General features: G+C 44.7%; 5 protein-coding genes across 6 annotated transcripts; 3 read left to right on the top strand and 2 right to left on the bottom strand.

The window, feature by feature from the left end:
- Positions 1-19187: 19187 nt before the first annotated feature.
- On the top strand, positions 19188-26507 carry LOC140126288 (ganglioside GM2 activator-like). 2 transcript variants are annotated; one of them, XM_072145553.1, is made up of 4 exons: positions 19188-19326; positions 23916-24071; positions 25163-25345; positions 26015-26507. In XM_072145553.1, the coding sequence occupies exons 1-4, from the start codon at positions 19261-19263 to the stop codon at positions 26183-26185; spliced, it is 576 nt and encodes a 191-aa protein (XP_072001654.1). In that variant the 5' UTR covers positions 19188-19260; the 3' UTR covers positions 26186-26507. The 2 variants fall into 2 exon arrangements, with proteins under 2 accessions (XP_072001654.1, XP_072001653.1); XM_072145552.1 differs by lacking the exon at positions 19188-19326 and adding an exon at positions 22494-22817.
- A 20894-nt stretch (positions 26508-47401) lies between these two features.
- Positions 47402-48814, bottom strand: LOC140128904 (germ cell nuclear acidic protein-like). Its single transcript, XM_072150599.1, has 3 exons — positions 48689-48814; positions 48392-48599; positions 47402-47794 (listed from the first exon to the last, which is right to left on the bottom strand). The coding sequence occupies exons 1-3, from the start codon at positions 48804-48806 to the stop codon at positions 47707-47709; spliced, it is 414 nt and encodes a 137-aa protein (XP_072006700.1). The 5' UTR covers positions 48807-48814; the 3' UTR covers positions 47402-47706.
- Positions 48815-57557: 8743 nt separating this feature from the next.
- Positions 57558-68902, top strand: LOC140126291 (ganglioside GM2 activator-like). Its single transcript, XM_072145557.1, has 4 exons — positions 57558-57821; positions 59422-59574; positions 66402-66584; positions 68221-68902. The coding sequence occupies exons 1-4, from the start codon at positions 57717-57719 to the stop codon at positions 68380-68382; spliced, it is 603 nt and encodes a 200-aa protein (XP_072001658.1). The 5' UTR covers positions 57558-57716; the 3' UTR covers positions 68383-68902.
- Positions 68903-72305: 3403 nt separating this feature from the next.
- LOC140126287 (proton-coupled amino acid transporter 1-like) lies at positions 72306-113529 on the top strand. Its single transcript, XM_072145551.1, has 11 exons — positions 72306-72489; positions 76232-76391; positions 77925-78015; positions 82255-82343; positions 82652-82747; positions 84062-84146; positions 85741-85959; positions 87521-87619; positions 100667-100833; positions 102502-102671; positions 113131-113529. The coding sequence occupies exons 2-11, from the start codon at positions 76237-76239 to the stop codon at positions 113403-113405; spliced, it is 1446 nt and encodes a 481-aa protein (XP_072001652.1). The 5' UTR covers positions 72306-72489; positions 76232-76236; the 3' UTR covers positions 113406-113529.
- A 10746-nt stretch (positions 113530-124275) lies between these two features.
- Positions 124276-130524, bottom strand: LOC140128903 (melatonin receptor type 1A-like). The gene is made up of 2 exons (XM_072150598.1): positions 130191-130524; positions 124276-125087 (listed from the first exon to the last, which is right to left on the bottom strand). The coding sequence occupies exons 1-2, from the start codon at positions 130414-130416 to the stop codon at positions 124315-124317; spliced, it is 999 nt and encodes a 332-aa protein (XP_072006699.1). The 5' UTR covers positions 130417-130524; the 3' UTR covers positions 124276-124314.
- Positions 130525-133348: the final 2824 nt, after the last annotated feature.

Here is a 133348-nt window from a genome sequence, read left to right as displayed (position 1 = left end):
AAAGTCTTAGGCTAGAGACACGTGATCATGGTTGGCCCGTCAATCATGGCATGTCCGTTGGCAGGATTTCATGGACTGACCACAGTCCAGAGGGTGGAACTCAGCACCATGATATATGGTACAAGGAGTCCTTTCTTTACCTCAACTATGATCCTTGAAGCACAAATGTCATGATTCATGGACCAACTACGGCCATATCAGAAGACTTAGCTTGCACAAATATATTGTGATTTTTGTATAACTACCAAGTTATTTTCAGCTACAATCGAAGCAAATTTGGTCTGTGTCAGAGCAAAAAATGGAGTTTGTAGAAACTGTTCCCTAAAGTGGGTCAAGGTGGACACCAATCATTCCCCTGGTGACACCCCAATCATTTTTTGTAAACTGTAACTATCCCATATGTGATATGTATTGGTGACCTAACCTCAGCAGAATCCCTAGGGTCCAACCCGCAGTGATTTACAGTGACAGCACGATGTATGTGATTTACAGAAATCCCGTCCACATGCTGCATAAGAAACCTGCACTATAAATCATTTTTTAGCATTCAATTCAACACATTCCGAAATGATTGAGGCCCCTGTGTCCTCCGTCAGAGGCTTTCATCACTAATTTTTATGGCAGTTTTTAAACTTGTAAAAAAAAAAAGACACCATGATTTTCCTATTAGTGAAAGGGGTTTTCCAGAAATCCCGGGGGCAACAAGATCAAAAAACAAAATGTTCACAGCGTCCTGGTTACTCTAGTTTTGAACTATACTATTCAGCAGCGCTTGTACACATCAACCTGAATCTAAGGTTGCATTGAAATTTTTTGGTTTGACAATATGATATGTGTGAGAAGTAAACTAATGAACAAATATCATCAATGTTATAATGGAAAACCCCTTTAAGTCCCACTTATTAATAATAAACTGCCTTTCTTTTCTATGCTCTCATTACCCACTTAGACAATAATACCCATAGCAGCCAATCACAGCACAGCTTTCATCTTTCAAAAGTGCTGGTTGTAAACAAAGCTGTTCTGCAATTTGTTGCTATGGACAACAGCTGTGCCCAGTATGGAGAGTATCTTTAGCAGTACTAGGCCTCACTCACATTTATAATCTAATATGTATTTCTCAGCCATTTATTTGAGACAAGTGGATGAAAAGAGGATATCTATATCCCTATATACATATAGATTATTAATATATATATATATATATATATACATATATATATATATATATATATATATATATATATATATATAAAAGCACAAATGGTATAAGGCGCACCATCAATAAATGTCTGCTAAACTGTCTAGGTTCATATATAAGGCGCACCGGATTATAAGGCGCACCTGATTATAAGGATGAATGACCAGCAGGTGGCAGACCTGTGCACAGTTCAAGGCAGCTGTTGTCTGTAAGTACGGTTCATATACACTCACCGGCCACTTTATTAGTAACGGGTTGGACCCCCTTTTGCCTTCAGAACTGCCTCAATTCTTCGTGGCATAGATTCAACAAGGTGCTGGAAGCTCCTCAGAGATTTTGGTCCATATTGACATGATGGCATCACACAGTTGCCGCAGATTTGTCGGCTGCACATCCATGATGCGAATCTCCTGTTCCACCACATCCCAAAGATGCTCTATTGGATTGAGATCTGGTGACTGTGGAGGCCATTTGAGTCCAGTGACCTCATTGTCATGTTCAAGAAACCAGTCTGAGATGATTCCAGCTTTATGACATGGTGCATTATCCTGCTGAAAGTAGCCATCAGATGTTACAGGGTACATTGTGCTCATAAAGGGATGGACATGGTCAGCAACAATACTCAGGTAGGCTGTGGCGTTGTACCAAGGGGCCCAAAGAGTGCCAAGAAAATATTCCCCACACCATGACACCACCACCACAAGCCTGAACCGTTATACAAGGCAGGATGGATCCATGCTTTCATGTTGTTGACGCCAAATTCTGACCCTACCATCCGAATGTCGCAGCAGAAATCGAGACTCATCAGACCAGGCAACGTTTTTCCAATCTTCTACTGTCCAATTTCGATGAGCTTGTGCAAATTGTAGCCTCATTTTCCTGTTCTTAGCTGAAAGGAGTGGCACCCGGTATGGTCTTCTGCTGCTGTAGCCCATCTGCCTCAAAGTTGGACGTACTGTGCGTTCAGAGATGCTCTTCTGCCTACCTTGGTTGTAACGGGTGGCGATTTGAGTCACTGTTACCTTTCTATCAGCTCGAACCAGTCTGCCCATTCTCCTCTGACCTCTGGCATCAACAAGGCATTTCCACCCACAGAACGGCATATATATTTTTGGCTTGAATGGATTTTTCAGGAATCTGTAAAACCTCTGGGGTATGTGTGAAACAGCTCTGTCACTCATGTCACTCCAGTACTTCCAGTTTTCGGCACTGCCAGAAGTTCCCATTTGGTCACAAGAACCACTTTAGTCAAAGAGTCACCTTCTCGGATCACAGGATGTAATTCCCAATCACCATAGGAGGTCACCAGTTCCCAGATCTTAGGACAACAGTAAAATTATTTGTTTTAACCAAAACGTGCATTTCAAAACGCATTCAAAATGAATTATGTGAATGTGGCCCTTAGCTAGAAGCGGTGCTGGACATCGGTATTATCTTCTTGGGCATCCACTTTAAGCCCGAACCATAATGGGAGGGCGTGCATCATGCCGTTTTTTGAATAAAAGATGAATATTTCCCTTTGTAAAAAAAAACTTTATGCAAATGGGAATTTTTTAACAGACCTCGCCACTTCCAAAAACGAGACATGGCAAGCACTTAGAATAGCTGGTGCCAATGGACTTTGCCAGAGGACATCTTCTTCACAAGAAAACTGGTATAAAGATTACCTACACCAAGCCCCTGTCAGGGCGCTTTCACACGATGCGTCGCGTCACGTTTTTGACTCATTCCAAAGGCTTCAGGCTTGACCACATGCTGAGGCTACATTGCATTTCCACTGCATCTGCTAAAACGCAAAGTAACCTCAGCATGTGATCAAGGCTGAAGCCTTTGGAATGCGTCAAAAACGCATCAAAAAACGTGACGCAACGCATCGTGTGAAAGCGCCCTCACTGTAGATGGGTGCATGGGTGTGGCTAAATGATGAGTCAAAATTTATCAGCATGGCTGTGAACTAAAACTTATATTTTTATTAGATATACCTTAAAATATACAAAGGTCACAGGTTGTGAATTCTAAAAACAACAACAACAATCCGTACTATAGACGCCGACCTAGGCGACTATACTGATCACCACAACCCCCAACGGTTGTGGATCAAACAATGGGGATACCACGTACCTGCAAATCACGTTGCCATGCACCATACCATCCAAAAAATACCTTGCAAAGAGGAAATAAAAGATGGTTCTTACCACAACTGGTAATGGTCTGTAGTTGTGTCCAGTGGTCAGCTGTGCTGTTTCCAAAGTACGTGTATTGACGGGAGCATTAAGATGGTAAAGGACATACCTGTATATGTTAGAACCAAAAACGTCACGAACTGTAACAAGGCTACAACTGTCCCTGTCCCCAGGTGTGATTAGCTCCCGCCCTAACAAGGGCAGTCCCAATAACTTGCCCTAGTTTGAAAAAAAAAAACAAAAAAACCCTGCATTCCCTGACGCGTTTCTTCCTGCTGTAGGTTCTTCAGAGGGATTGCGGTGGAATCAATAAAACATGGGGTCTCCAATGTAGAGGAGCATCCCTTGGGGTGTAGTAAATAGTCTGATAAACCCAAGTGTAGGGTCATCTACTGGGTCCCTGGTGTGGAGCCCCAGTCGTTGATCCCTATCTGATGGTATAGGGATGTACCCTATCCCTACACCATGGTATGGTGCATGGCACCGTGATTTGCAGGTACGTGGTATCCCCATTGTTTGATCCACAACCGTTGGGGGTTGTGGTGATCAGTATAGTCGCCTAGGTCGGCGTCTATAGTACGGATTGTTGTTGTTGTTTTTAGAATTCACAACCTGTGACCTTTGTATATTTTAAGGTATATCTAATAAAAATATAAGTTTTAGTTCACAGCCATGCTGATAAATTTTGAATATTGAGTGAACCAGAGGCAAAAACGTCCTTGATTTTGGGCCATAATAATACATGCTTTGTGTTCTAAATGATGAGTCATTGAAATTTCTGCGTTGAACCAGTTGTGTGTGAATTCACCTTTACGACCCTTGAGTTTCCATCTTTACAGCCTGTAGGCACACTGTCACATGTCACATCAACAGTGTCCCCAGAACTAGCTTCAGGCTAGACCAGAATACGTTTTTTTTTCACTGCAGAGCACTTCACCTACAAGAGCATACGTTTAGTTAAGAAGGGTTTTTATCCAAAATCGATCACTTTTTTCAGTTTCTTAAACCCGGACTACCCCTCTAACCCCCATTACTAAATTGATGGTTAGAATACTTTTGATGCATTGGGGCTTATTTACTAAGGGTCGTGGATCGCACTTTCGTCTGTTCACAGTCTTTGGGATTTGCGCAGCTTTGACAGGGGTTTGCGCTGGGATTGTGTCGCACGCGATCCGATTGTGGATCCATGCAACAGAAATAGGAGGGGGGGGGGGGGGTTGCCGACTGATTCAGACCAAGCGACGGATTTAACATTCAAATTGTGTTGCAAGACAATGCACTTACATACACCAGGAAGAAGATGGTGAACTCTGCCGGCCCTGAGCGGGGAAGCGACACATGCAGGATATCGGGCGCACGATCTTAGTGAATCACGGCACAGTGCGTTATCGTCGGACAATGCACTTTGGGTGAACTCAGTCAGACAGGTAGGTAAATGTGGCCCATTATTCATCTTCTCCGTTCATTGCGATTTTTTCTACATTTTAATTTACGAGATTTTGCATTTGAAAAGTTGACTCTGTTATGTTTCTGTCACTTTAAACCTCCGTCCTCCTCTTCTGTTAGGATGATTACGGTATTTGTGCGGTGTAGCTGGGATATGCTTCCTCCCATGTGAGTAAATGGGGCTGGACTGAGTGTTGTGGTTACTGATTTCTATCACAACTGTATCTGTTATAACACTCATGGCTAACTCTAATCCCATCCCCGGTGACAAAGTTTCGTTTTTTTTACATTTTGCCTAAACTTTTTTTAGGCGGCTAAAAATCTGGAAGTAAAGTAGATAATAAATGGTGATTAGATTCTGTCTCAAAGTCCGCACGGTGTGTTGTAATCGGGTTTATAGAAAAACAATACTGGGAAACACCATCGTCCGCTGATCATTTTATTACACTGCTAATACTGAGGTCAAAAAGAATGGAGATGTTAAAGGGACCGTATTCCATTATTTACATTTTGGTTCTTGTCCTTATTATGGTTACTTAAAGGAGTTGTACAAAATATATAAGTTAACTATTTAGTTTCTGGTCCTTTTGTGGCCGGCAGGTGCCTTGTAGTGTCATGATCAGGACTGCCAGCCTCAGAGTTGCTGAATGCGGATTTTTTAAAGCTACATTTACAGGGGTGTGAGTTGGTGCACAGGATAGGGGCATTATACAGAATGGGGGAGCTATGGGAGGGGGGCATTATACAATATGGGGGAGCCATGGGAAGAGGGGCATTATACAGTATGGGGGAGCTACAGGAAGAGGGGCGTTACACAGTATGGGGGATCCACAGGAAGAGGGGCGTTACACAGTATGGGGGATCCACAGGAAGAGGGGCATTATACAGTAAGGGGGAGCTACAGGAAGAGGGGCATTATACAGTAAGGGGGAGCTACAGGAAGAGGGGCATTATACAGTAAGGGGGGGGCACAGGAAGAGGGGCATTATACAGTAAGGGGGGGGCACAGGAAGAGGGGCATTATACAGTAAGGGGGGGGCACAGGAAGAGGGGCATTATACAGTATGGGGGAGCTACAGGAAGAGGCATTATACAGTATGGGGGTGCTACAGGAAGGAGGCATTATACAGTATGGGGGGAGCTACAGAAAGGGGGCATTATACAGTATGGGGGAGCTACAGGAAGGGGCATTATACAGTAAGGGGGAGCCACAGGAAGAGGGGCATTATACAGTATGGGGGAGCTACAGGAAGGGGGTATTATACAGTATGGGGAGCTACAGGAAGGGGTATTATACAGTATGGGGGAGCTACAGAAAGGGGGCATTATACAGTATGGGGGAGCTACAGGAAGGGGCATTATACAGTATGGGGGAGCTACAGGAAGGGGGCATTATACAGTATGGGGGAGCTACAGGAAGGGGGCATTATACAGTATGGGGGAGCTACAGGAAGGGGCATTATACAGTATGGGGGAGCTACAAAAAGGGGGCATTATACAGTATGGGGGAGCTACAGGAAGGGGGCATTATACAGTAAGGGGGAGCCACAGGAAGAGGGGCATTATACAGTATGGGGGAGCCACAGGAAGAGGGGCATTATACAGTAAGGGGGAGCCACAGGAAGGGGCATTATACAGTATGGGGGGAGCTACAGGAAGGGGCATTATACAGTATGGGGGAGCTACAGGAAGGGGCATTATACAGTATGGGGGGAGCTACAGGAAGGGGGCATTATACAGTATGGGGGCGCTACAGGAAGGAGGCATTATACAGTATGGGGGAGCCACAGGAAGGAGGCATTATACAGTATGGTGGAGCTACAGGAAGGGGGCATTATACAGTATGGGGGAGCTACAGGAAGGAAGCATTATACAGTATGGGGGCGCTACAGGAAGGGGCATTATACAGTATGGGGGAGCTACAGGAAGGAAGCATTATACAGTATGGGGGAGCTACAGGAAGGGGGGTTATACAGTATGGGGGAGCTACAGGAATGGGGCATTACACAGTATGGGGGAGCTACAGGAATGGGGCATTACACAGTATGGGGGAGCTACAGGAAGAGGGGCATTACACAGTATGGGGGAGCTACAGGAAGGGGGGTTATACAGTATGGGGAGCTACAGGAAGAGGGGCATTATACAGTATGGGGGAGCCACGGGAAGAGGGGCATTATACAGTATAGGGTAGCCATGGGAAGGTGGGCATTATACAGTATGGGGGAGCCACAGGAATAGGGGCATTATACAGTATGGGGGAGCCACAGGAATAGGGGCATTATACAGCATGGGGGAACTAAAGGAAAAGGGCATTATACAGTAAGGGGGAGCCACCGGAAGAGGGGCATTATACAGTATGGGGGAGCTACAGGAAGGGGGGGTTATACAGTATGGGGGTGCTACAGGAAGGGGCATTATACAGTATGGGGGAGCTACAGGAAGGAGGCATTATACAGTAAGGGGGAGCCACCGGAAGAGGGTCATTATACAATTTAGGGTAGCCATGGGAAGGTGGGCATTATACAGTATGGGGGAGCCACAGTAATAGGGGCATTATACAGGACAGGGCAACCAGAAATGGGGGCATTGTATTGTGTTGGGTGAAAGCTGAAGGTGTATGATGTGGCTTGTATAAATCTTATCTAAGGGCATCCATTATTTATTTCATTTTAGATAACCTGCTGCAGTTACCGCTTGTAATGAGCTATTCTTCCTAAACATTGGTCACATGGCCCATCCCCAAATTAAATGACGCTGTAAGTACAGGACAGTAGACATAGGTTTGGGCTGGAGACCATCATCATCACAGATAACTATGAAGCAGTAGGTTTGGTTCACTTAAACCAGATGGTCCAGGCAGAGGTATCCACATGATAGGGGATACCAATCTGAACGATGAGGGTCTGACTGCTGCAACCCCGACCAATCATGAGAAAGGAGGCACTGTTCTTACTAACTGATGTAGGCTTGACCTGGTTTTCTATTCAATATTATAGAAGAGTTGTAAATTTCGGAGCACAGTGCTCCAATATCTCCAGCACTCCCTTTCACTGTCTATGAGAGTGCAAGAGATGGGCACTGTGCGTGGCAATTTCTGACACCCTCATAGTATAGAATAGAGCAACAGGGAGCTTGGTCCAGCTTTCGCTCCATCCGTTAGTGAGAAAGGGACCCTCATTCTCATAATCAGTGGGGGTGGCAACAATAAAACCTCCACCAATCAGATTGTTATACCCTATTCTGTGTATTACAATAACAATAAACTTGGGAAAGCGCCTTTAAATGGGTCACCAATGGTGTGATTGCACCTGGGGAACCTTATGGGACCATATGATTAGACATTAAAGTTGTTGGGGTCTGGTATAAATTCTGTATTTAGGTTCTAGAAGCTTCAGGTTACGTCTTTGGGTCTAGGACGGTCAATGTACCAGCGGCAAGGACATAGGAAGATCCGAGCTGTGGAGAGGGTGCAGTGGAAAGAAGTTATTTATATCCCCCCTCTGGTCCATAAGAGGGAACTGATAAGAGTAAGCAGATGTCATACCTCGCGGGTGTGCGGGAGAGGGACTTCAAAGTGCTATTGTATATAGAGATACCCAGGAGTCACGCACTCTCCTCCGATACATAGGAGAGATACTGCCATCATTCTTACAAAATCTTGGAATAGTCGCACACATAGGGGTATTTTCACATGGCTCTGTTTTCTGAACAAATCAAAATGTAATTTAGGTAATGTCTTGGTTCTTTACATTTTGAGCTAAAATGTTATTTTTCTGGGAAGGATCCTGGCTTCATATTTCTCGGATTGGCTGTGACTTATGACAGGGCAGTCAGGGCTGGGAGCCTGTGGACCCTCTGGACCTAGACAACACCTGGGACCGGAGTCTAAGTGGCACCTGGTCTTCACCGGAGCGGCATGGTCTTGCTGTGGCAGGATGCCACCAGGTTGTTCCACAGATGCGACTAGCCCGCGGTGGTGGCCAAGGTAGCAATGCAGGAGACAGTCTGTACCCGGGCTGACAGCGGGAGAACATCCCAGGAAGGCACAGTAGGACTCACGTCAGGAACACAGGAGGTGGCACACGGATCAAGAACACAGCAACGGACTGGCACATGGATCAGGAACATAGCAACGGACTGGCACATGGACTAGGACTGGCACAGGATACACAGCAGGATACACAGGAACGCAAGATACACAGGATACACAAGAAGGGCTTTCTCTTCAGGGAATGGCTTGAAGAATGGCTGCCATCATTCCCCGCCGGATTAAATGCCCCTCCTTTTGTCTACCCTCTTCCCCACCTACCCTTCTGTAGTCTTCTGATCTATGTCCCTTTTCCTGGTACACCCCCATTTGTAATACTGTGACAGATTCCCAATTGTAGAGCGATGAGCAGATTATTGTAGTGATGAGACATACCCAAATATAAACATTATTAATCGGCGTTAAGGGGCTTTTATTTTGAAAAGGCTACAAAGAGGGGGCATTATAAATTATTGGTAGAGAAAGAGGGACTTAAGATTTAGGGCGCAGTGGCTCAGTGGTTAGCATTGCAGCCTTGCAGCGCTGGGGTCCTGGGTTCAAGTCCCATCCAGGTCAACATCTGCAAAGAGTTTGTATGTTCTCTCCGTGTTTGCGTGGGTTTCCTCCGGGTCCTCCAGTTTCCTCCCACACTCCAAAACATACTAGTAGATTGATTAGATAGTGAGCCCCATTGGGGACAGAGACTTATTTGTGTGTAGCCCTGCGCAATCTGTGTATGCTATATGAATAAAGGAATTATTAAAAGAGGATATTTTAAATGGGGGGCCTATAGAAAAGGGGACATTACAAGGAGGGGAGTACAGAAAATGAGACCTTATAAGAATGGGTTACAAAAAAGGGGCTATTACAAAGTGTGTGTTTTAGGGGACATAAGGAGGGGTCATTAGTTGGGTGTAACAGGTAGCGGTTAAAATAAAGTGTGGGGGTCTTTAAGGGGGGTATTATACTTTTAAGGCACACTAGGGGTGGGGCTGGGAGAAGATCAAGGGCGCAGCTTGTGGGGAAAAAACTTTTTATCCCTTTTTGAGCACCCCATAGATGTTAGGTACTTGTGATGAGATACTATTATGCATGAAAGACACGGCAAAAGTTGTAATCTTTTTGATGTGATTAGATTGTGAGCCCCATTATTAATATTATTAATGTGAACTGACCCTAATACATTTCCTTTTTTCTTTATAGCCATTATTGAACTACAAATCCCAGCTTGTCCTCATAGAGTATAACTTATAGAGCACAAGGGTAGGTTCTGCATGAATATACTATGCAGTCAGGGCCAGTATTTCACCCGTGTGTTTATACATATGATAGGCCAGAGCTACATTTCTGTCTTTATGTATGTACACGTACAGTAAATCCTATTGATCTTTGGGCCCAGACTGTGTTCTCAGTACATAGTTACATAACAAACTGGAAACACATGTATTACATTCTAAATCTATACACCGTGTGTGTTCCCTGGAGACATGTTACTATATACCATATCGCTGCATGCAATCGTTCAGTATTTTATGTACTGACATTGGGCCCCCTAGTGGTCACATGGGGGAATATTTTAAAATAAAACCAGGGGGGGTTCGCTCCCCTTTACCACCATGTATGAACATTCATATTAACTCCTTATTAACTACCCTGCTTTTTTTGGGATTGTAGCTAAAAGGTTCAAATAACATTTTTGAGGTTTTATTTTGTTGCTGCTATTGCATAATGAGAGATATAATTATTTATTTTTTTTACCTCAAAGTAGCTGTGTTTTTTGTGGGAGGAGTTGTAGAATGTTGTAGGGGTTGTATTTTTACAATTCCATATCTGGAGGTATGGGGAATCAATTGGTGATCGCAGGGGTTATGAATGCCAATAGCTTAGAGCCGTTCTATGATATTGGGACTTCCGGGTTTGGGCGTGTAGGTCCCATTGACTTTTATGGGATTGCTGGAGCGGCTTCCAGGATAACCGTTATCAGGAAGGCTCGTTTGTAAGGAGCAGGTGGAAGTACTTGAGGTCCCTTTTTCGGAGGATTATGGGGGTTGTTGGCTCCCCTCAATCATACATCATGACCTGGGACTGTAGGGACTTAAAAGTAAACTTAGCCCAAAATATTCAGGTTCTTGACCCGGAAATTTTAAATCCTCCAAAATTAAACCAGCCATCAATGGACACCACACCGTGTTTCTTCTTGTGGGTATGTGGGGGGGCCACAGCATTTATTTTTAGAGAAACAATTAATTAATTAAATAACAAATAGAAAAAATACAAAATAGTTGGAACAAAAATCACGTCATGTGGGCACCTTCATCTCGCCTTCGGGCATGTGAAAATCCGCCAATGCTGTGACATCTGAAAGGAAGACAGAGAACAGCCAGAAACCGGAAAACCACCTGTAAACGAAACTTAACCTGAGGGCAAGGGTGGGTGGGTGACTTCACACCGCTCAGTCCTGAGGGCAGAAGGAAAGAGGCCCCGCCACGTGCCCCCAATACTTTTTAAAACCACAGGGCGGGCCCCAATAAGCCCACCCAATCCAGCCCCTTTTTGAGACCGCTTAAGAAGGGGCCAATCGCCTTTTAAACCGCCTTCTGCACCATCACCAGAAATCCCCTACAGTCCCCAGCCCCTTCTCTATGCGATTTTGGGCTAATGAGAAACAAAGGGGGCCAGGGGATCAATGATCTTTAGACCCTATGCCTCTTAAAATGAACAAATACAGGGGAGTTCAGCGTCTATTCACTCAATTATACATATAATGTTAAGGGACCCCTGGAACTATGGTAACTGTGAAAGGGGACGCATGGGGGGACATTTATCATACACCGGTAGCACCTTTTGATGAGGTTCAGGCCCCTTTGGCGCCACTCAGGAGGCTCTGGCCTGCAAACTTTCACTCATGAAATGGCCACCCTTCATGCCCCTCATTGCCCACTTCCCGTGGAGGTGCCATAAAAAGGGAAATAATCACAATTTCTGTCAGTTTGCCAGTAATTGCGATTTTTAAAGAGCTTGTACGCCAAAAGGCCCTGTTAAATGTTCCCCATAGTGTCTAAGCCTCCCCTTATGCTTATATTTTTCTTATTTCAATATTGTTCTTTTTAAGTTACCTCAGGGTTGCGTGTATATAATTAAGCTGTCAGAGTTTTGACAACCAAGACCCCTTCGTACCCTGTATATTCTATGAGGTGATTCTGTGGAGTTTTCTTTCCGCTATATATTTTCCATGTGTCTCTTTAGGTCCTATCTCAACCAATCATAATGTCAGTTACCTCGGTCAACTGTGATTGGTTCACAAGCAGGTCTAATTAAAGTGCAATTACGGCGCAAAAATATTTAGGATTTCAGCATATTGGATCATCTGTTTGGCTATTGTCTTTTAAAGGCAACAGGAATTGAACCCATAGTCCCTGTAAGAGGGTCAGTGCCTTATTCATTACCATATTTTTCAGACTATAAGGTTCACCGGCTTGTAAGGCGCACCATCAAAAAATGCCTGCTCAGACATCTAGGTTCATATATAAGGCGCACTTGATTATAAGGATGAATGACCAGCAGGTGGCAGACCTGTGCAGCTGTTGTCTGTAAGTACAGCTCATATATAAGGCGCACCTTTGATTTCTGAGAAAATCAAAGGATTTTTCGTGCGCCTTATAGTCTGAAAAATACAGTAGGCCAATGGGGCAAGATAAAAAACAAAATCAGGTGTCAGGACTTGACAACACCAAATATATGTTTACTGTACCTGTAGCCGGGGTTCTAGCGAGCTCAAATCACCTGACCTCAAAACTGCTAAATCAGGTTCTATATGTGACAATGCCAATATAGCAATTACAGATCGCTGAACAACACAGAAGACCTTGATGCGAAAACATTGTCACATTTTCATTGCAGCCCTTGAAAAAAAATCGTAACATATTGTATATTGTGACTGCGTCCTTAATGTAACAACAAGCGGCGTGTGTTGGACAATGTCCTCGCCCGCACTTGTTATCGTTGCCGACTTTATTTAGCTTGGATCCGTCTCCACGTTTGATAGTGTGTTTACCTTATAGAAAGATTATGCGTGCGGCCGCCTGCCAGAAATTCAGAGTTTTCTGTTGTTTCTAAAGCTGTGTTAATATTTTGGGACAAAAGTTTCCAGCGCACATGAAACACAATCTTTAGAAGTCTGTGGAAAATAAAATACATTTGACCCTCAGGGTTTACGTCAGGAATATCTGGGCACCATATAGGTTTCATCCATTCTGGGGGTAGGTGGGATATTTGTAGTACAGAAACAAAATTGGCCGAGTAACTAAAACCCCTATTTCCAAAGTGGTGCCACCACAGATACCAGGACATAATACCCACTGCCCCTTGCGATGTTACCACAGGTTACAGGGTCCCCACAATCCTAAACCAACGCAAACTCTCCTTCTCATGATCACTAGGGATACGAGTAACCCTTCTAATCATGAGCAGTTGGGGTACAATCCCCAATCCTAATCATGATCAGTTTGGGCACAAGCATTGCTCAGTGAGGGTACAAGTGAGGTATCCTTCTTATGACCAGTTGGGGTATGATCCTAACTGTGATTAGTGGGAGTGCTACTGACATTGCTTCTCATGAAGGGTACAACTTGTACTAGTTGTAATGGGACTAAAAGCAATGGTCCTAATTGTGATTAGTTGGAATTTAAGTGATGCTCCTTCTCATGATCCGATGGGTACATACAAGCGATGCTTAATCTCATGATCAATAGGGGTACAAGTGGTACTCCTAGTACAGGTCAATGGGGATAGAAACAATGCTACTTCTCATGTTCAAGGGGGAATAAGTGATGCTCCTTCTAATGATCAGAGGGGTACAAGTGTTGATCCTAGTCATGATTAAAAAGTTTACAAAAGCCTTGTTCCCAGAAATCATTCCTGAGGGAATGCGGTGCTCCTAGTCATGATCAATGCAACATATGTCCTTGGGAGAGTAAATCTGGGAGAGTCCCTTGTTGAGAAGGACCTGGGTGTACAGTTGCCTCTAAATCAGCTGCCTCTAAAGCCAGCAAGATCGTGTCATGTATCAAAAGTGGTATGGACTCTAGGGATAGGGATGTACAGGCAGTCCCCTACTAAAGGACAACCGACTTACAGACGACCCATAGTTAAAGACGGACCCCTCTGCCTACCGTGACCTCTGGTGAAGCCCTCTGCAATGATCAGCTGTAAGGTGTCTGTAATTAACATTTATTGATAATTCTTGGTCCCATTACAGCAAAAAATGTTGAAACTCCAATTGTCACTGGGGCAAAAAAATTTTTTGTCTGGATCTATAATTATAAAGTATATCGTTTTGACTTACATACAAATTCAACTTAAGAACAAACCTATAGTCCCTATCTTGTATGTAACCCGGGGACTGCCTGTAATATTACCACTGTACAAGGCATTAGTTCGGCCTCACCTGGAATATGCTGTCCAGTTCTGGGCACCGGTCCATAAAAAGGAGCTGGAGAGGGTTCAACAAAGAGCCACAAAAATGATAAGGGGTATGAAGGCTCTCAGTTATGAGCAAAGATTAAAACAACTGGATTCAATTAGTCTGGAAAAGAGACGACTAAGAGGGGATTAATTTATCTAAATATATGAATGGTCCATACAAATATGGTGGAAAGGTGTTCCAGATTATATCAAATCAAAAGACGAGGGGGCACTGTCTCTGTCTGGAGAAAACAAGGGCTTTATTACTATGAGAACTGTCAATCTGTGGAATAGCCTGCCTCAGGCGCTGGTCACAGCAGGGACAGCAGAGAGCTTCAAGAAGGGTCTAGATGCCTTTATACACCTAAATAACATTGATGGTTATGTTATATAAAATTGTTTCCTCTAAATCCCTTCCTTATCCAATCCTTTCCCTTCCTTGGTTGAACTTGATGGACATGTGTCTTTTTTCAACCGTATAAACTATGATTAATGTGGCTATAAGTGGCACTCCATGTCATAATCAAAGGGGTTCAAGTGTCTCTCCAGTTCATTATCAATGGGGATAAAAGCAATGCTTCTTCTCATGATCAGTGGAAATACAAGTCCAATATACAGGAAACAGTCCGCCTCCAACATGGTGGCCATCAATTTGTAATGGAATGTTATCCTTACAGATGGATCATCTTTTTGATAAGAAAGTGGTAGAAATGATTTACTTGTACCATTATTTTCAGGGCCTGAATGTAGGATCTGTAGCAGGGTTTCTTACATACCATGTAATACTGTGGTCCTCTTTTGTGATGGACCCTAAGTGTGACTGCTATCTCTGCACCTACTTCCCTTATACTTCTTTTCCAGCTGTCAATAAGGGTCATACACTGGTTATCTGCCATGTCATGAGAATTTTGAAGTCCTGTTAATAAGGTGATGGTGGACTTGTAGAATAGACAGGGAGTGTAACGTTCAATGAGAAGACATCCCTTAACTTTTATTCTAGGAGATACATAGAGGATGTGAATTTAAACTAGGGTTAGATAGAAGCTTGCGCCCTTCATTTGACCATCCTGAATCCTGTGACCAGGCAGTGTTCCCCTAGGCAGTGAGCCCAATGATAAGAAAAAGCCAAAATAAATATGTAGCATCAAGCTGCCCTTTATGAACTAAGGCAAAATCCTGGCCTTTGTGACTTTCAAAAGACCTACAGACCATACTATATGTTTCCTTGTGACTTATTGTTTGGTCATGTAAGGGGTAATGATTAGTGAGCACTGACAGGATCGGCTTCCTTACGTACATCCTTATATGGGCCCCCCCAGCATCTTTGGGCCCCATCACATGCCCAGGCACGCCCAGTGCTGGCGCCAGCCCTGAACACTGATATTAACCCTCCACTTGCTTGATAACCACCGTATGTGGATCAAAAGTGTAGTCAGCAATCCTTGTCAAAACTGGGAGGGTACATGAGAACAAAATTGTAAACCAGAGAAAAGTCAAAAGTAGAAACCTACATCAGAAGCAGATGCCAACGCAGGTAGGCAAGGGTTGTCAGGAAAGAAAGCAGAGGGTCAGGAAACTTAAATCCAGGTCAGGCATTGTAAACAAGCCAGGGTAGCTAAACCAAATGTCAGGATTCGGGATGAGTGGATCCTCTGGACCACCACGGGAGGTGGTACTAGCCGACACCTGGGACCGGAATCTAAGTGGCACCTGGTTTTCACCAGAGCCCACCACATAGCAGGATGGTCTTGCTGCAGCAGGGTATCACCAGGTCGTTCCACAGGTGTGACTATCCCGCGGTGGTAGCTGAGGTTGAGGTACCTTAGCAGGAGACAGGCTCGTGGTCAGCTTTAGGCTCAGGGTCAGGGCAGGTGGCAGAGATGCAAGGTCAAGTCCAAATCTGAGGTCAGAAACGGGAGGTCCAGGCAGATGGGAATGGGAACACAGGAATGCAGGGACTCAGGACATGAGAACTCACTTGAACGCAGGAAAATTGCCAGAGAGTTTTCTCTAAGGTGTAGGCACAAAGATTCGCGAGACAGAAAGGGAGATGCCGGATTATCAGGAGAAGGTTTTCAGCCAGCGCGCCAATCAGCGGTGCGCTGGCCCTTTGACAACCGGCGCGCGAATGCACTAGGAGGCAGGGACGCGCGTGTACGGCAATCTGCTGGGGAGCAGGAGCCGGGACAGGTGAGTTCGGGGCTGCGGCTGTAGCGGGGGCACACACAGGGACACAAGTGTGCCTGTGACACCAAAATCAGTGGCAGAGAAATCCCGTCCCAAGAATAAGCTGTACACAACCCAAGGATTTAACCTTCACATATCTCTTGACCAGCACTGTAACTTGAGAATGTAACACTTACACTTCCCATGAATGTCCATCTAAGACCATATTTGCATCAGGTCTTCCTTTCCCCATAGGTTTCCATGCACTTATGGGTCACTTCCATCATTTATAGTGGAAGTGACGTGGGCTGCTGTGCTACTTTTTTTGTGGTACTTTTTTTGTACAATATACAGGAATGACAGGACAAACGTAAGTGTGAACTTAGGCTTTTTTTTTATCCATTTGATTCCTTTAGTGACTGTCTCATGCATGAAGAACCACCGGGATCCACGTCTATCAGTGAGAATGCAGTTCTCTAGACCAGGCAAACCTTCAACTAGTCTATAATATTTTATTGTAAAATGTAATCTTATTAAGTTATAGGATACTATTATTTTTGTATAAAATGTTAACATCCACTAATCTAGGCCCATAGCCTAGATTGTACATTTGGATATAGGGGGGAGATTTAACAGAAGTGTCTGAGAGTATAACTGTTCTAGTTGCCAATGGCAACAAATCAAAGCTCAGCTTTCATTTTTCCACATCTGTTTATAAAATAAAAGCTGAGCTGTGATTGGTTTCCGCGGGATACAAGAACAGTTCTGCCCTCAGACACTTCTGATAAATCTCCCTCTATAGTGTTTATAAGCTCGGTCATTTAAGTTTTATGTGTTAAAATGACTAATGTACTGAGCAATAAATTCAGTAATTCCAGAATTTCGGATAACACGGATGTTACAGTGCGGCCAAAATAAAAGGGAACTACACAAATATCATACAAATCTACCATCAAAATCTATCATGATAAACCTGGGACACTAATAGATCTAGACACTGTGATAATGGGGAATATTTATCATATGATAGCCCCGCCGCTGCAAATTCGCAGCCCGATACATGAAGAGGCTTCTGCCTCTTGATGTATCGGGCTGCCAGTCGCGCAGCGTTTATCCTAAGCCAGGCAGGGCCTGGCGTAGAAAAAAACGCAAACGGCGACTTTTCACGTATGAAAAGTCGCCGGCAGCAGCGAGTGCGCAGGCGCGGGGACAGTAACCCCCGCGCCGGCCCACTCCCGTCCGGCCGCGTTCCCCCCCCTTCACGCCCCACTGGCGTGAAGGTGGCGGATTGGGGAAAATAATCGTAAAAGCTAGCAATAAGCTAGCATTTGCTATTATTTCAGGGCCTCTGCGCCACTGGCGGTGCGCAGAGGTCCTGATAAATATCCCCCAATATGTTTATATTTGTTATCCATGGCCTCCTACCTTTTAAAATCAACTAATCAACTTTTAAAATTATTCTAAGGAGGCAGAAGGACTCTAGGGGGCGTAACCAGTACCCCTACTTGCTGCAGCATCACAGACCCTTAGGCCTCATGCACACAAACGTATGCCCACATAGTAATGGCTAGGCGGGCAAGCGTCCGCCGAGACGGAGAGGTGGAGGGGTGACCCCTCCCTTCTCCATTGCAATGCATTACGCACGGCCCGTCACATGTCCTATCTTTTCCCTGTGTATGGAGCGGTACGATGCCGCACATGTGTGGCACCGTATTGCTCCATGCAGCCATTGCCTTCTATGGGGGATGTATGTACTGCCACAAGCAAGAGGCCATACATATGTCCCCCTGACAGTTGTGTGCATGCGGCCTTTCACTGTGCAGGACCACTTCCCTCCTACCACTTTGTGAGATTACAAGAGGCAGAGGGGGAGGATTAGACAGTGAAACAGCCTGTGAAGGTGCAGCATAGATGGACTCTGTTTATGTCACCAGAGCCCTTCAGGCTCATTAGCATAATTTTAGCTATAGGTAAGGGTCCCTAGTTTATCATGATGGATTTTCATGGTAGATTTTCTTTAATATAATCATTACCAGCAGTTTTTGACATACAATACAGACTTTCTGCCTCTCTTAGGTATTGCCCCTGAAGACCTGTGTTATCATACCTTCGTATGTGTACCAGCAGTACTGTGAAAAATGCATATAAACTCCAAGATTGTAACTGGACTTTCTGACACTCTTGTGTGATTTCTTTACTGTACACAGCACAGTCCCTCCCCTCAGTTCTGAGTAAGAGCAGTACCAGGCTTCTGGTTAGATTTTACAGCAGGAGGGAGGGGCTTAGGAGAAGTTTTAATGCAGAGATCAAAGAACACAGAAGTGTGAGGACACCAGAAACAGAGATTCCTGGTCTAAAATAAATCCTGGAATCTTCTGTATATCCTGCACACCAGTCATTAAATTTCTAATTTTTTTACTTTTATGCCAACCCTCCTAAAGTCAAAATTTAAAATAGTTATCTGACTAGAAAGGAAGAACACACAATTTTCATTGTTCTTAGCCTAACCCCCACTTAATATCCTCATTATTTTTTTTTTTGGATATGTAGATGAATGACTGATCTATCTGTCGAGCCGTCAGTTTACAATGTGATTATGATCTCTTTGTTGATTTTAAATTTGCTCTTAATGGATTTATTTTAAGATAAGAAGCTGCGGCTTTATTTGCCTAATATATATTTGCCTGTATATAAGGAGAAGGAGATGTAGGACGGGATTACCAGTCACCTTCTCACTGCTGATTGTGACTATTAGCCCCCTCGGTGTAGCAGCCATGGTGAACCTAGCCCTCTGTGTTCTGGTTGCTTTTGCAGCGGTTGGACAACTTACTGAAGCCTTGGTAAGAGCTGAGATAATGTGATCTTGTATTTTTTTGGGGGGTGGTAAATGGATCAATGACCTCAGTTTCGGACTGGGATACCTTGGGCCCACCAGTAAAATCTTATCTGGGGCTCACAACAGCTATAAGTTTGTTACATAATCTTTTAATATAATTGTATGTATACATAGGATAGCTGAGATGCTCTATGCTAAATATATGTATAAATTACAGAGAGGGTACCTTGTCCAGCACCACTAATGTAGGGCCTGGGGGTCCACCTAACGCAGGGGCCCACCGGTGGATCCACCTGTTCACCTGTGGGCCAGTCCGAGCCTGAGTGACCTGGATATAAAATCTTTAACTTTTATTCATTTAGGTTAAAAACATGGTGCGCACAAGGATATAGAAATAGTTGACGCATTTCACATGGAGTTTGGAATGGAGTTGTAAATGGAGAACTATTGCTCCATTCCAAACACGTCACCTATTTATATATCCTTATACATCTAATAGAATTAGAATTGAAGATTTTATCCTTTTTGTATGATTATACTTACCTGGAACGGCCCAACGATTACCTTCCCTCCCTGTGCCTGATCCCACATCTGTCCCCTGTGCTTCAAGTCTGAACTTGGACTAATAGTGAGCTGTATATCTGCTTTTTTCTCTTTTTCGTCACTTAAAAGATCAGTATTGTACACACATTCCTGAATATTAGAAAGGGCTTTTGCTTCTATAATCCAAACAGGATAGCTTCTAAAATATGTTTATCTGCAGGCAGCATGTTATAGAGCAGTATCTGATCAGATTTACCTAATATCCTATCTGCAGGCAACATGTTATACTGCAGGAGGAACAGATCAGATTGTACATGGTGTCCGACCTGCAGGCAGCTTGTTATAACAAGCAGGAGGAGCTGAGCAGATTGTACATAGTGTCTTATCTGCAGGCAGCATATTATAGAGCAGCAAAAGATGATCAGAAATAACTTTTACATTATACATTTTATTTGTTTAATTTAAAGCGGCTTTGCAGGACACAGCCCATAATGACATCTCTTTTGCTGGGATAATCAATATCAGACCAGTAGGGTCTAACTCAGGGGTAGGCAACCTATGGCTCGGGAGCCAGATATGGCTCTTTTGTTGGCTGCATCTGGCTCTCAGACAGATCTTTAATAAATAGTGATGGCTGCTGTGTGTCTTAGACTGGTCACTGGACACAGGCAGCGATGTTACCGCTGCCTACGTCCTTTGTATGACCCAGGCGCCGTCGCCGCCGCCATCGTCTAAGCCTGGTTCAAAGAGAAGAGCGGGGGAGCTATGAGGTGCTGGCTGCAGGGAGCGCTGGTAAGTGAATATTCTTTTTTTTTTTTTTTTTTTTGCTGTGACTACCTATCTACTGGGGGCATGTGCTGTGGCTACCTACATACTAGGAGTATGTGCTGTGGCTACCTATATACTGGGTGACATGTGCTGTGGCTACCTATATACTGGGTGACATGTGCTGTGGCTACCTATCTAATGGGAGTATGTACTGTGGCTGTCTATCTACTGGGAGTATGTACTGTGGCTACCTATCTACTGGGAGTATGTGCTGTGGCTACCTATCTACTGGAAGTATGTGCTGTGGCTGCATATCTACTGGCAGTATGTTCTGTGGCTACCTATCTAATGGGAGTATGTGCTGTGGCTACATATCTACTGGGAGTATGTGCTGTGGCTACCTATCTAATGGGAGTATGTGCTGTGGCTACCTATCTAATGGGAGTATGTGCTGTGGCTACCTATCTACTGGGAGTATGTGCTGTGGCTACCTATCTACTGGGAGTTTGTGCTGTGGCTACCTATATACTCGGGGCATGTGCTGTGGCTACCTATCTACTGGGAGTTTGTGCTGTGGCTATCTATGTACTGGGAGTATGTGCTGTGGCTACCTATCTACTGGGAGTATGTGCTGTGGCTACCTATCTACTGGGAGTTTGTGCTGTGGCTGCATATCTACTGGCAGTATGTTCTGTGGCTACCTATCTAATGGGAGTATGTGCTGTGGCTACATATCTACTGGGAGTATGTGCTGTGGCTACCTATCTAATGGGAGTATGTGCTGTGGCTACCTATCTAATGGGAGTATGTGCTGTGGCTACCTATCTACTGGGAGTATGTGCTGTGGCTACCTATCTACTGGGAGTTTGTGCTGTGGCTACCTATATACTCGGGGCATGTGCTGTGGCTACCTATCTACTGGGAGTTTGTGCTGTGGCTATCTATGTACTGGGAGTATGTGCTGTGGCTACCTATCTACTGGGAGTATGTGCTGTGGCTACCTATCTACTGGGAGTTTGTGCTGTGGCTACCTATGTACTGGGAGTATGTGCTGTGGCTACCTATCTACTCGGAGTATGTGCTGTGGCTACCTATCTAATGGGAGTATGTGCTGTGGCTACCTAGATACTGGTGGTGTGTGCTGTGACTACCTATCTACTTGGGGGCATGTTCTGTGGCTACCTATATATTGGGAGACATGTGCTATGGCTACCTATCTGGTAGCCGCCGGTTTTTATAGGAGCCCAGGAAGTGGGCAGCGTCAATCAGTGGCGCACTGGCTCTTTAAATCCGCGAGTGCCGGCGCGCACACTGGCCAGCTGGGACGAGTGCCGGAAAGTGGTGGGTTGAGTGAGCTCGGAAAGGGGTGCCGCCAGGGAGAGAAACACGGATGTGCCTGCGATCCGAGACCTAGATCACAGGGGCACCCGTGACACTGGGACTACCTATCTACTGGGGAGCATGTGCCTATGGTACGGCTCTTACGGAATAACATTTTAAAATATGTGTCGTTCATGCCTCTCACAGCCAAAAAGGTGCCTGACCTCTGGTCTAACTTCTGGCACCTTTCTGGACCCCCAATAATCAATCTGATGAAAAGATACAGCTTATTCCAGGTTGATGATTCAACTGGGTGTTCCACTTTTTGGATACTAATCCTGCTCAGTCTCTTCCTTATAGTGGCTTGTTCCTTCTGTTATAGTGGCTTGTTCCTGACAACTTGCAAGTTTCTAGGGACAGTTGACACTTATTTACCAATTTATTAATACATTTCCAAAGAAAATGTTCTCCAGAATTCACAAATTAATACTAACAGTTACACTGTTCACCACTAGAGGGCAGCAATGTAGGACCCTGGGAAGGTGACATTTCTTTGGGAAGGAGGAAGATGCGGAACCACTGATTCCTCCAATGTGATATTTTCCTCCTATAATTGATGTATTTTCCGCCTTGTATGGCCGCTATCTGTGGATAGGCTGCCGTAGTATTTGCTGCACTCATATATTTGCAGCAGGGGTTTATATGGAGATGCAGATGTAGGATTAGACTGTGGAGATGCATTTGTCTCCTGTCTGGGGTAGTTGTCAGTATATAGCGGCAATGGCGCGGCTTGTATGTCTTCTGGTTGCCTTGGCAGCTTTATCCGAGGGTATGGTAATAATTCCATGGTGGAGGTCGGCTACGGTAAGACCTGACATAACACAACAGATGGAGGGGGGAACAATATTGTGCATCACTTACATCCCACTGGATGATTTACCATTTCATCATTGCATGTCCCATTCATTTTCACTGTTTTATTCCATTTATTTCCTTAGCACGGACAATACAGAGTCGGATTTGCATTGCCTTTAACCCTTTACTTTCGGTATTGTGCAGTAGGTTTACCTGCACTGCTTCGTAACCTGTCATAAACATGACATTGAGGGTGTCAGATACAATTAAAGATCCTACTAAAAATTGGATGTGTAAGGAAATAGGATCAGGAACATCAGGAAATCATAAATCACAGGGAATCTATCAGCAAAATCCATCATGATTTGCAAAGTGCTACAGAATATTATGGCGCTATAAAAAAAAGATTATTATTATAAATCAGGGACACTTACATATAGATCCGGCACTGTGATTGTGGTAATCAGGAGTCACAAGGGCTCTGGGGGGAGTTAACAGAGCCTCTCCTTTCTGTAGCTTCACATGCTGTTACAATGTGCAGGGGCACTCGCTCCCACTGTGTGCTTAAACATTCTCTGCTGCAGTGAGATTACATAAGACAGAGGGAGGGGGAAGTGCTCATGGACCAGGGGGGGAGACATTGTAACAACCTGTGAATCTGCAGCACAGAGTGGACCTAGTAACGCCCCCAGAACAAGTCTAGCTTCTTACCATAATTTTATGGTGTAAATGGGCCCTTATGCAGTGTAGTCCAATACACCAGGAAGTCAATATTGTCTAATTTATTCATGTATATTTCAGATTTATTGTATATGATAGTCTTGTAATTGCCCTGTATAGTGTTATATGTCACTGTCCATTGGGATTTAGTATCATAATTGCAAATAAAGGAGCTCTCCGGGCCCCAGGCAATGTTCTAACTTGGGCTCAGCTCCATGCACAATGACGGAGCAAGGAGCGATACACTGAGGACATCAATTGCTTGGTGTGAATTATGGGTAAAAAAACCATTATGTGAGGAAAAGATCCAACTATAATGTACCCAGGGTTACAAAAATTGTATAAATTATTTTTCATGTAAATGATACATTTTTTTGTTTCCCACAGGAAGTGAAGAGTATAACATGGGAAAACTGTGATTCAGGAAAACTCCCTGGAACAATCAAAAGTCTTTCAATTAGCCCCGACACAGTAACAATCCCTGGAGATGTGACTGTATCTCTCGTCCTGAACACTGAAGTGCCCTTAAGCGCTCCTGTCCAGGTGAGGTCACTGGTATATTTCTAAATCTAAAATGACCTCTATATAGATAACACTGACCCATCATTACATCACTACTGACAATAGATGATGTCACAGCTTATCTCCTCCCCCTCCCTGTACAATGACCTCTATATACATAACACTGACCCATCATTACATCACTACTGACAATAGATGATGTCACAGCTTATCTCCTCCTCCTCCCTGTACAATGACCTCTATATAGATAACACTGACCCATCATTATATCACTACTGACAATAGATGATGTCACAGCTTATCTCCTCCCCCTCCCTGTACAATGGTCTCTATATAGATAACACTGACCCATCATTACATCACTACTGACAATAGATGATGTCACAGCTTATCTCCTCCTCCTCCCTGTACAATGGTCTCTATATAGATAACACTGACCCATCATTACATCACTACTGACAATAGATGATGTCACAGCTTATCTCCTCCCCCTCCCTGTACAATGGTCTCTATATAGATAACACTGACCCATCATTACATCACTACTGACAATAGATGATGTCACAGCTTATCTCCTCCCCCTCCCTGTACAATGGTCTCTATATAGATAACACTGACCCATCATTGCATCACTACTGACAATAGATGATGTCACAGCTTATCTCCTCCCCCTCCCTGTACAATGACCTCTATGTAGAGAACACTGACCCATCATTACATCACTACTGACAATAGATGATGTCACAGCTTATCTCCTCCCCCTCCCTGTACAATGACCTCTATATAGATAACACCGACCCATCATTACATCACTACTGACAATAGATGATGTCACAGCTTATCTCCTCCCCCTCCCTGTACAATGACCTCTATATAGATAACACTGACCCATCATTACATCACTACTGACAATAGATGATGTCACAGCTCATCTCCTCCCCCTCCCTGTACAATGACCTCTATATAGATAACACTGACCCATCATTACATCACTACTGACAATAGATGATGTCACATATCATTGATCCATATGACACCACGTACGACCAATGTCGTAGATGATGCAGTTCGGAAGATGGAGTCATGTTTTTATATTTCATTCTGTATCCAAGATCAAAATCACAGCAGAGAAGGAACTGTTGGGCGAGTGGATTTCCGTTCCCTGTGTTGATAATATTGGCACCTGCACCTATAGCGATGTCTGTCATTTGTTGGACACCTTTTTCAAACCAGGACAGCAATGTCCCGCACCCCTGGCGACCAATGGCCTCCCCTGCCACTGTCCCTTCAAAGCTGTAAGTATCTTCTGTAACTTCTGCTGCCATTGTGATAGAATGTCCAAAAACTTTAAAGGAAATCTACCATTTGTGTCTATGCATTGTGCAGCAAACGTACCTTGAGAAGGCTGTAGCTACACTGATGCAGAAACATATCTTGTTTAATCAATGAACTGAGTGGTTTTGCTCAAAAACAATTATAAAACTCAGGACCTTGGGAAAGCTGGGTGCTCTGGCTGCCGTAAATTAACACATTACTTCCACATATACATGAGCTTCCTGAACTGTCCAGACAGGACTAATCAACCTGAGCTGGATTAATCATAAACAGCAGCTGGGGGACAGTGCAGTGATTGATTACTTCTGCCTGTCAGGGACAACACAGTGATTACTTATTATCGGCTTATGCTGATCAGGACAAGGCTGGAGCAGTGTATAATTAGGATAAGAGGAGAGCGTCAGGGCAGCCACAGGAGTGCCAGAGCCTCATTAACATAATTGTATAGTTTTTTTCATCAAAACCACTCGGATCAGGGATTAAACAAGATATGTTTCTGCATCAGTGTAGCTACAGCATTCTCAAGGTATGTTTGGTTCATAATGCATAAAAGCAAATGGTAAATATCCGTTAAGACTAAGAAGTGTGTAGCAATATGACATAATAATTCTACTATTCTACTTTTTCAGGGAACTTATGCCCTCCCTAGCAGCAGTGTAAAGATCCCGAACATCTCTCTTCCATCCTGGTTGGCTGACGGAGATTACAGAGCAACTGGAATTCTGACCGCCGACAATAAGGAGATCGGTTGCGCCAAATTTACTTTTACCCTGGCAACTAGCTCCTCCTGGTGGTGGTAAGAGGAAGAACCTGCAGCTCTGTGCAACAAAGGAGAATTCTACAGATTATCTACATTTACTTCCATATATCCCAATGATGCCACCAGCAGCCGCCCGCTTTATACTGGATAAATTAATATATTTTAAAGGGTTTTCCCAGGAAAGTAGTTTCTGGCCTATCCACGGGTCCCACAAGTGTGTCTAGATGAAGATGTAGCAAATCTGAGTCTGTCAAGGAACATGTCATCAATAATGCTGCTACAGAGATGAATGTGACAAACTCAGCTCTGCTACATCTAAAAGTGCATGATCGAGCTCATCCAATAAAACTCTTTCTACTTAACTACGTCTGTGTGTTTTATGTATATAAGGATTAGGAGATTGTATAAGACCGCAGTTCACTAGCGTTGTGTTAAATGCGGGAGTTGGGGGGGCTTAGCCCGATCACATATGCATTTCCAGGGAAGCATGCGATCAATAACCAGACCACGTTGTATGGTATTGTTTATATACAAAAACCAGGGTCTGGTTAACAATCTCATGCATTTTCCTGGAAACGCCTATGCGATCAGAATGCTACTGCAACACCCCTGCCAATGCATAGGCAGGCTGGTAGTTGCGAACAACGCCCTCTCCAGTTCAGGAGCTGTTAGGAAGAATGATCACCTCTCTAGGAAGTTTCTAGAATCTGGGATGTGGTGTAATTGCAGCTGCAGATACTGCCTGGCAAGGCAACAGTTAACTGGTGTATTTAATTATCCAAATATGTGCCTGTTATGTAAGCTGGAAGGTGATTGGAGAGGAGCTACTACCTGACCAGGGGAAGTATAAAAACCCCTGTGCAGGGGAAGCACATGGTCTTACCTCAAGGTCTTATCCCAAAGAGAGTGAGTAGCACACCTTCAGTGCTGCCACGGCCATTAATCCCAGGACCTTCCAGTGCCTCAGGCCCTACTGCCTGGCACCAGAGCAAGTCCAGAGACTTAACCCCAGAACTGCGGCTTCCACCACTTGGACTCAGTTCCATCTGAGCCAGCCCAGCTTGCACCTACTATCAGGCTCCGTGCACCTTTCCTGTGGACCAACTCTCCATGACCACTCCAGCATCCAAGAATCTGCTGTTACCCGTTTCTGACATTGCCTTCTGTTCAATAAAGAACTGTAAGTTGATTTGCACAACGTTGTCTCAGTCTGATCCCTGGATACGGCAAATCAATGGTACCCATGCGTTACCATTTGCGTTTTGTAACTGTAAGTGTTACCAACTCCTCAGATGTTGCAATGCATTTTGAAACGCATGCGTTAGACGCACATGTGCCGAATGAATTGGCGCACACCGCAAAGTGTCTGAACTGACTACACATTCATGAAGATGAAACAGACCAGTGTTTTGTTGGTCTAATTATTCTCCCAAAATTGCGGCAAAAAATTTGGGAATCTAGAACTGCACGAAAAGCCGGGATTCCAAAGCTGCACCCGCATTAAGCAATTAAAGGAAAAAGACTTGAGTGCTGGAAAAGCAGCAATATTATGGCATAAATGCATCATAAATACAGCGAACAAGGTAACGCAAGGGGGAAAAAAATGTGCCAAAAAACTGGAGGAAAACCATTTACACTCTAACCCCTTAAGGACGCAGGGTTTTTCCGCTCATTTCTCGCTCTCCAACTTCAAAAATCCATAACTTTTTCATTTTTACGTGTACAGACCTGTGTGAGGGCTTATTTTGTGCGTAACAAATTTTACTTTCCCGTAATGTTATTTATTTTAACATGCCATGTACTGCGAAGCTGAAAAAAAATTCAGCCCCTTGTGGGCTCAGTTTTTTCGACTTTGACTGTGCACTCAAAATAACACCTCAGCTTTATTCTTTGGTTCGGTGCGATCGCTGTGATACCAAATTTATATCACCCCATATGCGGCCGCTCGAGTACCATCACTGATGCAACTCAGCGGTCAATGGTGATGCCATTTACTTTGACCGCTGAGCACAGGCTGTGCATGCAGCCGGGAACTTTTCCCAGCGCACGTTGCACCCTGACCCCTGGTGCGCGGCAGCGGGGTGATGCACTCGCGCTGCCGCACGGCGTCTAGATCCTGTCAGTCCCAGTCCAGAGGAGAGAAGAAAAGCGGAGGACGCGGGAGCACTGCTACAGGTGAGTGAGGTTTATTATTTTATTTTAACTATTCACACTCCGGTGGAGCAGTGTATGTGAGGACTAAAAATTAGAAGGGGGTCACTACTAGACTGAATATCTATAATAAGGGGGCCCATTGTACAGTAGGATTGTATATAGAATAGTAAAGGGTCACTACAGGACTAAATATTAAGGAGATGGGGGTGGCATTGCAGTACTTTACATTATAAGAGAAGCCATTACAGGACTGTTTACAATAAGGGGTCATTAAAGGAATATATATGTAAAGTATAGGTTTAGTAGTACTGTGATGTGCCCATCTATACAGGATAGGAGTAGTAGTACTTTGCTATGCCCATATATACAGGAGAGGAGTAGCAGTACTGTGATGTGCCCATCTATACAGGATAGGAGTAGTAGTACTGTGCTGTATCCATACACACAGGATAGGAGTAGTAGTACTGTGCTGTATCCATATATACAGGATAGGATTAGTAGTACTGTGCTGTGCCCATCTATACAGGATAGGAGTAGTAGTACTGTGCTGTATCCATACACACAGGATAGGAGTAGTAGTACTGTGCTGTGCCCATATATACAGGATAGGAGTAGTAGTACTGTGCTGTGCCCATATATACAGATAGGAGTAGTAGTACTGTGCTGTACCCATATATACAGGATAGGAGTAGTAGTACTGTGCTGTACCCATATATACAGGATAGGAGTAGTAGTACTGTGCTGTACTTATATATACAGGATAGGAGTAGTAGTACTGTGCTCATATATACAGGATAAGAGTAGTAGTACTGTGCTGTGCCCATATATACAGGATAGGAGTAGTAGTACTGTGCTGTGCCCATATATACAGGATAGGAGGAGTAGTACTGTGCTGTGCCCATATATACAGGATAGGAGGAGTAGTACTGTGCTGTGCCCATATATACAGGATAGGAGGAGTAGTACTGTGCTGTGCCCATATATACAGGATAGGAGGAGTAGTACTGTGCTGTGTCCATATATACAGGATAGGAGGAGTAGTACTGTGCTGTGTCCATATATACAGGATAGGAGGAGTAGTACTGTGCTGTGCCCATATATACAGGATAGGAGGAGTAGTACTGTGCTGTGCCCATATATACAGGATAGGAGTAGTAGTACTGTGCTGTGCCCATATATACAGGATAGGAGTAGTAGTACTGTGCTGTGCCCATATATACAGGATAGGAGTAGTAGTACTGTGCTGTGCCCATATATACAGGATAGGAGTAGTAGTACTGTGCTGTACCCATATATACAGGATAGGAGTAGTAGTACTGTGCTGTACTTATATATACAGGATAGGAGTAGTAGTACTGTGCTGTGCCCATATATACAGGATAGGAGTAGTAGTACTGTGCTGTACTTATATATACAGGATAGGAGTAGTAGTACTGTGCTGTGACCATTGTGGGGAATTGCTCTGGTAGTTGACAGGTAGCAGTGCAAGAAGCAGTGACACACGCAGGTTTAAAAGTCCAACTTAAGTGTTTATTCACACTTGCAAAACAGAACACAAATTCAGCCTTGGCTTAGGCACATGCAAAAACATTATAAAAGTAATTCCTGCCCGGCTAGACGCTGTCTAATACATTTGGAGGACCCTAGCTATCCGGGTACCAGGCTGCCTGGCACACGCTCTTGGCCAGCAGCAAGACAGGAGGCTCTCAGTTACCTTTGCTGTGAGAATGCAATCTCGCTTTCAGCTCTCCAGGTAGGGCCTCACCTACTGCTTCTGGCCTGCAGACTAAATCAGGCCCTAACGAGGCCTGTGACCTGCACCTGTGGGCTATACAAAAGCCCAGGACCGAAGCCCGGGTGGAGTAGGAGTCCCACTACCAGCCTACCCCTACTCCATAATAAGCAGGCCCAGTACGGACATTACCAATGTGTCTGTGTTAGCTAGGCCAACACAGACAAAACAGACTATTCCTGCTTATCATGTCTGCATTAACCCTTGGGTTACTGCAGACAAACCCAGGGCTTTTACCACCAGCATTTCATCTGCCTGTAGGACAGATAGCGGTTTTCCCACACAACACCTCTCACTTTCTCACACCATATATACAGGATAGGAGTAGTAGTACTGTGCTGTGACCATATATCCAGGATAGGAGTAGTAGTACTGTGATGTGCCCATATATACAGGATAGGAGTAGTAGTACTTTGCTATGCCCATATACACAGGAGAGGAGTAGTAGTACTGTGCTGTGCCCATATATACAGGATAGGAGTAGTAGTACTGTGCTGTGCTCATATATACAGGATAGGAATAGTAGTATTGTGCTGTGCTCATATATACAGGATAGGAGTAGTAGTACTGTTCTCTACCCATATATACAGGATAGGGGTAGTAGTACTGTGCTGTACCCATATATACAGGATAGGAGTAGTAGTACTGTGCTGTACTTATATATACAGGATAGGAGTAGTAGTACTGTGCTGTGACCATATATACAGGATAGGAGTAGTAGTACTGTGCTGTGACCATATATACAGGATAGGAGTAGTAGTACTGTGATGTGCCCATATATACAGGATAGGAGTAGTAGTACTTTGCTATGCCCATATATACAGGAGAGGAGTAGTAGTACTGTGCTGTGCCCATATATACAGGATAGGAGTAGTAGTACTGTGCTGTGCTCATATATACAGGAGAGGAGTAGTAGTATTGTGCTGTGCTCATATATACAGGATAGGAGTAGTAGTACTGTTCTCTACCCATATATACAGGATAGGAGTAGTAGTACTGTGCTGTACCAATATATACAGGATAGGAGTAGTAGTACTGTGCTGTACCCATATATACAGGATAGGAGTAGTAGTACTGTGCTGTGCCCATATATACAGGATAGGAGTAATAGTACTGTGATGTGCCCATATATACAGGATAGGAGTAGTAGTACTTTGCTATGCCCATATATACAGGAGAGGAGTAGTAGTACTGTGCTGTGCCCATATATACAGGATATGAGTAGTAGTACTGTGCTGTGCCCATATATACAGGATAGGAGTAGTAGTACTGTGCTGTGCTCATATATACAGGATAGGAGTAGTAGTACTGTGCAGTGCCCATATATACTGGATAGTAGTAGTAGTACTGTGCTGTACTTATATATACAGGATAGGAGTAGTAGTACTGTGCTGTGACCATATATACAGGATAGGAGTAGTAGTACTGTGCTGTGACCATATATCCAGGATAGGAGTAGTAGTACTGTGATGTGCCCATATATACAGGATAGGAGTAGTAGTACTTTGCTATGCCCATATATACAGGAGAGGAGTAGTAGTACTGTGCTGTGCCCATATATACAGGATAGGAGTAGTAGTACTGTGCTGTGCTCATATATACAGGATAGGAGTAGTAGTATTGTGCTGTGCTCATATATACAGGATAGGAGTAGTAGTACTGTTCTCTACCCATATATACAGGATAGGGGTAGTAGTACTGTGCTGTACCCATATATACAGGATAGGAGTAGTAGTACTGTGCTGTACTTTTATATACAGGATAGGAGTAGTAGTACTGTGCTGTGACCATATATACAGGATAGGAGTAGTAGTACTGTGCTGTGACCATATATACAGGATAGGAGTAGTAGTACTGTGATGTGCCCATATATACAGGATAGGAGTAGTAGTACTGTGCTGTGCTCATATATACAGGAGAGGAGTAGTAGTATTGTGCTGTGCTCATATATACAGGATAGGAGTAGTAGTACTGTTCTCTACCCATATATACAGGATAGGAGTAGTAGTACTGTGCTGTACCAATATATACAGGATAGGAGTAGTAGTACTGTGCTGTACCCATATATACAGGATAGGAGTAGTAGTACTGTGCTGTGCCCATATATACAGGATAGGAGTAATAGTACTGTGATGTGCCCATATATACAGGATAGGAGTAGTAGTACTTTGCTATGCCCATATATACAGGAGAGGAGTAGTAGTACTGTGCTGTGCCCATATATACAGGATATGAGTAGTAGTACTGTGCTGTGCCCATATATACAGGATAGGAGTAGTAGTACTGTGACCATATATACAGGATAGGAGTAGTAGTACTGTGCTGTGCTCATATATACAGGATAGGAGTAGTAGTATTGTGCTGTGCTCATATATACAGGATAGGAGTAGTAGTACTGTGACCATATATACAGGATAGGAGTAGTAGTACTGTGCTGTGCCCATATATACAGAATAGGAGTAGTAGTACTGTGCTCATATATACAGGATAAGAGTAGTAGTACTGTGCTGTACCCATATATACAGGATAGGAGTAGTAGTACTGTGCTGTGCCCATATATACAGGATAGGAGTAGTAGTACTGTGCTGTGCCCATATATACAGGATAGGAGTAGTAGTACTGTGCTGTGCCCATATATACAGGATAGGAGGAGTAGTACTGTGCTGTGTCCATATATACAGGATAGGAGGAGTAGTACTGTGCTGTGCCCATATATACAGGATAGGAGTAGTAGTACTGTGCTGTGACCATATATCCAGGATAGGAGTAGTAGTACTGTGATGTGCCCATATATACAGGATAGGAGTAGTAGTACTTTGCTATGCCCATATATACAGGAGAGGAGTAGTAGTACTGTGCTGTGCCCATATATACAGGATAGGAGTAGTAGTACTGTGCTGTGCTCATATATACAGGATAGGAGTAGTAGTATTGTGCTGTGCTCATATATACAGGATAGGAGTAGTAGTACTGTTCTCTACCCATATATACAGGATAGGGGTAGTAGTACTGTGATGTGCCCATATATACAGGATAGGAGTAGTAGTACTTTGCTATGCCCATATATACAGGAGAGGAGTAGTAGTACTGTGCTGTGCCCATATATACAGGATAGGAGTAGTAGTACTGTGCTGTGCTCATATATACAGGATAGGAGTAGTACTATTGTGCTGTGCTCATATATACAGGATAGGAGTAGTAGTACTGTTCTCTACCCATATATACAGGATAGGGGTAGTAGTACTGTGCTGTACTTATATATACAGGATAGGAGTAGTAGTACTGTGCTGTGACCATATATACAGGCTAGGAGTAGTAGTACTGTGCTGTGACCATATATACAGGATAGGAGTAGTAGTACTGTGATGTGCCCATATATACAGGATAGGAGTAGTAGTACTGTGCTGTGCCCATATATACAGAATAGGAGTAGTAGTACTGTGCCCATATATACAGGATAGGAGTAGTAGTACTTTGCTATGCCCATATATACAGGAGAGGAGTAGTAGTACTGTGCTGTGCCCATATATACAGGATAGGAGTAGTAGTACTGTGCTGTGCTCATATATACAGGAGAGGAGTAGTAGTATTGTGCTGTGCTCATATATACAGGATAGGAGTAGTAGTACTGTTCTCTACCCATATATACAGGATAGGAGTAGTAGTACTGTGCTGTACCAATATATACAGGATAGGAGTAGTAGTACTGTGCTGTACCCATATATACAGGATAGGAGTATTAGTACCGTGCTGTGCCCATATATACAGGATAGGAGTAATAGTACTGTGATGTGCCCATATATACAGGATAGGAGTAGTAGTACTTTGCTATGCCCATATATACAGGAGAGGAGTAGTCGTACTGTGCTGTGCCCATATATACAGGATAGGAGTAGTAGTACTGTGCTGTGCCCATATATACAGGATACGAGTAGTAGTACTGTGACCATATATACAGGATAGGAGTAGTAGTACTGTGCTGTGCCCATATATACAGGGTAGGAGTAGTAGTACTGTGCTGTGCCCATATATACAGGGTAGGAGTAGTAGTACTGTGCTGTGCTCATATATACAGGATAGGAGTAGTAGTATTGTGCTGTGCCCATATATACAGGATAGGAGTAATAGTACTGTGCTGTCCCCATATATACAGGATAGGAGTAGTAGTACTGTGCTGTGCCCATATATACAGGATACGAGTAGTAGTACTGTGACCATATATACAGGATAGGAGTAGTAGTACTGTGCTGTGCCCATATATACAGGGTAGGAGTAGTAGTACTGTGCTGTGCCCATATATACAGGGTAGGAGTAGTAGTACTGTGCTGTGCTCATATATACAGGATAGGAGTAGTAGTATTGTGCTGTGCTCATATATACAGGATAGGAGTAGTAGTACTGTGACCATATATACAGGATAGGAGTAGTAGTATTGTGCTGTGCTCATATATACAGGATAGGAGTAGTAGTACTGTTCTCTACCCATATATACACAAAAAGAGTATAAAATTTATTAAAACCTTTATATAAAATATTTGATAAGAGGGGCACTAAATATAAGAGGAATAACTAGGGAGAGCATTATATAAAACATAATAAGTAGGAGCACTGTAAGACTTTGTAGTTAAAATGATTAATCAGAAATTATATGCTGTATAATTTAATAACTTATGGGAATGAATGATGTCCAATTTAAATTATTAGGTGTATAATGGCTATAGTGTATATTGTAATCAAGCACACATTGTTGTTTCTCCTTACTTTACCCTTTCTAGGTTGGTTTTAATTAACTTGATTATGTTTTTACTTACCTCGCGGTTCTTTTGTTGGGATGTCAATCGTCCCGATCATGTGGTCTGATCACGTGGCTGTCACGGCCTGTGCCCGTCATGTGGTCCGGTCACGTGGTCGTGACGTCACACGCCCGATAGCCCCGCGAGGTTTAAATAGAGGTAAGATCTTCTTGTAAATGTATCCATGACTAAGCTCATCTGAGCGAAACGCGTTGGATTTACCCCGTGTATCCTTGTATGTGCACACTGCCGTGACATGATTTTAAAGAGGAACGAATAAAGGAATCTTTTTATCCATATACCACTACTGTTTCCTGAAGCGCTGGTCTTTCCATATTTTTGCATCGCTGCCTTGTGTCTATGGGGATCCTCTTGTACCCGTGCGCTGGTCACAGATCATAGGATTGGTGAGCTGGATTTATTTCATTTTTTCTATTTGCTTTGTATATTGTAATATACTGAAAAGTCACAATGTAATATTTGATTTCTGGAGAGGGCGCAATATGGTTTTGTTATGGGGGTATATTTGATATTTGTGGGGGGCACAATTTGGTCAGTTGTGATGGGTAAATATTATTTAGGATTAGAGATGAGCGAGCACTAAAATGCTCGGGTACTCGTTATTCGAGACGAACTTTTCCCGATGCTCGAGTGCTCGTCTCGAATAACGAGCCCCATTGAAGTCAATGGGAGACTCGAGCATTTTTCAAGGGGACCAAGGCTCTGCACAGGGAAGCTTGGCCAAACACCTGGGAACCTCAGAAAAGGATGGAAACACCACGGAAATGGACAGGAAACAGCAGGGGCAGCATGCATGGATGCCTCTGAGGCTGCTTAATCGCACCATTATGCCAAAATTATGGGCAACAGCATGGCCATGACAGAGTGACAGAATGAAGCTAGATAGCATCTAAAACATCCAATAATTGACCCTAACACTATAGGGGACGGCATGCAGAGGCAGAGGCAGCGGCAGCAGCGGCAGGCTAGAGAGTGGCATGGCGACATACCCTAAATGGACTCAGGCTTCAAACCAATGGGTAGCAGAGAGGAACCAAAGGAGGTGAGCAAGAAGCGCTCAAATAATATCGGTACATGATAAAAGTTTGCCAGTATATTTTGTGGATTACACAGCAGGGTGGCGACAAAGTTAACATGGAAGCCATGAAAACAACCCAAAATTCTGCCTGACACAGCTCGTTTGATAAGGGGACCATGTATGGAGGCAGTGAACTAGTAGTAGATTAAAGGTGCTGCAGTTAAAACTATGTTAGTTGGATCTTGGCATGGAGCTGGCGCTCCGCTGCCAGGCGAGCTTTCGCCAATCCAAGCCCCTGTCTATAGGCTACTCCCCAAACAGCACTTCTAAGAACCTTTTGTATAAGATCAAGTGTAGTAGCGTTCTTATAAGTTTAGGATATGGCGGGTGAGGGGAATGTAAACAGATGCGCAAGAAGCGCTGAAATAATATCGGTAAATGATAAAAGTTTGCCAGTATATTTTGTGGCTTACACAGCACGGTGGCGACAAAGTTAACAAGTTTGATGTGGAATGCCCTGTAATAGCTCTTGGGCGGTGTGCCTTTTATCGCCTAGGCTCAGCAGTTTGAGCACCGCCTGCTGTCGCTTAGCGACGGCACTGCTGCTGTGCCTAGAGCTACCGACTGATGGCGCCATGGCCACGGATGGTAATTCGGAGGAGGAGGAGGTGGAGGAGGGGTGGGAGGAGGAGGAGGTATACTAGGCCTTTGAGACCTGGACCGAGGTAGGCCCCGCAATCCTCTGCGTCGGCAGTATATGACCAGCCCCAGGGTCAGACTCGGTCCCAGCCTGCACCAAGTTAAGTGTAGTAGCGTTCTTATAAGTTTGGGATATGGCGGGTGAGGGGAATGTAAACAGATGCGCAAGAAGCGCATGATGCGCATGGAGCTGGCGCTCCGCTGCCAGGCGAGCTTTCGCCAATCCAAGCCCCTGTCTCTAGGCTACTCCCCAAACAGCACTTCTAAGAGAACCTTTTGTATAAGATCAAGTGTAGTAGCGTTCTTATAAGTTTAGGATATGGCGGGTGAGGGGAATGTAAACAGATGCGCAAGAAGCGCTGAAATAATATTGGTAAATGATAAAAGTTTGCCAGTATATTTTGTGGATAACACAGCAGGTTGGCGACAAAGTTAACAACTTTGATGTGGAATCCATGAAAACAACCCAAATTTCTGCCTGACACAGCTCGTTTGATAAGGGGACGATGTATGGAGGCAGCTATATGGACGACTTTTGGAGGTAGCAATGGAGACAACGTGTGGAGGCTGCTATGGAGACAATTTAATTTGGATAGTGCCTGTATGTGGCAGTCCAAAAAAGTTTTCAAACCAGAGGAGCAGGTAGGTGGCCCTCCAGAAAAATGAAATAGATTGAGTGCCTGTATGTGGCACTCCCAAAAATTGTTTAAAACAGAGGACCGGGTAGGTGGCCCTCCAGAAAAATTAAATGCATAAAGTACTATAGCTAGAGCCAGTGGGCCCTGTCAGAAAATAGCCAGTTTCCTCTGCTTTAGTGTACAAAGAGGAGGAGAAGGAGGAAAATGAGGAGGAGGAGGAGTGGATAAATTATTCAGGTTGAGCTTCCTTCACCTGGTGGAGATTGAAAAATTATGAGAAATCCATGCTTTATTCATCTTAATAAGCGTCAGCCTGTCAGCGCTGTCAGTCGACAGGCGTGTACGCTTATCGGTGATGATGCCACCAGCTGCACTGAAAACCCGCTCGGACAACACGCTAGCGGCAGGGCAGGCAAGAACCTCCAAGGCGTACAGCGCCAGTTCGTGCCACATGTCCAGCTTTGAAACCCAGTAGTTGTAGGGAGCTGTGTGATCATTTAGGACGATGGTATGGTCAGCTACGTACTCCCTCACCATCTTTCTGTAAAGATCAGCCCTACTCTGCCGAGACTGGGGACAGGTGACAGTGTCTTGCTGGGGTGACATAAAGCTGGCAAAAGCCTTGTAAAGCGTACCCTTGCCAGTGCTGGACAAGCTGCCTGCTCACCTACTCTCCCTCGCTACTTGTCCCGCAGAACTACGCACTCTGCCGCTAGCGCTGTCAGAAGGGAAATACTGTTTCAGCTTGTGCACCAGGGCCTGCTGGTATTCATGCATTCTCACACTCCTTTCCTCTCCAGGGATGAGAGTGGAAAGATTTTGCTTGTACCGTGGGTCCAGGAGAGTGAATACCCAGTAATCGGTGCTGGAATAAATTCTTTGAACGCTAGGGTCACGGGATAGGCAGCCTAGCATGAAATCTGCCATATGCGCCAGAGTACCAACGCGTAAGAATTCACTCCCCTCACTGGCCTGACTGTCCATTTCCTCCTCCTCCAACTCCTCTTCTTCTGCCCATACACGCTGAACAGTGAAGGACTCAACAATGGTCTCCTCTTGTGTCTCGCCAACATTCTCCTCCTCTTCCTCCTCATCCTCCTCCACCTCCACCTCCTCCGATATGCGCTGAGAAACAGACCTAAGGGTGCTTTGGCTATCAACAAGGGAATCTTCTTCCCCCGTCTCTTGTGACGAGCGCAAAGCTTCCGACTTCATGCTGATCAGAGAGTTTTTCAACAGGCCAAGCAGCGGGATGGTGAGGCTGATGATGGCGGCATCGCCACTGACCATCTGTGTTGACTCCTCGAAGTTACTCAGCACCTGACAGATATCAGACATCCACGTCCACTCCTCATTGTAGACTTGAGGAAGCTGACTGACCTGACTACCAGTTCTGGTGGAAGTTGACATCTGGCAGTCTACAATCGCTCTGCGCTGCTGGTAAACTCTGGATAACATGGTTAATGTTGAATTCCACCTCGTGGGCACGTCGCACAACAGTCGGTGAGTGGGCAGTTGGAGGCGGCGCTGCGCTGCCCTGAGAGTGGCAGCATCTGTGCTGGACTTCCTGAAATGCGCACAGATGCGGCGCACCTTCGTGAGCAAATCAGACAGATTGGGGTATGTCTTGAGGAAACGCTGAACTATGAGATTTAACACATGGGCCAGGCATGGCACATGTGTCAGTCTGCCGAGTTGCAGAGCCGCCACCAGGTTACGGCCGTTGTCACACACAACCATGCCTGGCTTCAGGTTCAGCGGTGCCAGCCACAGATCAGTCTGCGCCGTGATGCCCTGTAATAGTTCTTGGGCGGTGTGCCTTTTATCGCCTAGGCTCAGCAGTTTCAGCACCGCCTGCTGTCGCTTAGCGACGGCACTGCTGCTGTGCCTAGAGCTACCGACTGATGGCGCCATGCCCACGGATGGTCATTCGGAGGAGGAGGTGGAGGAGGGGTGGGAGGAGGAGGAGGCATAGTAGGCCTGAAACACCTGGACCGAGGTAGGCCCCGCAATCCTTGGCGTCGGCAGTATATGACCAGCCGCAGGGTCAGACTCGGTCCCAGCCTCCACCAAGTTAACCCAATGTGCCGTCAGCGATATATAGTGGCCCTGCCCGGCAGCACTCATCCACGTGTCCGTGGTCAGGTGGACCTTGTCAGAAACGGCGTTGGTCAGGGCACGGATTATGTTGTCTGACACGTGCTGGTGCAGGGCTGGGACGGCACATCGGGAAAAGTAGTGGCGGCTGGGGACCGAATACCGAGGGGCGGCCGCCGCCATGAGGTTGCGAAAGGCCTCGGTCTCTACTAGCCTATAGGGCAGCATCTCCAGGCTAAGCAATCTGGAGATGTGGACATTAAGGGCTTGGGCGTGCGGGTGGGTTGCACTATATTTCCGTTTCCGCTCCAGCGTCTGGGGTATGGAGAGCTGAACGCTGGTGGATGCTGTGGAGGATCGTGGAGGCGACGATGGGGTTTTTGTGCCAGGGTCCTGGGCAGGGGGCTGACTATCAGCTGAAACAGGGGAAGGAGCAGTGGTGTGCACGGCCGGAGGTGAACGGGCTTGGTGCCACTGAGTGGGGTGTTTAGCATTCATATGCCTGCGCATACTGGTGGTAGTTAAGCTAGTAGTGGTGGAACCCCTGCTGATCCTGGTTTGGCAAAGGTTGCACACCACAGTCCGTCGGTCATCCGGTGTTTCCTTAAAGAACCTCCAGACTTCTGAAAATCTAGCCCTCGCCGCAGGAGCCCTCGCCACGGGAGCTTCACTACGTGACACATTTGGCGCTGATGCACCTGCTCTGGCCCTGCCTCTCCGTCTGGCCCCACCACTGCCTCTTCCAACCTGTTCTGGTCGAGGACTCTCCTCCGTCTCAGAAGCACTGTGTTCACCCGGCCTCTCAACCCAGCTTGGGTCTGTCACCTCATCATCCTCCGATCCCTCAGTCTGCTCCCCCCTCGGACTTCCTGCCCTGACAACAACTTCCCCACTGTCTGACAACCGTGTCTCCTCATCGTCGGACACCTCTTTACACACTTCCACTACGTCAAGAAGGTCATCATCACCCACAGACTGCGACTGGTGGAAAACCTGGGCATCGGAAAATTGCTCAGCAGCAACCGGACAAGTGGTTTGTGACTGTGGGAAGGGTCCAGAAAACAGTTCCTCAGAGTATGCCAGTTCAAATGCCAAATTTTCCTGGGAGGGGGCAGACTGGGGGGGGGGGAGGCTGAGGTGCAGGAGCTGGAGGAGTGCCGATTTCGGTGACATGGGTGGACTGCGTGGAAGACTGACTGGTGGACAAATTGCTCGAAGCATTGTCGGCAATCCACGACATCACCTGTTCGCACTGTTCTGGCCTCAACAGTGCTCTACCACGAGTCCCAGTAACTTCAGACATGAACCTAGGGAGTGTAGCTCTGCGGCGTTCCCCTGCTCCCTCATAAGCAGGTGGTGTCTCACCCCGCCCAGGACCACGGCCTCTGACCCCTGCAGTAGTTGGACGCCCTCGTCCTCTACCCCTAGCCCTCGGGTTAAACATTTTGAAAATGAAAGTTATAACTTTAATTTTTTTTTAACTTTTTTTTGTGTTTTTTTGTGTTTTTTAGTTTTTTTTTGTGTTTTTTAGTTTTTAAAACCAAACAATGCTATCCTATTGCTATGGCTATTTTCTAGCCAAGTATGAAAGCACACTGCTATGCCAGATGAGATGACGCTGAGTTATGAAAAAATAAACGTAAAATAAAAAGGAAATGGCAGACTGTGCCTAATTGAAATCCAACCCCTAATAAATTTTCCCACTTCGGTCTTTGCGATGGATATGTGCGTCACTACGCGCTAAACACAGCGGTCGCAAGTCTCACTCCAAATTCCTGACAATTGGCTAGTATATGCACTGCAGCAACTACAGCCACCAGCAGATCAACCAGAAATAAAATATATATAACGCTATTGTAGGCGTAAGTAAGCCGTTTGGATTCTCCTTTGGCTATTTTCTAGCCAAGTATTAAAGCACACTACTATGCCAGATGAGATGACACTGAGTTATGAAAAAATAAACGTAAAATAAAAAGAAACTGGCAGACTGTGCCTAATTGAAATCAAACCCCTAATAAATTTTCCCACTTTGGTGTTTGAGGTGGATATGTGTGTCACTAAGAGCTAAACACAACGGTAGCAAGTCCCCCTGCAAATTCCTCACAATATGGTACTAGCTGCACTACTAGTGCCAGCAAGCCCAGCCACAAGCAAACAAAAAAAAAAAAAGTATAACGTTATTGTAGCCCTAAGAAGGGCTGTTGGGTTCTTGTAGAATCACTCCTGCCTAACACTATTCTAATAGAACACCCTAACGCTTTCCCTGACCAGCAGCAGCTCTCTCCCTAGCGGCATCCAGACAGAGAATGATCCGAGCAGCGCGGGCAGCGGCTAGTCTATCCCAGGGTCACCTGATCTGGCCAGCCAACCACTGCTATCGACGTGTAAGGGTACCACGTCATGCTGGGTGGAGTGCAGAGTCTCCTGGCTTGTGATTGGCTCTGTTTCTGGCCGCCAAAAAGCAAAACGGCGGGAGCTGCCATTTTCTCGAGCGGGCGAAATACTCGTCCGAGCAACGAGCAGTTTCGAGTACGCTAATGCTCGAACGAGCATCAAGCTCGGACGAGTATGTTCGCTCATCTCTATTTAGGATATATTTTATATTGTTATCCAGGTGACATTGTGCTGTAGTGACAGTGATATTTTTAGTTGCACAGTGTGGAGATGTGCCACACACAGATGAAGATATCTGGAGGAAAATTCTCCAGTGATGAGTAAAAACAAGGAGAAGTCGTTGTGCAGTTCAGCACCCAAAGGAGAAGACGTGTGACATGTGAGGTACTGAATCCCACTTCTGAGTCTGGTAACTGTAATTACTGACTATCTAGACGATTTCGATAATGTCAGTTGCTAGTCTTCTTTATGTGGTGCAGTGAGAATACGCAGGAGATGAAGGGTTATTGTTCGTTATTCTTATTGGTAAGTTAGTGCCACGCACTGACGCTTACATCCCTAATATTTTTGCCCTGGTATAAAATCACCAATGATGAAATAGTGATGAAACACTGTGAATTAGGGAATATTTCTAGGTAGCGGCATGGTGGGCCCCCAGAATCAATTTCTCTGGTGGGCCCCAGGCACCCCAGTCCGACTCTGAACCTCGCCCTTTTTCATTTTAGCATTTCAATTTTCACTCCCCACCTTCAAATATCTGTGACTTTTTATTTTTCCATGTATGCTCTTTGACAGCTTATTGCAAATTGCACTTCTTAATGACGGTATTTAATATTCCATGCCGTGTACTGGGAAGCGGGAAAAAAATTCCAAATTCAGTGCCATTGGCAAAAAATGCCATGTCTACTTTATTCTTTGGATCGGTGCAGTCACGGGGATACCACATTTGTATAGGTTATCTAATGTTTTCATACATGTACAAAAATTAAAACCTTCTGTACAAAATGAAAACTCTTCATTTTGCCATGTTCTGCAGCTAATAACTTTTTAATATTTCAGTGTACGGAGCTGTGGGTGGTGTCATTTTTTTGCGATTTTTTTAATGAGGTTTTCAATGCAACCATTTTTAGGACTACATGGCCTGTTGATCACTTTTTATAAAATTTTTTATATTTTTCATAATGGTAAAAAAGTGGTATTTTCGACTATTTTCCGTTAAACGCCAGGAATAACCATTATTATATTCTGTTAGATCTGACATTTTGGGACATGTTTATGATTTTTACTGTTTATTTATATCAGTTCTAGGGAAAGGGGTGGGGGGTGATTTGAATTTTAATATACTTTTTTAAAAACTTTTTTTAAAGATTCAAATTTCTCCAGCAGACTTCCTGGAGGCATTTACAGGGTAAATACCCATGATCAGTGCCAGCACGGACCACAGAGGTTACCAGTGGGTGTTTGCTGCAATATGCAGCAAACTCCCACCTTGTATGAAGAGGGCTCAACCCGTGAGTTCTCTGCATACACCCTCAGCCGCCATAATAATACAATAATAACAATATTACATGTCAGTAAGGGGTTCATTTTTAAAAACTTTTAAAAAATGTTTTACTATTTTTTCAGACCCCCCCAGGGTACTTTAACTCTACAGTATGGCAGTATATGGGGATTTTCCACATCATCTATTACAATATGCAAATCGCACATCGTAATAGATGGGTTGAAACCCTCCAGTCTTCGTATCACCCGAGGCTGTCGTAGCAACATATCGCCGTTCCCCGATGACTATCTAAGCAAACATGGCGTCGACAACTTTTTAATCAAAGGGTTAACACCCTCGATCGATGCTAGCACCGATCGTGGTTGTTACCGGTGGGTGTTTGCTGCACTATGCAGCTCACCAGCTGTGGAAAGGGGTCAGTCCATGAACCCTCTCCAAACACCCGAAGCCGACGCGAGATGTAGTAATACATCACACGTGGTGTGGAAGAGGTTTGGGTGGTGACGTCAGAAAATGTTTTTGAACAGAATGGGGGGCATTTATTATTGGCATGGTGCCAGTCTTTTGCTGGCCACTCTTTTTTGTTTGCTACTGAATATTTGTGATGTGTTGGTGCCCCAATTTAGCTTTTTTTTCTGACTAAATATTTGCCCCAATATTCAGCCTTATTTGCACTATGAATGTTCTTCAGATGTAGCAGGGCTATGGAGCTCATTCACTAAGGGTCCGAATCGCACATTTTCGCCAGGTTTCCCCGAATATTTCCGATTTGCCCTGAATTTCCCCGGGATTTTGGCGCACGTGATCGTATTGTGGCGCATCAGCACTGGCTTTCATGCGACAGAAATCGGGGGGCGTGGCCTTTGGAAAAACCAACGGACTCAGAAAAACCGTGGAATTAAGAAAAAAATTTCTGTTGCAAGAATAGCACTCACATACACCGGAACGGAGAAGGTAAACTCCGCCGGACTTCAGCGCAGCAAAGACACCTAGTGGATATCGGGTGCACAGACCTTAGATCGCTGCTGGATCGCAACGGTAAGTAAATCTGCCCCTATGTATCTCAAATGTAGTAGTGCTGAGGCTGGTATACTACATCTGATGCCCTCTGTGGCTGCTGCATAGGATTACCACTACTTGGATCTGGAGTCTATGCTTTACGGAGGGGATGGGATGCTGGGAAGTCCTGTAAGTGGCCATTACTCAGGTCTTGTAATAAGACGGACGTGAAGATCTGATACAGACGTCTGAAGCTCTGTCCATCTTCCAACACTCTACTAAACTAATGCCCTATGGGGCACTGTTTGTTCACATTGGGGCACATTTACTTGGACACTGTCCAATCATCACTGGGGACACATCCTGTTGACAATTAGTCATAGGTTACGCATAGACTGTAACGCTACTGATTTTACACAGGTTTTAAAGAGCACCTGTCACCCACTGCTGGACATGTTATTAGTGAGGGGAGGCCGCTGCTGGACATGTTATTAGCGAAGGGAGACCATTGATGGACATTTTATTAGTGAGGGGAGGCTGCTGCTGGACATGTTATTAGTGAGGGGAGGCCACTGCTGGACATATGATTAGTGAAGGGAGTCCACTGCTGGACATGTTATTAGTGAGGGGAGGCCGCTGCTGGACATGTTATTAGTGAGGGGAGGCCGCAGCTGGACATGTTATTAGTGAAGGGAGTCCACTGCTGGACATGTTATTAGTGAGGGGAGGCTGCTGCTGGGACATGTTATAAGTGAAAGGAGGCCACTGCTGGACATGTTATTAGTGAGGGGAGGCCGCTGCTGGACATGTTATTAGTGAGTGGAGGCCGCAGCTGGACATGTTATTAGTGAAGGGAGTCCACTGCTGGACATGTTATTAGTGAGGGGAGGCTGCTGCTGGGACATGTTATAAGTTAAAGGAGGCCACTGCTGGACATGTTATTAGTGAGAGGAGGCTGCTGCTGGACATATTATTAGTGAAGGGAGGCCGCTGCTGGACATGTTATTAGTGAAGGGAGTCCACTGCTGGACATGTTATTAGTGAAGGGAGTCCACTGCTGGACATGTTATTAGTGAGGGGAGGCCACTGCTGGACATGTTATTAGTGAGGGGAGGCCGCTGCTGGACATGTTATTAGTGAGGGGAGGCTGCTGCTGTGACATGTTATTAGTGAAGGGAGGCCGCTGCTGGGACATGTTATTAGTGAAGGGAGGCCGCTGCTGGACATGTTATTAGTGAAGGGAGGCCAAGTGGATGTTTGCTGCTTCATGTGTGATAAGGGCTCATGCCTTGAGCCTTCGTAGCTTGCACCATGCTATACAGAGGTTAATAGGTAAATAAATAATTATTAATATGAGAAATAACAGCACAGAAGAGATGCTGTAGAAATTTTGAGCCCAGGGGTAATATAAGGACTTACTGTAAATCTAGTGACTCACAGATGACATATTTGATTGGAGGAGTTCTCATTCATTCTCTTCTATTATCTGGTTGCCATGTCAGCTTCTTCCAGCCTCAACTCTTCGCTGTAGATTATCCCTTGCAGTTTCTTACTGCATCATCACGCCCTTTATTTTCTTGTCCTCCTTGTTATTAGTGAGGGGAGGCTGCTGATGGCACATGTTATTAGTGAGGGGAGGCTGCTGCTGGGCATATTATTAGTGAGGATAGGCCGCTGCTGGACATGTTATTAGTGAAGGGAGACCACTGATGGACATTTTATTAGTGAGGGGAGGCTGCTGCTGGACATGTTATTAATGAGGGGAGGCCACTGCTGGACATATGATTAGTGAAGGGAGTCCACTGCTGGACATGTTATTAGTGAGGGGAGGCCGCTGCTGGACATGTTATTAGTGAGGGGAGGCCGCAGCTGGACATGTTATTAGTGAAGGGAGTCCACTGCTGGACATGTTATTAGTGAGGGGAGGCTGCTGCTGCGACATGTTATAAGTGAAAGGAGGCCACTGCTGGACATGTTATTAGTGAGAGGAGGCTGCTGCTGGACATATTATTAGTGAAGGGAGGCTGCTGCTGGACATGTTATTAGTGAAGGGAGTCCACTGCTGGACATGTTATTAGTGAAGGGAGTCCACTGCTGGACATGTTATTAGTGAGGGGAGGCCACTGCTGGACATGTTATTAGTGAGGGGAGGCCGCTGCTGGACATGTTATTAGTGAGGGGAGGCTGCTGCTGTGACATGTTATTAGTGAAGGGAGGCCGCTGCTGGGACATGTTATTAGTGAAGGGAGGCCGCTGCTGGACATGTTATTAGTGAAGGGAGGCCAAGTGGATGTTTGCTGCTTTATGTGTGATAAGGGCTCATGCCTTGAGCCTTCGTAGCGTGCACCATACTATACAGAGGTTAATAGGTAAATAAATAACTATTAATATGAGAAATAACAGCACAGAAGAGATGCTGTAGAAATTTGAGCCCAGGGGTAATATAAGGACTTACTGTAAATCTAGTGACTCACGGATGACATATTTGATTGGAGGAGTTCTCATTCATTCTCTTCTATTATCTGGTTGCCATGTCAGCTTCTTCCAGCCTCAACTCTTCGCTGTAGATTATCCCTTGCAGTTTCTTACTGCATCATCACCCCCTTTATTTTCTTGTCCTCCTATAGATCTTGCACAAGTACTTGCACATAGCCAATAGTCACAGCAAAAGTAGCCAATATGTGCCTCTATTTCCTCCTGTGCCAACCAAATGGCGTTTGTTTGTTTTTTACCGGCCCAATTTACTTCTATAATACACATGTCAGTGAAAACAGTTAAGACAAGGACTTAGTCTGCTTTTTGATGGAATGGACACCCAGTCCATTAAAAAATACTTGCTATGAACCCTAAGTGTCTGCTCTTCGAGCTCGTATATATTGTTTGTGAATGATATGCTGTAGTATGGGAGTGTGTCATATAGCAATGGGCACAAGGCCCGAAAAATATGCAGTGCCCCTCATATTGATATCCCAAGTTGCCAAGGCCCCAAGTATACACCCTAAACACTCCAGTTTTGCTGTTCTGACTTTGGATATAATACTCCTCACCTGTTATAGAATCACTTGGACTATTCCATTTTACCTCCCAATTCTACCTGAGTTATTTTGTAAAATTATTAATAACACAGTGCAAATATTTTGAGATAATTTAAGATTTTACTAAAGCCAATTAACCTATCAGTATATCTTTGTTATGTGGGAGGAAACCGGAGTACCCGGAGGAAACCCACGCAGACACGGGGAGAACATACAAACTCCATGCAGACGATGGTGAATTGAAGACCCGATGCTGCAAGGCCACAGTGCTAGTCACCGAGCCTCCGTGCTGCCCCTGATGGTAAGATGATAGATGTTACATATCACGGGTCTTCTGGATGACTTCTCTCTGCTGGGATCTTGGTTGGATCTTTATTGTGACTGATGTTGGAGTCGGAGATTTACTGACTGATGTCTTCAGGTGGAGTCTAGGAGGATGATGTCTCCTTTGCAACGGCTGCACACAAACCTCTGTGTGTCTAGAGAGGCTTTCCAGCGGCCAATCCTAGAGAGATAGAAAGAGTATATTAATGATAAAATATATAAGCAAAAAAAAGATCTAAACAATTCTAGAGCCTCCTTTATTCATCACTGTGGAAAACAGTCTCTAGATATCAGTGAAGCAAGCAGTGGTGGTAACTAACACATTGGGGCTCATTTACTTACCCGGTCCAGTCGCAATTTCGCGGCGCGTTCTCCTACGTGGATTTGGGTTCTGCCAGGATTCACTAAGGTCCGTGCGCCCGATATCCACCAGGTGCCGCTGCTGCGCCGTGGTCCGCCAGAGTTCACCTTCTTCTTCTCGGTGCATGTAAGTGCTGATCTTGCGGCATATTTTGTTTCTTAAATTCCGCGTTTTTTCCAAATCCGTCGGGTTGTCTGATGGCCACGCCCCCGATTTCTGTTGCGTGAAAGCCAAAATCCGATCGCATGCGGCAAAATCCCGGCGGCATTCGGCGCAAAACGAAAACATTTGGGAAACCCGACGAAAGTGCGGCCGCGGAGCCATTAGTAAATGAGCCCAAATGTACATGATCAAATATTAAAGAGAAGCTCACACTCCAGGACACAACCCTGGACATTATAACAGATGGCATCTTACCTGGACTGGCACCCTGTGCACTCATACGTGAACGGGTAGTGGATCTCATAGTCGTGGTATCTGGAGATCGGTGGGAGGTCAGGGTGAGCCTGTGCAGCCGTCTGGCAGAAGAACAGCCAACGCCAGCCATGTCCAGCGTTTCCATCTCCATCAATGACCCAGCAGGCAGCATGACACATTTCATGGATCAACGTGTCCCGAAGTCGTGCTGAAGATAATGTGAGAGAAACTTACGTTCAGTATGTAAAGAGCCATGGAAGAAGTCAGAGCCGCTGTAGTATATGAGTAGACACATACCTGCAGAATCACAGATCTTCTCTGATATCTCTATGATGGCACAAGGATCGCCGCTGTCCCCTAGCAATCTGGTGACACCGGCTGTTGACGTCATCCTTTTGTTCCATCTCACTTCCATGTCTGCAGGAAGCTACAAAGAAGGAAGAATAACAATATAGAAATAAGAAATATAAGCTTTATGTCTATAATTCTATGATGTATACACTCAATCTACTCATTGTATACCTCATCGTCAAAGACGGTATGGTTAAAGAAACTCGTAAAGAAGTTTTGTCAACTCTGTTTTGTTCTCATGGAAGTTGTTCACATATTTTGAATGAGGAGAAGCAAGATCTGTCAGGAGACCGTAATTGATGGGACGCTCCGGTCTCCCAAAACTGTAAGAAAACATAACAGAGGATCACAGATCAATAATCAATATATTCTAAGAACATACACAACATGCAGACTCTACAAATCTGACAATACAGGGGGTCATTTACTAAGGGTCAGAACGCCACACTTTCGTTGGGTTTCTCAAATATTTCCGATTTGCGCCGAATTGCCCCGGGATTTTGGCGCACGCAATCGGATTTTGCCGCATCGGTGCCGGCTTTCACGCAACAGAAATCAGGGGGCGTGGCCGTCGGACAACCCAATGGATTTGGAAAAAACGCAGAATTTAAAAAAGAATTTGTGTCACAAGATCAGCACTTGCATGCACCGGGACGAATCCGGTGAACTCCGGCTGACCTTGGCGTAGCAGCAACACCTGGTGGATATCGGGCGCACGGACCTTTGTGAATCCCGGCAGACCTGAATCAGCGCCGGACAGCGCACCGCGGGATCGCGACTGGACTGGGTAAGTAAATGTGTCCCATAGTGTATAAGTAATTATACTGCCACCTAGCGACCAAATAATATGAACCTGATAACATGGGGAATATATAAATACTATACCTTTCCTCCACCAACTCAATGCTCGAGGATGGAGAATTCAGATCTGGAAAATATAACAAATAATAACATCATCATCTCAGTAATAAAAGTGTCATTTATTATATCCTACTGGGGAGGTATTTGTGATCATTATAGAAGTGTCCTGTGTACCTGCTATGGGTGGCTGGTAGGGACCAGAGCCACCATCCTCCTCTTCAAGGCTCCATGGAGAACTTGGAGTAAATGGATGAGACTGGAATAAAGAAATATAAAAGAGACAGATTATTATTATATAGAAGGAAAAGAAACAGTATAAAAGTGTAATAAACCCTGTAGAGCTGCTGAGGGCCATAGAGAAGACTGTAAACAAGCGGCCACTTACCTGATGTAGAGTCTCATCATTGTCCAATGCGTTGGACTCAATCAATTTGCGGCTCTTTTTGCTGACCAGAATCTAGGAAGGAAAATATCAACAAATTGACGTAATTTTACCTGGACAAGGAGCATCACACTGACACTATCACTACTGATATATGATAGATTGTGCGGTGATTTATCATAAGGATATGTGCCCTGATACATGGCTGGGAGACAAGTATAGGGAGGGGGCAGAAAGCTCCAGAATCTGCTCCTGAGGTGACCCCTAACTTCTCCTATGGGGACCCTAGTATTAGGGATATGGAGTGACACTGCTATATACATGTAACTAGATCATGGAAAGTCAGGAACGTGGCTGTAGTCAGTTTTTATATTATATGTATGTCATTAAAATGATGCAATTTTTTGCCAAAAAAATGGAACCTACCTGGTCCTCGCTGCCGCTGTCTTCCGTATCAGAAGAAATAACAAAGCAATGTTTTCGCTTTTGCTTGGACATTTCTACACAACTGGATAGCAAATGTCTTGCAGCACTAACTCTATAACCCTCAGCGGGTCTGGACGGAATCAGAACCTTTAGAGCTCCTTCATATTGTGAAATCATAGTTTGTGTGACATCACTAATATTCCGGAACATGATGGCTTTTGTTACCATGATGCTCACACTTACATTACAGATAGATAGATAGATAGATAGATAGTATATAGACATGCACAGTGTAAAATATAAGCAAAACTATAATATAATCATCAAGCGACAATATTATTATATAATATAAAGTAGTAACAAGCAGTGCAGCCATCATGGGGGGTCTTGTGGGACTGTGTTCAAAGGTCAATCAAAAGGGGTGACCGAGTGGCTCGCAGTTCCCACAGCCCCCACAAGGCGGATCTTCATATAGACGGGCCCTATATAAAAATCTGCGATGAGTCTAAAAACAAAATAAAAATCTATACTCACCTTTCGGCATCTTCCCCCCCCGCCCCGCGGTTCCTGTCTTCTCATCTACTGGCCTAGACGCATCACTATGACTTGGTGGTGCCGCGGCCGTGTGACGTGATAGTGTATGCACCACGCGGGCCCTTACACTATGACGTCACATGGTCCCAACACCACCGCGTCATAGTATATGCGCCCGAGCCGGAATAGGGGAAGACGGAGCCCCAGGGTTGGGGAAGAAGATGCCGAAGGTGAGTATTGTTTTCTTTTTTTTTTGAGAGGCCTGCTGTGGACATAACATGAATTATAAGGGGAGGAGGGGGGAATCTCGGGTAGACATTTAATTAAAAGGGCCATCTGGGGTGGACATTTCATTAAATGGACTGGGGGGCTGTCTATAATCAGGAGGCTCAAACCACAAGACAAAGAAAGGATACATGCCAAGTGACCAAGACAATACATTCTTTATTCATATATAAAAAAAAACACAACACAAGAAGAGAATAAAAACCATTAAAAATGTGAACAATCACAGAATAATCTACCACAGGAAAACCAAACATGTGATAGTGTTAGTGATCCTGGGGCCACCAGCTCCCCCTGAAGACTAAAGCCTTATGTAACACAAAAAGATACAACAATATTATCCTATAAGGGATTACACATTGGGCTAGGGAAAATGCAGTACCAATATATAATGTAAGCAGATTGCAAAAAAGTCACAAAAAAAGGGGGTTATTTTTTGTATAGAGCATGAGAGTATACAAGCAAAAGTAAATAAATAGATGGTACCACACTGCGCACCTAAGTCAAGATATAAGCAAGTATTAACTGTGCGGCAAACATACACACAAGAGGGAGCTGGGGATGACCGCCCCACGCGTATCGCCACCTGCTGTGGCTTCCTTCCTTCCCCTGAGGAAGCCACAGCAGGTGGCGATACGCGTGGGGTCACTTTGTCTTGTGGTTTGAGCTATTTTTACATGCATTGACCTGTAGACTCTTTACCTGACCTCATTTTGTGCAGTGCTGGTCCCATTTTTTGTATTCTGTATAATCAGGAGGCTGTCTATGGACTGAGGGCGCATGTGCTCAGGGTGCTATCTATATACTGAGTGGGCACATACAGGGGCTAGCTATATACTGAGTGGGCACGTACAAGGGCTAGCTATATACTGAGTGGGCACATACAGGGGCTAGCTATATACTGAGTGGGCACGTGCAAGGGCTAGCTATATACTGAGTGGGAACATGCAGGGGCTAGCTATATATTGAGTGGGCACATGCAGGGGCTATCTATATATGGAGGGGACACATGCAGGGGCATTCTATATACTGAGTGGGCATATGCTGGGACTATCTATATACTGACTGGGCACGTGCTGGCGCTATCTATATACTGCCTGGGCACGCGCTGGGGCTATCTATATACTGAGTGGGCATGTGCAGGGGCTATCTATATACTGAGGAGACATGTGCAGGGGCTAGCTATATACTGAGTGGGCACATGCAGGGGCTATCTATATATGGAGGGGACACGTGCAGGGGCAATCTATATACTGAGTGGGCATATGGTGGGGCTATCTATATACTGACTGGGCACGTGCTGGGGCTATCTATATACTGAGTGGGCATGTGCTGTGGCTATCTATATACTGATTGGGCACATGCTGGGGGGGGGGGCTATCTATTTACTGATTGGCCAGATTCTAGGGCTGTTTGTATACTGAGTGGGCACATGCAGGGGCTATCTATATATGTAGGGGACATGTTCTGTGGTTATCTATATACTTAGGAGACATGTGTTGGGGCTATCTATTTACTGGATGGGCACATGCAGGGGCGATCTATATATGGAGGGGACATGTGCTGGGGTTATCTATATACTGAGGGGACACGTTCAGGGGCTATCTATATACTGAGTGGGCACATGCTGGGGCAATCTATATACTGACTGGGCACACACTGGGGCTATCTATATACTGAGTGGGCATGTGCTGGGGCTATCTATATACTGACTGGACATGCGCTGGGGCTATCTATATACTGAGTGGGCATGTGCAGGGGCTATCAATATACTGAGTGGGCATGTGCAGGGGCTGTCTATATACTGAGTGGGCATGTGCTGGGGCTATCTATATACTGCCTGGGCACGCGCTGGGGCTATCTATATACTGAGTGGGCATGTGCTGGGGCTATCTATATACTGAGTGGGCATGTGCAGGGGCTATCAATATACTGAGTGGGCATGTGCAGGGGCTATCTATATACTTAGTGGCACTGCATCCGCTGCTCTGACGTTTTATTGGTGCATCCTTAACATTAAATGCGACACATTTCTGTTGGACTCTGCATGAAAAATGTGGCGCATGGTCCGACTGTGCACTGGATGCCCCTTTCAGTGCAGAATTTTGTATCTGGAATAGTGCAGCCCTGACACAGATGAGGCGCTAACATTTCTTAAATACGTGTGCAAGTAGTTTGCTCATAAAAGAACATGAAAAGTCTGACAGAAAACTGGTGCATTAGTAAATCTGGGCTGATAAATTTGATGCAAGGACTCTTAGACAAATTACTCCAGAATCCGGGTGCGGGCAGCTTGATGAATCTGTAGGACAACAGGGGGAGCTGTACATGTTGGATGTAGCGTGCTGTAGCAGGACGAGCTGGGCAGATTGGACACACGATACAACGCTGGGAATAGGGGCGGGTGGGTGTATCGGACCACCCCGGCCGGCCGGGAGCTGAACTCACACACCTTCTGTGCCCCTGTAAACACCGGGATAGGGAATGCAGAGGTAAGTATTAGTTTATTGTTTTAATCAGCACCATCCCAGCCACATATCACTTTTTTTTTAGGACTCGGACAACCCCTTTAACCCCTTCGGGACTAGGCCTATTTTGGCCTTTAGGACGCGGCATCATTTTTAAAATCTGCCCTGTGTCACTCTAAGTGGTTATAGCTTTGGGACGCTATAAGATATCCAGGGGATTTTGAGATTGTTTTCTGGTGACACATTGGGGGTCATTTACTAAGGGCCCGATTCGCGTTTTCCCGACGTGTTACCCGAATATTTCCGATTTGCGCCGATTGTACCTGAATTGCCCCGGGATGCGGGTTGTGGCGCATCGGATTGTGGCGCATCGGCGCCGGCATGCGCGCGACGGAAATCGGGGGGCGTGGCCGAACGAAAACCCGACGTATTCGGAAAAACCGCCGCATTTAAAAACCGAAAAAGTGTCGCTCGGGAAGCGCTTACCTTCACCTGGTCCGAGGTGGTGCATTCCGGCGCGTTGAGATGATTTTCAGCGCAGCAGCGCCACCTGGTGGACGGCGGAGGAACTACCTTCACAAATCCCGGCCGGACCCGAATCCTGTGCAGAGAATGCGCCGCTGGATCGCGAATGGGCCGGGTAAGTAAATGTGCCCCATTGTACTTCAAATTATTTTAAAAATTTGGATGAAATCTTTTGTGTTTAGTTATGAAATAAAATGAAATTTGGAAAAATGTCAAAGTTCTAAATTCTCTACTTTTGATGCAGATAGTCATAGCACCCAAATAAATTCATAACTTACATTCTCTAAATGTCTGCTTTATGTTGGATGGTTTTTTAAGATTTCACATATTTTACCAGAATGTTATGAGGCTCAGAATTTGGGTGCCTGTATTTAGATGGACCTGCTAAACTTCTAGAGGGCTAAATAATAGCGAGACTCGTAAATTACCCCATTATGGAAACTACACCCCTCAATGTATGAAAAAGCACTTTTAAGAAGTTTGATAACCCTTTAGGTATTTTGTAGGGGTTAAAACAAAAAGGAGGTACAGTCTACAAATTGTAATATTTTTTTGACAATACATTCATTTTGGGTGGAAAACTAAACATTTGCAATGGATTAAATAAAAAAAGGCTCCACAAAGTTTGATACACGAGTGCACCGATACCCCATATGTGGTGGTCACCTGCTGTATGGGCGCACGGCCGGGCATAGAAGGGAAGGAGGCGCCATCCAGATCAGATTTGCTATGTCACATTGTACAGGCTATAATTTATTTTTCTTTTTTTAATGTGGACCTTTAGGGGCTTATTTTTTTGCCACATGAGATGCACTTTTCTGGTACGTAATTTTGGGGCATCTATAGCTAATTGGTAAGATTTTATTAACTCTGTTGGTGGAGGAAATGAAAATCATCAATTTTTAGGAAGATTTTTTTGGGTTTTTTTTTGGCCGTTTAACATACCATAAAAATAGTATATTATTTTTATTTTATGGGTTGCCACGATTACGAAAATAGCTCATTTGTATAGATTTTTTTAAATATTTTTCCATTTTTACTGAATAAAAAGTAATTTGTCGAAAATGTTGTTAATGTTAACATCACCGACTTTCATATGCATAACTTTTTTTATTTTTCGGCTGACAAATCTGGTTAAGGGCTTATTTTTTGTGAGAGGGATAGTGGTCTTATTTTAGATTACGTAACGTTTTAAATCACTTTTTAGAGAATTTTTTAAAGGGTATTAATTAATAATGATCTTTTTTTCGGAGTGTTTTTTGGGGTTGTTTTTTACGAGGTTCACTTTGTGGGTCTAATAATCATTCTGTTTTATTATGCAGATTGTCACGGACGTAACCAAAATATGTGGGGGGTTTTGTCCATTTTATAAAATTTTACTGAATAAAAACTAATTTGGAGAAAATCTTGTTCATTTAGCATCCCTAACATTTTGACATATGCCGAACTTTTTTATTTTTCAGCTGACAAATCTGGGTAAGGGCTTATTTTTTTTTCGAGAAGAGTCATCCTTTTTAGTGGTCTTATTTTAGGGTGGGTAACTTTTTGTATCCCTTTTTAGAGCATTTTTTAAAAGGTGTTAATTAAAAATGATACCTTTTCAGAACGTTTTTTTTTTGGTGTTTTTTTTCTCGGGGTTTACCGTGCATGTCCAGTAATGATTCTGTTTTATTATACAGATTGTTACGGACGTGTCAATATCAAATATGTGGGAGGTTTTTTGTGTGTTTCTGCTTTTGGCACCAGTCATTGTATCTGATGCTGGATGATTATATATTGAATTTTCTGGTGCATGGAAAACTTCCAAAAAATGACCTGAAACCCTTAGGCCCATTGCACACAAACCAAATTTGTGGCTGGATATTGGTCCTCATAGATGCCTATGGCGCCCGGTCATGGTGCGTTGAGCATACGTTGTCCCATAGCACCACCACTTCCACAGAAAAACATAGGATATGTATTATATTTTGCACACATACACACATTCATACACTGGTATATACATTTACTCACTTAAATATGTCTGTCCCAGGAGCTGATGACCACATTGGGGAAATAGACGGCAGGAATTAGAGATGATAGACACTAGTCCTGTTGTTCTGCTGTCCTCTCTCTTTCCTCCAACATTCCTTATCTGAGCTGCCTATTGATGCTGTGTACTGTGGAAGATGTGCAGTGTTATATACATATGTATAAAATGGCGCACATTCTCTATTCTTCAGTGTGTCAGGTTGGCGTTCGGGGGCCCCCTGACACTGTGGGCCCCATAGCAGCCACTATGGCTGCTAACGTTGTAGTCATACTTCCCAACTGTTTGGCGAGAGAAAAAGGGAGAAAAAGTCCCACCCCCTTTTTTCAATACCACGCCCCTTCCCAAGGGAGCATAGAATTATTTCCACCTATCCTTCACCCTCCCTCATATGTTGGGGTAAAGGCCTAGGTCTCGCTATGATGGTGGCTGTGTCTTCACTCTATGAGCCCCCACAGATGCCCCCTTTAATGAAATGTCCACCCCAGGTGCCCCCCTTTAATGAAATGTCCTGCCAGACGCCCCCTTTAATTAAAATGTCCTGCTAGATGCCCCCTTTATACTGACCTTTCGGCTTCTTCTCCCCGGCCCGCGGTTACGTCTTCTCCCCGTGTCTCCATTTTCTGCTCTTCTGGCCTGGGCCCATCACTAAGACGCGATGGTGTCACATCAGCGGGACGTCATAGTGTAAGAGCCTGCGCAGGGCATACAATATGATGTTACACGGAGTCGCTGAGCAGGGGAGAAGCCTAAAGGTGATTACAGATTTTTTTTTTCCTCATATAGGGCCAGGGCATGGGGGGTTTAGTGGGTACTGTAAGCCCCTCGGGCCCCCCCTTTTGAGAGTAAAATGGGAAGGCCCTTGAACACAGTCCCACTAGACCCCCCATGATGGCGGCCCTCATGGGGACTGTTATAGATTCACCCCTACGCGCAGCTGGGCCTTATAGTACATCCCTCCGGTAAAGTCAATCACTAGCCATTCCATAGAGTGTGTTATGGGTGTAATTTATTAAGGCTTGGGGATCATTTATCATGGCCAGGAATTACGCCACCTCCGCTATGTGCCTGCGCACGCCAGACAGGACCAAACGATAAATCTTCCCCATTGAGTTCTGCACTGAATACATATAACAGTTTGAAAAAGATCTTTATCTTTGTCCTTTCATGAATGAATCTAGTCATGTTTTTTAAAAAAACTAAATATGACAAAAAAAAATTACACAGTGCATTTTTGACCAGCAGGGGGCGGCAGAGTTCCTCCTCCTGCAGATCACTTATCATTCCCATGATGCTGCAGGTCAGCCATACATAACAAGGAAGCCCACTGAGCGGTGGTATCATGTGATAGATTGTTAGCTTCAGGGCTGGGAAGGTTACAGCAGCGGTTCCTCTTTCTGCATGCCAGGACTATATACTGTGCAGAGCAGGAAGCATCGATAGGTAACGCAGCATATCCCCAGCATGGCACAGGCGTGTATATGTCTTCTACTTGCATCCCTGGCTCTTGTGCCATACGTGACAGCCACAGGAATATACATTGACCGTCTACCATGGAGGATCACAGCGGTAAGTTATTATATACCATTACGTTATTGCGTTGTAACTTTAGTTCCTAGTGACTTTTTTTATAGATTTTGTCCATTTTTGTATATTGATAAAGTTTATTGACACAAGCACAGTGAATGGTTGTCACAGTCGTAAACAAAGATAGCCGTCCTTGAGATCTACACGAATGCTGCAAATATGACAAAATGTTATTTTAAAAAGCTTTATTTATATATAAAAACAAAAAACAGCAAAACATTATAATTACCCAACACGTTAAAGAGCTGCAATAAATTCCTTCTCAGTGTGATCTTGCTGTCATCTATGTTTTGTCTATTTCTTACCTGCCAATCGCTTCATATACTCTTTACCTAACAAGATGATTAGTGGGGGTCCGAATGCTGGGTACACAACTGATTATAAACAATCAAGAGAATGGGGGTCCCATTCTCAAGAATGAGTGGAGTTTCAAGTTGAACATGCATACTACTGGGAGTGCCTGAAATCGGCAAGCAGAGTGGTGGGTATCTTCGGCACTCCCATTCCCTGTCTATAGGATTGCTGGAGGTACCGTAGCGCTGTGCTCAGCAATTAATAACATCCCATAACTTTGAACGGAGCATCAAGAAGCATTCTAGAATTGCTGCTCCACCCATAATTGTGAACAGGACTCCTGTTTTCCGTATTGCCGGTATCCCGTTTTTGTGATCAGTGAGAGTCTCATTAGTTGGATCCTCACTTATATAAGCTTGTTATCCGTTATCCTGTGGATAGGGAATAACTTACGAACTTGGTACAACCCCTCTGGCTACAGGTAATCATAGGCTGGCTGTGTGGCTATATCACTGTACGATGCCACATTCATCAAAGCAACATACAGATGTTGGGAGCATCAGATAATTGCGGCCCAGGACAGTGGGGATATAGGGGCTCATTTACTAAGGGTATGAACGCAGCACTTTCGTCGGGATTCCCAAATATTTCCGTTTTGCGGTGAATTGCCATGGGTTTTTGTTGCATGCGATCGGATTGTGGCGCATCGGTGCCTGCTTGCACGCGACAGAAATCGGGGGGCGTGGCTGTCGAACAACCCGACTAGTTTGGAAAAAACGTGGAATTTAAAAAACGAATTGTGTCGCATGTTCAAGCACTTACATACAGCAGGAAGAAGGTGAACTCCGGCGAACCGGCAGTGACACCTGTTAGATGCTCGTCAATCTCGGCAGAACCTAAATCCTCGTCGGACAACGCACCATGGGATCGCGACCGGTCCGGGTAAGTAAATCTACCCCATAGCCACACAGCCACCATAATATCCCTTGGATGGTTATGCGCCCCAAATCCCCCTAACAGGTTCACTTTAAATAGAAGTAAGAGAGCATGACTACAAGATCAGACTACACAGGGTTTTGTTTGTAGTCTGTTACCCTGGAGACACATATGTCTGCAATATGAGCTGTGAATCTGAACAGTGTGTAATTTTTTTTATACAGAATATTTCCAAAATGATTTTATTTGTTCTAAAAGGCTACACGGTACATATACAAGCGAATATGTTAAACTCCTGACCACCGGTACGTTCTGCTGTGATGATTTCACTATCTTGTGATATCTTTAACAGGTTAATGGCTTCTCCTGGGCCAATTGTGATGCTGAGACTCTTCCTGGTAAAATACAGACTTTGACTTTACTCCCCGACCCCTTAGTGATTCCCGGGGAGATCACAGCATCCGCCATCCTGAATACAAGTGTACCCCTGGTCTCTCCAGTAAGGGTAAGTCCTCATATTTATATACGGTACATTCATTAGCACACAGGGAAAATTTGAGGTAAAAGTTGCAATAATATGTGATTTTTCCTTGTCATGCTGAATACAAGTGTACCCATGGTCTCTCCAGTAAGGGTAAGTCCTCATATTTATATACGGTAGATTCATTAGCACACAGGGAAAATTTGAGGTAAAAGTTGCAATAATATGTGATTTTTCCTTGACCATCACATGAACAACCACGGTCATAGCGACTTTCCGTCAATCCTTTCATAGTTGACAAGTTTTTTTTTTCCTACATGGAATAAATCCCAGTATTATCCTGCATGGTGGTGACATTGCTGATTCAGAGATTTCGCTGTCATAGCAGCAACAAGCAGCGCATGTGACCGTACATCGTGTATACAAAATAATCCGACTAAACAGACAGCGCGGTCACAGCGTGGTCAGGACCGGATACACCAGGTCTGGGTGTGGGCTTCAGGTTATACCTCAGAGTCAGAGGCCGTAGTAGTATGGTGTATGGAGATGACTACATACATGGTGACTACATACAGAAGGCACGTGTGGTTATCCCTTTAAGAGCCGCAGTCAAAAGCAATCGCCATATCCCAAAATACAGATTTATCAAAACCGATGATCTCTATCTGTCTATAAACAATCTCCCTGTCAGGAACTTAATCTTATATTCATGAATACTATCATAATGTCCTGGCAGGGTGATTGTTCATGGACAGATAGAGATCACATGACCCTCCATCTGCAGCCATTTTATGGACCGGAATCTCTGGTTGATGAGGTAAAAGACAGGAGGCTTCAAGAAAGATGAGCAGGACTATTAATAGATGTGTATTGGTTAATTATCTAATATCCTGCGCTACACACACATTACAAAACACAAGGTTAAATGGCCAACCCCTTTAAGGTGTGGATACATGCCACATAAACAAGTGTCTTATCATCCTATAACTGCTTACCTGAGCGAGACGTTTGGTTTGTCCTCAGTGTAGTATAGACCTTTCACCTGGAATAGTTCTACTTACAATTGATAAGGACATTCAAAACAATCTGCCTCACGGGGGAAGAAAGATTTCAAAAGTTTATTAAGAAGTGAGGTTTTAGTATATAGAAGCGTAGAGAATTCATGGGATTGGCCCGGAAATTACTAAAACTGGCCCATTACCCCATGATAGATTATCAGTAGTTGTTTGTAGGGGGCTGACACCAAGTTCTGCACTGAGCAGGTGTGGGGGGCTATGGTACAGAAGCAGAAAATCTAATGATTAGCCCTTCTTATAATTGTTATCCATGACCTCCTTCCTTCTAAATTTAACTCCCCCCCCCCCCCTCCCCCTTGGAACTCCACATCCCCCTCCCTCTTCCTGCTGTCTTCTCACACAGTGGGAGCGGAGAAGTGCTCCTGCACAGTGTAACAGCCTGTGAATCTGCAATATGGAGGGACTCTTATGGACGGGTGGTTTAGTGTCCCAGATCTCCCACTATGTGGTTGCATTTAATAAAAAAAAAATGTATACTTACCTTCGTCAGGAGCTCCGCGCACCAGCGTGTTGTGGTAAGTGAACCCTGGACATATGCAATGAAGCCATGATATTATCTCAGCTTTACTTGCCTCAACGCAAGATGAGGAACCGAAGCGGGATCTCCAGATGTGAGTCCGAAGTGCCTCATCAGACTTACATCTAGGTGATTATAAATGTTTTTTTTAATTGAGGCCTCACAAAACTAACATACAAGTCGATTTGGGACCCTAAACCACAGACCTCTAAGGACCTATAGTTGGTTTAAGGTCCCAAATTGACCTGACAGGTTCTCTTTAACAAATAACCGAACTCTTACAAGGACAAGGAGAATTCTGTGTTCCATCATAGTTAGATTCTTATCTTCTGTGTCTCTTCTCTCAAGGCCGTACGTCAGACTGGTACAAACCAAAACAACCAAATTCCAAGACAGCGGGTACAAGGTTACATAGAAATATCATTAGTATTACAGAGAGGATACACATGCGCCAGACCTGATGCCCCCTCATCCCCTTAAAGGGGATTGAGAGGGCTCTGTCTTTCCCTATACCCCCAGAGAATGAAGGTAGTACATGTTGGAGGCTATACTATAGATTTTGTATATTGGACAGGCTGTGCAGATTTGTAATTTCCTTCTTATGGCTTGTTATTATACTTCTTGTTCCTTTTCTTACTTCTGCAAAGGAAAACCACAAGGAACTGTAATGTACACAGCGGGGTGTGAGCGGGCGCTTGAGTCACCTGTAGCCACATCACAAGTCTCCTGCCACCAGTACATTGTTCTCAGGAGGTCCAAGTGTGATTGCTGCCACCAGTACATTGTTCTCAGGAGGTCCAAGTGTGATAGCTGCCACCAGTACATTGTTCTCAGGAGGTCCAAGTGTGATAGCTGCCACCAGTACATTGTTCTCAGGAGATCCTTGTGTGATAGCTGCCACCAGTACATTGTTCTCAGGAGGTCCAAGTGTGATAGCTGCCACCAGTACATTGTTCTCAGGAGGTCCAAGTGTGATAGCTGCCATCAGTACATTGTTCTCAGGAGGTCCAAGTGTGATAGCTGCCACCAGTACATTGTTCTCAGGAGGTCCAAGTGTGATAGCTGCCACCAGTACATTGTTCTCAGGAGGTCCAAGTGTGATAGCTGCCACCAGTACATTGTTCTCAGGAGATCCTTGTGTGATAGCTGCCACCAGTACATTGTTCTCAGGAGGTCCAAGTGTGATAGCTGCCACCAGTACATTGTTCTCAGGAGGTCCAAGTGTGATAGCTGCCATCAGTACATTGTTCTCAGGAGGTCCAAGTGTGATAGCTGCCACCAGTACATTGTTCTCAGGAGGTCCAAGTGTGATAGCTGCCACCAGTACATTGTTCTCAGGAGGTCCAAGTGTGATAGCTGCCATCAGTACATTGTTCTCAGGAGGTCCAAGTGTGATAGCTGCCACCAGTACATTGTTCTCAGGAGGTCCAAGTGTAATCACTGCCACCAGTACATTGTTCTCAGGAGGTCCAAGTGTGATAGCTGCCACCAGTACATTGTTCTCAGGAGGTCCAAGTGTAATCACTGCCACCAGTACATTGTTCTCAGGAGGTCCAAGTGTGATAGCTGCCATCAGTACATTGTTCTCAGGAGGTCCAAGTGTGATAGCTGCCATCAGCACATTGTTCTCAGGAGGTCCAAGTGTAATCACTGCCACCAGTACATTGTTCTCAGGAGGTCCAAGTGTGATAGCTGCCATCAGTACATTGTTCTCAGGAGGTCCAAGTGTAATCACTGCCACCAGTACATTGTTCTCAGGAGGTCCAAGTGTGATCACTGCCACCAGTACATTGTTCTCAGGAGGTCCAAGTGTAATCACTGCCACCAGTACATTGTTCTCAGGAGGTCCAAGTGTAATCACTGCCACCAGTACATTGTTCTCAGGAGGTCCAAGTGTGATCACTGCCACCAGTACATTGTTCTCAGGAGGTCCAAGTGTGATAGCTGCCACCAGTACATTGTTTTCAGGAGGTCCAAGTGTGATAGTTGCCACCAGTACATTGTTCTCAGGAGGTCCAAGTGTGATAGTTGCCACCAGTACATTGTTTTCAGGAGGTCCAAGTGTGATAGTTGCCACCAGTACATTGTTCTCAGGAGGTCCAAGTGTGATAGCTGCCACCAGTACATTGTTTTCAGGAGGTCCAAGTGTGATAGTTGCCACCAGTACATTGTTTTCAGGAGGTCCAAGTGTGATAGCTGCCACCAGTACATTGTTCTCAGGAGGTCCAAGTGTGATAGCTGCCACCAGTACATTGTTCTCAGGAGGTCCAAGTGTAATCACTGCCACCAGTACATTGTTCTCAGGAGGTCCAAGTGTAATCACTGCCACCAGTACATTGTTCTCAGGAGGTCCAAGTGTGATCACTGCCACCAGTACATTGTTCTCAGGAGGTCCAAGTGTGATAGCTGCCACCAGTACATTGTTTTCAGGAGGTCCAAGTGTGATAGTTGCCACCAGTACATTGTTCTCAGGAGGTCCAAGTGTGATAGCTGCCACCAGTACATTGTTTTCAGGAGGTCCAAGTGTGATAGTTGCCACCAGTACATTGTTCTCAGGAGGTCCAAGTGTGATAGCTGCCACCAGTACATTGTTTTCAGGAGGTCCAAGTGTGATAGTTGCCACCAGTACATTGTTTTCAGGAGGTCCAAGTGTGATAGCTGCCACCAGTACATTGTTCTCAGGAGGTCCAAGTGTGATAGCTGCCACCAGTACATTGTTCTCAGGAGGTCCAAGTGTGATAGCTGCCACCAGTACATTGTTCTCAGGAGGTCCAAGTGTGATAGCTGCCACCAGTACATTGTTCTCAGGAGGTCCAAGTGTGATAGCTGCCACCAGTACATTGTTCTCAGGAGGTCCAAGTGTGATAGCTGCCACCAGTACATTGTTCTCAGGAGGTCCAAGTGTGATAGCTGCCACCAGTACATTGTTCTCCGGAGGTCCAAGTGTGATAGCTGCCATCAGTACATTGTTCTCAGGAGGTCCAAGTGTGATAGCTGCCACCAGTACATTGTTTTCAGGAGGTCCAAGTGTGATAGCTGCCACCAGTACATAGTTTTCAGGAGGTCCAAGTGGGATCACTGCAAATTTAATACCCGGAACAGCAGCAGGGCCATACGGTCATCTGTGCCTCCTACCACAGCCAAGTCTTATTTATAGTGTACACTGGGCAGCAATGTGTAACACTGCTTTATAATTTGCTTTGCTTGCTACAGCCTCTGGCAGAATCTCTCATATAAAGAGCTCCTCCTAGTGGTGGCAGTAGTAAGGAAGAAATGTAAGCAAATATAAAAATCTCTTCTCAAAGTGAATGAATGTCAATGATCATCTTATTATTGTACATGCAGCTGCCCCCATCTATGTCCATAAGCTGTGCAAAACAAAAATTAAGATCACCAGCCCGGCAGGTCCATTGACCTGCGTATGCGCAGCAGTGCATCATCCACAGGCAGGGACGAATCTATCTTCTGCCTGAGGCGAGCTACAGAACGGCTCCACCCCACCCAGAAGTAATTATTAGGTCTCGCACCCGTACTGACATCAGGTATGAAGTGACACTATTTTAGCTGTCAGGCCCTGATTAATAGCAGGTGACTGCCCCCCTGATGCTGCCCCCCCATCTTGCTGCAGGTGGTGCTGCCTGAGGCAAGAGGATCAACTCGCCTTATGGATGATGCTCCCCTGTCCACAGGGCGTATTGAGGGGGACTATTATCCCATCTATATCCTGATCAAAGTTATCAGTCACTTCTGGTTAGAGGAGAAGAGTATTTGCAAAGAGTTTGTATGTTCTCTGCGTGTTTGCTTGGATTTCCTCCGGGTCCTCCGGTTTCCTCCCACACTTCAAAACATACTGGTAGGTTGATTAGATTGTGAGACCCATTGGGGACAGGGACTGATTTGGCAAGCTCTGTGCAGCGCTGCGTAATCTATGTGCGCTATATAAAATAAAAGAATTATTATTATTCTTAGGTTAACCCCTTTTAAATTAGTCAAAAAGATGGCTACATCTCCCCAATAGCTGTGGAATATGTGTCACTATGGAATCTGAAATCTATGATGTTGCTGTTTTTTTTCTGCTTGCAACATAAAAAATGTACTTCCCCTCTAAGCTTCACATAGAGATCATTCATGCCTTATAATGGGGGAATACAAAACGTCTTGCTCTGAGCTTGGCCTACATTTGCAGCATGCCAGCACATTGAGCTGTGTGGGCAGCATGGCACGATGCCAACTACATCCAACACTATTTATTAAAAAGAATAGACCCTTTTACACCCTTTTTGGTGATCAAACAAATTGTTATCATTTATAAAGACAGGATATTGATAGTTATAGCATTTTTACAGGTGCTTTAAGCCATGGAGGACAACAGATATCCTCCGTGGATAGTTATGGGTCATATAGGGCACACATTAAAGTGAACTGGAAACCATGTAATGAGTGACGTGTCTAGTAATCCAGGCTCTTGGGTAACCTTTCAGCTTCTCCTGATTTTATATATTTCAGCAATTCACATGAGCCATCACTGCCATGATAAAAGATAGGGAAGTTATCTGGTAGCCTGTGTATCATAAATCTCAGTGAAGGGAGCCTGGTAAGAAGGATTTATGATGCTTAAATGGCTAGATAGGACAGGATTTAAAAATGATTCTCTCACTGGTTTCAACTGAGATTGCTGTGACCCTTATATATGTACCACTGCATGAAATATGTGGATACATAAGGTCTACCTAGGAGATATCCGGTTATAACAGTTTTTACTTACGCAGAGACAGTTCCAATTTGGATCTGCCACCTATGAAACAAGGGCGTATAGAAATATACTGGGGGTTGACAATATCCAACCTAAGGTGATGATACAACCCTATAAATCTATATTTATGCGAAAATAAAGTAGGTGGGTAAGACATTATTTTTGGGCTGTATTACATCACTGCTCTTTCCAGCTCTTTTACTATTTGCTTTTCAATCTCTTGAGATAAGGTCAAGTGGCTTGTTGATACAACTCACATGATATATAAGTCATAAGTGTTCATTGTTGGATCAGGCAAGGTTACTCTGCACTATTGTATGAGAGAATTGCTTAAATGGTGACTCCCATACACTTCACTCCTGAGCTGCAGGGGTGCAGTGATGTCACTCAGCCTCATGCTCATGTATAGCCTCATGTTCTCACCCAACCTCGTGTGTCCTGGTCATCCCTGGCGCCAATAGTGCAAAAATAGTCCAAATTTTTTTTTTTGTTTTGGTTCCCATAGATAGTAATTACAGCAGAGAAGGAATTCATGGGCGAGTGGTTGAAGATCCCCTGCTTGGATAATTTGGGAAGCTGCACTTATGGAGATTTTTGTGATGTTCTGGATGAGTTAATTCCACCGGGCCTACCATGTCCAGAACCTCTGCACACCTATGGGCTACCATGTCACTGCCCGTTTAAAGAGGTAAGTGCCAGGCGCTGCTATATGCTTGTGTAATATATAATATATTATTGGTGTCAACTGTTTACAGGTTACAGGGGGAATTACACTTTTACTTCCATCTATTATCACCGGTTGTATCACAATGGTGGCTTCCTCGTCTGTATACACAGTGTTCATTTAGTGCAACCAGAATGACAGTGATGGTTGTTGACGTCAACAAATGGTACATTATACAATTTTTGCCTTCCTACAGCCACCACTAGGGGGACCTTACTGTATACAGAGTTATAAAGTTAAGTGTAAGTTCAATAGTAGTTGAAGGGCCCTTACCTATATATGTGTATGTGTATATGGAAGTAGTGCCACTGACCTCGCTGTCTTCCTCGCTTTCTTCCTCTGTCCTGGGTTCGGGTCCGTCGGCTCTCTGCGCATGCTCGGTGTCTCCGCTTTGGAGGTGGAGGTGTGGTGGCACCGTGCATGCGCGGAGTTGACACGGGGGGTTGGGCGGATACTCGGACAAAGGGCGGAGAGGAAAGTGACGACAGACGCCGAGCCACTCTGAAGCATTTATAAGGGTACTACTGTCCGATATACAATATCCCCTGAGGAAGCTGTGATGGAACAGCGATACGCGTGGGGCTAATCCTCCATCAGCCACATGGAACATATACAACTACTACTTATATATTCAATGATGATATGATGGGGGCTTATTTGCTGCTGTATTTTGCTCGATATCTGTTTATTCAGTTGCACTTTACCAGTCCATGTTTACAGATTACTTTATCAAGTAGGAGCCGATAGGAGGTTACACATTTTAATCTTAACCATTGGGTGTTTGTTTTTTATGTGTTTTTAGTGTATATCAATAAAATATGGTTTGTTTTATTAAATAGTTTACCATAGTGGTCTTTGGACACCAGCTCTGTTTACACATTTGTAGACTACCCTAACCGACCTGGCGAAGATTTTGTTGCCCTGGATACTATTTTTATTATTAGGCCCATAATTTTTTTTAATAGTCCGCATCTTAGCGGTTGTCTTAAAGTTTGTTTGTTATCCTCTACCTATATAAAGGAAATCGATTTTATCAGAGGGGGTCCGACTGCTGGGACACCCACTGATCACAAAAAGTGGCCTTTTTTTTTTTTTTTTTATAAACTAATGTCATAGTTACAGCATGTGACCTACTGTTTGATTCAATACTATAAGTGTTGGAAATTACTGAGCACAGCGCCCGGGTATACACAGTGAATAATAGTGCCGGAGATGCCATTTTTGATGCTCCCTTAGTATTGAATGGAGCAGCAAGACATATGCTTGACCTACCACTCCTGCAAGTAGGACTCTTGTGATTGTTGAGGGCCACAGCAATCAGATTTTGATGCACTATCCTGTGGATTGTGGATAATAATCATATTTAGGACAACCCTTTTGAGTAGCCCCCTAAGCCTCATCCTATAATTGCTTGTATTTTTGAGTCCTGTCCCCTGTTGTGGCAGATATTTTTCACCCTTCTCCGGGTGGTGTGGGACCAGTAATTTAGAGCGCACAATGATAAATGTTTTTTCTCTAATATGTGTAGAGGTTTTGCTACATTATAATTAGGACCTTAAATAAACATGACAGCTAATTACACCTCCTCCTTATTTTGCAGGGTGGCTACTACCTTCCTGTCACCATGTTTGAGGTACCGAGTCTGTCTCTCCCGTCTTGGTTCACCAAAGGCAATTACCGCATGAAAATAGTCGTCAGCCACCAAGACCAGGAGATCGGTTGCGCCAAACTCACTTTTTCTCTATCCGGTACTTATCTGTGAAGGAAACTGGGAACAATTTACTAGAGAAGACGCATCATGCTCTCTACTGGCCCTGCCCTGTGTTATATTAGGCGCCATGGGATGCGCCATCGGTCAAAAACAGACTTCTTCTTTTTGTATCATTTGCTCTTCTAGGCAGCGCAATGTTATATGTTCTGGATCCTTCTGTGGGAATACTCTGTAATGCTATAAGATTATCTATGGCTGATCTAGGCCGCATTGATATCTTTGGGCTGCCCATGTAATACATGGACATGGTACACCTGAAATTTTTTTTATATGGTACCAGCACATTTTGGCGCAGAACTATTAAGAAGAGATTGGTAAATGTTGTAGGAGGGTCCTGATGACCTGCCCTGACCTCTGATTTCTGGCCAGGTAACAGTCCCACATATGACGCCGTGTCTCTGGAAGACTCGCACGTGCCTTGGCTGTACAAGATGTAGATGTATTTTTGCTGTAGGAATACTAATGTGATGTACAATGAAATATTCTACTAAAATATCTTCTTATAACTCGACTGGTCAGCTTTTTTTTCGCAGAAGGTACTACGGCTATAAAGTTTCTTCTTTAAGGATCTGTAAGGGGGTGTTCTGAGAATTTTCTTGACTGATAAATCGACGTATAACAATCTAAACATAAAAGGAGATGCTAAGTCACTCCTTAGCTACCACCAGATTTTACCCCAATAAACTATCAGCCCTTCAGGTAGGGTATGAAATGCCCTTCCTAAAAATGTTTTTTTTCCAGATGTGAACGAGTCCTTTTCTACTTGAGTGCAGTTTAGTGTCATTTTCAGACGCCCTTGTCTTTTGTTCTATAGGATCTAAAAACGTGCTGCTGGAGTCCCTTTAAACGCTATAAGACTGGACATGACACTGTGATCACTTATTCCATCATTGGCCTCAATGTTTGCAAGCTATTTATCTATACATAACTTCTGAGGCCAATGAATGTCTGTGCACTCATGTGATGCATGGATATGTTGGTGACCAGACCATGGAATGGGGCTTTGGGACAGGACTGTGTTACCTGGTTATTAGTCCTAAATTGGCCATAGAACTGTCTAGCCTACAATTAGAGAGGGTAGCACGGTGGCTCAGTGTTTAGCACTGCAGCCTTGCTGCGCTGGGGTCCTGGGTTAGAGTCCCATCCAGGTCAACATCTGCAAAGAGTTTTTATGTTCTCTCCGTGTTTGCGTGGGTTTGCACCGGGTCCTCCGGTTTCCTCCCCCACTCCAAAAACTTACTGGTAGGTTGATTAGATCATGGGGACCATGAGGGACAGGGACCGATTTTGCAACCTCTGTGCAACGCTGCTTAATCTGTGTGCTATATAAATAAAGTAATTATTAATATATTATTATTATTACAACTACCAATGGGGGTCTACCATTAACCAAATACAGGGACGGGAACTAATGTGAGTGATTATATTCTGACTACATTGCTATGGGAAATGGGAATAAAGTAATCTATAAAGAGAGGCCTCCACCTTCGAATTTTGAGATGCCAATGAACCTTACTGACATCTGGTGCATAATATCTGACTGGCGCCTTATTCTCTCCTATGAGATGACGGTGATATCTGTCCTGAAAGACTCATAGTCCCAAGTGTTGGGTTGCAGCCAGGTCAGGCATGAGCACCAGAGTTTCCAACATTTTGGGGGTGTACTTTTCATAGTCCAGCTGCCTTCAGCAACTACCCTTTAACTCTTGTAATAATTCCCTACTATGAGTAAGTTTTCTGCTATTATTTTTCACACCATGTATTTCCCAATTCTGGTAAAGTACAAGCCTGAGACAAGCGGCAACAAGTAGAGGAGTCATATTTCACAAAGACGAGAGTGTAGATGTCTATAAAGGCAGATTCCCCCTGGAGGTCAGACATATATAGTATGGAGGAGGAGTCCTGATGCTACATAACTCTACAGCCTCACATTACAGCCCGGGATTACACCTATCTATAAACTATCTATCTATCCATCTACTTCTATCTATCTATCTACTTGTATAAAGCAGCACATACAATTGTGAAAAAGGTGGGTGCAGGCCTATTTGGGCCGGGCAGCAGCTCCACAACAATATATAATTGGAAATCTTTAGCCCCAAATCGCATAGAGAAGGGGCTGGGGACTGTAGGGGATTTCTAGGGATGATGGTGCAGAAGGCGGCTAAAAAGGCGATTGGCCCCTTCTTTAGGCGGTCCCAAAAAGGGGCTGGATTGGGCGGGCTTATTGAGGCCCGCCCCGAGGTTTTAAAAGCATTGGGGGCACGTGGAGGGGCCTCTTTCCTTCTGCCCTCAGGACTGAGCGGTGTGAAGTCGCCCACCCACCCTGCCCTCAGGTTACTTTTCGTTTACAGGTGTTTTTTCCGGTTTCTGGCTGTTCTCTGTCTTCCTTTCAGATGTCACAGCATTGGCAGATTTTCACATGCCCGAAGGCGAGATGAAGGTGCCCACATGACGTCTGACGTAATTCGGGTGAAAGGTTTTTGCTCAAAAAGAAGCGAAGGGTCCGGATGGGCATGAATTTTGTTCCAACTATTTTTATATTGGTTATTTAATTAATTGTTTCTCTAAAAATAAATGCTGTGCCCCCCCCCCCCACATACCCACAACAAGAAACACGGTGTGGTGTCCATTGATGGCTGGTTTAATTTTGCAAGGATTTAAAATTTCCAGGTCAAGAGCCTGAATATTTTGGGCTGAGTTTACAAGTCCCTACAGTCAAAGGCAGCACTCCAAGGTTTCAGTAAAAATCAAAAGAAAGTCCTCTTTATTACATATCTCAATACAGCAACGTTTCGGCTCGGTGTGAGCCTTTTTCAAGCCATCTATCTATCTCATTTCTACGAATGGAAAAGGCAGGCAGCACTCCAAGGTTCAAATCAAACGTGAGTGATTTTTATTGAAACGGGTAGCGACGTTTCGGTGTTGGACATCTTTTTCACGCCTTTTGTTGCTACCCGTTTCAATAAAAATCACTCACGTTTGATTTGAACCTTGGAGTGCTGCCTGCCTTTTCCATTCGTTGACTACAAACCAGGATCAAGCCGAAATCCTTGGAGGCATTGCACCCCTCCTTCTCAGGAGTCACTTTACTGTGCGGACTTGAACTTTTTCCATTTTATCATCATATCTATGTATCTATCTATCTATTATCTATCTCATATCTATCTTCTATGGGGCAGATTTATCTTCGTCTGATGCTCCTTTTTTGGTTGTATTTTAGTGACTTTCTGGGCGTATATGGGTATTTGTGAAGTGTTTTGCAACTTTTTCCAGCAGTGCGCCTGAGTTCGCCGTATAGCAGTAATTTGGCTTTGCACCTAATTTGTCTTTGTATTTCTCCCGCTCCTGATTTAACATTGATTTGCACCTAAAAGGATGGAAATAATTTCTTAAAAACACTCCAGTCCTGACCGTGCTTAGGAAAGGCAATGGTGCGAGTTCCGCAAAAATTTGCACCTAAATCTCAGAAGAAATCTGCATTTGACAAAGAGCCAAAACTACAAAGACAAATCAGGGGCAAATATAGACTCACAAAGCCACAAAAGAGGTCTCTCTCTTTCTTTGTATTTATCTCTCTCTTTCTTTATCTCTCTCGCTCTCCCTCTTTCTTTCTCTCTCTTTAGCTCTCCCTCTTTCTTTCTTTCTCTCTCTTTAGCTCTCCCTCTTTCTTTCTCTCTCTCTCTCTCTTTAGCTCTCCCTCTTTCTTTCTTTCTTTCTTTCTTTCTTTTTCTCTTGCTCTCTCTTTAGCTCTCCCTCTTTCTTTCTCTCTCTTTTTCTCGTCTGTGTGCAGCGCCACCACATGGCCATTTGGTCACATTAGACCTCGTGTATTACTCGCCATCACCTGACACTCTACATGTACTTTTCCATAGGGCACAGCGCCCCCTGGTGATTATAGATATCGGTACACAAGGAGGAGTTGTCATCATTGTAAGAATTATAAAGTTTTTTTGAAACCGACAGTTGCCATGCCGACGGTCAGCTGACCCGAACGTCACGTGACTGTAGTGTGTACTGCCGGAGGTAATGATGAGGAGCTGACAGTGCGGAGGAGCAGGAAGTGTACGAGGACTGCGGCCGGGACTGAGCTAGGATGTGAGTACCGGCTACCGGCGGGAGAGGGACAATATTATGTGTATCACAAGGACAGTAATATCAGTACGGGGGGAGGAGAAGGACAATATTATATCATATGTGTATTATCAGGGCAGTAGTGTCAGTATGGGGGGAGGAGAGGGACAATATTATATCATATGTGTATTATCAGGGTAGTAATGTCAGTACGGAGGGAGGAGAGGGACAATATTATATCATATGTGTATTATCAGGGCAGTAGTGTCAGTACGGAGGGAGGAGAGGGACAATATTATATCATATGTGTATTATCAGGGCAGTAATCTCAGTACGGGGGGAGGAGAGGGACAATATTATATCATATGTGTATTATCAGGGCAGTATTGTCAGTACGGGGGGAGGAGAAGGACAATATTATATCATATGTGTATTATCAGGGCAGTAGTGTCAGTATGGGGGGAGGAGAGGGACAATATTATATCATATGTGTATTATCAGGGCAGTAGTGTCAGTACGGAGGGAGGAGAGGGACAATATTATATCATATGTGTATTATCAGGGCAGTAGTGTCAGTACGGAGGGAGGAGAGGGACAATATTATATCATATGTGTATTATCAGGGCAGTAATCTCAGTACGGGGGGAGAAGAGGGACAATATTATATCATATGTGTATTATCAGGGCAGTAGTGTCAGTACGGGGGGAGGAGAGGGACAATATTATATCATATGTGTATTATCAGGGCAGTAATGTCAGTACGGCGGGAGGAGAGGGACAATATTATATCATGTGTGTATTATCAGGGCAGTAGTGTCAGTACGGGGGGAGGAGAGGGACAATATTATGTGTATCACAAGGACAGTAATGTCAGTACGGGGGAGGAGAGGGACAATATTATATCATATGTGAATTATCAGGGCAGTAATGTCAGTACGGGGGGAGGAGAGGGACAATATTATATCATATGTGTATTATCAGGGCAGTAGTGTCAGTATGGGGGGAGGAGAGGGACAATATTATATCATATGTGTATTATCAGGGCAGTATTGTCAGTACGGGGGGAGGAGAGGGACAATATTATATCATATGTGTATTATCAGGGCAGTAATATCAGTACAGGGGGAGGAGAGGGACAATATTATATCATATGTGTATTATCAGGGCAGTATTGTCAGTACGGGGGGAGGAGAGGGACAATATTATATCATATGTGTATTATCAGGACAGTAATATCAGTACAGGGGGAGGAGAGGGACAATATTATATCATATGTGTATTATCAGGGCAGTATTGTCAGTACGGGGGGAGGAGAGGGACAATATTATATCATATGTGTATTATCAGGGCAGTAATATCAGTACAGGGGGAGGAGAGGGACAATATTATATCATATGTGTATTATCAGGGCAGTAATATCAGTACGGGGGGAGGAGAGGGACAATATTATATCATATGTGTATTATCAGGGCAGTAATATTAGTACAGGGAGAGGAGAGGGACAATATTATATCATGTGTGTATTATCAGGGTAGTAATGTCAGTTCGGGGGGGAGGGGGAGACATAATAATGATGGCTGAGCATGTCCCAGGTTATTTATACCCCGTGCTTGTGCTGTGTCGTGTTTTATGGCCCCACCACCTGCTGACTCTGCTCTTCTTCTATGAGATAACTCTGTTTTTCTTAGTTCCTGATATTGAGTGTAAAAGTCTCGGATTGTGTAATCTCGGCTGCAGATGTGAGCGATGTTCTTGATGTATGGGATATACTGCTCATACATGTTATCCTTATATACCCCTGTTATATGGAGCCAATTACTGGAAGCATTCCCAGCAACCATTGCTTATGTATATTATCTGGACTGATGCCAGGCAAGATCCTGGATTTCTTGCTTACAGGGAAATAGCAGGCTGAAAATACCAATGACCTATCGGTAGAATAGGTCGATGATATCAGATTGGTGATACCCAGCAACCCCCACACATCAGCTGTTCTTAACAGAATTGGACAGGTAGCAGAGGGCTCTGTTCTCTGTATGGTGGTCAGATCAGGTTACATTATATAGTGTCTGTAACACATGGGTCTGTAATATAAGGTCTGTCTCACCCCAGATCTGCAACGCCGGGTCGGTGACCCCTCGGGTCAGCTGCAACGCCGGGTCGGTGACCCCTCGGGTCAGCTGCAACGCCGGGTCGGTGACCCCTCGGGTCAGCTGCAACGCCGGGTCGGTGACCCCTCGGGTCAGCTGCAACGCCGGGTCGGTGACCCCTCGGGTCAGCTGCAACGCCGGGTCGGTGACCCCTCGGGTCAGCTGCAACGCCGGGTCGGTGACCCCTCGGGTCAGCTGCAACGCCGGGTCGGTGACCCCTCGGGTCAGCTGCAACGCCGGGTCGGTGACCCCTCGGGTCAGCTGCAACGCCGGGTCGGTGACCCCTCGGGTCAGCTGCAACGCCGGGTCGGTGACCCCTCGGGTCAGCTGCAACGCCGGGTCGGTGACCCCTCGGGTCAGCTGCAACGCCGGGTCGGTGACCCCTCGGGTCAGCTGCAACGCCGGGTCGGTGACCCCTCGGGTCAGCTGCAACGCCGGGTCGGTGACCCCTCGGGTCAGCTGCAACGCCGGGTCGGTGACCCCTCGGGTCAGCTGCAACGCCGGGTCGGTGACCCCTCGGGTCAGCTGCAACGCCGGGTCGGTGACCCCTCGGGTCAGCTGCAACGCCGGGTCGGTGACCCCTCGGGTCAGCTGCAACGCCGGGTCGGTGACCCCTCGGGTCAGCTGCAACGCCGGGTCGGTGACCCCTCGGGTCAGCTGCAACGCCGCGTCGGTGACCCCTCGGGTCAGCTGCAACGCCGGGTCGGTGACCCCTCGGGTCAGCTGCAACGCCGGGTCGGTGACCCCTCGGGTCAGCTGCAACGCCGGGTCGGTGACCCCTCGGGTCAGCTGCAACGCCGGGTCGGTGACCCCTCGGGTCAGCTGCAACGCCGGGTCGGTGACCCCTCGGGTCAGCTGCAACGCCGGGTCGGTGACCCCTCGGGTCAGCTGCAACGCCGGGTCGGTGACCCCTCGGGTCAGCTGCAACGCCGGGTCGGTGACCCCTCGGGTCAGCTGCAACGCCGGGTCGGTGACCCCTCGGGTCAGCTGCAACGCCGGGTCGGTGACCCCTCGGGTCAGCTGCAACGCCGGGTCGGTGACCCCTCGGGTCAGCTGCAACGCCGGGTCCGTGACCCCTCGGGTCAGCTGCAACGCAGGGTCCGTAATGCCGTACATTTTCTATAAAGTTTCCTATTTCATACATTGAAATGAATTCTGTGATGAACACAACACTGTACAGAGGACATATTCCTATCACTGCTCGGCATATGATTACTCTCTTGGATCATGGCCGCCTAAAGATGAAGGGTTTTACAAGTGGTCCTCGGCTTTGATGTTACAATAGCCTGAGCTCATCTGATGTAGATCACTGGGAGGGTTTATGGAGGGGGTGAGGGACCTCTAGACATGTCATCTTCTTTGTCATAAAGGCGTCCACATATCCAGACTTATCCGAAAATCTTATCTACGCACTGCAGGTTTTCACTGCGTTTCCAAGGCACGCCATGATTGCACTGAAAATCTTAAAGGGGTTGTAACTTATTGATTTGTAACCTCTGATTTGTTTCCTGAAGAGTTTTCACCCCTTTTAAATTCTTGTATTTGTCACTTGAACCATGGATTACTGACCCCGCAGCAAAATACTTAGTTACCTGTATTTGACACTTGTCTTGCAGGCATCATGGCCACCACCAGGCTGAGAACCGACGCCTACAATGACTACAGCTCCACCGAAGCCAGTCCCAGCGAGGAGAGCTCCCCGGGGATCATCAACAGCTTCGTCCCCAGGACCAGACAGTACGAGAGGCTTGGAGAACACGACAGCAGCAGCACCACGTGAGTTTATGGAAGGACATTACTACTTATTGTGACAATTGTTTACAGCATTCTCTGAGAAGTGAATAGAGGGAACTGCAAATGTCCTTTATTATTTTTTTAGTCTGGACCCTCTCCTTTCAGATATTATGACTTTTCCTTAGGAAATGTCTTAAAGGGAACATGTCACTTGCTTCCTGAAGGAAAGGAAGCATTGTGTTGGGTACCGGGTAAGGGCAGGGAATATAATTTTTTTTTCAAGGATATTTTGGGAAACATTTACCAATTTGCTGTCAGACTTTGCACGTTCAAACTGCTTGCACAGGTATTTAAAGAAGTGTCCGCACCACTTTTGTGGCGCGGCTGCACAAGTCATCATGCAACACAAATTAGGGGGCATTCCGGTGCTCAGTCGAAACCCTCGCTAGATTTAACATGCAAAGTCTGACAGAATTGTGTCACACGCCCCATGTTAAAGTTGCGCCAAAGAAGTGCTGCACTCTGTCAGAGCAGTGCAAGGGGGCGCCAGATTCATGGAGAATGGGGCCAGAAATCGTGAATCTGGCGCCCCTTGCACACTACACAGGCAAACTGCACATAGTACACACTGCACTGTTCTTAGTAAATTTGCCCCTTTGTTTTGATGGGGGATGCACCCCACCAATCCCTGTAAGTAAAATTTTGCAAGCAGCTGGTCCCTGGAAACAAAAAGGATGGGGTACACTGCCTTAGAGAATGATTGGAGTGACTGTGGGCATGCTTCACCCAAATAAAATACAAGTGAAGTAACCCTAAAGTTTGGCTGTTCCATGCTCCTCCAGACACTTGCGTGCTTATGCAGACTTTGGTGGTTAAACACTTGTCATGACCTCTAACTTGAGGTTTGGCTACATTTCCTCCATATATTATATCTGTGACTGTATAGGTCTATTTTGGGTGAAAACATGGGAACAAATTTTGGTGGTTTGGTTCTTTCAGTCATAGGATTATATTCGGCCACATTCACATGTCCATTTTTGTATATGTTCAGTGTAAAAGGTAGGAAGGCTCCCGGCATATACCCTGAGCGTGCCCATAGAATTATACTGGCAGACTGAGATATACTATTTGTCTCTCTAGCAGGAAATGTTGGATGAAAAGACGTAGAAGGCTGCTCTATATCATTCTGCTTCCTGCTGGCAAGCAGCGTACAGTATATGCTCGGCTGATGCCAGTTGAGGCTATAGGGGAGAGATGCCACAGTATGGCGTCCATCCCCAACCTCCGCTGAGCGTACACTGTGGGTGTTTCCCCAGTGATGTAACTTCCATTAATTGACAGCTGCTTCACTCTGAAGTCACCTTTCACATCAGCAGAAGCCAATCAGTGGCTGTTGCCAATGTTCACTCCTCCTCCTGCTTTCAGTGGGAGGAGCCAAACTGGAGGACGTATCCCACTGTATGAGCGTACATTACTATAGGCTGCAACCCTCCATTGTAAGGATGTATGAATCCACCCAACTGCAAAAAAAATGAGTTCTGAATGTAGCCATAATGTGACTCTTTGTGTTTTCAGATGGTTCCAGACATTTATACATTTACTTAAAGGGAATATTGGGACTGGACTCCTTGGACTACCTCTGGCTGTGAAAAATGCCGGGATTGTGGTATGTAAAAACATGGAAAACATTGCACCATTTATTTAACCTTGCACTTATTGCACTATATTCTAATTTGTCTTTATTGAAAGGATTTCTGTTCTTTTGCTGGTACAGACTATGTATAACCCCAGCAGTAGTGGCCAGGGGGCTGCCGCCCACGTACTAGTGGCCAGGGGGCTGCCGCCCACGTACTAGTGGCCAGGGGGCTGCCGCCCACGTACTAGTGGCCAGGGGGCTGCCGCCCACGTACTAGTGGCCAGGGGGCTGCCGCCCACGTACTAGTGGCCAGGGGGCTGCCGCCCACGTACTAGTGGCCAGGGGGCTGCCGCCCACGTACTAGTGGCCAGGGGGCTGCCGCCCACGTACTAGTGGCCAGGGGGCTGCCGCCCACGTACTAGTGGCCAGGGGGCTGCCGCCCACGTACTAGTGGCCAGGGGGCTGCCGCCCACGTACTAGTGGCCAGGGGGCTGCCGCCCACGTACTAGTGGCCAGGGGGCTGCCGCCCACGTACTAGTGGCCAGGGGGCTGCCGCCCACGTACTAGTGGCCAGGGGGCTGCCGCCCACGTACTAGTGGCCAGGGGGCTGCCGCCCACGTACTAGTGGCAATAGGTTTTCCCATTTTTCTTTTTTTGTGTTAAAATTTGGTGCCTCAGCTTATACTCCGGTATATACGGTACATAATGCTTTCTGCCACCAGAAATGGCTGATAACAGAGAACAATCATGTTACTTTAATGAGCTGTATAGATCTGCTCCCTGGCTTTGTACATGCCGATGATTCCCCCCCTCCATCGCTCTTATTAGCGTCCATGTTGGGGTGATATCCTCTTTCCTGTATCGGCTCCGGCCTCTTCTCCGGATGACTGAAGCGGCTGGAAGCTTTTCTTTGCTCTAGATTGTTCGTGACGCGGCTTTGATGACAAACTACTCTCATTTTTTTTTTTTGTATCCTGAGTTATAATTTACTATAATCATATTGTTTATACATCAAAAAGATAAAAAAAAGATGTGGGTCCTACTCGGGTTACCAAGCAACGCTGTAGGTCCTTCAAGCACACAATGCTTCCTCTGTATCTTTCACTATCATGTCATTGATGTATGATGGTGGGGTCTGCTGCTCCCCCCCTTACTACCTCCTGTATCCGACACAGCACCATCAATGCAAATATGGCTATGTCTGGTATTGCAGCTCAGTCCCAATGCACCGACAGACATACTATCTCTGTGCCTGGTACTGCAGAGGCTTTCACAGATGTCTCTTCTGCCTGGAAATTAACTTTGAATGAAATATTGATTGTCTCTTAAAGGGGTTGTCCACTTTTAGTAAATATTTGATATGGTTTGTGTAAGGAAAAGTTATACAATTTTCCAATATACTTTCCGTATCAATTCCTCACGGTTTTCTAGATCTCTGCTTGCTGTCCTGCTATAAAAGCTTCTATGTTTACTTCCGGTGAATAGAAATGTGTCCATGTGATGTGATGTGATGGACAGGCAGGTGCACGAGCCGATACTATCACACAACTCTTATTACTCTCTGTGATAATAAATGGTTCCTGCACCGGCGTGTACATCACATCACATGGAGAGATTTCAATTCACTGGAAGTAAACAAAGAAGCTATCTATAGAAGGACAGCAAGCAGAGATCTAGAAAACGGTGAGGATTTGATACAGAAAGTATGTAGAAAAATTGTATAACTTTTCCTTACACAAACAATATCAATTATTTGCTGAAAGTGGACAACCCCTTTAAATGTTACACATGCTTTTTCATAATGCTGGTAAGTATGTAAGAAGAGGGCCCATGGGCTGAGAGACCTCTTCATACATGTTTAAAGGGATATTCCCATTTTCAGCAAATTAATGTTATTGTTTTTATTATAAAAAGTTATACTAATTTCCAATATACTTTCTGTATTAATTCCTCGTGGTTTTCTAGATCTCTGCTTGCTGTCATTCTATTGAAATTTTCTAAGTTTACTTCCAGGGAACAGAAATCCATGGTCACACAGGTGCACGGCTCGTTAGTATCACAGAGAGTAATCAGAGCCGTGCACCTGTGTAAAATCACATGGACCAGGGATATAATGAGCCATGCAGCTGTGTGACATCACATGACCAGGGACATATATCTATATCTATAGCAGGACAGCAAGCAGAGATCTAGAAAACCGTGAGGAATTGATACAGAAAGTATATTGAAAAGTTGTATAACTTTTTATAAGACAAACAATATCATTAATTTGCTGAAAGTGGACAACCCCTTTAATGCTGCTGGTGGTAGTTAAATGCCGGGAGTACGTGGGTGTCGCCATCTTGAATGGGTTTTGTCGCGCCCTCTATTACATTACAAGCAATGATCGGTTCCCAATATGGCCGGCGCCACACAGGAAGTCGCGCCCACCGGGGAGGGCCTCGGCCCGATCGCATCGGCGTTTCTATGGAAACGCCTGCGATCGGGAAGGAGCCGCCGGTGTTTCACGTTAAATTAACGCAAAACACCGGCGGCTCGTTCCCGATCGCAGGCGTTTCCATAGAAGAAGCGGAGTAAAAAATAAAAATGCAAAAAATGAAAGTTGAGTTTAGACACAACCAATAGGGGGAATATTAGACCCCCATCTCAAGTGGAGACCGGTCTGCGCCATGTGAGGCCTACTTCCACCTAACCCCTTTGATGCTTTGGTCAGTGCTTACCATAACATCCAGGGGTTACACAGCTGGGGAACACATTGAAAATGTTTTGAAATCCCCAAAAATCTGTGTAAAACCTATAATGATTGGCTGTTTCTTGGTCAGACAGAGTGTTTGGTTACCAAGAGACTGGGGCAGGGTGTCCTTAGTAAGGTTAGAGGTCAACCAGTATAGAAATACTCCCCAGACCAGTTCTTCACCAACCCCCTCGCCAAGTCCCTGAACCAGCACTTCACCCATTCCCTCTCCAAGCCCCCAGACCAGTTCTTCACCACACACCTACCACTCTGGCCAGTAAGTCACCCTCCCTCTGGTCCCTGGGCCAGTAGCACTACATACTCATCCAATGTCTGCAGCCATCCAGGACCACAGATGCATGGCTGTCTGCGGGGACGTATATGCAGCCGCAAATTTACGGCCACATGCACGTCCCCATAGATGGCAATAGTGGCACGGCGGGCATACAGTGGCACACATGTGTATGTGTCTGGTATGGGGTTGGAAAGTAACCTCCCAGTACAGTGCACTACACCACATGTACCAGCTTATCTTCTCACCATTGTATAATACATTTAGATGTCACTTCAAGTAGTTATGTGCAGGATAGGTGGTTTAGGTTTGTACTTAATTTGAACTTGTAAGTAAGCCATCCACCTGTGTGACATCACATGATCAGGGATATAAGGAGTCCTGCACCTGTGTGACATCACATGATCAGGGATATAATGATCCATGCACCTGTGTGACATCACATGATCAGGGATATAATGATCCATGCACCTGTGTGACATCACATGATCAGGGATATAATGATCCATGCACCTGTGTGACATCACATGATCAGGGATATAATGATCCATGCACCTGTGTGACATCACATGATCAGGGATATAATGATCCATGCACCTGTGTGACATCACATGATCAGGGATATAATGATCCATGCACCTGTGTGACATCACATGATCAGGGATATAATGATCCATGCACCTGTGTGACATCACATGATCAGGGATATAAGGAGTCCTGCACCTGTGTGACATCACATGATCAGGGATATAAGGAGTCCTGCACCTGTGTGACATCACATGACCACGGATATAATGATCCATGCACCTGTGTGACATCACGTGACCAGGGATAAAAAGATCCATGTACCTGTGTGACATCACATGACCACGGATATAAAGATCCATGTACCTGTGTGACATCACATGACCACGGATATAAAGATCCATGCACCTGTGTGACATCACATGACCACGGATATAAAGATCCATGCACCTGTGTGACATCACATGACCAGGGATATAACCAGTCATGCACCTGGGCAACATCATATGACCCAGGACAGGTTTGTATCCACAGGATGTAAACACTGAATCTTCCTGTTAATTGACAGCAAGCAGAGATCAAGAATTCCATGAGGAATTGATAAAGTATATTGGAAAATGTTATAAATTTTTTTATTACAGAAAACCATATCAAGTGGAATATTTGAAATAATATTTTAATATAATAATATTTTTAATAATTTTCCATTCTCTTGCAGTTGGGACCCCTGAGTCTGGTTGTGATGGGAATCATCGCCGTTCACTGCATGGACCTATTAGTAAAATGTGCAAATCACATTTGTCAGAGGTAAGTGTATGACCCGGTCTCCAGTATCATGCGCACACTATCAGTAAGCAGCAGTCATTTGGGCTGCTCTTATATGTCATAGCTCCCCCTTGTGGTAGGGCATGACAGCGGGATGAATATTATGAGTGTAACTTTACCTGGTAACTAGAATCTGTATGGCACATCATAGATCCACTGATCATTCTTGTGTGATGATCATTGTGGGGTCTCAGTGATTGGATCTCAAGTCAAAAATATATGAACTATCCTTGTAAAACAGTGGGTTTTTTGTTTTTTTCCTCTGTTGATCTTTGTTTTCTTTCCCCAAGACACCAGCGGCCATTCGTGGATTACGGGGACGCAGTGATGTACGGTATGGAGGCCGCTCCTAGTCAATGGCTGAGGACACACTCCATCTGGGGAAGGTACGGAGCCGCAAAACTACAAGGAAGTGTCTCCCAGGGTTATTTAATCACACTGCTGTTCTCTGAGCTCTCTCTGCATTAAAGGAGCACTCTGGTCAAAGCTAATTCAGTGAATAATCCATGAAGGGAGGAGCCGGACTCGTAGAACCTTGATAGGACCTCATGCTCCTCCCTGCGGGTCCTGCACGAGGTATAATTCAACCAATTAGCTGTGACTGGAGTGTTCCTTTAAGCTTCTTCACAGCACCTCCCCTCTATTCTGAGTACTACAGCAGTCACTCGGAGAAGAGCAGACCAGTGCAGAGAGCTCAGAGCACAGCAGTGTAAGGACACACATTTAGTCCAGAAACTACAATATTGAACTATACAGATATGTGCTGATCTTCAGGACTACTGCCTGCAGCTTTGTGTGGTCCGAACTGCCAAAAAAAAAAAATCCCCTTTAACAATGTATAAAGCGATGGAGATGGGTGCAGTCCTACAGACTTTTACAAGGTCTGCAAGGTTTATTAGAGCCTCCCTGTTGTCTTTTGTCCACAGCAGATGCTATGTGTGTCCCCAACATTGTAAAAAAATAATAAACTCTATACGAGCAATCATTTTTTTTTTACTGTAAATTAAACAGCTCGTATTTGCTTGTTCTGTCCACAAGGGGACGACACCTGACAAGTGATGAGAACAAGCAGGAACTTTCTTGACTCTTCCTGTTTGCAGTCAAAAACTTGTTCAGCCGCTCAGGGAGTGGATATTTCGGATCTAGAATTATTAGGCTATTATAAAATGTTTTATAGATATTGTGATTACACTTTTGGGCTGCTGTAATCTCACACAGTGAAGAGGGAGTGTTCCTGCACAGTGTCACAGCTTGAGAAGCTACAGCACAGAGGGGTGCTGGTATCACCCCCCCCCCCCCCCCATTATGCTCATTAGCAAAATTGTAAAAGTTGATTTTAGAAGGAAGGAGACCATGGATAACAAAGATAAGTTTGATTGATTACCTTCTGGGTTTCTGATCACATGGTGTCCTGCCGTTGGGACCCCCATGAGTCCAGTGTTCAATGCAGCTTAACCCAATACTTCATTCACTTCTATAGGACTCCTAGAAGTAAATGGAGCACTCCCCCTCCCCTCTCTTCACTGGCGGACTGAGATCAAGTCTTTACATTTAATTTGCCACAAAATTTGGACCAGTTTTGATAACATATAACATAAGTACTGTCTCTAAAGGTCTCCCCTTCTGCATTCTCCTCTCTCGTGAGTTGTCACAGCCCCGCCCCCTATTGTCATCTCTTCTCCTTATGTCTGTGTCCTTAGGAGGACGGTCAGCTTCTTCCTCATCCTCACCCAGCTGGGATTCTGCTGCGTCTACTTTGTGTTTCTGGCCGACAACGTCAAACAGGTATCGGATGAAATCAATTATTTAGCCTTGTGTTATTTCTGTATTATTTATTATTCTGCCGAAGACTTCAAGATCAGGGCTCCACCTAGTGGAGATTAGTGCTTACTGCAAACCCTAAGGCTGATAATAGATAGAACCTTAAAGGGGCTGTCCAGCCTTTAAGAAATCTCTCCCTCTCCAGTGCCACCAGTCAGTACTGTGCCCCTGCTTGTTTGCAAAGGCAGGCATGCACCGGATATGAAGTTTTTTTAATTTTTTCCCTTTTAAGGCTAGACAACCCCTTTTATAGCAGCAGTCAGACCCCCATAAATCAGATTATTAGACCCTATATCACAGCTAGGAAATTATAATGAATCTTGGGACAATCCCTTTAAAGGAAATCCACCATCAGAATCCATCATGATAAACCAGGGGCACTCATAGATCCAGGCCCCGTGACTGTGGTATCTTCTTATATGTGTTATCCATGGCCTCCCTACTTCTAACATAAAAATTATCAAAATTTATGCTAATTCACCTGAGCTCTGGGGGTGATACCAGAGTTCCTCCTTGCTGCAGCTTCACGGCTGCCAGGCTGACACTTACTGTGTAGTGGGGGCTGTTCCTGCACAGTGTAACAGCTTGAGAAGTTAAAGCACAGAAGGGCACTGGTATCACCCCCATTATTCTTATTAGCTGAGTTGATTTTATAAAGAAGGCCATGGATAACAGATATAAGGAGATGACCACCGTCACGGTGCCTGGATCTTCTAGCAATGTCCCTGGTTTATCATGATGGATTCTGATTGTAGATTTCCTTTACAGCGATGATGGAGTGGCAGGTCAAAAAATGCGAACTACCACTACAATTAGTTCTGTGGGAGTGTCGGAATTTGCACACAGCACAGAGCTCCAGTACTTTTGGCACTTACATAGACATTGAATGGACAGTCTGGAGATACCTGAGCGCTGCGCTCTGCAATGGCCAATTCTTCCTTAGGAAAAAATGGATTTACAAGACGCATGCGCAATTTACCGCCCCCTCTATTAATGAGAGGGATTAAACGGGATTTCCGTTTTTGTGATCGGTGTGAGTCCAACCATTCAGAGCCCCATTGATGAAATTGTTGTCCTCTATCCTGTGGATACTAAATAACAATCAAATTTGATACAACCCTCTCTTCGTTACGATTTACTGGACCAAACATAGAACTACTGACCTGAATGGACATGTTGAGTTCAGATCACTAGTTCTTGGATCGGTCCGGTACATCCAAAATAGTTAAAAAAAAAAAAAAAAAAAAAAGTAGCTCCTGAGGAACAGCCATACCCCTTCCATTGTCCCCAGCGTCCTGTATCCTTCAGCTCCAGAGTTGGAATTTTTTCTCTAGTCCACAATAATCGGTATAATTCTGTTCTGATCTGTACTGTCACATGGGCGTAGCCAGTCTGCCCCAGCCCAGGAACTCCCATTTGACAGTAGAGAACCTAATTTGCATAGTCCTTGTACCAGATTTATTGGGAATGTCTCTGAGTCTCCCATAGCTAGATCTAGGGACACTGCTGGACAACGGGTCCAATACTGATCCAATGTGTTCTGTCCGTGTTCTTGCAGGTGGTAGAAGCCGCCAATGGGACGACCAACGACTGCAGCTTCAACGCCACCGTGCTCCTGCAGGAGAGCATGGACTCGCGGCTGTACATCCTGTCCTTCCTGCCGTTCCTCATCCTCATGGTGTTCATCCGAAACCTCCGCTACCTGTCCGGCTTCTCCCTGCTCGCCAACGTGGCCATGCTGGGGAGCGTAATCATGATATACCAGTTTATTGGAAGGGTGAGTAGGGGTACATTTTTGAACTGTAGTGGACATGTGCCACCCATGTCATAATAGAGGCCAGATGGCGGGGACGGCATTACCCGAGAGAATGAAGGGTCAGACATGTTGGATTTGAACACGCCTGACCCTTTTGTTCTCAAGTACATAAGCCATTGCCATACAATCACCAGATTTTACCTGCATTAAACTACTACCCCCATCAGGTAGGGTATGACACTTTCCTTTCTAGAATTCTCTCTATTACATTTACCTATAAAAAAAAATCATGTGAAAATGGGCAGAGAAGAGTCATATTTTACCTGAGATGAGTCAAGTTTACAGGCTGCAACTTGGGTTCTATATTATCTAGAAACATGATTCTGGTGTCATATTAAAAATAAGACCCTTAACTTTCAGAAGGTATCTACATAACAGGAGATACAGACAGTTCTAGGAAAAAACAGGAATTGGCTCTTTAACTGCAGCTTACATTTCCAACTGTGTCTTTATCTGTCTGTATCTCTGATTCTGTAACTCGCGGAACCACAGTCATGGTGGGATCTAGAAGATGAGATTCTTGTGAAGTTGAGCAGAGAAGAGTCATGTTGGCAACTTGGTCTCTGTAGTACCTAGGAACATGCTACTGGTGTCATATTAAAATAAGATTATCATTTTTACAGAAGAAAATGAGCACAGAAGAGTCATATTTTACCTGAGATGAGTCAAGTTTACAGGCTGCAACCCTAATCTTTCAAAAGGTATCTACAGAACAGGAGATATAGACAGTTCTAGAAAAAAAAAGAAAGGAATTTTCTCTTTATCTGCAGCTCACATTTCCAACTTTGTCTTTATCTGTCTGTATTTCTGATTCTGTAGCTTGCAAAACCACAGTCCTAGTGTGATATAAAAGATTAGCTCCTTATCTTTAATTTGACACCAATACCTTTTTATTATTGGTGCTATATAACAGCAGATAGGGGCCCCTGATGTGATTCTCCTCCTGTAGCCTCTAAACTTGACTCCTCTTAGGTAAAATTTGACTCTTCTCTGTTCATTTTCTCATGATTTTGGAGGAAGTTTTCTTTATAGATGTGACATTAAAGAGGGAATTTTAGAAAGGACTTTACATCCCCTACCTGAGGGGGTAGTAGTTGAATGGAATAACATTTGGTGATGGGTTTCCCTGGGTTCTGTCTGACCATACCCCTAGAGAACATATACAAATACATGGTCCGAAAAGAGGGGGAAAATAAAAAATAGAACATAAGGTAAATTTCCATTATTATGTAGCGTTCTTGGAGAATCTACTTCCCGCTCTGATGTATGACAGTAATAATTTGGAGGAATGTCATTCCCAGGAGTCAGGAACATTCCTGTATATTAGTATTAACCCCGTCTCGCACCACTCCCTTCCTCCATGAATTAAAATAAATAATTATTGGCTTTGTGTAAAACCCTTTCAGTTTACCCCATTTCCAACAGTCAGACTGATAGCCGGATAGTGACGCGCTCATCCCTTTAATGCTCGTGTTTTATGAGTGTGTGTGTGGTGTATTAATGATGACTTTCCTTATTCCAGGACATCCCAGATCCGACACATCTTTCCTATGCGGCCGGCTGGAGAACGTATCCCCTCTTCTTTGGGACCGCCATCTTTGCCTTTGAGGGCATTGGAGTGGTATGGCAATTACTTTAATTAATGATATTGTTAGGGGGAACCTGTCAGCAGCTTTTACCCGAATAAACGAGCAGCTCCCCCTCCCCCACTTACAGTATAAATATCCCTCCTAAAATTCCTTCTTTTAAGTGAAATCTCACCTTTTTGAGTCCGGTATTGCCTCAGATGAGTCACTTTTTTAGAAGCTGCAGGGGAGCATTACTTCAAACTTCTCTATGTTTGGTTCTGTTGCACCCAGAAAAAGGCTTCGGGTATCATTTTAAAGATCAGAATGTCGTCTTTCAGGCTTGTCATTTTAAGAGCAACATAATCAGAGATACCTGAGGTTAAAGAAAGAGGCAGGAACTGGATTTTTATCTTTACAGTTTTTACATTTCCCACTATGGGGCAGATTTATCAATCTGTCTAAAAGTCAGAATATTCTTAGTTGCCCATGGCAAGCAATCACAGCTCCCCTTTAAAATATTCACGAGCACTGGTAAAATGAAAGCTGAGCTGTAATAGGCTGCCATGGGCAACTAAGAATATTCTGACTTTCAGACAGCTTGATAAATCTGCCTCCATGTCTTTATCTGCCCGTATCTCTGGATCTGTGGATCACAGAACCACAATCCTCATGCTATCGAAAAGTTGAGATTCTTATGTTTAATATGGAACCAAAATTATGAAGGGAATTCAAAAAGACTGGCATTTAGAACACAGGTCTTAAAATGTTTCCCCCTGGCGGTCCTGTGATCGTATTCACTAAGAGGCTCCTGTGCAAATGCTGCCAGTTCTGACTTGTAGACCATATCGGAACTGGTGAAATTTTTGCTATAGTCTCTATAGTAAATGTACCCCCTCTACTCTGGGGCGCAGGTCGGAAGAGCCTTAAAACTGGCAAAGAAGCTGTAATGAATCTCCCCTTGGTACTAAAGATGGGGTACTCTAAATTGACACTCCCTCTGCAGCCAACTTGACTCACCTCAGACAAAAGTGACTCTTCTCTGCTGATTTTCACATGACTTTGCAGGAGTCTTTTTTTTTTTTTTTTTTACATAGGTAAATAAGAGCAGTTTCGGATAAAAGAGGGAATTACAGGACGGATATTTCATTTCCTACCTGGGTTGTTTGGAAAATGGGATACAATCTGGTCCCTATAAATTTCTCTTATTTTACCAGTTATAAGGGATCCCTGTTATTGCCATAAAAAAAATAAAAGGATATAAGTCAGCGCTTTAACTACTTATCATTGAAACATGAGATTAGAAGTCTAGTAAGAGAAAGGATTAGCCACATATTATTATATGACAAGACCAATGACACGTTATAGGGACAGTGTATATAGGGATATAGGAATTCCTCCCATTCCTGCTCTCCTGGTTACTGACAGACGTCTGGGGTTCTTGTTCTGACACCTTACACATGGGGCCTGTAGGTAGAGTACATGGGGGGATTATGTTACCCCCGCTGGCCCGGGCGGGTGCTCGCTCCCAGGCAGTAATTACAGGTTAGTCCTACATCTCCTCATATCGGTGTCAGTCTGCAGCCTGTGGCCACCGAGTCGTCCCCTGTGGAGCGTCGCTCATTTCCTCGGAGCCTCCTTATATGGTGCAGGAACGTCTTATTACCTCATATTACAGATGTGGCCGCCCCAGGGTGACAGCATGGCCGGGGGGGTCACCTCTATGCTGTCCACAAATTGCCCAAATCTGACAAGAGCTCATTGCCTTTTCTTGCTGTATATATGGGCACAGCACAGTATTACTACTCCTATCCTGAATATATGGGGACAGCACAGTACTACTACTCCTATCCTGTATATATGAGCACAGTACTACTACTCCTATCCTGTATATATGAGCACAGTACTACTACTCCTATCCTGTATATATGGGGACAGCACAGTACTACTACTCCTATCCTGTATATATGGGGACAGCACAGTACTACTACTCCTATCCTGTATATATGGGGACAGCACAGTACTACTACTCCTATCCTGTATATATGGGAACAGCACAGTACTACTGCTCCTATCCTGTATAAATGGGCACAGCACAGTACTACTACTACTATCCTGTATATATATCTGCACAGCACAGTACTACTACTCCTATCCTGTGTATATCTGTACAGTACTACCACTCCTATCTTGTATATGTATCTGCACAGCACAGTACTACTACTACTATCCTGTATATATCTTCACAGTACTATGACTCCTATCCTGTATATATATCTGCACAGCACAGTACTACTACTCCCATCCTGTATATATCTGTACAGTACTACTACTCCTATCCTGTACATATATCTGCACAGTATAACGACTTCTCTCCTGTATATTTATCTGCGCAACACTAGGGGTGCCCATACTGATCGTTCTGAGACCAGAAATCTTCCATCTTTACAGTGATTGGTATTGTACAATTTTCGTCCCTCTCGTTTGCGTCCCTCTCGTTTGCAGGGCTCCTTTCTAGATTGAGGGGTAAAGGGCAGATAAAATGCAGATATTATACTGGGGACAAGGTCTCTTTCTATACACTGAGTGGGATCTGTATACAGGGGGCACGTCCCATAATACCCGGCTTCACCTGCTATCGCACAACTTCAAAGCGATCTCCGTGGTACAATCCGGTTCCTGTCATTTAGCGGCGATTCCCACGTCCTTGGCCTGACGGGACCCCTTCCTGACAGCGCTGACAATGGTCTCTTATACACAATGCACTTGTAGTTGAGCTATCACTTTCCGTCAGGACTCCTCTTTGTTGTGCAGCCAGTCACGGTACAGATTACCGTAATCGCGTTGGGTACACGGTGCAGAGAATGGGATCATGTTACCTGTAATATGGGGTTTAGCCAACAAAGATATTCAGACAATTAAAGGTTTAGGTGCGAGTCAGAGGCTCTCATACATCCATAATTACCGCGCATCAAAGGGGCCCGTCTTATGGAGGTTACAGGAATTGGCCTGTTTCCGCTTCAAATTCAAGAATATCCCTGTAAAGGAAATCTCCCATCAAAATCCATCATGATAAACCAGGGACATTACTCATAGATCCAGGCACCGGGACTGTGGTAATCTTCTTATATTTGTTATCCATGGCCTCCTTCCTTCTAAAATCAACAATTAAAATTATTCTAAAGAGCTACAAGGGCTATGGGGGTGTTACAGAAGCCTTTTGTGCTCTGGCTTCACAGGCTGTTACACTGTGCAGCAGAACTTCTCAGTCTCGCCATTCCCCCTGCACTTCCAATAGAATGTAACAGCCTGTGAATCTCCATAACACAACATAGTCATAGGACATATCCTTCCTGGTTCATTAGCACAATTATAATTGTAAATTAGCTCTCATTATCTTCCACCAGTCATGTGAGAGCTAAGCTGCAGTTGTGTCACATGGCCACTACACAGGGAATACTCTATCCCTGAGCTGTATAATGTGTTCTTTCATTTTCATGATGCTGTTTGTGCACTTGTGTTCTATAACAAACCTCCTAGGCCGGTGATGGTAAACCTTTTAGGGACTGAGTGCCGAAACTATAAGCAAAAGCCAGATATTTTTCACATAGTGCCAAATGCCAATTTAAGTAACTAAATCAACTCACAGGTTTCAAACGTATTGGCGTCCTGAGGACACCAATACAGTAGAAAGAAGTAGAAATTTGGATTATATTGTAGCTTCCCTTTATGGCTCCCATAACAGGCAGAATAACTGACCTGAAGAAGGGTCTACAATCATAACCCAGCTCTGTTCTCACCTCCCGGCACTTCAAGTCACTTTAAAATAACGTGGCACGTCCTGGGCTGCCTGTGACTGCAGGAGGAGATCTTGAGTCCTGAATGGTGAACGTTGTGCTGGGCGATGGCCTGGGTGCCCACAGGGAGGGCCCCGAGTGCCACATCTGGCACCCGTGCCGTAGGTTCGCCACCACTGTCCTAGGCCTTCACAATACCATTTTAATTATTGTTTTCACAATGCTTTTTATTCATTATTGTTCTCTAACAAATCAGTGAGGCCTTCACAAAACCGCTATGGTTATACTGAAAATGAATTGTTATGTGATTCTGTTTGTTCATTGATGTTCTCTAATGAACTTCGTCATTCCCAAAACAGCTGTAGTTATACTGAGCATAAGGGTGATGTCACACATGGCGTTTTTGGTTAGTTTGTAAACATCCGTTTTCAGTCCGTTTTTGGCCGTTTACCTTGCATTTGGCTGCTTAAAACCTGTTTATCTATTAAGATAACTGGGAAAAACGGACTAAAAACAGACCAAAAACGCCATGTGTGGCATCGCCCTAAATAGTTTGTCACACTGCTTTTTATTCACTAATGTCCTCTAAGAAATTTTGAGGCCTTCACCAAACACCTTTAGGGTGGTGACACACATGGAGTTTTTAGGCCGTTTTTAGTTTGTGTTTTTTTTTTTTTTCAGATTGTAAAAAACGCATGCATTTTTGACAGGTTTGACCAATTATGTAAATTCAAACTGGTCAAAAACGCATGGGTTTTTTTCCGATCTGAAAACGCACTACTAAAAACGGCCCAAAAACGCCATGTGTGTCACCAACCTAAGTTATGCTGAGAATAAATTGGTTTTCACCATGCTTTTTATTCGCTAACGTTCTCCAACAAACCTGTGAGTCCATCACAAAATCTCAGTAGTTATACGAGTAAGGGTGATGCCACACATGGCGTTTTGAAACCGTTTTTTGTCCGTTTTTCCCCAGCACCACGACGGCACCAACCAGAGAGAGGGATCCGCCCCCAGGGACAGGAAACCTGAGCTTAAAAACCGCGCTCCTCCTATCCTGCCTCAGTGGTTTCCTGTCCCTGGAAGGGACCTGAGCGTCTTTGGTTTGTTATTTTAGAACCGCTGGTTGGCGGTTCAGGTATCACTTACCAACGGAGGCCTCCATCCAGGGAGTTGCACCCGTGGTCGGCCGACTTCTCCAGCCTCTAGGACCAGGCGCGCGCACGCAGAGCGCCTTTTAAACCCGGTCCGGCGCATGGCAGAGAGCGCGACCGGAAGTAAGGAGTACTTCCGGTTTGCGGGGCCGTGTTTTCCCTGACACGCCGCCAAGATCCAGGAGGAGCCCAGGGACTGTAGTACTCCTCCTTGGGTGAGTTTTGTATTATACCAAAGTAGTGTTTTACTGTTTCTTGGGACTCTTTTGGAGTGGGAAAACTCAAAAGAGTCAAGGCGGTACCGGAAGGGGGGGGGGGGCGGAGCCTATTTTTTATAAAAAGACCGGGCTTTCAGGTGGATGGCGCTCTAACACTCTTTCAGTATGGCAGAAAGACGTGATGCTCCTGAGCCCTTGAGGACCCCGACTCCGGTAATTCAGGGTGGTGAGTGTTCTTAGGGATTTCTTTTCTGTGGTTTTCTGACAGTAATGCCAATTTTCTAAAAAACTACTTTTTAGGGAGAAGAGGTCCCCAAAAAAGCTACCAAAAAAACCCATCACAGGGATTGTAAAATCTGTAGTCGAAAGTTGCCTACAAACTATGAAAAAAATACTTGCTCCGCATGCATTGCAAAGATTATGGCAGAAGAGTCTTCTTCTTGGCTGGAATCTTTGCGGTCTGTCATTAGAGAAGAAGTGCAGGTGTCAGTTAAAAATATCATTGACCAACAACCTACCTTTATAGAAAAAGACCTTCCGGGACCCTCCTCTGCTACTCCCATGGAAACATTATCCGTATCAGAGGAGGAGGGAGAAAAGGGGGATGACTCTTCAGGCTCAGAAGAGGAACTGTCGGGACGTCCTTTATTTTTAGCGGAAGATACGGAAGGGCTATTGAGGATGGTTAGATCCTCCATGGATATAGAGGAGAAAAAACCTCACAAATCAGTACAAGACATAATGTTTGAGGGGCTGACGGAAAGGAAAAGGCGTACCTTTCCAATCCATGATACCATACGTTCCCTAATCACTAAAGAATGGCAAAACCCCGATAAAAAATCCTATATCCCTAGGGCAATTAAGAGAAAATACCCCTTTGAGGAAAACGCTACGTCCACCTGGGGCCTTCCACCAAAAGTGGATGCTTCTATTATTAAAATCTCCCGTGGCGCCTTTTTACCCTTTGAGGACATTAATGCTCTAAAAGACCCTATGGATAGAAAAGCAGAGGGTTTTCTCAAGAAGTCATGGGAGTATGCGACCACTTCCTTCAGACCAGCAGTAGCGGCAACCTGTGTGGCTCGCTCACTCCTGTTATGGTTAGACCAGCTTGGGGGGGATATCCAGAACAAAGTCCCTAGAGAATCCCTAAAAACCTCAATAGCAGGTATTCAAAAAGGGGCGGCTCTTCTGGCCGATGCGTCAGTAGACATATTAAGTCTTTCAGCTAGATCCGCAGCTTTGTCTAATTCAGCCAGAAGGGCGTTATGGTTAAAAAATTGGTCAGGGGATATAGCCTCTAGAGGTAAACTATGCGGCATCCCCTGTGACGGTAATTTTTTATTTGGTCCCATCTTGAACGATTTGTTGGAAAAGGCAGGTGACAAAAAGAAAGGGTTTCCTATTACCTCTACTCCTAATAAACCTAGATCCTTTCGGTCCTTTCGTAGATCAAGGTACCAAAGGAGGGATAAAGAGAACAGACCAGGTCCATCCAGACCCACTCAGCCAACTAGGGGTTACTTGTTCGGCCAACAGAATACGCAGTCTAGGCAGGCTACTTCCAGACCACAATGACGCGAGGCCCCAGGTGGGGGGAAGATTATCCCACTTCCTCCCCGCCTGGGAACACATTTCATGCAGCCAGTGGATTCTCAGTTCCATATCCCGGGGGATAAAACTGGACTTCAAGAACTTTCCTCCTCAGAAATTCAGGATAACAAGAATTCCATCGGGAGAGAAAGGCAACATGATGATGGCGGAAGTGACCGAATTACTCTCCGAAAAGGTACTGTGCCCAGTCCCAATAAAGGAAGAACGACTAGGGTTCTACTCAACTCTATTCTGGGTAGAAAAACCAAGTGGCGCCTTAAGAACTATTATAAATTTGAAAGAGTTAAACAGTTTCTTACAGGTACCAAGCTTCAAAATGGAAACGCTAAAGTCAGCGGTAAATCTGCTATATCCGGGATGTTTTATGGCGTCAATCGACCTTACAGACGCCTATTACCATGTACCTATTCATCCGGATTATCAGAAGTACCTAAGATTTGCGATTCAGTTAGGTCAAAAAATAGGACATTTCCAATACAGAGCCCTCCCTTTTGGTATTGCCATTGCACCAAGGGTTTTTACAAAAATTATTTCAGAAATGTCAGCCTTCATCAGACTAGATCAAGGACTTTTCATACCTTACCTAGACGATTTTCTTCTGGTGGGGCCTTCAGAAGAAGCAGTAGAAGAACAAGTAATCAAAGTTCGGAAAATTCTAGATTCTCTGGGATGGCTAGTCAACATAGAAAAATCAGAAATAGTCCCGTCCCAACAAACTCTTTCTGGGGGTTCTCCTAGATTCAAATTACCAAAAGACCTTTCTCCCCCGGGAAAAACAGGGAAGAATAAGAGAAAGTATAATAAATATAAAAAGGTCCTCACGTACAACCATCAGGAAAGGTATGTCCCTGCTAGGGAGTCTAGTGGCCACCATTCCCGCAGTTCCCTGGGCTCAATTCCACATAAGAACCTTACAGCATTTTCTTCTTCAGGTTTGGGACAAAAATCCTTCTTCCTTAGACAAAGAGATACATATACCAGAGTTAGTAAAGGAATCTCTAAATTGGTGGTTGGATCGTATAAATTTAGAGAAAGGTCTCCCCTGGGTTTCAAGTCCAGAAAGAATCATTACAACAGACGCAAGCCCATGGGGGTGGGGTGCACACTTGGAAGGCAGAATATTTCAGGGCCAGTGGAGCACTCAAGAAGCAATCCTCTCATCAAACGGCAAAGAACTACGAGCCATTTTAAAGGGGCTGGAAGCAGCTCTACCTTTTTTGAGGGACAAAAACATTGTAGTAAGATCAGACAATACCTCGGCAGTAGCCTATATAAACAAGCAAGGGGGTACAAGGGGTCCACACCTCATGCATATAGCCTCTCAGATTTTTCAGCTGGCAGAGTCACACCTAGCATCACTGAAGGCAGTATACATAAAAGGGGCAGAAAATACCCAAGCAGACTTCTTAAGCCGCAACATCATCCGTCAGGGAGAATGGGTTCTCAATGGGAAAATCTTCAACCTGATAACCAAAAGGTGGGGGGTCCCAGAAATAGACCTTTTTGCCAACAGAGAAAATCGAAGGGTAAAACATTTTTTCTCCATAGATTACAGGGATCATCCATTAGCAATAGATGCCTTCTCCCAAAATTGGGGAGACCATCGCCTGTTATACGCGTTTCCCCCCATGATCCTAATTCCCAGAACTCTGGGGAAGATAAAGCGGGAAAAGGCAAAAGTCATCCTCATCGCCCCCTTTTGGCCTCGCCGTGCTTGGTTTTCAAGTCTGAGGGACATGTCAATAGCGGACCCATGGGTTCTGCCAGAATGGAAAGACTTGTTATACCAGGGCCCTATTTATCATCCGGAAGTGAGGGGGCTTCATCTTACGGCATGGCTATTGAGAGGTTGATTCTTGAGAAAAAGGGTCTGTCAGGTCAAGTCATTTCGACCCTCCAAAAGAGTAGAAAGCCCATCACTTACAGGATTTATTTAAGAACTTGGAAGGCCTTCTTTAGGTTTATGGGTCAGAGACCAATTGATATGTATAATCCAGATTTTAGTAACATTCTGGGGTTTTTACAACTAGGCTTAGAAAAGGGTCTAAAACCATCCACACTGAAAGTCCAGGTGTCGGCCCTTGCAGCTCTGTTCGACCAGGATGTGGCTAACCATCCTTGGGTGGCTAGATTTATTAAGGCTTCCATAAGGCTTTGCCCTACCACTAGATCAAGCTTTCCGCCCTGGGATTTATCCTTAGTATTAAAGGCACTGTCAGGTCCCCCTTTTGAACCTTTAGAAAATCTCTCTCTAAAACTACTTACCTTTAAGGCTGTATTTTTAGTAGCCATTACCTCTGCTAGGAGGGTAAGCGAGATCGCTGCACTATCCTGTAGGCCTCCATACTTTACTTTATTTCCCGATAAGATTGTATTAAGACCTGACCCCAAGTTCCTTCCGAAAGTAGTTTCGGACTTCCATAGGTCTCAGGATATAGTTCTGCCCTCCTTTTGCTCAGAACCTAAGTCAGACAAGGAAAAGTCCTTCCATAATCTGGACGTCAGGCGTAGTGTACTTCAATACTTGGAAAGTTCAGAATCGTTCCGTAGGACAGATAGTCTGTTTGTTCTCTTTTCAGGGAAGAACAAGGGGACAAATGCATCATCAACGGCTATCGCTAGATGGATCAGGGCTACCATCCAGTTAGCTTATGAAGTAGCCGAAAGGTCTATTCCAGAAAATATTCATGCCCACTCCACCAGAGCTCTGGCAACATCATGGGCAGAGTTCAGACATGCCTCATTAGAACAAATATGTCAAGCTGCATGTTGGTCTACCCCCCACACCTTCTTTAAACACTATAGGTTGGATGTGGCGGGTTCTCTCGACCTTTCCTTCGGGAGGAAGGTTCTCTCCTCTATTATCCCCCCCTAAAGTTTTCTTCTCTGAAAATCTCTCTGGTTGGTGCCGTCGTGGTGCTGGGGAAAACAGAAGTTACTTACCGGTAATGATGTTTCCTCGTACCACGACGGCACCTGGTATATTCCCACCCGGGTGTTGTTCTTACTTTTTCTTGGTGTCGGTCAATTGGGTGTCGCAAAAAAAAAAAATAAATAAAAATATATATGTATGTATATGTATAATTTCATATACATATGTGTATATGCCCACATACTACACATGCATGGAAAATTTTTTTCTGATGTATTAACGATGAATCTCTTCCAAGTCTCTGTAACCCACTGAGGCAGGATAGGAGGAGCGCGGTTTTTAAGCTCAGGTTTCCTGTCCCTGGGGGCGGATCCCTCTCTCTGGTTGGTGCCGTCGTGGTACGAGGAAACATCATTACCGGTAAGTAACTTCTGTTTTTTGAAAACGCATCAGTTTTTGACAGTTTTTCCGAATTTGCGCAATTAAAAACTGACAAAAACGGATGCGTTTCCACAAACCGCATGTATTTTTAAAAAATGGATGCGTTTTTTTAGCGGACTGCTTAAAAACGGACCAAAAACGGTTTCAAAACTCCATGCGTGGCATCACCCTAAGCTGGTTATAGGAGTAGTTGTGAGAGTAAATTGATTTTCATGATGCTGATTGTTCACTGATGTTCTCTAATGAACTTTCAAGGCCCTCACAAAACAGCTGTAGTTATATTGAAAATACAGGGGCTCATTTACTTACCCGGTCCTGTCGCGAACCAGCGGCGCGTTCTCCGTCGAGGTTTCGGAACTTCCGGCAATTCACTAAAGTAGTGCGCCCGATGTCCACCAGGTGTCGCTGCTGCGCTGAATTGTGCCAGAGCTCACCATCCTATCCTGGGTGCAGGTAAGCGCGTGTCAAGCGACACAGTTTTTTTTTTTTTAAACATCGTGGTTTTTATGAATCCGTCGGGTTTTCCGACGGCCACGCCCCCGATTTCCGTTGCAGGCATGCCGGCGCCGATGCGCCAAAACTGAGTGTGCTTTTTTTCACTAATGTTCTGTAACAAACTTCTGAGGCCTTGCCAAATCGCCTGAGAATACATTTGTTTTCCGGTTCTGTTTGTTCACTGATGTTCTCTAATGAACGTCGGATGCCGTCTCCAAACAGCTGGACTTATACCGAGTGTAAATTGGTTTTCATGATGCTGTTGGTTAAGTATAAGAGCGATCTGCAAGTCACAATAGAGAGGCGGAGAAGTTTGCTCGCTAGTAAATACCAGAGCACATCTATACTAGATGAGACTGGAGATTGAATTCTGATTGAATTCCATATGAATGACTCGTCCCCGAAATTACTGAGCCTGATTTCCATTCGTAGGCATATGCCGAGTACTTACTATCATTACACAGGACTTGTAGCGAGGGGAAATTGCAGGCACTAATGATAGATCTTTGGCATAAAATAATAATAAAATGTACAAACCTTTTAAATAAGAGACGACCGATTGCACCTCTCCTGCGAGGACGGGCAAGAGACACATTAGAAATCAGATTCCCAAAATTTTGTTCATCCTTATCCTGGTGGCAATGGTTAAATACTCCACTAGAGGGCAGATGTCTAGGAAATGTAATGTCATCATTTATCACTTATTATTCCCCGCTACTTATTGAGAATACTTGCATCCTCAGCTCCGGACAGAGAATGTAGAATATTATCTGGTCTCCGTGAAATTTTAGATTTTTCTGCAGATTTCTCCTCTCCGATTGAGAGAGAAGGGATTTACTGCTGATCCTCAGCTGATGCAGAATGTGGTACAGCAAATAATCTGCATACTTCATTTACACTAGGTTCTTTTAGACTTGTCTCCTGTCTTATCAGTCTCTCAGGTTGTGGTTGTTCCTCCATACTTTACACTGCAGCCTGCTAAACCTACTGAAGGATGTGCTTGTTGATGTGATGTATAACCTACCGTATATACTCAAGTATAAGCCGAGTTTTTCAGATCGAAAAATGTGCTGAAAAACCTCATCTCGGCTTATACTTGAGTCAAGAAAATAATCAAACTATGTACTCACCTTCCGACGCCGGAGATGCACTACAGGGGGCCGGCTGGCAGGATATATACTACAGGGGCTGCCTATATACTGGGGAGGCCAATGCATTTCCCACCCTCAGCTTATACTCGAGTCAATAGGTTTTTCCAGTTTTTTGTGTTAAAATTAGGGGTCTCGGCTTATACTTGCGTATACACGGTATATAACTTCTTATTTTCGGTAGTAGTGTCCAGCAGCATTCTATTCCCCTTTACTCATGGGGAACACATGCACACTCAGCACATTTAATAAAGACACTTGGTTAGACATGTGATTACATGACTATATAACCATATATATAACAGATCTATAACATTACTGATGCTCAACAGCGGTGTCTGGCAGTGGCAGCATTTTATTTCCCTCTCCCCATTGAGAACACCTGCACACTTGGCAAATTCATTAAAGGCATCTGGTTGTCTGTGTGATGTTTAACCTACACAATGTATACAACTATATGCAGTAGGCCTACAACATCCCTGACCCTTAGCAGATGTGTTTAGCACATTTTATTGCCTTCCCATAGAGACACATGCACACTTGGCAAATCTAATGAAGGCACTTGGTTTTCCATGTGATACATAAATTTTATAAAACGTATTTAACTATATATAACAGATCTATCAGCATTTTATTCTCTTTTTTTAAATGCATAGGAGATGGAAATATAGACAGGACAAAGATTCAATCACGGGGTATTAAAGGAGCAATATATTCTCTGCCCACAAAAGTCTACATGCAGGGGGCCCCTTTAGGACAGGGGGCCCTGGGCAAATGCCCATTTTGCCCACCCCTTATGCCGTCCCTGACTATATATATCGGACCTATAGCATCTCTAAAACTCAACAGCAGCATTTTAGTACCCTCTCCCCATTGAGAGCACATGCACACTCGGCACATATTTAGAAGGCCCTGATAAGCCAGTTCCTAGACATCTGCTCCTTGTCTATTTAGTTTGATGCCTTTATATTAAGAGCCTTGATCTTAGGACAGGTCTAATAATTCTGGGTGCGATAGGTTAATGCTGAGGATCACCTGATGAGATTTTCCAGGTCTATACCGAGTGCGGGTGTCCCTCTAGGGGGCTTATAGGCAGCTCAGCATTTTGGGCATTACAAGCCTAAACACATGCAGTCATTTAGTGGTCTGTACAACAAAGCTAATTGTATGTTAATTACCAAAATCCCAAAATTGTGCAGGTCAGCGGCCCTGGAGCAGAGAGCTGACAGCCCTTATAGAGGAATGTTACCCTGGGTGGTGATAAATGAAGAATATTCTATGAACTACTGATGAAGTATAACACTGTGTTCACACCTGGAGCCTCTTACCTAAAACTTTCTCTGTTTTATTTTTCGCTTGTCCAGGTCTTGCCCTTAGAGAATAAGATGAAGATCCCGCATCAGTTTCCAGCGGTCTTGTATGTCGGCATGGGATTCGTCACCATTCTCTACATCAGTATGGGGACGCTTGGATACTTGCGGTTCGGCGCGGATATCCGACCCAGTATAACATTAAATTTACCCAATTGTTGGTGAGTATCAATAAGTGAGAACCCCCAATCCCTTCATCAGTGGGGTCCCAGTAATTTCACCCCCTACCGATCAGATAGTTATACCAAACCAACTTAGAACAACCCCTTTAATGCCTATTCCCTTAGGCCTCATGTCAGTGACATCATGCATATGATGTGAACAAGTCTTAAAGGCAACTTTGCACCAGATTTTACCCCATTAAACAATGGCACCCACAGGTGGGGGATGAAATGCCTTTTCCGGAATTCCCATTTACCTTAAAAAAAAAAAAAAAAAAACGTCTCTAACGTCATGTGAATATGTGCAGAGAAGAGTCATATATTTGAGATGAGTCAAATTAAGAGGCTGCAGGGGAAGTGTCAATGCAGAAACCCCAATCTTCTGTTCTATAGCTCCTAGGAAATTTTGGTCTCATATTAAAGATAAGAATCTCATCTTTCAGATTGCATCAGGTCTGTGGTTCTGTTATCTACAGAACCGGAGATACAGGAAGTTAGAAAAAGGCGTCAATCGGATCTTTATCTGCAGCTCACATTTCCAACTATGGGGCTCATTTACTAAGGGCCCCGCGGACCGCACTTTCGACGGACATCCTGACGATTTCCGTTTTGCGCCGCTGGGACAGGGTTTTAAAAGGGGTTTTTGGCGCATGCGATCGGATTTTGGCCGCAATAGCGCTGGCTTTCATGCCACACAAATCGGTGGCGGGCAGATTCGGGCAAACCACGGGATTTAACTTAAAGGAAACCTACCATTTAGAATGGTAGGGGTAGGCTGTAAGTACCGAGCACCAGCTCAGGGTGAGCTGGTTCCGGTACTTACTTTCGTAAGTGTTATAAACCGCGGTATCGCGGTTTTAACTTTAGAGCAGCAGAGGCTTCGGCGCTGCGTGCGCACGATCGTGCGCGCGCCTACATAGAAATAGCGCCGAAGCCCCTTCTGCTCTAAAGTTTAAAAAGTGTTAAAACCGCGATACCGCGGTTTATAACACTAACGAAAGTAAGCACCGGCACCAGCTCACCCTGAGCTGGTGCTCGGTACTTACAGCTTACCCCTGCCATTCTAAGTGGTAGGTTTCCTTTAAAAATTTTGTCACAAGCCAAGCACTTACATGCACCAGGAAGAAGAAGGAGAACTCCGGCGGACCTGATCGGGGGAAGCAACACATGCAGGATATCGGACGCACGATCCTTATGAATCGCGGCAGAATTCATCCGGGTCGGACATTCTGGATCAGGGATCGCGCAGGGACGGGGTAAGTAAGTGTTCCCCTATGTCTTTAACTACAGTAGTGGTATCTCTGGTTCTGTAATGAACAAAACCTCAATACTGATGTGATTTGAAAGATGAGATTCTTGTATGACTTCATGTTGCTGTTTACTATAAAAGCAAAGATGGCCCCCTGCAGCCTATAAATTTGACTCATCTGAGGGAAAATATGACTCTTCTCTGCACATTTTCACATTACTCTGCAGGAGATTTTTTTTTATAGGCAAACTGGTAAGAATTCACATAGAGGAGAGAGGACATTTCATCCCGTACCTGAAGGGGTTCTAGTTCACTGGGGTAAAATCTGGTGACTGGTTCCGTTTATTCAGCAGAATGTTCTGAATGATACACAATGAAATGACGTCTCTTCTCACTCCTCCCCATTCTCTCTTCCACAGGTTGTATCAGTCGGTGAAATTGCTTTACTCCTTGGGAATATTCATCTCCTTCGCGTTACAGTTCTATGTGGCCGCAGAGATCATAGTCCCCTCGGCCACCTCCCGAGTTGGTGAACGCTGGGTGCTGCTGGTGGACCTCTCTGTCAGGGCTGCTCTAGTCTGTATCACATGTAAGTTTGGCTTTCACATTATATATTAGCTTCTAGCGGGTGTTCACTCTAGAGACAGAATAAATACTGCCCAGTGCCCTCCTTCTATAGGTCTGTGCCCTGCAAGTCCCATAGAAGTGAATGGCTGAGGATGCGCTTCAGTGCCACATGGCGCACCCAGAAAAGGGTTCTATTTTTTGAGGGGCCCCAAGTAAATAAAAGCTATAAACCTGATCGATCATGGTAAAGTACATTATTAGTTGCAGCTAAAATGTATAATTAGTTTTCCACCCAGAATACATGAGATGGGCGGGGCCAAGATTTCCATTCCACCATAGAACCACCCACCTGACAGTAGATTTCAATCCATAAAAAAAATTCCATGTTCTTTTTAATGAGGGTTATTCAAAACACCCAAACTGCTTCTTTTTTTTGTGATTGGAGGGGGCGGGGGCCCTTTCTTGTGATTGGAGGGGGCGGGGGGCCCTTTCTTGTGATTGGAGGGGGCGGGGGGCCCTTTCTTGTGATTGGAGGGGGCGGGGGGCCCTTTCTTGTGATTGGAGGGGGCGGGGGGCCCTTTCTTGTGATTGGAGGGGGCGGGGGGCCCTTTCTTGTGATTGGAGGGGACGGGGGGCCCTTTCTTGTGATTGGAGGGGGCGGGGGGCCCTTTCTTGTGATCGCTGGGGGTCCCAGAAGCCAGACCCTCCCTAATCACCTTGTTATCCAATCTCCTGTGGACCTGTCACCAGGTTTTACCTCACTAAACTATTAGTCTCCTCTGATACATGGAGTGTCCATTCTAGAATTCCTTCTTTTATGTGAAATCTCACCCAATTACCTATAAAAAAAAATCTCCCCCTGGAGTCAGGTAAACATGACTCTTCTCATCCCATTTTCACATGAGATGAGTCAAGTTTAGTGGTTGCAGGAGTAGTGTCACTTGAGCCTCTATCATTGGTTCTATGAAACCTAGAAACAAGTTTTTTTTTGTGTCATAGTAAAGATAAGAATCTCATCTTTCACAGCCTACGGTTCTGTGCGCTACAGAACTAGACATACAGGAAGTTAAAAAATAGACATGAACTGGATCTTAATCTGCAGGTCACATCCTAGCATGTGTTTAGCTGCCTGTATCTTGGGTTTTGTAGCTCTCACAAGCTTCATGTCATCTGAAAGATAAGATCCTTATCTTTAATATGACACGCAAGATTGTTTCTAGGCGCTATACAACAGAAGTCACACAACCCCTACAATCACTTAACATGACTCATCTCATGTGAAAATGAGGTGAAAAGAGTCATATTTACCTGACATTAGGGGAGATGTATAAGCCTGCTTTTTCCGCACAAAAAATGTGCTGAAAAACACTAACTCGGCTTGTACTCAAGTGAATGCAAAAAAACTCCTCTTTACTCACCTTTCCGGCGCCCCCCGCTGGTTCTCTTCTGTCTTCAGCTCCAGCTTCGGGACCCTGCTCCCTACTATAAAGCCAGTTACTGGCTTTATACTAGGGGGCAGGCGGCTGCTGTCTACAGACTGGGGGGGGCAGGCGGCTGCTGGCTTTATACTAGGGGGCAGGCGGCTGCTGGCTATAGACTAGGGGGCAGGCGGCTGCTGCCTACAGACTGGGGGGGGCAGGCGGCTGCTGGCTATAGACCGGGGGGGCAGACGGCTGCTGCCTACAGACTGGGGGGGGGGGGCAGGCGGCTGCTGGCTTTATACTAGGGGGCAGGCGGCTGCTGCCTACAGACTGGGGGGGGCAGGGGGCTGCTGCCTACAGACTGGGGGGGGGGGGCAGGCGGCTGCTGCCTACAGACTGGGGAGGCTGTGACCGGTGCATTTTCCACCCTCGGCTTATACTTCAGTCAATAGGTTTTGCCAGTTTTTTGTGTTAAAACTAGGGGCCTCGGCTTATACTTGAGTATCTACGGTAAGTAAAGAAATCTAGGAAGGACATTTCATACCCTTTCTGAGGGGACGACTAGTTTGGTGGGGTAATACCTGGTGACAGGTCCTCCTTAAATAGTTGGTACAACCTCTTTAAGAAATGTAGCAGTGCTGAAATAATGGAGCGGACGTGTTCCAGATCTGGGATGGGCATTTACACCACAAGTCCTATTATGGTTGTGGGAGACCCCTCCAGATCAGGGCAAAGATCAGGGAATGCCATTTATTTTGTATTCCGGCCTCACTAAGTGACTCTATATCATAGTTATTATTTTTAATGCATCCTCTTATATGACCGGTTAATATAGTATATACGTCTCTCCCTGTGCCTGGCAATGCTGTGCCCTTTTCCCTTCGACCTCCTCGCCCTGCCTAATCCTCAGCCGCCTCTTCCTAAGAGCAGCGTGATTGCCCTAATTTGCCGTACACCACGAGCACCCACCATGGCTGCCCATGCAGAGAATGATATTATTTGACAGGTCAAAATTCAATGGACGTGGGGGAAACCTATGAATATTTTACGCCTGTTCTGCTGTTCGTGAAATGCAAGAGAATGAGAAAATTAGAGACGTCTCCTATCGCCGCCACAACATCAGGCAACAAGGGTCTCGCTGGTTCTTAACCCTTAGGCTTCCTGTGTGACATCCTTTTTCCATACCTCTGTCAATTTCTTCTATATACTACCAGGAAGATTAACAACTTGGCATTACAATGAATGGTGTGGCTTCTATGCTATGCCTGCACGTTCTGGGAAAAATTGGGTAAAAATTTTATTAAAAATCAACTTTTTTGACCTAGGGTGAATAGTCCCTTATCAAGGAGTCTGGTAGGAGGGTGAAGCCAGGGGTTAACTCTTTAGATGCCATGGTCATGGCGACCGTAGCTTCTATATGAGTTCCTCTACAGTGTACTCACCTCTGCCGCCACTCTATAGGGCAGTGGTGGCGAACCTATGGCACTGGTGCCAGAGGCGGCACTCTGAGCCCTTTCTGTGGGCACCCAGGCCATCACCGCAGCATGAAGTTCACCAGACAGGACTCAAAGAATCTTCCTGGAGAATCTTCCTACAACATTAGACGAATTTGCCCTCCTCCTTTCAACTGCGTTGGTGTCCTTAGGAGGCTGAACGATTGAAAATTGTCAAAGAAAAAGGAGAAATATATTACTGCTTAAATTGCTGTGCTGGCACTTTGCAATAGATAAGTGGCTTTTAGTTGAAGTTTGGGCACTCAGGCTCTAAAAGGTTAGCCATCACTGCTATAGGGGGATCCCTCTCCCATTCCTTGTCCTTAGGGGCACGGGAGCTTACACTTTATATCCTGCTACTATATGCAGGCCCCCAAATATGTCCTCCTCGTTTTCCTAGCAGCCCCTGAGGCTCATTTGCATAACTGTAAAAGCCTTTAAAAAAATACAGGGCATAGAAAGCAAAAAGAAGAACAGATCCTGGCAGAGGGGGTACAGGCCAGTATGTCAGTGTGCTGGGTTTACAATCCTTCATCCTGGTGGTAGATGTCCTTTAACTACCACGACAAAAGAAGTAAATTAAATTAAAAACTACAACTTGTCCAGCAAAAAACAAGCCCAAACACAGCCTTAATGCTATAATAATAAGCTAATCACGAATCCAGCAATTTGGAGACATGAGAACTTTTTTTTTTTTCTTTAAAAAACATTATACAAATTTAATGTTTCCAGAATTGTCCTGACCTGGTGAATAAAGTTATCCTGTTAGATACATTAAAATGCATGAATATAAATTTTTTTCCCCCTCATTTCTCCTTGAAAATTTAATGATTTAAATAAATTCAACTAAACCCTCAAAAAACAAGCCCCAATAAAGCTTTAATGACTGAATAACTGTGGTTATGTAAAGGTGAGGGTGAAAAAAGGACAAAAAGTGTTTAGGTTTTGTATCCCTTAACATACTGTAAAGGCTGAGAATCAGCTTGGATACACAGAGGGTTAACCTGACCTAAAATATGCAGTTTTTCATCACGGCTCTTCGGGTCCTGTATATTCATGGAGTGACAGGTCCTATGTATAGATAATGGAGGAGACACATATGAAAAGCTTTCTTATTGATGCACTGGAGCCGGAGATTCCCAAAGGAGATTCTATGGAATTAATGGAAATCCTGGATGAGGGGGTGGCGGCTCCCTACCACTTTACTCCTTCTCCATTCCTTGCCCGTAGGGGCACAGCTCACGGCTGTACGCAGCGCTCCACAATCTTACGCTGGTCTATGAGATGAAAAACCTCTATATCCTGCTGCCATATCCAGTATGGAGACCAGCGGTGAAGTACTGCAGAGTATACAGACAAGGATGCTCTCCTGCTATGCATGGGCTTCTCTCACTGTTCAGCTTCGTAGCTCCTCACACAGACCATTAGAAGGGGTTGTGATGTCTCTGGTTGGTTCAAAAACAAACTTGCCTGCACTTACCTACAGCCCGATCCTCTATTTTCCTAGGATTCCGCCTGTCCTGACCTTGACTTGTTGTACGACTGTCTGTCTGAATCTTGTTCTGGACCTGTTACTCCCCAATGATGTCTCTGGTTAGCTCTAACTAAAAACCTACAGTGCCTAATCTGACCTTAAGCCCGATCCTCCGATCTCTGCCTGCCCCGACCTCGACTTGTTCTACAACTGTCTCTATGAATCACCTGCTGCTGGCCCTTACCTACATGATTGATCTTCACTTATCCTGAACTTACCTAGAACTCTGATTGTTATGACCTTAAAGGGAACCGGTCACCAGGGACCTAATTTTTCACTAAAGACAGATTGTAAAAGCCCATGACACCTGCAGTGCACATCTGCCTCTCTGCCTTTTCTAAGCATTTGCATTACAATATAATTGTGAGTTATAACTTACTTTTGCATCCTGACAAAATCCTTGGGTAGTCACAGGGGTTGGGCTTTGGTTTGGATGCATTTCAAAAAACAACATGTGACTTGTCTGAGCTGCAGGCTGCCTCCATCTTTGTGCTCCTGTACAGCTCCTCCCTCCCCCACTGATGTCAGCTGACCAGGCTGTGACCTCTGAGCAGGAGGAAGATCTATACAGGAGCACAAAGGTGGAGGCCAAGCTCTGAGGAGTGAGTAACAGACAAGTCACATGTTGATTTTTGAAATGCATCCAAACCAAAGCCCAGCCTCTGTGACTACCCCAGGATTTTGTCAGGGTGCAAGAGTAAGTTATAACACACAATTATATTGTAATACAAATGCTTAGAAGAGGCAGAGAGGCAGATTTGCACTGCAGGTGTCATGGGCTTTTACAATCTGTGTTTAGTGAAAAATGAGGTCCCTGGTGACAGGTTCCCTTTAACTTGCTCTTTGTGATTTTCTTCCTAACTTTCTCTCCTTGAGATTGACACCACTTGAGCTACATATATCCGCTATCACCTATACCTGGGTTGTTCAGTGAGGTAGTGGCTTGGTTATCCTGTTACAGCAAAGTTCAGATGGATGTGTAAGGATTCAAGGGTGAATACCCAAACAGTAACCCAAACAGTTTAAAGGGCATCTACCACTAGGATGAAAGACTGTATGCAAATGAGACTCCAGGCTCCATTAACACCTATGGAGCCTGGAGCCCCTCAGGCTCATTTGCATACAGTCCTCCTTTCTGCTGGTAGATGCCTTCTAAAGGAAATCTAACATCAAAATCAAGCAGGCACTAGCAGTAAAGCAGGCACTACTGTATGCCTGCCCGGCACGGCCATACGAATGGTGAAAGATAGAACATCCTATAGATGTGTATGGGAACATATATACGGGCACAAGCTTGTGGCTGTATATACTTCCCCACAACAGCAATGTAAATGGGGCCCAACTCATAGATTCATAACTTTTAACATTATGCTACTGAGCCTGAGGGGCTACCCTGTTGGTAGGTGTCCTTTTAAGTGGCAAAGAGGGTCCACAACACAGTTAACTGAAAGTGGATTTTTCGATAGAATTTGGTGTCTCGCAGAAGAGCCGCACTAAAGTCTGACTACATACAGCTGACGGACAGTAGGATAAATCAGAAAGAACGGCGTATGGCTGCAGGATCAGACTGCGCAGGATTTGTTTGTAGTCTGTTACCATGGTGACTCCTAATCTTGGTTAAAAAAAATGATCCTAATCTTTGGTGTCCTGTGCAGAACCATTTGAAAAATTGTGTCATTATTTTCTTTATTTTAGAAGCATGCACAGTCGGTGTTCTACTGTGTCTGTGTCGCTCAGGGGTCTGGAAAAGCTGGGTTAAAACTCACTCAACCGTCTCAGACTCGCATAGATTTGGTTTAAAGTGTCCTCTTATTCTGTTATTTTGGATAATCCCGACAAACCCTCGGCACATCATTGTGCATTATTTTTCATTAGCGGCCTGTCACCTGCTACCAGGAGAACGCGACGCGCTTTACCGAATATCGTCAATGGGGTTTTTTTTTTTTTTAGGTCGTATGTAAAACCCCTGAAGGACACTGCATAGCAGAAGTTTCTTTCGCATACTCTATGAATTATTGTATCGGATATAGAGAACAATTCCCAGAATCCAGCCGAACCTCTGAACCTTCCACATATAACCTCCTTCCCGGTGTCAGAACTTCACTTAATCCCATTACGAGTCTGTCAGGGTTGATGGGTAAATGAGATGCAGGCACCATGCGTCGCTCTCCTTGCCTCTTGCCTTGTCACTTCCCATAGAGCGAGTCTTCCATTATTGTATTGATTTCTGCCTTTCTTCGTCTTTTTTTTCCCCCCTTTCCACTTTACTTTCGGACACCTCTTTATTTCATCACGGGCTTCGCATTAATCTTGATATTGCCGTTCAAAGTAGACGTTTTCCTGGTAAATATTCATAAATCTGCACCTATAGAATCATGGCGGATGGACTCGTTGACTTTGAGAAACGCTTCGGCAACATCTTGAAGAAGTTTCTCAGAAATTTGCAAAAGTCTGATAAAACATAATTTATAATAGTCACTTTAACAATTGTTGGCCACTCCCATAGCGCCAGGTCCAGGGTCTTCAGTGATTTGGTCCAATCATGTGACCAGTGCAGCAGAATCTACTGAGTTCAATACTATAGCCAGTGATTGGCTATAGCAATCACATGACACCGTCAAAATCCAATCCCTGAAGATCTAAATACAGTGTCATGTGATTGCTACAGCCAATCACCGGCTAGAGAGGAGACCTCAGTCATGTGACCGGTGCAGCAGAATCTACTGAAGTCAATACTGCAGCCAGTGATTGGCTGTAGCAATCACATGACACCGTCAAAATCCAATCCCTGAATATATGAATACAGTGTCAGGTGATTGCTACAGCCAATCACCGGCTACAGCGGAGGTTTCATGTGCAGCAAATTCTACTGAGGTCACCACTCCAGCCAGTGATTGGCTGTAGCAATCACATGACACTGTATTCAGACCTTCGGGGATTGGATTTTGATGGTGTTATGTGATTGCTGCATCCAATCACTGGCAGGAGCGGTGACCTCAGTAGATTCTGCTGAAGTGATCAAATCCCCATCACGTAAGACTGTATTGGGGGTGGCAGACGATTGTTAAGGTTTTTCTGGCTGTCTCTGTCCAAATCCAATCCATAAAGGTCTGGACAATTGTCCACCAATCCCATGCCGCCAGGTCCCCCATTTTTTTGTTTTCTGCCCTTCAGTGATGTTGATTTGGCACAGTCATGTGACCGCTTCAGCTGAGATCACCTCTGCAGCTGGTGATTGGCTGTAGCAATCACATGACCCTGTCATTATCCAATCCCTGTAGGCCAAGATACAGAGACAAATGGAAAAAAAACAGGAAGTGCTATTGAATTGCCTCTCATTTTATTATATTTTGGAGCTTTAACAAATATTTTAAGAGATTGGACACTTAACACCGTTTTATTTTATTTGTATGCAAAGTTTCTACTTTGCCCGTTCCCTTTTATATAACCGAAAAGAGAGGCGATGAGGGTAGACAATCCCAAAAGAAAGTTGTAGACAATCTGCTCTATAGCTCCCTCTCCTGGTGTCTGTGGGTGGATCATTTATTTGAAGAGGAGCCGTATCAAAAAATGGAGCTCAGGCTCCTATAAATATGTATGCAGGTAGAAAAGACCGGCAATGCTGAGCGTGCATGTACCTCCCGCCCGATGCATTACCTGATTGCACAGCTTTATTAGAAGAGTCGTCTCCATTACTTGTCCAGGCAGTGACCGCAGCGGCCTCTATCCATTAGGTACTGACAGGATTACCCCTCCTCGTGCACAACCTGGTAATCCACTTCACTTGATTACATGCAGCCTCCCACTGGGACTTTTCGATTATGAGAAGCCGGAGACTTCACTTGTTTTGTTTTTTGGGGGCTTTATCTTTGTATTGTGCATTTACTTTTGCTTTGCTTTTTTATATTCTTGGTTTTTACTTAGGTTTTATTTTTTTAAGCAAAATTTAAGTGTTTATATATTTAAAAAAAAAAAAACTTCTCTTAACATTTATAGGAATCTGGAGTCAAGTCTTTGTCATTTCATTAAAGCTGCACTCAAAACGTTTAACCCATCCCTCACCACTCCACACGGGCGCCTATTGTGCCACATTAATCAAATCTGTTTGCAGAAGGAGATTTGCTGGGATTTAAACAAAAAAAAAACCCTGTTTATTATTAATAAATATATATGTATATACTCGAGTATAAGCTGACCCGAGTATAAGCCGAGACCCCTAATTTTACCACCAAAAACTGGGAAAAACTATTGACTCGAGTATAAGCCGAGGGTGGGAAATGCATTGGTCACAAACCCCCCCAGTATATAGCCAGAAAATCCCCTGTAGTATATAGCCAGCCAGCTCCCAGTAGTATATAGCCAGCCTGCCCCGTTGTAGTGTACAGCCAGCCAGCCCCCATGCAGTGTACAGCCAGCCAGCCCCCATGCAGTGTACAGCCAGCCAGCCCCCATGCAGTGTACAGCCAGCCAGCCCCCATGCAGTGTACAGTCAGCCAGCCCCCACGCAGTGTACAGCCAGCCAGCCCCCACGCAGTGTACAGCCAGCCAGCCCCCACGCAGTGTACAGCCAGCCCCCATGTAGTGTACAGCCAGCCAGCCCCCATGTAGTGTACAGCCAGCCAGCCCCCATGCAGTGTACAGCCAGCCAGCCCCCATGTAGTGTATAGCCAGCCCCCATGTAGTGTACAGCCTGCCCCCCCCCCCAGCACTTAAAAAAAAAAAAACTTATATACTCACCCTCCGATGCTCGGCGCAGCTCCCTGATGTCGGCTTGGCTCGGCTTCTTTCTTCCGCGCGGCTCCTCTTCTTTCTTCCTGCAGGTGCATACTATGACGCGGCCGCTGGTGACGTCATAATATGCGCCGGCCAGGAAGATAACATGGCCGTTTCCATGCCGGCAGTTAAAGAAGACAGAAGAAAGAAGAGGAGCCGCGCCGATAGCGGGGACATCGGGGAGCCATGTGGAGCATCGGGGCGCCAGAGGTTGAGTATATAAGTTTTTTTTATAGACTCGTGTATAAGCCGAGGTAACATTTTTCAGCACATTTTTTGTGCTGAAAAACTCGGCTTATACATGAGTATATACATTTATATATATTTGTTTAAAGCAAAGCAAAAGTAAATGCATAATACAAAGATAAATAAAATATATATATTGTTCCACAATCTACTATATCGTCCTGAAGGCTTCCTAACTGTTTAACAAAATTGGGCTACATCTACATCATGTTTTACAGATAAGTTCAGTGTTTGTGCTGAGTGTATCCAAAGGCATATACTGACAAGTGGGGGCTTTCTGCATCCGGTGATGGTAAGATGTAGGAAGCTGCGTCATTCCATTCTGTTCCTCCTGCTGAGCAATCTGTACATTCAGTGGAGGCCATAATAGCCTATGGGGGACGGATGCAACAGTAGTGCATCCATCCCTCGGCCTCTGCAGAATGTACTCTTACATCAGGACACTTACATCACTAGGGAAACACCTTGAACATCGGTAACATCTAACCACTGGCTACTGATGATTTTCACTTCTCCTCCCACTTTCAGGGGGGAATAGGAGAAACAGGATAACATATACCACTGTATGAGCATCAACTAGCTGTGAATATACATTTCGCTTTAATTTCACTAGTACATTGTGTTTCCATGATGAATAACGTAGCTATCTACGTCTTTCCATCCGGCATCCTCCTGCTGAGTGACGTATACACTCACCGAGGGCCATTGAAGCTTATGGGAGGGCGGATGCAATACTATTGCATCCATCCTGGGCCTCTGCTGAGAGAACACTCGGGAAGGTCCCTTGTGATGTAACAGTCCACATAAGGACAATAACATCACTGGAGCACACTGTGAACATGTAGCCCTCCTTCCATTTTTGGTGGATAGGTCTTAATGTGAGGACCTGTCCCACTGTATGAGCATCAACAAAATGTGAATGTAGCCTTAGCATGAATCCGTAGTATTCCCAGTGATGTTAAGGTGTTTCTTGAGACATATATGAAACTTTTTGACTTGTGTTTTTGTTCCCAGGTGTCTTGGCGATCCTCATCCCCCGCCTGGACATGGTCATCTCCCTGGTGGGATCGGTCAGCAGCAGCGCCCTGGCTCTCATCATTCCTCCTCTCCTGGAAATAACCACTTACTACTCGGAGGGTCTCAGCCGCTGGGTCATAGCCAAGGACGTCATCATCAGTATTGTAGGATTCCTGGGCTTTGTCCTGGGGACGTATGTGACGCTATGGGAACTTATTGCGCCGGATACCAACCCGGGCCACGTCAACGCCACTCTGTACGCGGTGCAATAAGGTGCAGAGTGCTGTGTCCCGGTACCAAGAGGTCTATTTATGGCATCTCTATGGTCATGAATGTATTTATTGTACCCAATAGCTGCCAAATGTGATACTTTTGTGGTAAAAAAAAATCATTTTTTTTAGTGTGAGCATTGTCGTCACGCTCGATGCTAGGTGTACTCTGCCTCTTCTATTTTCACCCCAAACGTTCCCAATACTGCCGATTCAGCTACAAACTGAATATAGGGATATAATATACATTAGTACATATGGGGGGGGGCTGTTATGTACTCACATAGACCCCCTCAGGATGGCAGATGTCGGGGAGAGAAGGATCTGGTTGATGGTTTTGGATAGATCCAATCCATCCCACAAGGACGGTTGCAGAAGGTGCATAGGGATGGCAGGGGTATATGAGGAGTGAGCTGCTGGTTAGCCACTAGTCTAGTGTGTATGGCTAGCCATGAATTAATTGATCCTATATAGTTTTTCTAGGAAATTCATCTAGACTAGCGATACTTTCCTGCACATGCGCAGTATGTCTAGGATTTATTCTTCTTGTCCATGAATATCGTGCATGCGTAGGATGTCATGGCGTCGCTGTTCTTGTCCAAGCATGTTGCGCATGAGCAGTATGTTTAGGATTCACTCTTCTTAAGCATGCCCTTTAAGTCTAGGATTCACTCTTCACTCTAAGCATATTACACATCAGCATTATATCTAGGATTCCCTCTTCTTGTCCAAGCATATTATGCATGCGCAGTTTGTCTAGGATTCACTGGTCATATCTAAGCATATTACACATCAGCAGTATGTCTAGGATTCACTCTTCTTGTCCAAGCATATTGTGCATGCGCAGTTTGTCTAGGATTCACTCTTCATGTCTAAGCATATTACACATTAGCAGTATATCTAGGATTCACTCTTCTTGTCCAAGCATATTGTGCATGCGGAGTATGTCTAGGATTAATTCTTTTTGTGCATGCGCAGTATGTCTAGGATTCACTCTTCATGTCTAAGCATATTACACATCAGCAGTATGTCTAGGATTCACTCTTCTTGTCCAAGCACATTACGCATGCGCAGTTTGTCTAGGATTCACTCTTCATGTCTAAGCATATTACACATCAGCAGCATGCTTAGGATTTACTCTTGTCCAAGCATATTGTGCATGCGCAGTATGTCTAGGATTCATTCTTTTTGTGCATGCGCAGTATGTCTAGGAGTCACTCTTCATGTCTCAGCATATTACCCATCAGCAGGATTCACTCTTCTTGTCCATGCATATTGTGCATGCGCAGTATGTTGTAGTCATTTTTTGTAGTTCAAACATACTGCGCATGAGCAGTAAGCAAGTCCCTCTTCTAGTCCACCTATGCACTTTATATGGTTCCCCCCGTAGGTGCCGGACGATGAGAGGAGGTGGAGGCGTCTCAGTGGTAGAAGAGAGGGGAGGCAATAGGTGTTATGCCCTAATAGAATAGATGGGCATCTGGGTGGCCAATAGTTTATAGAAAGGAGGACAGTGAGTTCATTACTACATTACTATTGTACTATTTCTTTGTGCCAGATCCATATCATTTGAGTTTCTTCCACCAGGAAAGTGCAGTCCGGTTATCAAAGGGATTAGCTGCTTGCTTCCAAAAACACAGGCGGCCTTTGTTTCAAAAAGCCATCTATTGGATTAGAGCTGCAATACCTCATGTAGCCTGTGACCGAGAGTGGCGCTGTCTCTGGAAGAAAGCAGCAGGGTAACTTCACACCTCAGGCAAAGGGTAAAACAAGTGTTATGGAAAAATCTCCACAGCAGACGTCATGTGCCAAAATGTGCAGTAAATAGAATGTTGTTTTTTTTTATATGTATATATTTTTTTGTTTGGTATTTCACGGTTATTGGACTTGATAAGGTTTCTGTACTTGCTGTTTTGTTGTTTATAACTTTCGAGAAATTTTTTAGGAGATGAGAAAAAGCTTTTTTTTTTTTTTGCAAGAGCAGCGCCACATCCGGCCGTGGGTTGTGTCTGGGGTTGGGGTATTGTAGCCTAGTTCAAGTAAATGGGATGGACCTGCAATACCAGACACAGCCCGGGACTAGATTGGCACTGTTTTAGAAGGGGTAGGGGTTGAAAAAAACTGATCATGTTTTTTCATGTTCCTATAGTCATGAATTGAGGAGATAAAAAACCTTTTGTTCATGTCCGTTTTTTTTTTTTTCTTGCAGTATCAATATATTTACACAAATGTCAGAAGGGATTTATTTTTGTATATCTAAAGAGATATTAAAAAGGCAATCCTACAGAGCAGGAGGAGCTTAGGAGATTATACATAGTGTCCTATCTGCAGGCAGCATGTTATAGAGCAGGAGGAGCTGAGCAGATTGTACAGAGTGTCCTATCTGCAGGCAGCATGTTATAGAGCAGGAGGAGCGGAGCAGATTGTACATAGTGTCCTATCTGCAGGCAGCATGTTATAGAGCAGGAGGAGCGGAGCAGATTGTACATAGTGTCCTATCTGCAGGCAGCATGTTATAGAGCAGGAGGAGCGGAGCAGATTGTACATAGTGTCCTATCTGCAGTGCAGGCAGCATGTCATAGAGCTGGAGGTGCAGAACAGATTGTACATAGTGTCCTATCTGCAGGCAGCATGTTATAGAGCAGGAGGAGCTGAGCAGATTGTAGATAGTGTCCTATCTGCAGGCAGCATGTCATAGAGCAGGAGGAGCTGAGCAGATGGTACACAGTGTCCTATCTGCAGGCAGGATGTTATAGAGCAGGAGGTGCTGAGCAGATTGTACATAGTGTCCTATCTGCAGGCAAATTTGTTTCATGTTGATCTTTGAAGATCGCCATTTGTTCACCAACAATTTATCTCGTATCTTTGTTGACATCTCAAGGAACCATGTTTTTGGTGTTTTTTCCCCCAGAGACTATGGAGTGAAGGGTTATTATCCACCTTTACGGCAGAGATGGTGCTCGCTCTATGGGGGAAATGTATCAGAAAAGTCTGGGAGGAAAACTGTTCTAGTTGCTCATGGCAACCAATCAGAGCTCAGCTTTCATTTTTTAACCTTCTGTGGGAAAATGAAACTTGAGCTCTGATTGGTTACAATGAGAAACCAGAGCAGCTTATCCTCTGACTCTTCTGATAAGTCTCCCCCTATGTGCCCATGAGACATCATGGGATTGACAGCAGGTGGGGCTTCATGTTTTTGGATCATGTAGGCCTGGCTTAGAAATCTAGGGAGTAAGCCTCATTCACGGCGCGTGTCATTACATGGGCGCTCAGTGTGCGGAGATGAGGCGCCACACTCGCCCTTTACCCTAAGTCTACACTACTTTATTATTGCAGGATATTTTTGTGTATTTTTTAATAGGATTTTTTTTCCATAATGATAAGGCTCCGCAGATTCCGGTCTATCCAGATGTAATGAGTGCTACATGATAACAAGGGGCTTCTCGGATCGCCTCCCTCCCCCACTTTATTACATGCTGGAGCCCCTCCAAGTACTATATAGTGACGTCTACCCCCCCGATGCTCTGCAATGTAATCTACATTTTGATTGTCTGTAAAGCAGCGGCGGAGGAATATATTAAGGGATGAAGTGGGCACAAGTATCCGTACAGGAATCATTCCGGAAAAAAACTGGAGGAGCCCTCGAGTGTTAGTCATTTATTATTTGTTAGTCAAACATTGCTGTGATGGGGCGGGCAACCTCAGGGGGGTGAGGGGAGAAGCAACGTTTGGAGACCATCGGTGTTGATGCAGCTTAGGTGCTTAAAGGGATATTCCCATCCCCTTTAAATCAGATAGACATGTAGTCTTACAGATGTCAAGCTTTTTGCACTATACTTTATCATCTCTAAAACTTGAAGAGCGTTTACATATAGGAACCCGGTGCATAGGTGTCTGTAGAGGACGTACTTGTCTTTTAAAGGAGTTTGTGGGGGGTTTAAAGCCCAGACCTGACATTATTTCCATCACTCGTAGATGGGTTGGCGGAGGGCAGCTTGTAGGTTAGAGGCCTACAGCTTGTGTCGCTGTAGCACTGTGTCCTAGGTGAGGCCTCATCTACCCCAGGCCTGGTGTTTTGGGCCAACTAGTCAAAGCAAAGAACAAGAGAAAGTTTGTAGTTATTTATTGTATCGAACTCGAAACAGCAGCAACAGGGGAACCGGTTGGTATAATCCTTGAGAGCCACAGGTCTGTCAGTGGCCGGGTATGGAAGTAACATCTTCACCCCTAGAGCAGGGGTCTCTCTGTGACTGGAATCCATATCCTTTTCGTAGAGGAGCTAGATGAGCTCTGCTTCGTGGGCAACTGCATTTGGTGCAAACTTGTGGACATTAAGCAGGATCTCCAACCTGTGTCCTGACAGGTGGTGGGGGAAAGACTCTGGGATGATCCCCTAAGGCAGTGATGGCGAACCTTTTAGAGACAGAGTGCCCGAACTACAACCAAAATCCACTTATTTACCGTTAAGTACCAATGTGGCATTTTAAGCAGTAACTTACTCCTTCCTTGTTCTTCCACTTCTTTCAATTGTATCGGCCGCCTAAGGCCACCAATACAGTAGAAAGTAGGAGGGCAAATTCAGACTTTCATTATAGCTTCTCTCCAAATTGCCTGGAACAGCATGAAGATTTGATAGATTTGGTCCTGTTTGGTGAACTCTGTCCTGGGGTGATGGCCTGAGTGCCCACAGAAAGGGCTCTGAGTGCCACCTCTGGCACCCGTGCTATAGGTTCGTCACCACTGCCCTAAGGGAAAGACTCCAGCCTATCTCCTGACAGGAAGTAAGGAAAAGACCAAAGACTGACTGGTCCAGACGGGAGCTCAGAGGAGGACCCCAGAATTAGAGTCCTTGGCAAGGGCTTGGTAAGTGTCTACCAGACATGTCAGTTTCTGTAAAAGTGCCAATGTTTTTTTTTTTAGTTGTAGACATCCCCTTTAAGACTCCTTTTATGTTGGTTGGCCAAAACCATAATTAGGGGTCCTCTTTATATCTGGTTACTTGATGTGTAAATGAAAAGCATTTCATCATACTGTGATTTTTAACCAATTGCTCAAAAACATTTCAAATTAAAGGGATGTTTAGCATCAATCTATTGATAACCTATACATAAGAGCTCAGCTGCAGTTCCTGGCGCAGGCCACTATGTCCCTACACCACTATGTACCCTCCCGGTGACTGTACAGCAGTACTGTATACTCCAGCAGTGGTTAATGAGATAATTAAAGGAATTAAACATAAAGTTCAGCTACTACTGCACCTTAAAGGGATGGGCAAAGGGTGTAGACAACGTTTATCTGTGCAATTTAACATGTAATAGATTAGAATGTAGACTAAGAATGTAGTTGATATCCAAGTTCCGGTTCTCTCGCATATACTTAAAGTGTACCTCACCTTTAAGTAAGCTTTGCAGACCGCAGTAGTCATAAATAAACATGAGGAGTAACACTGTCTCTGGGCATTATGTGACTTGTAGTCCTCACGTTCCAGCAGCTTTTACCTAGCTGCTGCGACTTTCTTGTAACGACTTGTACTATTTATTTATGCAAAGTTTGTTGAAAAGTTTGCGTGGGTTTCCTCCGGGTCCTCCGATTTCCTCCCACACTCCAAAACATATTGATAGGTTGTTTAGATTGTGAGCCCCATAGGGACAGGGGCGAATTTGGCAAACTCTGTGCAGCGCTGCCTAATCTGTCTGCTCTTATTATTATAAAAGTTAGTGACCCTCTAAAAATTTGAATAAAAGAGGACCCATCCGACTTCTGTCTTCAATAACCTCTAGGGCGCATTTTCCCTTATTATAATGTTAAATCATTCTGTTGTTATTCTTCCTGGAAATTGATGGACAACTGGGTGTTGACCATGTCGGATACACCTTATTTACCACGGAGATTGTGACGCACATTTCCCGGAGGAATAACAGAGGAACATCGCAAAATATTAAGCTCCTGCAGAATACAAGGCTTGTCCAGAGGAGCTAGAGGTCTGCCTTTATTCTTCTGGCTCCTCGGGGGCGGAACCTAAGGTATCTATGTAGATATGTTTTGTATTCTACTTTTAGATGTGTACAGTAGGCGCAATGACGGAGTCTTTGTAATTTCGGAAGTTCTCTGTATTGACGTTTTGCTTAATAAATGATCCGATGCTTCCCGTGTGGCACTCGGCTGCCTTTGGCTTTGTGTGTTAGAGGCAGAGGATATTGATCAAAGACCTCGCGCAATGTCACCTTGTCAATCGGATTTCAAGATTAAGTGGATATTGCATTATATCGGGATCAGCGACGCTCCGCACCAAATAAAGGGGCGAGTGGAAGTAATTAGAATAGAGCGTAATCTGTGAATGGGATGACTGGTCGCGGGTCCGGGTCAGAACCATGGAGTGTGTATTACTTTTATTTATATTGCTTTGTATCAGGTCTTTATGTCGACACAAGGACTACTTTATGTGTGAAGGGGATATGGGGGTATATTGGGGCAACCAAGTAGTAAGTGATCCCTGCAGTGCCACCACAGGCCAAATGAAGCATTGCACTTAATTTAAAGGAACACTCCAGTCACAGCTGATTCATTGAATTATACTGAAGTAAAGAGCAAGACTATAACTCTAGCAAGGTTCTAGGAATACAATGAAAATGAGTCCTGCTCCTCCCTGCACCATGTATAATCCAATAATTTAGCTTTGACTGGAGTGTTCCTTTAAAGGAATGTCTTACTAAATTCAACAAATTTTGCCAATTAAACTACCACCTCCTCAGGTGCGGTGGGAAATGTCCTTCCTAAAATTCCTCCTTTTATTTGAAATCTCACCCATTTATTAAAAAAAAAAAAAAAATCTCCTCCCGAACCATGTGTAAATGAGCAGAGAAGAGGCATATTTTCCCCGAGATGAGTCAAGTTTACAGGTTACAGGGTAATGTCATTTCATATTAACCATTTGTAAATAAGGAGAAGAGAGTCATATTTTCCCTGAGATGAGGAAGAATGTCATTTCATAGTAACCATGTGTAAATGATCGGAGAAGAGTCATATTTTCCCTAAGATGAGTCAAGTTTACAGGCTACAGGGGGAATGTCATTTCAGATTAACCATGTGTAAATGAGCAGAGAAGAGTCATATTTTCCCTGAGATGAGTCAAGTTTACAGGCTGCAGGGGTAATGTCACTTCAGATTTACTTATCTTTCAGTTCTTTCGTATCTAGAAACATGCCACTATATTAGAATCTCCTCCAATGTCTTGTTAAAATGAGTCAGATTTTACCTCTGACGAGCCCTGCAGCCTCTTGTGGTTCTGTCAGCTACAGAAGCAGAGACAAATAGGTGTGGACTCCATCTTTATCTCATGTTTGCATTTCCAGCTATTTCTTTAACTGTACTGTAGATCTGAAAGATGAGATTCTTATCTTTGATGTGACATCAGCAGCATGTTTCTAGGTGCTATAGAACAGAAGATATGGACGTCTGAAGCGACTACCTCTGCAGCCTCTACTCTTGACTTACCTCGGGTAAATATGAAGATTTTTTTATTTTTTAGGTGAGCGGGTGAGATTTCAGATAAAAGAGGGAATACCAGAAAAGACATTTCATAAGCTATATGAAAGGACCAATAGTTTAATGGGGTAGAATCTAGTGACTAGAGTAGGAAGAATTTGAGGAAACAGCACCTCCTGCTCAGGATGTATGGTGTCCCTGCTGTGAATAAGTACATGTACTTACTATAACCATTACAGGTGTATGGAACACACTCTGGAAAGAAGCTTCATGTAGCGAAGAATCCCGCCAAAGGCCATCAATCACCGATTGGCAATTTCTTACCATGAGAGCCAAAGCATTCTCCTAAGCTTAAAGGGGATGGTCACTCTTTTACATGAGTAAAAGAGTTCATCGAGTGATTCAGTAGTCCTGATACTTTAGTGCTGTCTGCAGACTCTATGTGGATTTTTGTTTACATGTGGCAAAGACACAGGTGCAAATAGCAGAGATGTGTCTAATGGAAGATTTATTGAAAAGTGGCCAACCCCTTTAAAGGCGTATCTTTCTATATCATATCGTATATTAAAAAAAATTTCAAAAAACACACACACACAGGTATCTGAAAATGCCTGAAATTCTTTCAAAATTTGAAAATATTCATCCAAATGAAAAGTCAATATTGTATCATATTCCTGTTAAATTTTTATGAATATTTTGCCAAATGGGTGTTGCCATTACTTTTCCCAATGCAGTCTAAGGCCTCATTCACACTGCTGCATGGGGGGCGTATATACGGCCAATATACGTCCCCCATAGACGGCAATGGGCGCACGGCCCTGTATGGGAGACATGTCCTATCTTTTCACAGCATATGGCGCCGTGCGCCATAACTTCCTATGGAGAGGGGTTACGGTGGGCAACGGTAGTGTGAATCCAGCCTAACACCGTGAACAAATACAGTAAGTGGTTTAATGTGTTTTTTATGTCTATTATATAAGGATATTTTAATATAAAAAATAAATAATTTCGGATAATATTTTTGGCCTCAAAAAAGAAAAATCAACAACTTCATCAGCATGAATAAGTGTTATACTATGCAGTAACAAACCCCTTTGACAAAGGGAATGGCACCACCCAGTTTACTACATCTGCATAAATAAATGTGACTTCCAGACTATTTTTAACTCTTGTGGGTGTTACTGTCAGGAATATGAATACATTGTCAGAAAGCCACCTACCTGCTATGGCTACGTGATTTAGAAGATTTTCAGTCATGTGCAGTTGCCATAATGTGTGTCCATATCTTAAGTTCACAATGTACTAATTTGTTACCAGTCTGACAGACAAGGGGGTCTTTAAAGGGTCCGGCCAAAATACTAATTGCCCTACCGCATGTGATTGTCGCTGCACCGCCGATTAATTTGGTCTTTGTTTTTCCAAAATCCGTCCATCCATTCAAAAGATATGACCCCCAGAAGTTTATATGTCTGAGCTCATACTAGCCAAGGGGGCGGTAACCGTTTTAGTTTTTTTTAGGGGAGTGTCTCTGTATGCTAGAAGGTTACCACCCCCTTGGCTAGTATGAGTTCATTCACATATAAACTTCTAGGGGCCATATCTTCTGGACGGATTTTAAAGAAACAAAAACCTAATTGATCAGGAACACGGCGTCTATCAGACAGGCATGTTATTAAGTATTACAGGGCGGGTCCTTTTATGACCACCGAGGAGAATAGAGGCCTGATCGGTAAGAAGGAAAAAGTTGGACCTTCTTATTTAATATTGTTCAACCAAGAGAGACCTATTGTCTAGAGTCCATTAGCCTCAAAGTTGCAATACCACAAATGGCCATTGACAAGAGTGGCGCTGCTTCTGGATAATAGCACCCATGTATGTTTTGTCTCCAGAAAACCTTTGATTGTATTTTTTTTTATTTAGAGGGGGCCACAGTCTGTGTATAGTTAAACGTTCAATGCCTCCCCACCCCAGGGGTCTAATCAGTTTTTACATATTAAATCGGTAATTGTGGTTGTTATGGTCACTGCCGGACAAGTATAGATTTCTTATCCTTGGGGGATCTGTTACATGTCTTGGACTGAGCGGTGGCAATAAACCGAGATGCCTTGGAGAGTGTTTGGGAAGTGCCTCTTCAGTTCTATAAGCTTTATATTCAGGATATAGCGTGTATCGCTGCTGTCAGGAACCTAAGACTCCCATCATCCTCTATTAGTAGGTGCTGATCCCTTTAAGTGACAAATTAGCTCAGTCTCATTACTTAAAACTCCACGGCTCGGGGAATGTCATGTCTCTCCCTAGACCCCGGTTTCCTTGAGCTCTTTTCTTAGGGATCAGACAGATCATTTATAAAAACACTCTGCCCCATCATAATGTTAAAGGGGAAGATTAAAAATGACCTTCCAGTGGGGTCCCCCTTGGTCTTTTTGTATACACTTCAAGCTGGAGCGGAAGTACCATGGGGACGCATGGTCCTTGTGGCAAATCCCTGGACTAAGAACTACCTCACTAAGAGGGCCTGGAACAGCAGATCCGTGATTCTCCAGTGAACATAGAAAACCCCTTTAAGTGGCTTTAGTTACAGCCGTACAGTCCGTTTCATCCCTTTACTTCACTCATCCCTATGATTGGTCCAGAGTGAAAACAGGAAGCTCAACCATCATGGTGACGCGCCTCGGACATCTCCGAACATGTCCTGTGATCACCAGGAGGTGGAGCACCACGTAGACCTGAGGAGAATGGGAGCAGCCAGGGATTGTGTTGTGGGCAGAAACCTTCTTTAAAGGGGTTGGCCACTTTACCTCATGTCCAAGTGTGAGGGGGCGGATATTAGGTAATTTACCAATATACATCTAGTAATAGTTCTGTTTTCCTGATATGTAAAGTGAAGCCTCCTGTCTTTTACCTCATCCGCCAGAGATTCCTGACCATAAAATGGCGGCAGATGGAGGGTCATGTGATCTCTATCTGTCCATGGACAATGGCCCTGACAGGAATTTGATCTTATACTCATGAATACTATGATAAGATCCTGTCAGGGCGCTTTGATATGGACAGATAGAGATCACATGACCCTCCATCTGCCGCCATTTTATGGTCAGGAATCTCTGGCTGATGAGGTAAAAGACAGGAGGCTTCACTTTACATATCAAGAAAGTGGATCAGAACTATTACTACATGTATATTGGTAAATTACCTAATATCCGGCCCCCACACTTGGACATGAGGTAAAGAAGGTTTCTGCCCACAACACAATACAAAAAACCATGAGGTAAAATGGCCAACCCCTTTAAATATTAACCCTTTCTCCACTAGGGATGATGTTATTAGCCGTTTCTCTGTCAGCAACCACCAGGTTGTAGCCCTGCATAGGAAATGTGCGTTTCAACAAATTTATTTTTTGTTGTAAAATTAAATTGAAAACTCATTTTTAAGCCGCCTGGAAAACGTTCAGTAAGATCCTTCTATATTCTCTTCGGAAATTCTTATTCAGAGCTCCGTACACCACGGCGTTGAGGCAGCTGTTGAAGTAGGCCATGAAGTAGCTGGCGAGAAATAACCAGCGTGGGATGGACTCTCCTAGTTGTGGGTTCAGACCCACCAAGAACCCGATGATATTCAGGGGTCCCCAGCATACTGCAAAGAGCACAAACACTATGAACATGGTGATAAAATTGTGCAGGTTGTTCGGCCATGTCTGAACGTGGACTTGTCTCACCGGTCGCACCCGATGCCGGCTGTTGAGGACTAATATCCAGATCTGAAGATAACAGAAGCTGACCACGCCGATCGGTAGAAAGAAATGGAGAATCACAATGATGATGGTGTACAGCGGGCTGACCGCCTGGGAGAAGGTGCAGGAGAAGACCCTTGGGTCATATTGCAAGGATCCTACAAAAAGGTTTGGTAAAATGGCTGCCAGTGCCAATGTCCACACCAGTGCTACATACAACAAGGTGCTCGTGTTGGAGAACAGACGGGAGTAGCAGCCGTGGTGGCAGATGTAGAAGTAGCGATTGACGGCAATGCCCGTTATATTGAAGACTGAGCTGATGACACTAAGTCCCATGAAGAAACCACTTAACAGGCAATGAGTGTGTCCCATTCTCCAGCCGCGGTTGAAGATGGCAAGAAGGACCAGAGGGTAAGGGTAACATGCCACCAGCAGGTCTGCCACAGCGAGGCTGACCACGAAGGCGTTTCCTGAAGGAGACACAAGCCATTTAGTTATACATTATATAGGCAAAAATATCTGAAGTCAAACCAAAATACAAATTTAGTAAGTGAGGTCTTCTGACCATTGATGTTCCAACACGGTCACATATCAAAAGTTATACAAAAATGGTCTCTGTTAGGCTGCATTCACATTGACGATTGCCCGCCGTACCGTAGCACTGCTCACCCCCACCCCTCTCCATAGAGTAACATGAGGCACAGCACCGTATTCCAAGAAAAGATAGCACATGTCGGAACGGTACGGGGTTGCACTCCCATAGGGTGCCACGCACCCATTGCTGTCTATGGGGGTCTTATATAGGCCGTATATACTTTGGGTAGTGTGAATACAGCCTTAGGGACGTTTGCCCTAGACCTAATAAACCACTACCAGTATGTTGTCAAGGAGGCTGAACACCTTCAAGATCTTGTTTCTTTTATGGCCCAGGGTGGTGGCATCATCCAGAAAATCAACTTTGAAGTGACTGTAAATTTGTTGTACAAAGTCAAGGAGGCGGAGCATTTAAGACTGAATCCACGTTTTCCCTGTCTCTGAATGCCCCCTTCACTGTAATTGATGGTCCTGCAATCAGGGACATGGCTAACCTGATCTTCTGAAGTCTGGTGCATGATGTAAGTCACGGCAGGAGGTGTACAGAGGTGGGGAGAGCTTGACTTTACTGTTAAACTCTCCGCCTCCTTGACTTTAAACTACCAGTTTACATTTCACTTCAAAGTGAATTTTCTTGGTGATGGAACCATGCTGGGCTGTGAAAGAAACATGATCTGTAAGGTGTAAAGCTGCTAGACAACATACTGGTAGTGGTCTATTAGGCCAGTTTCTGATGACAGGTTCCCTCTTAGTGCTTATATAATGAATCTCTCAGAGAGTTTATATACATATAACCGCCAGTATACTTTTATACAGCCTTGGCGCATTTCCAGGGCGCCTGGTGGAGCCGAGGGAAATACACCCCGATTTACTGTACAGTCGTCCAGTATCCACAGCAAGCGCAGTGAAGTGAGGTGTGCGGACCAGTAGTGGATTATAATATAGGTGGTTTGGGCGGTAGAACGGGGCCCAAGTTTTCTAGGGGGCCCATGGCCATCCAAACCACCCACCAAATTTTATACTGAGAAGGATCTTCACCCATGAAATCCTCTATATCTGTTCCTGCTCCCAATACACATGTACACAAGAACCATTTCAGGACATTTGAAGGTCCTCCAAAGGTCCTGAAACCGCAGATTAGAAGCAGACAGAAGGGAAATATCCTCCATTTCCCAAGCTGACTCTAGTACCAGATGTAGGAAGTGATAGGGGCTATGATATGATATGCAGATTTGTAGAGGCTACAATATATGTATACAGACCAGCGCTCATGGTAATCTGCCCCTAGTGCTAACCATGGCTGCATGAGGCCCTTCCACCAGCTATATGAGGGTAGGCTGTCAGGTTTCGCAGCCTGAAACTATATGGCAGATTCCCTTTCAGTGATCTAGGATGGTCTAGTATGGAAATTTTGGCTTTATTCCAAAAAAAACATATTGATATGCCGAGCGCTGGGCTCACCGCTCTCCCTCAGCTCCACAGAGATTAATGGAGAAGAACGGTAATGCGCGGCTGTCTGCTCCATCATGGAGCCACGAGGTCGGTAGGACCCCTTGTTTTTGCGATAAGTGAGGGTCTCCGCACTGAGACCCCCACTGATCAGCAACTTAGGCCCTATGCCGTGGATAGGGCCTAACTTGTCATCGTGGGAAAACCCCTTTGAGCAAATAGCACATGTGTGGCCCTGTGCCGCTCCGTACATGGGGAAAAGATAGGGCATGTGCTATCTTTCCCCGTGTTACATAGCTGTGTGGGCATATGTTTGTGTGAATGCGTCCTTATAGATATGATAGATCGCTATTAGACATGTTATAGATAGATAGAGAAAGAGAGAGATATGAGATAGATAGACGTGATAGATAGATAGACATGTGATAGATAGATATGAGGTAGATAGATGATAGACATAGAGAGATATGAGGTAGATAGATAGATATGATAGATAGATATTAGATAGATATGTTATAGATAGATAGAAAGGAAGATAGAGAGAGAGAGAGAGAGATATGAGATAGGTAGATAGATAGATATGAGGTAGATAGATGATAGATAGAGAGATATGAGAGATATGAGGTAGATAGATGATAGATAGACATGAGATATATAGATCGAGAGAGATATGAGATCGATAGATAGGTATGAGGTAGATAGATGATAGATAGACATGAGATAGATAGAGAGATAGATAGATAGATAGAGAGAGAGATAGATAGATATGAGGTAGATAGATAGGTAGATATGAGGTAGATAGATGATAGATAGACATGAGATAGATATAGAAAGAAGCTACAGAAAGATACTTTTACTTTCTCATAAGAAGAACAAAACAGATTCCCAAGACCCCCCATCGATGACTTGAAAGCTCTGATCTCTACTTTCGAGGACAGCAGAAGGCAGAACACTTACGATAATCTTTTAGTCAAACGTTGCACTTGAGCAAATCCGATTCTTTGAAGTTTATCCGTGACGGTAGTGAAATGTGACTGACCGCTTTCTCTCCCAGCCGGCTTCTTCAGTATGACTACCGTGTCATTGATTACATAGATTTCAGCTACCAACATATTGTAATCTCACGGTAGTCGGGTGTCACTCTGATTTAGGAAATCTCACGTCATGTGTCTGGCATGTAACGGGAGGGTATTACGGAAGCGCAGGCTTATAGCAGGGCTTTACATATCTTTACAGGTCTATGAGTTGTAGATGTACATAACAATCTACATGCGCTGTAGTCTCCTCACACTACTGATCAAGAAGGGTCCTGGATGTCAAACCTTCAGGGGTCCTCAGGACAAGCTATCAATATTAAAGGGGTTGTCCAAGAACCCCCAATCTAGATAGAGTTGTGTCCACACATCGCACTGCTGTTCCCCTAATCACTATGGTCCCAAACCACTAGGGATCAGACACTGTTTTGGAGGACCCCAAGAAGATTTGTACAATTTTTTTGGCTTGATCAAAAATTAATATGCAATTCCTATCATTTCCATGGTAACAGACTACAATCAAGCCCTGTGTGTAGTCTGATCCTGTAATTTCCTTCTTTTTCTAATTTCTTTCAACAATTAGGACTAGGCACAAATTTGTTTAAAGGGGTTTTCCAGTTTCACTGGGGATTGTGGTCTTGGACAAGAGGAAGACAAAGAAGAATACCTCGCTCTGGCTCCGGCTAGACCTTAGTGGTCACCGGTACAGGACCTGTGATGTACATTATATATTTTTTTTACTTACCCCCTATCCCCCAAGAATTTCTAGCGAAACAGCAAAACCTCTCTAACTCATAACTCATATACTTTAAAAGGGTTTTCCCACGAAGACAAGTTAGGTTCTATCCACGGGATAGGGCCTAACTTGCTCATAAGTGTGGGTGTCAGTGCTGAGACCCCCGCAGATCGTGAAAACGAGAGGTCCGATTGACCATGCACGGCCATCTGCTCCATTAGTCTGAGGAGCGACGACCCCTCGTTTTCCCGATCTGTGGGGGTCTCAGCACTGACACCCCCACTGATCAGCAGGTTAGGCCCTAAACCCCTTTAACTTATAAAAATCTGTTGACCCTTTTTATGTGAGGGGCACTGGGTTTTTCAAAAGTCTCCACACCCTGTAAAGCCTTGGTTTCCTCTCATGATTTAGGTAATAGCAAAAGAAAACCTTTATATTGTAGCCGGGACCTTATTTTTTCCCAAAAAAATATTTTGAAATTACACCTCAAAGCACAAGTCAGCCCAGTGTTTTTCCTAATTTGCTATGGGCCTCATTGTCTTAATTTTGGGTTATCCATGGCCATAAACAGTACAGTATACGGTCTTACTAACTCCATGAAGATTGGCAGCCAATTTGGGATGAATTAAAGCAGATAAAAGTCTATGGGGCAGATTTATCAAGCAGTCTGAAAGTCAGAATATTTCCAGTTGCCCATGGCAACCAATCACAGCTCCCCTTTAAAATATTCATGAGCACTGGTGAAATGAAAGCTGAGCTGTGATTGGTTGCCATGGGCAACTGGAAATATTCTGACTTTCAGACTGCTTGATAAATCTGCCCCTATTTGTTTTTCCCATAAACAGCGCCACTCTTATCCGGTGGTTGTGTCTGGTATTGCAGCGTATCCCGAGTTAAGTAAGTGAAACTGAGCTGAACTGAGTGGCACAGTTTCTAACATTTGTAATGACAGAAAACCCATTAAAGGGTTATTCCAGCCATAAACATTCATCATTTAATGGGACACTCAGATGGAGTATAAGAAACCCCTCACTCTTGTCCTCAAGACCCTCACGGCTATGGAGAGAATGGGGGAGATTTACCAGAAGTGTCTCTGAGGTAAAGCTATTGTATTTGCCCATGGAAACCAATCAGAGCTCAACTTTAATTTTATAAACAGCTATCGGAAGATGAAATCTGAGCTCTGATTGGTTGCCATGGGCAAATACAACAGTTTTACCTCAGACACTTCTGATATATGTCTGAATGAAGTGATGGTAAAGCATGCACACTTATACTTGATTATGGGAAGTGTGGTATCAGCCGAATTCATATTGGTCATGTGGTTGGAGTAGAGTAGGGATCAGTATGGGTTCCGGAGGTTTAACAGGTCATCGAAATCACCTTTAAATTATAGTATAGATAATGGGGCACCCGGAATCCACCTGTTCCCATATGAGGCACCATAAAGATTCTATTCTACTACCATAAATTTTGGAGAACATCAACTACTAAATCAAACATTTTTTAAAAAATTGATTCTTTTTAAAAATTTTTGTCAAATTTTTAGATCTTTGCAGATAAAACTTCACAGTAGCATAATCTACTAGTAAATAAGGGTACAAGAAGGCATAAGCCCATCAAGTGTCACCTATTATTGATGGAAAAACTGATTGATTCAGATGAGCTCAAGAAAATTGCGTGAAACAGATGGTTCTATCATTTATACATTGTCTAAATTCTATAGAAATATATATATATAAAATTTCAGGAATGGTCACCTGCTTTACGAAGTTTCTTGTTCCGGAAGACGGATGTGATGACCAGAAGGTTCCCGAAGATGTCCCCACTGATGGTCACGATGAGGATTGTGGTGAGTATGCTGACCACCCAGGTGGGATATTCTCCTTCCTCCTCTTCGGGGTCCCCAGGTGAGAGGTGAGTCGGGACCACCTGTTCCATCCCCTTCCAGCAGTGCATGCTCTGTCTCCCATCTACATTGTCCATCCAGTCAAGACATCTTCTCCCTCCTGTCAGCACCAGATCTACACGTGAAACTCATCTGTCTCCACTTCCCTGCATCACAGTATGGGTGGGATTTATCATGTTCTCCATTCAGCTCCTCACGGTCCAGTGGAACGACTCCCCCCCCCCCCCCCTCCTGTGTGAGAGCTGTGATTACATAGATGCATCCATCGGTGGTCGCACTCCGCAGCTTATCATTATCGCTACTACCTTGTCAGATAAAGCGTGGACAGTGAACCTCTTCAAGACATCTCCACCATCTAAGATATAACAACCGTCTTTATATTTCTATTACCTATCTGAGTGCAGCCATTAAAGAGTCCGCAGAGTCCTGGACTGGCAGAATCATTTTCGATGGCTTCACCAGGGTCGGACGTTCCTCACCTTTCCTCTGTGTTCTCTTGATAATTGAGCAGATAGGTGAATGTGTTTTGCAGTAGAGAGATAAGAAGTGGGTTTGTATCTTCTTTATGAATAAGAACAAACAGGACGACGGGAAAATATCAACTTGTAGAAGTCGTAGCAAAGATGTAAAGTTGGCCAAATACGGGGTCAGATGTCCCATCAGAGGTCACTTCCATCAAACCTAACTATAAAAACACAAAATTAGGGTAATTTCTAGGTAGGGTTAACATCTGCAAAGAGTTTGTATGTTGTCTCCGTGTTTGGGTGTGTTTCCTCCGGGTCCTCCGGTTTCCTCCTACATTCCAAAAACATACTGGTAGGTTGATTAGATTGTGAGCCCCATTGAGGACAGTGACCGATTTGGCAAACTCTGGGCAGTGCTGCGTAATCTGTGTGCGCTATATAAATAAAATAATTACTAATATTAATATACCCTACAGGGTGGATGTCTTAAATCCCCTCAGCCCTCAGTTACATTTGTTATATGCAGTGCCTCTGGAAGAATAATAGTGAATGCAGAGCCATCTAACTGAGTTGGTATAAAAATTACTTCCCCCAAATTAATTCTGCTTCCCCTTTAATTAATGTAAAGTGTCCCTCAAATTTAAATATGGAGCCTCCCGTGAAATATTGTCAGAACTCAGTACATACACACAGCACAAGAACCAATTTAAATACATAGATACAGCACCAAGCTCGGTAGCAGATATATACAACACTAGATGCAAAGTACTGTAATACAGAACTAGAACCAAGCTCCATATAAAACAACAGCAGAATCTGTACTGAAATACAAAGCAGAACTGGGCTGCATACACAAATACAGCACCAGAACAATGCTCATACCACAGTACCATACCAGCACAGTGCCATCCTTCATAACAAAGTTTCATATATAGAGTTCAACCCCATAATTAAATTGCATATATACCGTATTTTCCGGACTATAAGGCGCACTTAAAAACCTTGGATTTCCGTGGAAATCCAAAGTGCGCCTTATAGTCCGGTGCGCCCTATGTATGGCGCTGGGCAGTGGACCCTACTTACATAGGTCCCCGCTACCGGAGACCGGAGACAGCAGATCTCCAGCGGGAACTGCAGACCACGCGGCACGAACAACTTCTGCCGCGTGGTCTGCAGTTCCCGCTGGAGATCTGCTGTCTCCGGTAGCGGGGACCTATGTAAGTATGGTCCGCTGCCGTCCTCCACCTCCCCCTCACCTTCCCCACTCACCTTCCCCGCGTTGCCGCGTCTCTTCTCCGTGTCGCGTCCCGTCGCGTCCCGTCGAGTCTCCGCTCCGCCCCCAGACCTCCGCCACGCCCCCGGACCCCGCGCCTTATAGTCCGATGCGCCTTATATATGGAATTATTACATATATAAGGCGCATCGGACTAATGCGCCTTATATTCCGGTGCGCCTAATGGCCCGGAAAATACGGTACAATCCTCCTCTCCACAATAAATTGACATGAAGTGAACCCCCTAATTAATTTAACTATATTAAAGGAAACCTACCATCTGATTTGATGCATTATCAAGCAAACATACCTTGAAAATGCTGTAGCTACACTGATGCAGGATCATATCTTGGTTAATCCCTGAGACCTACACAGTGCCTCGCTCCATAACTAATTTGCATATACATAGTGAAATTGACATGAAGTGAAGCCCCTAAATATTTTTTTGTATTTAAAGGGCTCCCCATAAATAATACACATAAAATACCTCCTACCTACTTAAAGGACATATCCAGCGTCGGACTGGGTCGCCGGGTGGCCGGGGAATACCCCGGTGGGCCCCGGTCCCAGAAACCGACACCCGGCCCACACAAAGTTGCAGGGGCCTCTGTTTGCATCGGAGGCCCCTGCCACTAGTATGCAGATGCTGGTGCCGGTGGCTCCTTCTGCTGACAGCCGGTCCCAGGCATTGTCATCTGCATCTTTAAGGTGCAGATGACATGTTCGGTCCGGGACTGTCATCGCGGACATTGGTGGTCAGCCCCACGGGAAGCAGCCCCAGGCAGCCGCGGTAAGACTCGCGGTGCTAGTACCGCGAGTCTTACAGTCTCCAAGACCCCAGATGTGAGGCGCGTAATGACGCGCCGCACATCCCGTCATCCTAGCTCTTCAGTCCGGACCTGAAGAGCTGAAGATAGGAGAATGCGCCGACTGTGATTAGGTAAGTTGGTTTTTTTTCCCACCTTCAGGCCAAAGAATGGGGGGCAAAGGGGGCCCCCGGGGGGAGGGAGGGTTACAATTTATAAAAATAATACCCTATGAGCAAAATATATAAAAAGAATTGAGGGCAATTCCAGCCCCCAGTAGTATATAGCCTGCCAGCCCCCAGTAGTATATAGCCTGCCAGCCCCAGTAGTATATAGCATGCCAGCCCCCAGTATTATATAGCCTGCCAGCCTTCAGTAGTATATAGCCTGCCAGCCCCAGTAGTATATAGCCTGCCATCCCCCAGTATTATATAGCCTGCCAGCCTTCAGTAGTATATAGCCTGCC

This window comes from Engystomops pustulosus, chromosome 4, assembly GCF_040894005.1.
Source record: "Engystomops pustulosus chromosome 4, aEngPut4.maternal, whole genome shotgun sequence".
NCBI lineage: Eukaryota > Metazoa > Chordata > Amphibia > Anura > Leptodactylidae > Engystomops > Engystomops pustulosus.
The sequence above is the reverse complement of the archived record's forward strand: the minus strand, read 5'-3'. Positions and strand labels throughout refer to the sequence as shown.

What these genes read in the sequence shown, in the direction of transcription:
- LOC140126288 (XM_072145552.1), top strand. Translation starts at nt 22,689, where the DNA reads ATGCATTTGTCTCCTGTCTGGGGTAGTTGTCAGTATATAGCGGCAATG. An exon ending in CATGGTGGAGGTCGGCTACG is followed by an intron (nt 22,818 to 23,915) that starts GTAAGACCTGAC and finishes TGTTTCCCACAG; the next exon opens with GAAGTGAAGAGTATAACATG. An exon ending in CCTTAAGCGCTCCTGTCCAG is followed by an intron (nt 24,072 to 25,162) that starts GTGAGGTCACTG and finishes TCTGTATCCAAG; the next exon opens with ATCAAAATCACAGCAGAGAA.
- LOC140128904 (XM_072150599.1), bottom strand. Translation starts at nt 48,806, where the DNA reads ATGGAAGTGAGATGGAACAAAAGGATGACGTCAACAGCCGGTGTCACC. An exon ending in GAAGATCTGTGATTCTGCAG is followed by an intron (nt 48,600 to 48,688) that starts GTATGTGTCTAC and finishes CATTATCTTCAG; the next exon opens with CACGACTTCGGGACACGTTG. An exon ending in TGCACAGGGTGCCAGTCCAG is followed by an intron (nt 47,795 to 48,391) that starts GTAAGATGCCAT and finishes CTATCTCTCTAG; the next exon opens with GATTGGCCGCTGGAAAGCCT.
- LOC140126291 (XM_072145557.1), top strand. Translation starts at nt 57,717, where the DNA reads ATGGCACAGGCGTGTATATGTCTTCTACTTGCATCCCTGGCTCTTGTG. An exon ending in TACCATGGAGGATCACAGCG is followed by an intron (nt 57,822 to 59,421) that starts GTAAGTTATTAT and finishes TATCTTTAACAG; the next exon opens with GTTAATGGCTTCTCCTGGGC. An exon ending in CCCTGGTCTCTCCAGTAAGG is followed by an intron (nt 59,575 to 66,401) that starts GTAAGTCCTCAT and finishes TGGTTCCCATAG; the next exon opens with ATAGTAATTACAGCAGAGAA.
- LOC140126287 (XM_072145551.1), top strand. Translation starts at nt 76,237, where the DNA reads ATGGCCACCACCAGGCTGAGAACCGACGCCTACAATGACTACAGCTCC. An exon ending in GCAAATCACATTTGTCAGAG is followed by an intron (nt 82,344 to 82,651) that starts GTAAGTGTATGA and finishes TCTTTCCCCAAG; the next exon opens with ACACCAGCGGCCATTCGTGG. An exon ending in CCTTTGAGGGCATTGGAGTG is followed by an intron (nt 87,620 to 100,666) that starts GTATGGCAATTA and finishes TCGCTTGTCCAG; the next exon opens with GTCTTGCCCTTAGAGAATAA.
- LOC140128903 (XM_072150598.1), bottom strand. Translation starts at nt 130,416, where the DNA reads ATGGACAATGTAGATGGGAGACAGAGCATGCACTGCTGGAAGGGGATG. An exon ending in CAAGAAACTTCGTAAAGCAG is followed by an intron (nt 125,088 to 130,190) that starts GTGACCATTCCT and finishes TGTCTCCTTCAG; the next exon opens with GAAACGCCTTCGTGGTCAGC.